The sequence below is a fragment of the Chionomys nivalis genome, chromosome 20 (assembly GCF_950005125.1).
Source record: "Chionomys nivalis chromosome 20, mChiNiv1.1, whole genome shotgun sequence".
Classification (NCBI taxonomy): Eukaryota; Metazoa; Chordata; class Mammalia; order Rodentia; family Cricetidae; genus Chionomys; species Chionomys nivalis.
In genome coordinates, this window is record NC_080105.1 from 9,018,166 (window position 1) to 9,131,682 (window position 113,517).

The 113,517-nt window shown below is 40.8% G+C and overlaps 1 protein-coding gene and 2 pseudogenes across 1 annotated transcript; all 3 read right to left on the reverse strand.

The window, feature by feature from the left end:
* Positions 1-48,417: 48,417 nt before the first annotated feature.
* On the reverse strand, positions 48,418-84,484 carry LOC130863155 (heterogeneous nuclear ribonucleoprotein A3-like; annotated as a pseudogene).
* A 29-nt stretch (positions 84,485-84,513) lies between these two features.
* LOC130863156 (non-receptor tyrosine-protein kinase TNK1-like) lies at positions 84,514-86,240 on the reverse strand. The gene is made up of 2 exons (XM_057753058.1): positions 86,047-86,240; positions 84,514-85,954 (listed from the first exon to the last, which is right to left on the reverse strand). Exons 1-2 carry the CDS (start codon positions 86,238-86,240, stop codon positions 84,514-84,516), a joined length of 1,635 nt encoding a protein of 544 aa, XP_057609041.1.
* A 2,738-nt stretch (positions 86,241-88,978) lies between these two features.
* Positions 88,979-108,847, reverse strand: LOC130863157 (E3 ubiquitin-protein ligase RNF220-like; annotated as a pseudogene).
* Positions 108,848-113,517: the final 4,670 nt, after the last annotated feature.

Consider the following 113,517-nt stretch of genomic DNA (forward strand, 5'->3'; position numbering starts at 1 on the left):
ACATTAAGGAGTATAGGTATTAGGTCTTCTTGGAAGTTCTGGTAAAATTCTGCATTGAAACCATCTGGTCCTGGACTTTTTTTGGAAGGGAGGTTTTTGATAACAGCTTCTAATTCTTTGCGACTAACAGGTCTATTTAGGTTGTTCACCTGGTCCTGGTTTAACTTTGGTATATGGTACTTATCTAAAAAAGTGTCCATTTCTTTTACATTTTCCAGTTTTGTGGCATACAGGCTTTTGTAGTAAGATCTAATGATTCTCAGAATTTCCTCTGTGTCTGTGGTTATGTCCCCCTTTTCATTTCTGATCTCATTAATTTGCAAGTTCTCTCTCTTCTGTTTGATTAGTTTGGATAGGGGTTTATCAATCTTGTTGATTTTCTCCGGGAACCAGCTTTTTGTTTCATTGATTCTTTGGATTGTTTTCTGTGTGGGTATATTCACTCTTGGCAATATACCCAAGAGATGCCCTATCATATGACAAAAGCATTTGTCCAACTATGTTCATAGCAGCATTATTTGTAATAGCCAGAACCTGGAAGCAACCTAGATGTCCTTCAATAAAAGAATGGATGAAGAAAGTGTGGAATATATACACATTAGAGTACTACTCTGCGGTAAAAAACAATGACTTCTTGAATTTTGCATGCAAATGTATGGAAATCACATATCTTAGTTAAGGGAGCCACCTAAGGGTTGGCATGAGACTTGAACCTGGAGTGGCTACCAGGTGCCCAGGGCAATGTCCCCAGTTAGTTTCTTGGGCACCTGAGGATAGGGAACCTGAAATGAACCTATCCTATAGCCATACTGATGAATATCTTGCATATTACCATAGAACCTTCAACTAGCAATGGATGGAGATAGAGACAGAGACCCACACTGGTGCACCGGACTGAGCTCCCAAGGTCCTAATGAGGACCAGAAGGAGGGAGAACATGAACAACGAAGTCAGAACCACGAGGGGTGCACCCACCCACTGAGACAGGACCCAATCTGGGTGCCAGTAAGACTGACCAGAGAATTGAAGATCGCTGCGGATGATGAAGACAACCCAGTGGATGCTGATCATCCTGCTGTGGGTGACTCAAACAGATGCGAAGAAGATGACACTCTGGGCGGTGACGAGGGCATGGCCCGTACCAATACCAGTTCATGCTAATTCATCCCTTTTACCCACATTATTCTCCACCTCCTGTGATATGGATGCACCCTGTTTACCTAGCCCAGAACCAAAATCAGATAAGTTTAATGCAACCAGAGTTGATTTAAATGGAACCATGTGCTTTTCCTTAGATAAGAAACCCCCTTGAATTTGGCTCCGACGTCAAAATCTTACTAATTGGATGGATCCTTTGGTGCATAGCAAGATAGGGACAAATATGTTGAGTGAAGCACTCAGTCACGTAGCATCAGGAACATCACAAGGGTCTGGGTCAGGTAGTGATGCATCAGCCATAAGTGCTACTACCTTGGCCATGCGAGTAGAATCCGTGGTGCCTACTGGAACAGGATCATTCGTAAGGAATACAAATTATTTCAGAGCATAACCACATTGCAATCCGGATTTTTCATTTTCACCCACCTTTACCGCCTGCCAAACAAGAACTTGGGAAAAGGAACAGGTTACATTTGGGTTTTCCTTATCCCCCTCCATGAAAAGTTATTTTTATAATAAAACCAATGAAAAAATCCACAATAGGGTCAGGATGGTCCTGGTACCAATGGCTGCTCTCTAATGAGGCAGGAGCTACGGCAGATGTTTCTGCTTTGGCACAACTTCGGCCAATTACAACATGGCTGCTCAATGTTACAGGCACTATTAGTGAACAGGCAGAACTAGGAAGGCGACTTCCTTATATTCAAGAAGAAGAGTTAAGTAATCATACTCTCCCAGAGGCCGCAGTCTGCTTGCCTTCCCCATTTGTTTTGTTACTTGCAATATTACCAATGGAAGCAAGGTTGAATGTAAGAATGCCTCAGTGGAGTGTTTTTTGTCTGAATGCTGGAATGGAACATGGAAACTGGCGATAGTGCTAAAAGTTCCTACGTTTGTACCCCTCCCTGTGGAGGCTGACCCTGAACAGTTCCCTATTGCTATGCTCCTACATGAGCGGCGTGATCTTGGAATTACCGCTGCCATAGTCACTGCTATTGTGGTGTCATCAGCAGCCGCTATTACAGCAGGAGTGGCGATGGCTAGCCAGACACAAACGGCTGCCGCCATTAACGAGATTGTTACCAAAACTGCAGATGTGTTATATACTCAGACCAAAATCAGCAAGATGGTCTCTGAGCAAGATGCAGCCTCGGCACCTCCAGCCTTAGGGCATTGCACGGAGAGAGGTGCATCTTTGTACCCCTCTTCTCTGTCTCTTTCACCTGGTCTTACAGTCCTTGCACCTCGTTGACCTTGTTGTCCTAGCACTTGAGAGGATGTTGGACTAGGGTACTCTTGCACCCTTGATCGTGAGGAAAATCATGAAATTCCCTGCTAGATCGGGTGTTCTGTTTTAAAACAAAAAAGGGGGAGATGTAGTGTGCCACAGCGCTGTCGTGTTCTCAGGGTCTGGCACTAAGCCCGTTGTCGCCATTTGCTAGTTGTCCCTAGTTAGTAAACAACTTCTGCGCATGCTCGCCTCTGGCCCAAGAGTGGTTTGAATTCCACCTATCAATTGCTCACACGTCTTGCTCACGCGATCACCTCAGTGTGGGCCGAGCCAATCAAGCAATGACACGTCATAGGCGGACCAGGCGCTGTATATATTCCCTGCATGGTCGGTCTTGGGGTTTTTTCGCCTCCATCTTATCTTCAGTCTTCTGCGCTCCAATAAAGTATGTTCCAAGAAGCATCCTGTTGTGGTTTTCTTCTCTTCTGGCGGAGTTGCCAGCCGCAATTAGATGCTGTCTCATGTAGTCCGGGCTGTAGTCGAGGAACCCCATGAACCCGAGTCCCGGCATTACAGGCAGGGGCAGACTTCCCTTTGTGCGGTGCTGCGGACGGAACCCAGTGCTGGTGGGATGGGCAGGCAACTCTGAGGGCTTCAAGTACATGAGCTTCTTATGAGCAACCATCTCACCCTTTTCTTCCTCTAAATGCAGTCCCAAAGCAGTCTGGGAGTCCTCTTCCCCAGCACACCTGGGAACACCTCTAACCTGAACGCTTCCCATCTCTGTCCTCCTCTGGGAAACTCAGCACCTACTCGGAAGGTGGTCTGGCTACAGGGACAAAGGACAGATGGTATGATGTCACAACAGGATGCTTTACTCATTAAGAGTGTGTATGTGCACATTACTGTAGAGCCTGTAGCGTTCAGAAGAGGGCGAGAGATCCTCCTCCTTGACATTACAGGTACTGGCTGTGGAGAGCAGGAACTGAACCCAGGTCCTCTGCAAGAACCACTGAGCCATCTCTGCAGCCCATGACAAGACATTCTATGACATGCCTGCCACAGCTGCATGTTACATGCAAGTTTGGTCTGGGTCCTACAGGAAAGTCTGGCCTGGTTGTGGAGTCCTGGGCTTCTACAGGACTCTGTCGGTGGCTGCCTGTTGAAGGAGCTGTGGGCTGTGTTCATGCCGCCCCAGCTCCCGGTCGCATGGCTAGCTTATGCCCCAAAATAACGACACACAAACTCTATTATTTTAAACACTGCTTGGTCCATTTCTATTCATGTGTGTAGCACCCCAAGGAGCGCTTACCGGGAAGATTCTAGCCTACGTCCATCCTGGGTCGGAGCTTTATCGCATCTGCTGGGGAGAGGGGAGCATGGCGTCTGCCCCAGAGAGCAGAGCTGTCGAGTCTGAGCTCACTTCCTCTTCCTCCCAGCATTCTATTCTGTTTACTCCACCTATCTAAATTCTGCCCTATCAGATGGGCCAAGGCAGTTTCTTTATTAGCCAATGACCTTCCTCCATCATTTCCCCTTTTTCTGTTTAAACAAAAAGGAAAGGCTCTAACATAGCAAAATTACATATAGCAAAACAGTTATCAAGTAAGAATTACACTTACAATATTTACATCTATTTTATCTTTATCATAACTAAAGAAAACTATAACTATCTATCTATTCTTCAACTCTATCAAAGACTCCAGAAGGATATAATATTACCTAAGCAAACAAGAAATAAGCAACTTCTAAACTCTAGAAATGACAGAGACATCTCGCTGCCTTGACAGTCACCCAAAGTTTCTCTGTACCGTTGGGGCATCCATCTTCAGCCTAAAGGCCCATAGTTTCCAGCACACATTTCCATGAAGCAGGAAATTTCAAAGTCAGTTCAGTCACTATCTACTATGTCTCGCAGACTCCTTCATGAATCAGGAACCCCGAAAGATCATCTCACCTTTACGCAAGTTTAGCAGTCCTCTCTCTGCGGGTTCTCTATGTCCAGTTTATACAATAGTCCAGGCAAGAGCAGTTTCTTGCCCAAATGGCTATCAAACTCCATAAGGATCCTCTTTGATGCCCATCTTCTTCTGAAAGTAGATTGGTGCTGCCAGGAGCAGACGTGTCTCATTGTTATGAAAAACCCTAAGTTATTAAAACACTTAAAATGCCCTATTTTATAATCTTTGAAAGATATGAAGAATGCCTATCTAAAATATATCTATGTACATCTAGAAAATCTAACATGATTACAAGCTTGACTATTATTCATAATTATCCATTAACAACCTATATACATTACATTTTTAAGCGAACTACACAATCACAATACCTTAATCAATATCAGAAATACATACACATATAATAAAATTGACCTTAAATTAATATCAGTAAACCAAGATTCATATCAATGCAAATTATTCACATCTATATCATCTCCCCCTTTAAATGTAAAAGAACATTTATAAACAATATTTGGGAATATGGACGTAGTTATTTCTCTCCAAACTGCTTCCTGCTGAATGGGGGCGCTGTTATTCAGGTCTTTTATGGGATAACCTGTCTGCTAGGTTCATCTCAGTAGGCAGTTGAGCAAAGTAATTTTCGAAGGTGTTCACAGCAACCTTTCAGGAGGGCGTGGTCTATCATACCATATTGAAATAGAAGAAATACACAGGGTCTCATCCACTGTGAAAACAAAAGAAGAAACTCTTTTCCAAAGTATCATATCCTTAGATCCAAATTCTGAAGTCAAGGTATTTTGAAAATATCTATCTTGGATTAGTTCAGCAGCATTTATAAACAAATATCTTTTAGCATCTGTTGCTCCTTCCTCAGCATTAAAACAATTCAAAGAGAGCATAATAGCATACAATATCAAGATTCTCTGTGTATTTTCCATCTTTGTGCAGCTTTATTTTAACTCTATTTTGTTTACTTTTATTTTATATTTTCTGTATATCTTCGTCCTGGAATAACTCTTTAGACCAGGCTGTCCTTGAACTCACAGAGATCTGTCTGTATCTGCCTCCCAGGCAGTGGGATTAAAGGCGTGTGCTTCCACACCTTGAAGTCTCAGAGGTCAATCTCCCTCTGCCTCCCAAGTGTTGGGATTAAAGGTGTGCACTACCACACCCAACTACTCTCTTTCTTCCTTATTTTACTTTTAAGAACTTTAATTTTCAGCCTGTATATATTTTTAAACACACTGTAAATCATTTAAAGTTTTCTTTGTCTTTGAATCTCTCTTTACTGTATCTCTCTCTTTTTCTGACCACGCGAGCCTTTAAATTACTGAGCAATATCAGTAGGACAAAAGCCGTGGCTTTGACGGCTGGATCCAGCCTCATGGCGGAGATACCAGCTGTAGCCATGTTTATCACCACAACTCTGTGGCGTTTCAAGGTCCTTGCCAGCAAACAAGCTACAACACTCAAATGCTCTCTCTGTAGCTGACCTCCTGCCTCAAAGAGTCAGAGTTTGCCCTGGCAGGATGGCCCACAAAGCCGGCATTTTAAAACAGCACAACTTTTTTCCTGCTACGGCTGAAAACCGAAAAGCACGTCTGGGCGCCATTTTGTTGAAGGAGCTGTGGGCTGTGTTCATGCCGCCCCAGCTCCCGGTCGCATGGCTAGCTTATGCCCCAAAATAATGACACACAAACTGTATTTTTTTAAACACTGCTTGGCCCATTTCTATTCATGTGTGTAGCACCCCAAGGAGCGCTTACCGGGGAGATTCTAGCCTACGTCCATCCTGGGTCGGAGCTTTATCGCGTCTGCCGGGGAGAGGGGAGCATGGCGTCTGCCCCAGAGAGCAGAGCTGTCGAGTCTGAGCTCACTTTCTCTTCCTCCCAGCATTCTATTCTGTTTACTCCACCTATCTAAATTCTGCCCTATCAGATGGGCCAAGGCAGTTTCTTTATTAGCCAATGACCTTCCTCCATCAGCTGCCAGCATCGTCAGCTCCTCTGCCTGCTGGGCCTGCATCTGAGCAATCTGCTGCTCCAACTTCTGGCGCTGTTCTTCCTGCTTCTGGTGGGCTCCTCTGAAGGCCAAGACCAGGGAGCTGCCGGGGGAGGGGAGATTCCTAGCTATGATTCACAGGCCTGTCTAAACTAAAGGTGAAAGACCCCCCGAAGGATGTCTTTCTTCTGGAGAGAGCCCCTACCCAAGGACCAGTCGAGACCACTCGTGCAGATGCAAACAGCAAGAGGATTTTTATTCTGTCATGACAGGGTCCCTCAAGTTCGGGATATGAAAGACATCCACAGCTGTTACAGCCCATCTTTTAAAGCAAAAAGTCATGGAGGGGGGGGAACCTGTAGGTTGTTTTCCAACTTATTGGATTGGCTTATTCAAAAAGGCTATTACAAATAATTAGCTGGAGAGTGATTGCCAGATCAGACGAGGTAAAGGGAAACTTCTGAAGGTCACTTTGCCCCTTCCCAGGGACTAAGTCAAAACATCAGTAACTGAGTCAACACCTAAGGGTTATCATGCCCCTATTCAGGGAGATGGAAAGTTTCCAACATCTCAGTACGTGCATACATAGCTGTTATGTCCTTGGTTTTAAGGGGAGGTGGGGAAGTACTGAGAGTCATCAGAAATGAGTTTAGATTTTTCTTAAAGTTTTACATTTTCTTAGGGTTGAGGGGGCTTACAAATGCATTTAGAGTCTTTCATTCCCTCCTCTTGTTTTGACAAATCCCAATCTTGGGATTTTCTGAGGTCTCTCTTGAGAGCCTGATATTGGTGTGTCAGTACTAAAACTTGGGTAATAGGATAAGAGTCCCGGAGAGTTTGTTTGGTATTTTTTTAAGAGTCCTTTGTTTAGCTCTCGGTGTGCTGAAGCTTTTATCCAGAGAGTCCTGAGTTGTCCTGTAGAGGTGCTGGCTTTGCATGAGATACATGGTTCCAGGCTGCAATGTTGTCTACTTTGAGAGTGGTGGGTGTCATAAGGAGCATGGTGTAGGGTCCCTTCCAGGAAGGTTTAAGGGTCTGGGACTGATGTCTCCAGACATATATGGAATCACCAACGGATGTCCAGGCTGATAGGCAGCAGCCAGAGGCTTCCACACCTGGGCTTGGATGATTTGGAGGGCCTTTAGGTGGGCAGATAACAGTCTGGGAAGAACAGCATCAGGATTATATACCTCATTTGCCTTAGTGAGCAGTGGCAGCTCTCACATAGGATCTCATAAGAAGTGAGTTTAAATTGCCCCAAGGTGTTTTGAACCCAAAACAGGACAGAGGGAGGGAGGTCTATCCAATCATTTTGCCAGTCTCTAGGGCCAATTTTGTTAATTTGTAAAAATTTTCTTTTAGAATTTTATTTATCCTATCTATCTGACCTGAGCTTTGGGGTTGGTAAGCACAATTTAATCTTTAATTGGCCACGCACTAACTTACCTGGGCAACAAAGGCAGGTCTATTATGAGACACAATTATCTTGGGCATCCCAAATCTCAGGATGATTTCCTTTATGATCTTCTTAGCCATTACATTGGGTGTCTCAGTCCTGGTTAATGTATGATGGCTATCTTTTTTGGCAAATGTGTGGCCTCCTGGAGGCTCAAAATTTCCGCAGATGTCAACAGTCCTCTTTGTCTGTATATTGTTCTGTGTATATGGGTGGTGGCAAAAGCATACCTGCTGTCAGTATAGATGTTCCCTCTCTGCCATCTGTAGAGCTTGTATCAAAGCCACAAGTTCAGCTTCCACCAATGTTGCCCCCACCTTCTGCTTATCTTCAGTCTTGTGTACCTGCTCGGCTTGGACCCTCAGCCTTGTGCCCCAAGGAAGCTTGCCCATCATTTCCAGCTCTTCCTGGCACAGCTCAGCCTGCCATTCTGCCAGCTGCCTGTCCTTTCTGCAGATGCTGGTAGGATCCGTAGTCCATCAACTTGAGCAGGGCACAGGAGCAGCAGCCCAGTGCAGGAGGGCACCTGTGGTAGCATTGTGAGCACTCTATCACAGTCTGACATGTCTGAGGGGAGCGAGACTGCAGGGTGAGCAGCCAGGGCTCATGCAGGCTTTAGAGAAAGCGCTGCACCAAGGCAGTTGCTAGGAGGCAAGGATTTCTCTGGTGGTGATGGCAGGGGGAGGTGGTCATCCTGGTGAGGAGGGCATGGCAGAGGCGTAGGCAGACAAGCAGCCTGTGTCTCCTGCAGAACTGAGAACTGCAGGGAAAGCAAAGTCCCTCATTTGGTCAACAAACGGCTTTGTTCATACATTCAGGGGTGACCAGGGAGGAACGAGTCATTTATTTGTCCTTTTCCCAAATTTATAGTTCGTAAGGTGTCCAGTTTGTTCAATGATTGTTTTAACACAGAGTACTCAGTTCCTGTGTCCCTTAGAAAATCTATAGAGGTATCTAATGTCCTTTTTCTTGCTGTAAGCACATTGGCCTTTATCCAAGGAATGCCTCTGTCCGTCTTCATTTGTCTTTGATCTTCTGTTGCCCTATCTGTCTGAGTCCTTCTTGTTTATGATCCCTCTGGTTTTTTTCTTTTCTCTGCCTCCCTCCTTTCTCTTTCTTTCACTTCCCGCCTCTCTCTTTCTTTCGCTTACCCCCTCTCTCTTTCTTTCGCTTCCCGCCTCTCTCTTTCTTTCGCTTCCTGCCTCTCTCTCTCTCTTTACTTTTTCTGTCTCTCATTTAACACTTTCTCTGTCTCTCATTTAACACTTTCTCTGTCTCTCATTTAACACTTTTTATGTCTCCCCAAATTCTGCAAGGTATAATCTTGCACCCTATCTACCTACTGTAACTTTCTCCTTATATCTGATGCTGACTGTCCTATGACGGCCATGGCTATCGCTACCTGCTGACCTTCAGAGGTTGGGTAAAATGCCTGTAAACCTCCATTAAACATTTAAGAAACACAGATTTTAACTGGCCCCTGGAGAACCACTTTTACCTTGGCCGAATCAGTGGGGTGCCTTGCCCCTGAAATTTGCCATGAGCCCGGCATTTTGACTGTCAGTTTCTCCCTTTCAGAATTAATTAGACATAGAAGAATGAAAATAGATCCATATTTATCTCTATGCACAAAACTGAAATCCAAACAAATCAAAGACCTTAACATAAAACCAACAATATTGAAACTCATAGAAGAAAAAAGTTTAAAATACATTTTTAAACACAGCCTCAGTGGCATAAACATTGAGAGAAACAATCAATAAACAGGATCTCCAGAACCAAGAAGCTTTTTGTATAGCAAAGGATATAATCAACAGAACATAAAAACATATAAGGAACTTAGGAACTTATTCCTCATAAGAACAAATAATCTAGTGAAATTATGTTAACATCCTTAATCATTGAGGAAATGCAAATCAAACAACTCTGAGATTTTATCTTATCCCTGTAAAAATGACTAAGATTAAAAATATTGTTTGACAATTTATGCTTAAGAGAATGTGAAATAAAAATCCTTCGTTTTTGGTAAAAAATACACACTGATGAACATTAGTATGATGAATTTTCAGAATTAGGTAACATTACCCTAAAACTTAGAAATATCCCTTTTGGGCCTACTTTACATAACAGAATTATTTCATCATAGACAGAATTTGAAAACAACCCAAAATGTACCTCTTTTATTTCAATAATAAATGAGAATCTTTGCCATGTTTTTAAATAGCCATAAACATTATAAAGAGTCAAAAGGGCCATTTTAACTCAACCTCATCACTCAGTAACACCCTCTTTGCCATTGTAGTGGAGTGAGAGGATTCAGCAGATCTTTGCCATGTGGGGCAACTCGGGGCCCCCACCTCATCACAAGCATTGCGAGCAGTCAGGTATCAAATTTAGATCTAAACATGGGCTGGCTTAGAAGCTCAGCTGGGCTGTTCACATGGCCCTGGCCCGGGGTCACAGGGCTTTTACAGCAATAGTTCTTGAAGACAGCGTATTCCTGTATCCATCTAAACAGAGTTGGGAATTTAATTTTTTTATGGGCACACTGCATAGTAAGAAATATAGAAACCAACAATCTGTAGGTTTTTATAAGCACATTCTTTCAAAGTGACTCAGCTTAACTTTTCCCCCATTTTTAAACCAGAAGCTTCACCCTGGACACAGCACTTCAGCACAACAGGGCATCCCTAGAAGACAGATGCTATCAGGGCTGCGAGGCCCTTCTGATATTGGCTTGTGGTACTACCTGTTGCTCCTGAATCCACATTCGACTTTTACCAAAAGCCACAGGGATACTTACTTGCAATCTCTCTATCTGCTGTCATACCCAGTCCTGGCTGCCAAAATGAAGAGGTCCAGGTTCTTTACGGGACATGTGCTTTCTAATAGGGTATCTGAGCCCAGAGGAACAGCCTACTGCTGCTTTCCAGGCTTACTGGGTCCTGTGGGGGAGGAATTAGCACCAGCTTGGACCCTGCTGGCATGTGTGCCTCCTGCTTGGGAAAAGAGACGGGGGAAGGGTCAGACTGCTGTTACACTGAAAGCAAAAATTCAGACGGAGATCGTGAGGAGGGTCCGGATTCCTCACCCCCCAGAAAAACCACGTACCCCTCGGACACGGGCGGAGCCCCAAAAAGTCCTACTCTGGTCGTGGGATCAAACAGATGAGACCCGAAAAATCGGGCTCCAGACACCCGTGGAATGTCTTCCAGGGCTGCGGGGGAGAAGTCCGAGCTCGTCAGCTCCTTCTGAGACCCGCCAGATACAGACCAACTCAGCTGAATCGCACAGAATACAGATTCGCAAGAGCAACAATTCAAACAGACAAGAACACAAACACAGACAAACGCCCCTCCCCCAGCTCCTGCTGCAGCTCTGCCTGCTCCCTACTTCCCTTGGTCCCTGGCTCATTGGGGCAACCAAGAGTCCCTACGTAGGTGCTGAGAAGTTCCATCTGGATGGGTGAGTGTGTGCTATCCTGGGGTGGACTGTCCCAGTAGAGAGCACAAACGCCCCTCGCCCAGCTCCTGCTGCAGGGCTTTCTTACCTAGACACACGCCCCCACCCCCACCCCCAAGCCTGCCTTGTCTGCAAGGTCCTAAGCTGTGGAACAGCTTCCTGCCCTTTCACTAAGGCTACCAACCCAGAGCAGTGAGTGCCTGACTAGAGGGCAGGCCTCAAGGTCCCCGGCAGGGAACTCGGGCCCCTGCTGCTGGGGCTGCAGTGTCTGCTGCGCTCTCCTGGACCCGCTCTGCCTGCCACCTACTTCCCTTGGTTCCTGGCTCATTGGGGATAGCAGGAGTGCCTGTGTAGGTCCTGAGAAGTTCCATCTGGACGGGTGAGTGTGTGCTATCCTGGGGTGGACTGTCCCGGTAGAGAGCACAAACCCCCCTACACTTAGGCTACCCAACCAGAGAAGTGAGTGCCTGCCTAGCGGGCAGGCCTCAGCAACCCCCGAAAGGGAGCAAAGGCACCTCCAGCTTGTACTGCAGTGTCGCCTGTGTTCTACTCAACCCCGCCCTAACCCCTGCATTTGCCCTTCTTTCCACGGGTCATTGGAATACCAGGCATCCCTGTTTTGGTGTTGAGGAGTTCATCTGGTAGGGAACGGTTCCTGCCCCTACACTGAGGAGATACACCCAGAGAGTTAGTCACAGCAAAGACTGGTCCAAGACACCAGGCCTCTTCTGGCTCCATTTGAAGGAAAAGATGGGCAGGCGCCAATGCAAGAATTCCCCCAACAACTTGAAAGGCAACGTGACATCACCAGAATCCAGGAATCCCGAAATAAGAAGTGTACACCCTAATCCAGAAGAATGAAAAGAATTCGACTCAAAAGTGAATTATATGAAAATAATAGAGGACCTTAAACAGGAGGTGAAAAACTGCCATAATCAATTAGAGATTAAAAACAAAAAGGTAGAGGAAATGAATAAATCTCTCAAAGATACCCAAGAAAACCAAGAGAAACAAGAAAAAGTAATCAAACAGGTAAGGGAAACGGTTCAAGACTTGAAGAATGAAATGGAAGTAATAAAGAAAGCACAAACCGAGGGAAGGATGGAGATGGAAAATTTGGATAAACGAACAGGAACTACAGAGACAAGTACCACCAACAGATTACAAGAGATAGAAAAAAGAATCTCAGACACTGAAGATACCATAGAGAAAATAAACTCTCTGATCAAAGAAAACAGCATAACCAACAAATTCTCATCACAAAACATTCAGGAAATCTGGGACACAATAAAACGACCAAACCTAAGAATAATAGGGATAGAAGAAGGAGAAGAAGTACAGCTCAATGGTCCAGAAAATATATTTAATAAAATTATAGAAGAAAACTTTCCCAACCTAAAGAAAGATATACCTATGAAGGTTCAAGAAGCATACAGAACACCGAATAGGCTGGATCAAAAAAAAAAAAAACATCCTCTCGCCAAATAATAATCAAAACACAAAGCATACAGAATAAAGAAAGAATACTAAGAGCAGCAAAGGAAAAAGGCCAAGTTACTTATAAAGGTAAACCTATCAGACTTACACCTGACTTCTCTATGGAAACCATGAAAGCCAGAAGGTCCTGGATAGATGTACTGCAGAAACTAAGAGACCATGGATGCAAGCCCAGACTACTATACCCAGCCAAGCTTTCGTTCACTATAAATGGAGAAAACAAAATTTTCCAGGATAAAAACAAATTTAAACAATACGTAGCCACAAATCCAGCCTTACAGAAAGTAATAGAAGGCAAATCACTAATCAAGGAGTCCAACAATGACCACAGTAACTCAGACATCTAGAGACCCTTTACCAGCACATCTCAAAAAAGGGAAACACACAAAATCTACTACTAAAAAAAATGACCGGAGTTAACAACCACTGGTCATTAATATCACTTAATGTCAATGGACTCAACTCACCTATAAAAAGGCACAGACTAAGAGATTGGATACGAAAACAAGATCCAACAACTGCTGTTTACAAGAAACACACCTCAACCACAAAGACAGGCACCTACTCAGAGTAAAGGACTGGGATAAGGCTTATCAAGTAAATGGACCTAGGAAACAAGCAGGTGTGGCCATACTAATTTCTAACAAAGTTGACTTCAAACTTAAATCAATCAGAAGAGATGGAGAGGGACATTTTCTACTCATAAGAGGAACAATTCATCAGGATGAAATCTCAATCCTGAATATCTATGCCCCTAATATAAAAGCACCCACGTACGTAAAAGAAACATTGTTAAAACTCAAGGCAGCCATCAAACCGCACATTAATAGTAGGAGACTTTAATACTCCTCTCTCACCAATGGACAGGTCAATTAGACAGAAACCTAACAGAGAAATAAGAGAATTAATGGAGGTAATGAATCAAATGGACTTAACAGACATCTATAGAATATTCCACCCAAATAGGAAAGAATATACCTTCTTCTCTGCAGCTCATGGAACCTTCTCAAAAATCAACCACATACTCGGTAACAAAGCAAACATCCACAGTTACAAAAAAATATTAATAACCACCTGTATCTTATCAGATCACCATGGATTAAAGCTAGAATTCAGCAACAATGCTACCCCCAGAAAGCCTACAAACTCATGGAAACTGAATAGTGAACTACTGAACCATACCTGGATTAAGGAAGAAATAAAAAAGAAATTAAAGTCTTCCTTGAAGACAATGAATATAAAGAAACAACATACTCAAACCTATGGGACACTATGAAAGCAGTCCTCAGAGGAAAGTTCATAGCACTAACTGCCCACTTAAAAAAAACAGAGAAAGCACACATTGGGGACTTAACAGCCCACCTGAAAGCTCTAGAAAAAAAAGAAGCAGACTCACCTAGAAGGGGTAGAAGACTGGAAATAATCAAACTGAGGGCTGAAATCAACAAAATAGAAACACAGAAAACAATTGAAAGAATCAATAAATCAAAAAGCTGGTTCCTGGAGAAAAACAACAAGATTGATAAACCCCTATCCAATCTAATCAAACGGCAGAGAGAGAATTTGCAAATTAATAAGATCAGAAATGAAAAGGGAGACATAGCCACAGACACAGAGGAAATTCAGAGAATCATTAGATCTTACTACAAAAGCCTGTATGCCACAAAACTGGAAAATGTAAAAGAAATGGACACTTTTTTAGATAAATACCATATACCAAAGTTAAACCAGGACCAGGTGAACAACCTAAATAGACCTGTTAGTCGTGAAGAATTAGAAGCGGTTATCAAAAACCTCCCTTCCAAAAAAAGTCCAGGACCAGATGGTTTCAATGCGGAATTCTACCAGAACTTCCAAGAAGACCTAATACCTATACTCCTTAAGGTATTTCACAATATAGAAACAGAAGAGTCATTACCAAATTCCTTTTATGAAGCTACAGTAACTCTGATACCAAAACCACACAAAGACCCAACCAAGAAAGAAAATTACAGGCCAATCTCACTCATGAACATCGACACAAAAATCCTCAACAAAATTCTGGCAAACCGAATCCAAGAACACATTAGAAAAATTATCCATTATGATCAAGTAGGCTTCATACCAGAGATGCAGGGCTGGTTTAACATACGCAAATCTATCAATGTAATCCATCATATAAATAAACTGAAAGAAAAAAACCATATGATCGTTTCATTAGACGCTGAAAAAGCATTTGACAAAATTCAACATCCCTTTATGATAAAAGTCTTGGAGAGATTAGGGATACAAGGGTCATACCTAAATTTAATTAAAGCTATATACATCAAGCCGACAGCTAATATCAAATTAAATGGAGAGAAACTTAAAGCCATCCCACTAAAATCAGGAACATGCCAAGGCTGTCCACTCTCTCCATATCTCTTCAATGTAGTTCTCGAAGTTTTAGCAATAGCAATAAGACAACATAAGGGGATAAAGGGGATTCAAATTGGAAAGGAAGAAGTTAAACTTGCATTATTTGCAGATGATATGATAGTGTACATGAGCGACCCCAAAAACTCCCCCAAAGAACTCCTACAGCTGACAAACACCTTTAGTAATGTGGCAGGATACAAGATCAACTCCAAAAAATCAGTCGCCCTCTTATTCACAAAGGATATGGAAGCAGAGAGGGAAATAAGAGAATCATCACCTTTCACAATAGCCACAAAAAGCATAAAATATCTTGGGGTAACTCTAACCAAGGAAGTGAAAGATCTATTTGACAAGAACTTTAAGGCATTGACGAAAGAAATTGAAGAGGATACCAGAAAATGGAAGGATCTCCCTTGCTCCTGGATTGGGAGGATCAACATAGTAAAAATGGCAATTCTACCAAAGGCAATTTATAGATTCAATGCAATCCCCATTAAAATCCCATCAAAATTCTTCACAGATCTTGAAAGGACAATAATCAACTTTATATGGAGAAACAAAAAACCCAGGATAGCCAAAACAATCTTATACAATAAAGGAACTTCTGGAGGCATTACCATCCCTGACTTCAAACTCTATTACAGAGCTACAGTAATGAAAACAGCGTGGTACTGGCATAAAAACAGAGCAGTCGACCAATGGAATCGTATAGAAGACCCGGATTTTAACCCACAAACCTATGAACAACTAATTTTCGATAAAGGAGCTAAAAGTATACAATGGAAGAAAGAAAGCATCTTCAACAAATGGTGCTGGCACAATTGGATGTCAACCTGTAGAAGAATGAAAATAGACCCATATCTATCACCATGCACAAAACTCAAGTCCAAATGGATCAAAGACCTCAATATCAATCTGAACACACTGAACCTGATAGAAGAGAAAATGGGAAGTACCCTACAACATATGGGCACAGGAGATCGCTTCCTATGTATAACCCCAGCAGCACAGACATTAAGGGCAACATTGAATAAATGGGACCTCCTGAAACTGAGAAGCTTCTGTAAAGCAAAGGACACCGTCATTAAGACAAAAAGGCAGCCTACTGACTGGGAGAAGATCTTCACCAACCCCGCTACAGACAAAGGTCTGATCTCCAAAATATATAAAGAACTCAAGAAACTAGACTTTCAAAGGATAATTAACCCAATTAAAAAATGGGGCACTGAATTGAACAGAGAATTCTCATCAGAAGAATTTAAAATGGCCAAAAGATACTTAAGTTCATGCTCAACCTCCTTAGCGATCAGAGAAATGCAAATCAAAACAACTTTGAGATATCATCTTACACCTGTCAGAATGGCTAAAATCAAAAACACCAAGGATAGCCTTTGCTGGAGAGGTTGTGGAAAAAGGGGTACCCTCATCCATTGCTGGTGGGACTGCAAACTTGTGCAACCACTTTGGAAATCAGTATGGCGGTTTCTCAGAAAAATTGGGATCAACCTACCCCTGGACCCAGCAATAGCACTCTTGGGAATATACCCAAGAGATGCCCTATCATATGACAAAAGCATTTGTCCAACTATGTTCATAGCAGCATTATTTGTAATAGCCAGAACCTGGAAGCAACCTAGATGCCCTTCAATAGAAGAACGGATGAAGAAAGTGTGGAATATATATACATTAGAGTACTACTCTGCTGTAAAAAACAATGACTTCTCGAATTTTGCATGCAAATGGATGGAAATAGAAAATACGATCCTGAGTGAGGTAACCCAGACCCAAAAAGAAGATCATGGGATGTACTCACTCATAATTGGTTTCTAGCCATGGATAGGGGCCACTGAGTCTACAATTTGTGATCCTAAAGAAGCTAAACAAGAGGTTAAACCCAAGGAAAGACATATAGGTATCCTCCCAGCTATGGGAAATAGACAAGATTGATGGGCAAAAAATTGGAATCTTGGGGGGTGGGGTGGGATGGGGATGAGGGGTAATGGGGAGAGAAAAGTGTGAAGGAGAGGATGAGGGGAACTGGGGGAATCAGGGTGATTGGGGTTAAAGGAAGGTTGGATTGGGGAGCAGGGAAACTCATACCTTAGTTAAGGGAGCCACCTAAGGGTTGGCAAGAGACTTGAACCTGGAATGGCTACCAGATGCCCAGGGCAATATCCCCAGTTAGTTCATTGGGGCACCTGAGGATAGGGAACCTGAAATGAACCTATCCTATAATCATACTGATGAATATCTTGCATATCGCCATAGAACCTTCATCTAGCGATGGATGGAGATAGAGACAGAGACCCACACTGGAGCACCGGACTGAGCTCCCAAGGTTATAATGAGGAGCAGAAGGAGAGAGAACATGAACAAGGAAGTCAGGACCATGAGGGGTGCTCCCAACCACTGAGACAGGGGGGCCGATCTATTGGGAGCTCACCAAGGCCAGCTGGACTACTACTGAAAAAAACATGGGATAAAACCGGACTCTCTGAATGTGGCGGACAATGAGAGCTGACAAGAGGCCAAGGAGAATGGCACGGGAACTTTCATCTGGCGATGGATCGAGAGAGAGACAGAGACCCAATTTGGAGCAACCGTCTGAGCTCTTAGTGTCCAAATGAGGAGCAGAAGGAGGGAGAACATGAGCAAGGAAATCAGGACCACGAGGTGTGCACCCACCCACTGTGACAGTGGAACTGATCTATTGGGAGCTCTCCAAGGCCAGCTGGACTGGGACTGAATAAGCATGGGTTGAAACTGGACTCTCTGAACACGGCGGACAATGAAGGCTGATGAGAAGCCAAGGACAATGGCACTAGGTTTCGATCCTAATACATGAACTGGGAGTGTAGCCTGTTTGGATGCTCACCTTCCTGGACCTAGATAGAAGTGGGAGGACCTTGGTCTTCCTGTAGAGCAGGGAATTTGGACTGCTCTTCAGTATCGAGAGGAAGGGGGAGTGGACTGGGGCGAGGAGAAGTGGAGTGGGGATAGGGGGAGGGGAGCGGGGGGAGGGGACAATATTGGGAGGAGGGGGAGGGAAATGGGAAACGGGGAGCAGTTGGAAATTTTAATTAAAAAAGAATAAAAAAAAAGAATGACATCTTGAAGTTTGCATGCAAATGGATGGAACTGGAGAAAATATCCTGAGCAATGTAACCCAGACACAGAAAGGCAACACAGTATGTACTCACTCATTGTTGGTGGCTATTAGATGTAAGGGAAAGGATAACCAGAGAAGACTGATAACAAGGAGAACACTTAGAGAGGTATATATGGATCCCCCTGGGAAGGGTGGTCGATATGTGGGAGGGAAAGAGATGGAGAACAAGAAGAGAGATATGTTGATCAAGGGTGCTATTATGGGTCTATCAAGAAACCTGGCACTAGGGAAATTCATAGGAATCCACAAGGACGACCTCAGCTAAGCAATAGTGGAGAGGGTTACTGAACTGGCCTTCCCCTGCAATCAGTTTGATGACTACCTTAATTGTCATCACAGAACCTTTATTCAGTAACTGATGGAAGCAGATGCAGGGATCCACAGTGAAGCACTGCGTGAGCTCCCTAAGTCCAGTCAAAGGGAGAAAGGATATGAGCAAAGGGGTCAAGACCGTGATAGGGAATCCCACTGAAACAGCTTACCTGAGCTAATAGGTACTCACTGACTCTGAACTGACAGTGGGGGAATCAGCATAGAACCAAAAGAGGTCCTCTAAATGTGGGTGACAGTGGACTGTACAGTCTGTGGGGCAACAGGCAGTGGGGTCAGAACTTATCCCTACTGCTTGAAGTGGCTTTTTGGAGCCCATTCTTCTTTAGGGATACCTTGCTCCTCAGCCTAGATATAGTGGGAAGGGCCTTGGTTCTGACTCAAAGGATGTGCTAGACTTCCCTATGGGAAGCCTTACCCTCTCTGAGAAGTGGGTGATGTGTAGGGTGGGTGGGAAGGTAGAGGGAACAGGGGGAGGAGAGGGGCAGTGGGAGTTGAGATTAGTATGTACAATTTCAATTTAATTTTAAAAAATAATAATAAAGAATAATAGGGGCAGAAACGCCTGGGATCCAGTTGCATGATAAAATAGAATCATGTGCTGTTTTTAAAGTCACAGGATTACTATCTTTGAATTATGGGAACCACAACCCTTTTGGTGTACTAGATTTAGGCACATGTCTAGCACTGAATTCCCAGGTCATTACATTTTGCTTATGATGCTATTTGCATAGACTGTATATTAGTACCTTTCATTAAACTGAAAATTTTGCAGAGGTCTTTATATTATTTTCTAAATTATTATTAAATAAGAAGTCTCATCTTAAAGTTATATTTGTTATATTTGTTATAGTCTGATCTTTTCACTTAAGTAAGAAGGTGAATTGGAAGGGTCCTGGGACCAGGGAAGAGCAGGGTATGTGAAAGGCTGGGGTCCTGTTGTCTAGATACTCTCTGCAGCCCAGGAGACAAGGACTCACAGATGTATCTGCCCCCACACATGAAATACATTGCTTTTAAAATTCAAAAGAATTAAACATCATTTTGAGTGAGGTAACCCAGACCCAGAAAGACAATTATCACATGTATTCAGTCATTAGTGGTTTTTAAACATAATGCAAAGAAATACAGCTTACGAATCACAATCCCAGAGAATTTAGACAACAATGAGGACCCTAAGAGAAACATACATAGATCTAATCTACATGGGAAGTAGAAAAAGACAAAATCTCCTGAGTAAATTGGGAGCATGGGGACCTTGTGGGAGCGTTGAAGGGGAGTGAAGAGACAGGGAGGGGAGCAGAGAAAAATATAGAGCTCAATAACTATTAATAAAAAAGTGAAAAAAAAGTTAAGGAATTACCCTTAGCTGTTTTCTTCCTTCAAAGATATGAGGTAGTTCTTTCTTCATACATGTATCATATTTATATTTTTCAAGAATTTCACAAAAATTTTCTTTTAAATCTTCTTTGATGAGATCCTTTAGAGGCATGCAGTGGGAATCATTCTGGCCATCCACACTTTTCTGCTCGGTTTCCACCAAGGGCTTTTCTGAATGTGAAGGGGCACTGTCATGGGCTCCTTTATATGTTTTCTTTTTTTCTTGTTCCGGAGCAGTTCTCTGCAGGAGGGAAGGTGAAGGGTTCATTTGCTTGGTTTCCTAGCAGAATTTTTCTTATCTCTAGGTGCTTATTTTTAAAATTATCTTTACAAGTCACAAGTTGTAGACCCTGAGAAAGTAAAAAGTGTTCAATACTTAACAGTTAAACTTCCTCACATATGCCTATTTTGTCTCAAATCACTAGGTTATCACTAGGAACTGAAAATGAATCACTTTCTCCTAGAACTGACTATAAATCATGAACCCATGATTTTTGTCATTGTTGATTGGAATATTTATGTCATGATGTGTTACATATCCACAAACATGAATTAGATAAGATGTAACATGTAAAAAGAAGTCTCACAACTAAAGGTTTGACCTTGCATGCATATTTCCTCTGAGAACTTGTAATACTACCACCCAAGAGTGTTTAATAAACAACATTTCTCTTCCTCAAATTAATAATTAATATATTTCAAGTTAATGACTATCTGTCTTAAACTATACATGTAAATGGAAGAAAATGATTCTTAGAGTATTACATAGTATTTGTACTTCATTTAAATAACTTTAACTGAATTTTTTTAATTTTAGCATGCTTACAAGATTTTTTTTCTTAAAAATAGGCATATGTGAAGAGTTTTAGCTGTTAAGTATTGAATACTTTTTACTTTCTCAGGGTCTATAACTTGTGTCTTAAGGGGTAAAGTCATATATGATTTCTAATTGTACATATTAGATTTGACTCGAGATCACAGACAGTAGGAGCAGATTTATTAAGAATGTCAACAACAAGAGACACACAATTATATGAATTCAGCTGCTTCTAGGGAAAAGGAGAAGAAGATGCTATAAAGCTTGGGGGACAATAATTAGTGAATAAATTTAAACACATCTATTGCACAGAGGCAGAAACCAAGCAACAATAGAAATGGATGTGTAAGAAATATCAAGTGTGATCTTTAAAATAGTCTAGTATCAGTGTAAAACATTTTTAAAAGGCTAGGAAGGAGGGTCAAGCAAATAGAGCCCTCTGTCCAAAGGACAGCAAACAGCAGGAACAATGAACAGAGTTTTTATTTCAAACTACACACTGTGAACGTGTTGCGCACCTATATGGCCTAGCTGTGCTACAACAAGTTCTAATGCAGTCTACTGTCCTCTGTGAGAGGAAAATCAATGATAGAATAAAACCCTAATTGCAAAGATTCCATTCTGGTGAATGGACCTCTTTCTAAACATTGGGGTTGATTCAGGAACCTGTTCTCTCTGTCAGTAGAGAAAGATTAAAATCATAGAGCTTAGTTCCCAGCTGGTACTTCAAGGTATGGCTGGAGACCAGATTCTCTCCTGTGGAGGGCCAGAAATACAGAAATGCAAGCATGTTCCACCTTGTCTGAATGTCAGAGATTTTCAGTTTGATCAAAATTGTTGCTATTTCTCCCTGAGCAAAGGACAGAGAGTTAAAACTTACATCTGTCTGTCAGGGTTATTGTGTGTTTCTACCTCAAAAAAAAAAGTCCCACCTAAATATAGAACAGAGAGTTCTGCTCTCCTTATTGTCAACAGGGGTGGCTGATGTTCAGACCTTCTATTTCAGGAATAGAGAAGTAGATATGTTTCTACTCCAAACAAAAGTCTAAGGGTACTCCAAGTTCCTACTCCATTAAGGAAAAAAACAATGGATTCCACTCAAGGAGTGGTTTGGCTACATAATGTTTTGGTTTAGGATGTGAGTGTTACTTGACTTGTCCTATCAACAGAACGTTTTTATTTTATTTTATTTTATTTTTTATTTTTCGAGACAGGGTTTCTCCGTAGCTTTTGGTTCCTGTCCTGGAACTAGCTCTTGTAGTCCAGGCTGGCCTCGAACTCACAGAGATCTGCCGGCCTCTGCTTCCCGAGTGTTGGGATTAAAGGCGTGCACCACCACCGCCCGGCTCAACAGAATGTTTAACTAAGACCATACCCCACAACCTTCAACTGGTATGTTCATTTCCTTGTGTCATGTTATTATACTTTTCTATCTTATTCCTACCCTTTGAGTTGGGTATTTAAGCAAATGGAAATTAAGTGTGGGTGATTTGAGTATTGACTTGAACTCCCTCCAGTACTATCCTATGTTTTCAGTTTTATTATTTTTACTCATGTCGTCATTCTATTTCTATTTTTCTGATCCCTATAGCCCTACCCTGGTAAGTGGCATTTTTGTCAAAGCTGGACTCTGACACTCCCAACTTTAGGGTTTCTGCACTATCAAATGGATCTGAGAAAACAGCACTTGACAGAGGAAAACAACAGCAGACAAGTTTCAGAGAATGAAAGAGATGACGCTGCCTAAAATTAAGACACCCAGAGGGTTTACTACGCAGCACTCTATCTGTGCATTAGAAGAGGAGGTGGCCTAACATGGAAAAGGCAAATAATTTAAGAAGATAAACATTTGGAATGTATGATAAACCTACAATTATGGATGCAAATACACAGAAGTTTGAAATAAGAGAGAAGAAATAGCTCTAATGCAACTCTATAGTCTGTCTATACCTGTTGACATGCAGGGTGGTTTTACTTGAGTCATGTGTTTTATTTCTTTGACATATATAAAACAATGTCTTTTCTCTTCTTAGACATCAGCATGCATTTATTACATAATTTCTAATTGTACTTTTGTTTATACTCTTACCATGGCATATTATCTAACAGGTCTGTTCTTTTCTTGTCAACAGTAACTACTCTCTGGTTTGATATTTTTCTTTATTTATGAACTATTTCAAGAATTGTGCTCATTTGTATTAATAGAACGTTTACTTCCTGATTGTTAGGCTTTATACTCATTCACACTGAAACCACAGAGGATTACCTGCCACTGGATTCTTGGGACTGAGAACATTAGGGGCCATGACATTATCAAGGGTGGGTTCCAGACAGGGAACTATCTGCAGCACTGCAGACTCAGGCATGCAGATGCATCTTTCCCCTGTCAATCAAGCACAGTCCTTCCCAGTGAGGTGACCTACCTGGAAGTCTGTAGTTCCTTTAGAGGGGCCAGGTAGTGGCTCTTTAGGACAAATGATAATTTTGGAGTTATTAATCTCTTCACAAACCATCTCTTTTAGGTCCCTTCTGAAGAGGTCCTTCAGCCATCAGTACTGCAGATTCTGGTGCTCCTGTTGTATCTCCTTTGCCTGCTCCTTCAGCAGAGCTACCTGCTCCATACACATTCAGCTTAATTCATTCCTGACTTGTCCCATAATTTCCTCTACATCCTCTGAAAAGTTTCCTCATCCTTGCATGCTCTACAGCCAATTCCTCCCTCAGTATTTCTTTTATGTTATTTCTGAGGAGTTCCTTCCATCGTGTGCAATGGCAATCAGCTTGCTCCTTTATGTCCTCCTTCCTCTTGACCGAAGGAAGTCTTGAATGCACTTGTGCATCTTTTCTATCGGTCATTTTCTGCTGATGAGAAAAAGGAGATTAGTTTGCTTGTCTTTGTTCTCAGATTTATTGTTGTTGTTGGTAGTGTTTGGGAATGCTGATTTTTCAAAGTAACTTGGTCCTTGCAGGTATAGGGAACAGATTGGGAAAGTAGGGAGCATATTTTAATACTTTTGTTTCTTCATATGCATATATATGCATATATATATGGGTTGTATATTTCCTTAGGTCTCCCTGGCTAAGTGTTGATTTTATCTCAGTACAGGCACTAGAGACAATTAGAAACTGGGGCCGAACTAAATCTATAAACTTGGCATGATTGTGAATGCCAATGGCACTACAATGGCATCCTGGGGAATGACCTCTTTTTAACTTATCCTAACGTGCTGGTTACTACAGACACGTTGTTCATAATGACATTCATGTAATCAGGAGGCCTAAACTTATCATATATACATCATTAGGGGACATTATACAAGTGAGAGAGAGAGCAAATTTTTCAGGATAACGTTTACCTCAAATGTAAAGACAGTTTAAAGTCAGATTTCATGGAAAATTACTAGATTCTAAGACTGTATGTTTAGTTTAATTTGTTTATGTACATGTGTGCCCAACAGTTAGAATATGTACTGTGTGTGATGATCTCTTAGAGGCCTGTATCAGGCATTAGATCCATTGGAATTGTAAATGCAGGTGGTTGTGTGTTACTGTATGAGTTCTGGGAAGTAAATTCAGGTCCTCTTGATGGAATAGTAGGGGCTTTAAATTCTGAGCTATCTCTTGAGCCCTTTTTTAAAAGATTAGGTTTATAGTTTATGTGTAAAGATTTTATGCCTTACAATTAATTTCTAGATAAATATTAGCAGAATATTAGGGATGAACAAACATACAATGCTTTATGAAGGAAAATTCAGATATGGCTGATATGAATTGCATGTAGAGTGATAAATTGATCAGGTCACGTGCACAATTCATTTAGTTACTTTTAGAGAGGGAGTAGATGACATTTGCTTGAGAATGTGTCTCCTAGGAAGACTGAAGTAGCTACAAGTCTTATCAACATGGCTACCTAAACATGACCTGAGCAAAGATGGCACCAATGGACACACTAAGTCATGGAGCCTCACCTGTATATAAAGAACTAGGGACAGTGGGGACTGCTGAGGGGTGAAGAGATGGTCTTCCCCAGGGACATGCCTCCCACAATGAATTATCTACCTTTCCATTGCAGAAATCATGTCAAAGGCAGAAATGATAAAACACTACCCCGAATGTACCCGTGAGAAAACTTCATCTCCGTTTTTACAGCTTTCGAACAAACAAGAGAGAAGGGCAAAGAGGAGATTTCAAAAACTTTTAAGAAGACATGATGACTCTGTCCTCAGAGAGAGCCACTACAAAATAGCTCTGAAGGATATTCAAAACCACTTTATTCTTTAGTATTCATAGGGTACTGACAAATAGTTGCATCTAATTTTAGCAATGAAATATTTTCAAATACATTTACCTATTCACAAATTACTAAGACATCATTAAGAAGTGAAAATATTTATGCGGGCCTAGAATATGAGAAAAACATAAACTAAGAATCTTGGCCTTGCCGTTGTGGTTTGGGCTAAAGTTAATTCATTATGTTATAAAACATATAAATCCTGTGTAAGATGATTGATTATTAATGTTAATAGTCCCACTTTCATCAATCTTTCTCTTCTTTCGTGGTTAGGAAGTAAAAATGCACATTACCTTCCATTCACATTCTTCTTTTAAAAATAAGCACTGAGTTAATTTCCAGTGTCATCCATATCATAGCACTGTGAAACTACCTTAGAAACCCATTTCTCCACTGTTCACAGTCAAAATCATTAAAACGCAACTTATGACTCACATAAACCCTAGTGCTCCAGGTTACACACACCTCTAGAAGCTCATGGTTATGAAAAAGTTTTAATATGAATATTATGTATTTACATAAAAACCTTCTATTTCAAATCTTAGAATGTAAGTGTATACTATTTTTAAATGAAAAACAAACAAAAAAACTTTAAAATGTAACTGTATGGTATGAACCATCAGTTCCAAGACTGGTAGCTGATGGGAAATCACATTGTTTAGCTAGATGAGGAGTTGTGAACATGTCCTCAGTCGAGACAGACAGGAACGCAATGCAAACTGTGATGAGTAGCTTACATGTGTCTAAATTTCCACAGCTTCTGGTTTGTCTAAATACAGAACAAACTCAGAAAGAGAGGAGATGCTCTCATATATGATCAGAGAATAGGAGCATCCAAGGGAACATAAAACCTACCTGCATTTATGCTAAAGGTAAAGGCAACTGGGAGGTTTCTGGCTCGCTGAAATTACCACCTGAAACCACTCGAGAGTATGTAGGTAGATTGTCGGAGTGGTGCTTTAAAATCACTCTAATGCACCGGTTTCTGCCAACAATCCTTGGTCAAACATCAAGCATCTTCCATTGTGAGAGAACTCACAATATGTTTCGGGGCCATTCTCTTAATCGGTCACCACTACCTGCTTACTTGAAAGTTAGTGAAAGGAAGTTTCAGACCTACAGAATGGTGTCCTCTGGCCAGTATCCCTAGGAAACATGGATAGGGGATGCTACTGCATTTTAACACAATTCATAAGAAAATGAATTTCACAAAGAAGCATATTACCATAATAACACTGTTGTCTCTCATAGACCAAGGAACATCAGGCTTGTCTGAGAACCTTTAGGATAAAAACATGCAACAACAGGCGGATTTGGTCATTTGAACAGCTTGGAGAGAGATCCGTTACTTATATAATTAAGTGACATTTCTGCATTCATGTAATTTAAAGTCAACCTATGTTTTAAAGCTTTCAGTTGTCTATGTGGACTTATCTCAATCTATCAAACATTCAACCAAGACTCACTCATGTTCCAGTTTAAAAGGAAAAAGTCAGTAGCTTAGGAGATGGGTCAGGAAATCAGAGTGCTTGCTGCCCACACACAGTGACCAGACTGTGAATTTGCATCACACATATACAAAACTAGGCATGAACTTGCAGCCCCAATACTGTGGGTGGCAGAGACAGGGGCATCATGGGGGCTCTTTGGCAGCAAGTCTAGGCCCACATTAGTGAGAGACCTTATATTAAGTGGATAAGATAGAGAATGATAGGACAAGAAACCTATAACCTCCTTTTACTTCCAAGCCTGCACACAGACATATGTCAAACACGTGCACGTGCGCATGTGCGCGTGCTCACACACACACACACAGAGTGAGACCCAGAGAGAGAGAGAGAGAGAGAAAGAGAGAGAGAGATTAATTGCTATTTTATTGACTTTTGCCTGTACAAATTGCCTGTCTTAAAGTTGGAACTGATAATTCCCTTAATTTGCTACCTGAACTGAAATAAATCCATAGCCTAAAACAAGACAGAAGATTCTGTATCTTCTGGGTCTTCTGGGTACTTTGATCATATTTAAATCTTCCTCAACCCTTCGCAGTGCCATCCCACTTTCCTGCTCACCTGACTTTATGTCATTAAAAAACAAACTAGCAAATAAAAGCCATGGAGTTCAATTTAGGCTGCCTATATACTCTTGGATGTTTGGTTTACTACTGGAGCATGGTAGACTTCCCCAAGGACACACCCTTAAAGAAACACTGGTCGTTCCTTTTCCTGGAGCTACCAGATGTCAATAGAGCCTCACTGGGTGGGGGGACTTGATGTCCACCCTCTTTCCATGATATTAGGTAGTTTTACACCGTTATACTATGAGCATTTACACTTCATGGTTTTCAAACACAGGTTTTAGTTCAATCTAATATTCCTTATTCGTTAAACTCTTCCCCCATTATACAGTATTCGGATATTTCCTAATTTCTGGCAAGTATAGATAATGTTATTGAAAATATCATCTTTCTTGCCATTTTAAAATTGCTTTTTTAAAATTATGAGTGATGGGTTTATGCAATAGTCCTGTGCATGCACCAGGTTTCTATACCCTCTGCATGGGAGTGATCTCATCTCCACAGTCTTCTTCCTGAGAGACCCAGAAAGAGTACATTATTTACCTGCATTCACCTACTTATTAAAAATGTGGAATTCTTTCTTTTTACCACTCCCTTCACCCCTTCTTAAATGTTGTTCTCTAAGCCACTTAATTTCAGTTTTATACTAAATTCTACTACTACATTCCAGACTCTTCCTTGATGTCACACCACAAGTCTCCCAGCTGGCCTCTAGGACTTGCTTTCTCATCTTTCATGATCACCGCAACAGATCCATCTGAGATTGGTTCACTCCATGTTTCAAAACACTGGTGACTTCTCTGTGCGGCTTTCCATGAAGCATCATCGCCTGTGCTGGCCCTGGGAGTGCTGCATCTCCCAGTGTTTCTAATTTGTGTCTCTGCGGTCCATCTGCCTGAACTCCCATCCTATGTTTCTGCCTTGCTCTTATCCCCTTCACATTCCAAAGTGATTTTCTTGCTTGATCTTCTAAACTTTGCTTGATCCTCTGGGGGCATAGTTCACGCCTATCTATTCTGTGAAACAGAGGAGCTTCTGTGACATTCAAAATTGTGCAACTTGAGTGCAGATCTCTACCATTCTTGCTGGGGAATCAGGGAGTAAAGAAGAAGTTCCACCAAGCTTACTTGTGCATATGCAAATAATAATGCCCTATGCACACTCATAAGAGCCTGCGAATAGCTAAATGGATGTTACAATGTTTTGATATGTTTCTAATGTTATGGAGATGAGACAGATATTGTCTACTACATTCATTAATATCTGTAACTCTGAGCCATTTCAATATCCAGGTCTATGTCACACACTGTAGCCCTTAAGAGTACTGGTGTTCTCGTGATCTTCACACTATGAATTTTGTCTGTCTCAACATATTCTCTGATGTCGTACATGTGTTCATCATTTTTCTTGCTCAGTGTGAGTTTCTAGGTGCAGTACAGCGTGGTACCTTATTTTATGCTTATAAACCCCAGAGCCCCATGCCATATATCACCCTAGTGATCACCAGACTAATCTAGATATGTTCTAGGTGGGGTCACATTGGGATTTAAATATAAATAGAGAAGCTTGTGACCCCAGCTCTCTGGAAAGCTCTAGGAATAGAAAACCCTTGCTCTTTGGGGATTTTTTAAAGATTAGCTTCCTCCACTTTGTGAAAGTTACATATCAAAGTATTTTCTCCACTGAATTCTATCTCTTAGAAATATTTCCTAAATTTTATAGCAATTCTTTCTAGACAACACTTACTGAAGTCAGAGGGAAGAATCAAGTGTGTCCTGTAGGTATTTAGGAATAAAACTATACCTTTGCTTGTCTCCATCAGAAACTACAGGAGAGCCAGTGATATCTTGTTAAAGACTGTGTTGTGAAAACCTGTCTTGAAATTATTTATTTAATCTTAAAGTCAACTTTTAGTTTTATCTAGTTAGTAGAGTCCCAAAGAACATTCCCACCTATTAGGTTAATCCCCAAAATGTCAGTTATAAGGTTAAGGTTAGATTTAGTGAACAACCAAGGGGCTAAGGCTGGAGTTAGACTTCATGCTCCTTTTAGGTTCAAAGTAGGACTATGCTTAGATTTGTCATTAGTGTTGGGTGTCAGAATTCACTTTACGATGAAAGTGAATTTTAGTATTAGGTTTAAAGCTAGGATTCGTGATAGAGTTGCCATTGGTCTTATGGCTAGGTTTATGCTAAGGCTGAGTTAGGCTATCTTTATATTCCCAAACACAAAGGTTATTCTCACTAAAAGATATCCTGAAAATTTTCATTATTCTGTATGGTAAAGACTTATATTTTCCTCCAATTTTTTTAGGGCAACTGGTAGAAGCATTACTGGAGGAGCAGCTTCATTGTGTAGTGTTCCTCAGATTAGCTGCAACTGTAAGCCTTAAAGCTCTCTCACAGTGGTAGACAAACAATGCTTTCATGTAGGCATTCGCAGTCTGAAGGTCAGCTGCTGGATCATGTTAAGTCTGTATTTCTCCCCGCTAACATCTCCAAGCACCCAGCATAGAATCTGACACCATTAGAAGTGCTACGATCTGAAGGGCACCAACCTGGTAAAATACTTCCAAAATACAAAATATGTACATCTTTGAAGCCCTAGTTAGTCATGAAGTTCCATAGAGAAAAAAAGTATTTCCAAGTTGGCAGATGTTTCTCTTTTATGTATTTCTAGTCTGTACTTCTTTTTCAAACTGTGAACTACAGTGTCCAGTGGCTGAATGATGTCCTTGCCCGATCTAGATGGCCCCGAATAATGTACTCACAGTGAAGGTGGCACATAAACATCAACAGTCCCCTACGGACCCTACAGACATCCCCTAATACACTCTTTCTCTTTTCCATTCTACTTGAATACAGCACCATCCCCGAGAATTCTGAGCCATCACCCTGATTCAGTTCCTGTTTCACTGCCTACTATGATGTCTCTTAATGAAAATCCCTCAGGTCTCCCATCCACTTCCTCCCTTTTGCTCTCAAGTTTCCCTTTAGGGCCTCTTGCCTAAACCATTTGCAAGAAACTCTTAGCATAGCTGTCAAGCCATTGTCCTACCGTCCAGCTCTTCCTTGCCTACTCCATGGTCACCAAACCAAGACGTTTTATTATGATAAACGCTAGCTGAATGTCTCTCTCAGTCTCCCTTTTAGAGGCTTCTATGGTACTCACCCTTCCATTTCTCTAGAGTTTTTTTCCAGTTCTCTTGGTTCCCAGTGGACACTGAATGTCAAGATTGTACTTACCACATGTTAGGACCTTCAATCCCTGGCATGCATGGTCATGTGCTCGAAGTTGAGGAGAGTGCATTCATCCATACACTACCACTTCACTGACCAGCACTTGGGTGTGCCCAGGAGTGATCACAAAACTTCTACTGAGAGAAAAGCCCATGAAGAACTCTGAAACTCTCAGAGATCCTCTTTGTGTATTAGTGTGTCCGGTCCCAAAATAAAACTTGTGCTGTGTAAGGTTTCTTTAAAAAGCACACCCTGCATCTCAGCCGGAAGCTACAGATTAATAAACATCACCCTGATTTTATTTAGTTACAGAAGAAACTAAATAATCACCAGGGTGCCATCACTTACTCTTCACCAGACTGGGGAGATGGAGCATGAGGCTAGAAGGCTCATTTCTCATTGACAGATTTGCAAAAGATGTTCCAAAGCTTGGGGGTATCAGGACAACCACTAACTTCCCACATCATGGTGCAACAGAACCACACACACACAAAAAAAAAGAGAAACAACTATAACAAAAGTGAATCTGGGCAGATGCGCAAATACAGAAGGACCACTTCATCCGTTGTGGCCCTCATGTGTGATGCAGCATCTTACATGGGGTACAGACTGTGTTTCTAATTTACTCACAAGAACAAACGATGAAAAGAAAAACCTAACCCCTCCTCGCAAATGAGAACACAAATATAGTTTCTGTCTTAGCTGGGGTTTCTATTGCTGTGAAGAGACACCATGGCCATGACAACTCTTATAAAGAAAACATTTAATTGGGGTGGCTCACTGACAGTTTCAGAGATCCAGTCCATCATGATCATGAAGGGGAGCATGGCAGTGTGCAGACAGATGTGGCACTGGCTTTGTCGCCAGAAGGCAGCAGGAAATCAACTGGCTGTCACAATGAGGGAAGCTTGAGGAAAAGGGACCCCAAAGCCCACCTGCACAGTGACCCACCTCCTCCACACTTCCTAATAGTGCCCTTCCCTTTGGGGATCATTTTCTTTGAAGCCACCCCAGTTTGCAAAGAAGTCCCTGTGGGATGCTGGCCTTCAAATCTTCCTTCTCCTCCACGGAGTTTCCTCACCCTGCCTTCCTGTGAGGCTCAAGGCACGTGATGAATTTTGATTCTTGCCATAACAAGCTCTGAAGGAATAGCTTTTGCTCGCTCTCATGTGTGTTGTCTTGATACGTGCTATCCATGGATGTTTTGAAATGGCTCAGAGTCTGCCTACCCATAAGGGAAGAAGGCTAAGGCCAGGAGTAGTAGAACAATCTGGGAACCAGAATGGAGACTGTTATGGGCAGAGACTTTCAAGTTCAGTGGGAGAAGTGCAAACACAGGTACAGAGCCAGGATTACTCAGTTCATGGACTGGAATCCCTGGAGGAAGATGGAAAGATGCACAGGCTATGCACCGATACAGTGGTGTTGAACCTAGAGAACTGGAGAATGTAGGCCTCACATGCCACCTGTTTGTTTCTGCCTGCTTAGCCTTGCCTCCCTCTGGTGGCTCCACCAGGCTACTGCAGTGAGAGAAGCTGGTTACCTGGTAAGGAGTTCTCATTTTGACAGCAGCAGACCTGCCCAAGCCAGGGTTCCTGAGAGACCTGTAGGAACCCGAGTACAGGGGCACATGGTAGGGACATAGCAGAACTTAAGCATGGGTTGATTCTGGACTCTCTGAGCATGGCGGACAATGAAGGCTGATGAGAAGCCAAGGACAATGGCACTAGGTTTTGATTCTAATACATGAACTGGCTTTGTGGGAGCTTAGCCTGATTAGACGCTCACCTTCCTGGACGTAGATAGAAGACCTTCGTCTTCCCGCAGGGCAGAGAATTTGGACTGCTCTTCAGTATCGAGAGGGAGGGGGAATGGTGTGGGGGGAGGAGAAGAGGAGTGGGGATAGGGGGAGGGGAGTAGGGGGAGGGGGCAATATTTGGGAGAAGGGGAGGGAAATGGGAAACGGGGAGCAGGTGGAAATTTTAATTAAAAAAGAATAAAAAAAAAAAAGAACTTTCATGGTCCTCTTGTGCACACTGACACACTGGTCCTCGTGTTTGTGAAGTGGCTGCCTCATCTCACCAGTCCAGTTCTTTTTACCGTAAACCCGAGGATAGCCTCATGAGCCCCAGATGTCCTGAGCCTGGAAGAAAAACTGACACCCTAGTGGGAGATGTCACCCTGTTGAAACCATAGCACATGTCATGTAGCAGGTAGCATCAAAGTGGAGCTCTGCAGTGAAGAGATACACATCCATGGGGAGCAAAGGGCACAGTGGCAGGGCTGGCAGGGGAGGCCCACTCCAGGCACCTCATGACTGGCGGTGATCAGGACCACATCAGCTTTCGTAACTCCCGCCCATGAAGAAGCTGATGATCCAGGCACCATCTTCAAATGGCCAGAGCGTCCTCACCTGACAATGATGAAACTTTAGGTTGTCAGCATCTTGCCATCTGGGGAGCAGAGAAAGGAAGGCCCTGGGAGATGCTGCTAACTTCCTTTAGCTTTAACTCCTATGTGGCCTCATTGTGTCTTTGCTTCTTCCTGGAACAGAGAGCAGAGAGGGTTTAAAGAAAACAGATTTTCAAAGGAAGAATAAGAATGAAACAGCCCATGAGGAGTGTGCATGATGCCAAAGGCTTTCAGTTCAAACCACACGAGCACCAGGCGGCCAGTTACACAGACAACTTACTGTTATCTTGTTGGTTGGCAAGGCAAGCACACTTGTCTGGTGACTACCCTTATTTTGTCTCTTTGATGACAAACTGTGTAGTAGGGATTTCCAGGAAAAAGACCACAAATGAGCCATAGATTACACTGCATTCTGTGCAGAACATGTTGTTCAGTTTTTCGTTACTGGACTGAGTCTTGGTGCAGCTGAGCCAGAAAGCATCCATTAGCTCCCCTTCCTCTGCTGACTCTGTAAAAATCATGCTGGAACAAAGCAATCCAGTGAGTGACCTATGTGGAAACCTGGGAAGCTTTCGCTCAGATGAAATTGGAATAAGATGTGCCAATAGCTCAGGGCTGTATTGATGTGATGTCATGGAACTACTCCTCCACGTGAGTCTGTTCTCAGTTTATTTTGGAATGCCTTCCTGACAGGTAGGTAGTTTGACTGTCAATTTTTCCCCCAGAGACAGGGTTTCTCTGTAGCTTAGAAGCCTGTCCTGGAACTAGCTCTTGTAGACCAGGCTGGACTTGAACTCACAGAGATCCACCTGCCTCTGCCTCCTGAGTGCTGGGATTAAAGTGGTGCACCACCACGGCCTGTCATGACTGTCATTCTAATGTTTCTGACATGAATTCTGAGGAAGGTGAAAATCCACCACAACAGAGTGACAATGAGACACAATGTACCTGTCCTACAATAGAGTGACAAGGAGACACAATGTACCTGTCCCACAACAGAGTGACAATGAGACACAATGTACCTGTCCTACAATAGAGTGACAATGAGACACAATGTACCTGTACTACAATAGAGTGACAATGAGACACAATGTACCTGTCCCACAACACAGTGACAATGAGACACAATGTACCTCTCCTTTTTAGCACTGTCAACTTGACAGAGCTCAGAGACCCCTGAGAGGAAAGAGTCTTCTGAGGAATGTCCTTTATTGGATCGCGCAGTGAAAATGACTTTGGAGTACCAGCATACTGGGGGCAACACCATACCTGGGCAGGTGCTGTTGGGCTGTTTAAGAAATTATGAGCCTGAGAGAGCTGGAGAACAAGCCAGCAAATGATCAAGGTGTCTGCCTCCACGTTCCTGCCTCATGTTCCCATCCCGACATTCCTGTGAGAGTTTGGGACCTGAAAGTGTAAGGAACCCCTCTCCCCCGCCCAGGTTGCTTCTGGATATAGTGTTTCATCACAGAAATAGAAGAAAACTCAAATAGTACCTCAGTACATTTCTTCTGCCATTGAAAACATCTTAGTGGGAGATGCAGAGATGTGCCAGGAGTGGAGCACTTGCTTGCTCTGGTAGAGAACGTGGCTTTGATTCCTAGCACCCGATGATGGTCCACCACCTGGAACTTCAGTTTGAGGGCATCCGACACTCTTGTCTCCTCGGTCGCTGCTGTGCAGTGCTCATACAGATGGGTAGGTACATACACAAGAACACAAAAGTTAAAAAACACATTTTGGTTGGACATAATGTTTTATATGTGTAATTTCAGCACTTGGAGAGAGAGGCAGGAGGATTGCTACAACTTGAGGCCGGTCCAATCTGTATAGCAAGATCCAGGCCAGATAGAGCTAAATTTAAAGAAATATTTCTTGAGTGATTTATATTTAGAAATATGTATTTATGGATCAGGAAATATATTTAGGGATGTGTATATATATTTAGGGAAGGATAGATAGATAGATAGATAGATAGATAGATAGATAGATAGATAGATAAAAGATAGATAGATACATAGATACATAGATAGATGGATAATATATTGATAGACGATAGATAGATAATAGATAGATAGATAGATACATAGATAGATAGATAGATAGATGATAGATGATATAGATGTGTGTGTGTGTGTGTGTATGATGTACCTCTGATCTCTCTGAGACTTTTATCATCTAAGGGTGTTGGATTTTGTTGAATTTTTTTCCAACATCTAACAAGATAATCATATATGTTATTTTTCAGTTTATTATAGGGTGGATTACATTAATAGATTTTTTGTATGTTGAACCATCCCTTCATCTCTGAGATGAAAATGTCTTGATCACAGTGGATGATTATTTTTTATGTGTTCTTGGATTTAGTTTACCAGTATTTTATTGAGAATTTTTGCATCATTGTTCATGGGTAAGACTGGTCTGTAATTCTTTTTCTTGATTGAGTCTCTGGGTCCTCCATACAGGGCAAAACCCTAGGCCATTTCCCCATATGCCCCCACTTCTCTAGCCGGCAAGCAAGTGAGTTTCCTGTAAGTAAGCTTCTCCAATACTCCCATCCCATCCATTGGACCCTGAAAGCTACAAGTCTTATTCTACCCTCCTGGGTCTGGTCAATGGAACATCTAGGGCAAGAAACTTTACAATGAGGTGATCTCAAGTAATCACACATGCACTGAATCTAACATGTCAGCATTTGCAAATTGCATTTGGTGTCCCAGATTTTGTGGGCTGAATTATGTCTCCAAAATATTATCCTATGTAAGTCCTAACTTCTGTAATATCTGAGTGTCACCTTATTTGGGAATAGCATGTCTGCAGATACTATCAAAGTGATGTTTTACTAAACTAGCCCTCATCCAAGGAGTTAGTGTATTTTTTTAAAGAGACAACTTTGAACAATTAAAGAAAAGATAGATGGGGACAGAGAGTAGAATGATGGGACTTCAAGCCAAAGAATGCCCAGGCATGCCTTGCCAGTAACCTACAGAAACCAGGAGAAACACAAGAAGCAAGGTAAGTTTACTACCTAGAGCTTTCAGAGTCACCGTGCCTGCTGATTCCTTCATCCTGGGACTCTCAGCTCCAGAATCATGAGAGAAGAAAATTCCTTTATTTTAAGCTATTGTAAGACCATATTATGTTTAGAAGCACCAAGAATATAGTATATTGTATCTCACAGGATTGTCAGTGAGTTGAATGTCAATGTGTTTAATAATATCCTCTTCGCTGGCCAGACAGGGTCTCCAACACACACACACACACACACACACACATACAATTTACATATGCTGGCATGTTAAACTCAGTGTGTATGGGCCAGCAGCCAATATCAAATTAAATGGAGAAAAACTCAAAGCAATTCTGCTAAAATCAGATACAAGACAAGGCTTTCCACTCTGTTCATATCTTTTCAACATAGTTCTTGAAGTTCTGGCTAGAGAAATAAGAAAACAAAAGGAAATAAAAGGGATTCAAATTACAAAGGAAGAAGTCAAACTTAGCTGTTTGCAGATGATATGATAGTATATGTAAGTGACCCAAACACCCTACTAGAGAAGTCCTACAGCTAATAAATACCTTCAATAATGTCACAAGATACAAGATCAAGTAAAAAAAAAATCAGTAACCTTCCTATGTACGAATGATAAAGAAAATGAGAAAGAAATCAGAGAAACATCACCATCACAAAACATACAAATAACATAAAATATCTTGGGGTAACACTAACCAAAGAAGTGAAAGACCTGTTTGACAAGAACGTTAAGTCTTTGTATAAACAAATTGAAGAAGATACCAGAACATGGAAAGATCGCCCATGCTCTTGGATAGGTAGGATCAACAAAACAAAAATGGCAATCCTACCAAAAGCAATCTATAGATTCAATGCAATCCCATCAAAATTCCAAAACAATTCTTCACAGACCTTGAAAAAATAATACTGAACTTTATATGAAAACCACGTGATAGCCAAAGCAATCTGTGCAATAAAGGAACTTCCAGAGGCATCACCATCCTTACATCAAGCTCTATTATAGAGCTACAGAAATAAAAACAGCATGGCATTGGCATATATAGACAGGTTGACCAATGGAATTATATAGAAGAACCAGATATTAATTCACACACCTATGAACACCTGACTTTTGACAATCTAAAATTATACAATGGAAAAAAGAAAGCATCTTCAACAAATGGTGCTGGCATTACTAGAAGTAAACATGTAGAAGAATGCAAATAGACCCATATCTATCCCTATGTACAAAACTCAAGTCCGAATGGATAAAAGACCTCAGCGTGAATCTGAACACACTGAACCTGATAGAAGAGAAAGTGGAAATAGCCTTCAATGCATGGGCACAGGAGACCACTACCTATATATAACACCGGTTGACCAGGCACTAAGAGCAGCAATAAATAAATGGGGCCTTCTGAAATTGAGAAGCTTCTGTAAAGCAAAGGACACTGTCAATAAGACAAAAAGGCAGCCAACTGAGTGGGAAAAATATCTTCACCAACCCTACATCAGACAGAGGACTGATGTCCAAAATATATAAGGAACTAAAAAAATTAGACATTAAAATTCCGAATAATCCAATTAAAAATGGGGTACGAAACTAAACAGAGAATTCTAAACAGAAGTATCTCAAATGACCGAAAGACACTTAATAAAATTTTCAATAGCTTTAGTCATCAAGGAAATGCAAATCAAAACAACTCTGAGATATCATCTCACACCAGTCAGAATGGCTAAGATCAAAACCAACAATGATTAGCTTATTCTGGGGAGGGTGTGGAGTAAGGGGGAAAGTCCTCCATTACTGGTGAAAGTGCAAATTTATACTACTACTCTGAAAATCAGTTTGGCAGTTTCTAGAAAACTGGGGATCAACCTACCTCAGGACACAGCAATACTACTCGGGCATATACTGTAAAGATGCTCCAGCATACCACAAGGACATTTGTTCAACTCTCTTCATAGCAGCATTATTTATCATAGCCAGGACCTGAAAATAGCTTAAATGCTCCTCAAAGGTAGAATGTATATAAAAAAAATGTGGCACATTTTCACATTAGAGTACTACTCAGCAGTTAAAAATAATGACATCTTGAAATTTACATGCAAATGGATGAACTAGAAAAAACTGTTCGGAGTGAGGTAATCCACATGCAAAAAGGTGAACATGGTATGTCCTCACTCATGAGTGGATACAAGCTGTAAAGAGCCTATAGTTCATGCTCCTAGAGAAGCTAAGTAACAATTTGAACCCTAAGAAAAACATACATAGATCCACCTGGAAAGGGGAAATAGACAAGATCACCTGACTAAATTAGGAGCATAGGGATGTGGGGGGAAGAGAGGACAGAAGGTGAAGAGGAGGAGAGAAGGAAAGGGGGAGGAGACCTTGAGGGAATGGAATAGTCGAGATGGAGGAAGGACAGAGATGAGAGCAAAGAAAGAGATATTTCAATTGAGGGAGCCATTATGGGACTAACAAGAATCATGACACTAGAGAAATTCCCAGGAATCCACAAGGATGACCCCAGGTAGGACCCTAAGCAATAGAGCGAACTGGCATGGCCCTGTAATCACACTGATGAATATCTTAAATATCACCTCAGAACCTTCATCCAGCAACGGATGGAAACAGAGGCAGAGACCTGCAGTGGAGCACTGGGCTGAGCTCCCAAAGTCCAGTTGAAGAGTGGGAGGCGTGAGAATATGAGCAAAGAGGTCAAAACCATGATGGGAACACCCACTGAAACAGTTTACCTGAGCTAATGAGAGCTCACCAACTCGAGTCAGACAGGGAAAGAACCAGCTTATGTTCAAATTAGTTCCACTGAATGTGGGTGACAGTTGTATGGCTAGGGAAGACTTTGGGGCCACTGGACGTAGCACCAGGATTTATCCATACTGCTTATACTGGCTTTCTGGGTGCCCATTCTCTTTAGATGGATACCTTGCTCAGCCTAGATATAGTAGGGAGGGGCTTGGACCTTCCCCAAAGCATTGTGCTTACCCTCTCTGAAGAGTTGATGGGGGGCAGTGGGAGAGAGTTGGAGGGAATGGGAGGAGGAAAGGGAGTGGGAACAAGGTTTGGTATATAAAATGAAAAAAAGATTGTTTTCTTTTGAAAAGAAAAGAAAAAATAAACCGAATATTCACAAAAAATGTTGAGTTCAGCAGCGTTTAGATGTTAGTCAGAAAATAATGATGTCGCCGGGCGGTGGTGGCGCATGCCTTTAATCCCAGCACTTGGGAGGCAGAGGCAGGTGGATCTCTGGGAGTTTGAGGCCAGCCTGGTCTACAAGAGCTAGTTCCAGGACGGGCACCAAAGCTACAGAGAAACCCTGTCTCGAAAAACGAAAAAAAAAAAAAAAAAGAAAGAAAGAAAGAAAATAATGATGTTTACCCACAACTGTTAATCTGTGTTGGTCAGTTGGGACTGGTTGTAATCATTGGCTTACTTCCTTGAAAGACTCTATGAATGATTCTGTAAAGTATCCCACTCCTTTCCTCTGTGTTGCTTTCTGTGTCGATCAATGAGAGGAGAGAGAGAGAGAGAGGGAGAGCAGTAAGAGGGACAGTCACACACAGGGACAGACACACACACAGGGGCAGACTCATGAGACAGACTTCTCTAGACAGGCACAGATTCAGATTCATGCAACAGAGGGCAGAGGACACAGGGAGCATTGAGCAGAGAATCCAAATCTAGATGTGCTCTTGGTTAAATGATTCTAAGGGAACGGGCTCCTATTTCTTTCCTTATGTAACACTGATGCACTGATAGTGACTCAGAGTTAGTTGTTGATGTGTTTAATCCACTCAATGGACCCTAGGAGAGAACCTCTATTGTTTGGTTTTAATGACATAGTACCAACTTGCCTTCTAAATACTTAACATTTATAACTGTATATTGGAGCATCTATCCTCCCTCTTCAGAGACACATATCTATGCAGTGAGCTATGGTGAATGCAGACTCACAGCTGGTCAAGACACAGAGGATACATATATGTCTAGTGCTCAGACCTCAACACAATAGCTATATCACACCCTCCAAGATTCAGGGACTACTTTTGAACACGGAGGCAGAGGTTGTAGATAAATACTGCGAAATGGTGTACACTACACAATGACTGCATTCATGTGATTATCTTCACAAGACCTCCATAAACCTGGACCATCATTTCATCATGCAGTGAGTTACTATGGCCAATTAATAGGTGATGGGAGAAGGGGTGTCTTAAAATTAAAAGAAAAGAAATTGCAAGTAAGTGACCACACTTTAACTCTATTACTGAAGGACAACATCATTGCTTGGCTGGCGTTTTTATACATGTTAGAGTATGTAATCCTCAACAAGGTTGGTTTTTGACTTGCAAATCCGTGAAGTTTATTGATGCCTGTTATGTTCAAAGGAACCTCCAAGTCTCAAAGCTCTAAAAGTAGTCCACTGATCCAGAATTGAGTTCAGTCTGGACTACTGGAGGATTTCTGCAGGGTATATAAAAAGCCAGCATTCCCCAGGAAGTTGTGAAGCTGTCTCCCCCTCTACCACAAGGAGTCACTTTCACTTATGACCAGCTGGAAGGACAAGTGGCTCCCTGTGCTCCCCATTAGCACACCACAGCTCACACTGGCCTCCAGGCTCCCATAGTATCACAGGTACCTGCTACACAATTCAGAATGTAAAAGCCATTCTCACTTTCTATCCTATTAAACTACTTCCAGTTCACAGACTTCTCATTCCCCTTATAACCCTGCTCTCTCTCTCTCTCTCTCTCTCTCTCTCTCTCTCTCTCTCTCTCTCTCTCTCTCTCTGTCTCTCTCTCTCTCTCCTGCTTCTCTCACAGCCAGTTCCAATCTACTGACCATGTTCAGTCTACTACTTTTTCTGCTCTGAGCTCTTCCTGATGCCTCAAGTTGATCTCTCTTTCTCTCTCTCTATCTCTTTCTCTCTCTCAATAAAAACTTTCCCATTTCCTTACCATGGAGTAGTCACAGTTTCAGTTTATCTAATGCCAAGAAACAGTTTAAAACTTTTGCATAGTATATTTTAATTGAAAACTATTAACAATTGTGTGCAGAGTTTAATAAGTACAGTGTCCTCTTTTAGAAAAATATATTTCCTTTAAAATTTCTATATGTTTTTCATTTCTTTCTAATACAGATATTGAGGGAGAGATCTGGTAATCCATTCTCATCATCTTAGACCATGTAACCCAATATGGTCAGAACTGCCATATCTTGGCTGCCCATGCATGTCAGCATTGCCCATTTCAGTTTCAATCTACAAGGCCGGGCGGTGGTGGCGCACGCCTTTAATCCCAGCACTCGGGAGGCAGAGGCAGGCGGATCTCTGTGAGTTCGAGACCAGCCTGGTCCACAAGAGCTAGTTCCAGGACAGGCTCCAAAACCACAGAGGAACCCTGTCTCAAAAAAACAACAGTTTCAATATACGTATTAACTTGATTGCTTCAAGTTACTGTTGATCAACTGCAGCAGCAACTAGAAAGAAAAGCAAGAATATTAGCAGTGTCACCAGGAACGTTGGTGGCATCATCAGGATGGTGATGGGCAGCATCGTCAGTGTCATCATTGGTAGCATCTTATATAGGATCATCAAATCCTTGTGTCTAAGTAGGTGTGTGAACTGGAAGTTCTTTTTGTTGTTTGTTTCCTCGTGTGCTGCTTGTGTTAGAGTGATTGTCTCCAAGATGATGTTATCCTCACAAGTCAGTGTATGACCACAGAAAGGCCGACACTGACTAGTATTTAACAATTGTGTATCTGTGTAGATGCTTAGCCACTCAGAAACACAAAGTTATCACTGGGAGAGAAAACAATTCTCATTCTAGAATAGGAGGCAACCATGAGCCAACTATCACGACTTAGTCAGTTTTGGTGGACTGAACTGACTTTATGTGATATGTTTTCAATATATATGGGAATAAAAGAATTAGTTGTTTTCTGGTACCAGGTAAAGCCTATATAGCCCTATACGAAGCATGAAGTTTATTAATCATAAGTATTAGCACCAAAGAGAATTAATTTTCGAGGACAAAATCTATTTTAAACCACTGTTTGCGGGCTGACTTACCCTGATCATCATTCTTTCTACTGAAAGCTTCTTGGTAATATTCTGCAGACCACCAATGTAGAATTTAGTGTCTCAACATGTCATCAGTCAACAACAATGGGAAGGGCAGAAACCTCAGTATCAAGTGGGAGAGTCAGTTAAGCCTTGAGAGTCTTGTCCATGCCACTGTTAACTGCATACTCAGCGTAGCGTTCAGTAGCCTTCATTGCAGCAATTCTATGCTCAAATGAACTAAAATGGGGTATATATATATATCCTGACTCCATCACTTCAACCTTTAAAGAAATATTGAGAAATTACTTCTCATTAAATTGCTTACAATTTTATTCATTTTAACACTTTGTTAATGTCGCAGTTTTGATTTCAGTCCCCAAATCTTTATTGTTCAGTCTAATTTTAACATTACAGCCACTGATATCCTGTGACCTCTACTTCCTCTCTTTGAGTAAAAGGCCCCGGATTTTCAGAAACCCCAAAAGGGGACCTGCTCAACTTTTGCCTTTCTTCCTCTGCTCTTTGCTACCCAACATCACCATCCTCTGTATAACAGGAAGACATAAAAAGAAGAGGACAAAAGGTGTCCTCTCCAAATATGTGACCTGGATTTTAGATCCCAGCTGATTAATGGAATATGACAATGAGGAGCATCAGCAACGAAAGGAAACTCTCCCTTCTGCACTGCAATAGTCTTTTTCCAGAGCCTTTCCCAGTTGTTCATTGGGACCCTGGGGAAAATCAGTGTAGGTGACCTGAACATGCATGAACAAAGGTGAATGAACAAAGCATGCCTCTACCACGGCAGAGGGGAGTTGCTGAGCTGCAAGCATGGATTCTGGGGACACCTGCCCTCCTCTCACTCCTTAATCAAGACCTGTTGCATGTGTGAGCAGTGGCCTATTCCAGCACCACTATGGTGATTTGAATGAAACAAAATCCAATACATTTAAACATTTGAATGCTTGGTCCCCATTGAATGGAAGTATTTTGAAAAGATTAGAAGGTGTAAATTTATTGGAAGACGTGTGTCAATGGGGGTGGGCATGCATGCGTGCATGTGCGCACGTGCGTGTTTGTGTGTGCTATTCTGCTGTGTGTGTGAAGAGCAGAGAACAACTTTCAGGCACTGGCTCCCCCTTCCCTGGATGAAGCAGGGTCTCTCACTGTTTTGCTGCTCAGTGTGTTCCAGTGTGACTGGCTTGTGGGTTTCAGAGCTGTTCTATGCTCTCAGCCTCCAACTGGATTTGGGGGTGCTGGAATTACATATGTCAGACACTTTCAACTTATAGTGCTTCCTGGGATGCACCTTGGGTCATTAGGTTTACAAGGCAAGTTTTCTAATTTTCTGAGCTGTGTTGCTGACCCATATATGTATTTGGGTTTATTTATTAACAGTTCAGAATGAAAATTATAAAGAGAAAACCATGATCAACATCCCCTCCTTGGCATGTAAACTTTCTTTTTCTCCAAAGCCAAGCATCATCTGGTAACATGTCTGTCATTGTAAACCTTGTTTGACTGTACCTCTTTACGCAGACTTCTGTTTGGTAATTTGTTAGCATGTGGTGGAGGACTGATATTTTATACCTCAGGTCTGCGACTTTATACTGCAATTATAGGGGAAGTCCTGTGCTAGCTGGTTTTCAGTGCATTTAGCAGAAAAGTGATATCTCTTTCATTTCAGACACATGAATTGTTTCTTTGAAGAATGGAAGCTACAGCCCTTTGGCTTAGAAACTCTGGCATGTCTAATATTCTTTTGCAACTAGTGATATTGGAGTTTATATTCTAATCATTTGCTTATCAAAGATATTGTTTCCTTTCACGTGCTTCTCCATCATCATAGTTAACTACTCCATAGTCATTATACTGAAAACCTTTATCATTTTCTTTCTGTATCACCATGAAAAATCCATATTAGTTTAAAATTCTCCTTCTGGTATAAAGTGTGTTAACTTCCTGGGCTGTTGCTCTTACAGTCCAGTCACTTTCACTTGAATCTCAGAAGATGACTGGCCAGTGGATTTCTGTGATGAAGAATATAAGAAAGATGCAAGAACATTTTCAAGGCTAGGTCTTTTTGTTGGAACAATCCACAGTCTTGAAAAGACAGCCATCTAGAGCATCTCCTATCTCACAGTAAAATACTGTGCTTTCCAACATGGTGGGAATCACCTGCATGGATACTGCTCTCCTCAGGATGATAATAAATTCAGCCTTTCCAAACTGTTCACAAAGCATCTCCTTTAAGTGTTTTCTGATGTACTTTTTAGGGTGCTTACACTGCTGTGCACTCTGCTCACCTATTGTCACCTCATCTGCTTTCACAGAAGGCCCTGATCGCAGAGAAGCACACTCAACATTGGAGTTCTTCTCCACTTCTCGTTTCTGAGTTGTTTTCCACAGCTGAGAAAATGGAGGGTTACTCTGATTCACACTCATGGGCTCTGTGTTTTGCTGCACTTGTTTTCAAAATGCTTTTTTTTCTTTACATTTTACAAGATATGGGCACATAAAAATTAAGAAACTACATAATATTTAACAGAAATTTTTTATATATTTAGCTACTCAAAAAAATCACTGACTATCAGTAGTAAATGTAAATAATTTAAAGCTTAGCATAGACTGAGAGAGAAACTTGATCCAACCAACCTAACCTACTCAGTGTTGACTTGAATGAACATCTTATTTCATTTGTATTTTGTTAACATATTTGTTAATTCTTTCAAAAGTGAATGACATGGTTTTAACCCTGACAAAGTACTCCTCGTGTAAAACATACTACCTCATTCAATCTAAAAATCTTAAGCCTTGACAGTGAATGCAAGCCTTTTGTGTGAAATTCCATAATTGGCAACAGACAAACTTTAGTAAAAATAATAAAGAATAAAACACCAATTAAACTAAAAGCAAAACAAATGGACACACTATAGACTATATATGTTGCAGGGTTATATATAAACCTGTTGGGTTTATCTGCATAGAGTGCAGTCTTTCATGGTCTAGTTCCAGTGAACACATTGCATACAACTTTCATGATAATACTGACCTGACATGTGGAAATGAACAATTCTGGTCTGATGGGAATGGGTCCTACAGGGTCAGATTTTTGAAAGCCTGCTCCACGGTTGTTGGCATACTTTTGGTAAAGTATTCAGAGGGGTGGCCTTGTTGGAGGAGGCGTGTCACTTGACACGAGGGACATGTACAAAGTTGGGTCCTGTTGTCTAAACACTCTGCAGCAGTGCAGACATGGGCTTACGGATGTGTGTTTGCCCTTAAACAAAATATACTGATTTTTTTTAATTAGATTTACCTCACATCTTGTTTTTTTCTTAGAGACATGGGGTAGAGCGTCTTCCTTGGGGCAAACATTAGTTTTATATTTTTCAAGAACTTCCCGAGTTCCCACTTTTAAATCTTTTTTCATGACTTCCGTAAGATGTACATACTGCAGTGCACCATGTTCATGTTCTACTTTTTTCACTGTCTTGGTAGCAGGTTGCTCTGAGTATAGGGACTTGCTGTCATATTTCTTCTTTAGTTTTTGTTCTGTAGATATTTTCTGAATAAGAGGAGGTGGATTGTTTTCAAAATGACTCTGACATTACATATTACAGTGTTTGGATGAAGAAAAAGTTAAATATATTCATGCATGTTTTGCTACTTACGGCATCATTAGCTATCCCCTGTGACCTCAGAGGATCCCTAAGGCACAGAATGTACCAAAAGTTTAGTGAACTGCTTCCCGGCTGGACAGCCCAGTCCCGAGGCCCTAGGATGCTCCCCCATCTGCCACAACTTCACTAGCAGGCCAACAGGAAAGTTTCCTGCAGGTAGGCTGCTCCAAATCCCCCATCAATCAGACAGACCCTGCCATCTAAACATCCCACTGGACACCCAAACCCATCCATCTCCTGTGAACTCAGAGGATCTCTGAGGCACAGAATGCAGCTGCACAGAGCAGACCAAGAGGTGAATGACCAGCTCCCTGCTGGTCAGTCAGTCTCTAGGTCCTAGAACCCAGGGCTAAACCCTGGACCCCTCTTCCACCTACCTCAACTTCCCTAGGAGGCCAGCAGGCAAGCCACCTGCAGGCATGCTGGTCCAACACCCACCATTGATCAGACCCTGTACTCTTCAAGTCCCACTCCACTGCCAAACTCACCCATTCCCAGAGAACTCAGCTGCATCCTGAGATACAGAAAGCAACTGCATGAAGCCAGCCAAAAGCAGCTCCCTAAGACACAGAGAGCAACTTCAATGATCAGTCAAGAAAGGATCCCTGAGACACAGACACCAACTGTAAAGACTGGAGCAAGAGGCAAGCACACTGCCAGCACCAACTGGAAGGAGAAATGGGTAGGCACCAATACAAGAATACATTTAACAACCTAAAACACAACATGGTAACACCAGATCGCAGTGGTCGCATGATAGGAAGACCTGAACATCCTAGCTCAGAAAAGGCAGAAGAAAACGACATTAAATATAACTTTATGAAGATGATAGAAACCCTTAAAGAGGGGAGCATAGAAAAATGTAGAGCTTAATAACAATCAATAAGAAAAGTAAAATAAAATTCAAGGTGATTACCCTTAGCTGTTTTCTTCCTTTAAAGATATGAGGTAGTTCTTTCTTCATACATGTATTGTATTTATATTTTTCAAGAATTTCACGAAAATTTTCTTTTAAATCTTCTTTGATGAGATCCTTTAGAGGCATGCAGTGGGAATCATTCTGGCCATCCACACTTTCCTCATCTGTTTCCACCAAGGGCTTTCCTGAACGTGAAGGGGCACTGTCATGGGCTCCTTTATAGGTTTTCTTTTTTGTGTGTTCTGGAGCAGTTCTCTGCAGGAGGGAAGGTGAAGGGTTCATTTGCTTGGTTTCCTAGCAGAATTTTTCTTATCTCTAGGTGCTTATTTTTAAAATTATCTTTACAAGTCACAAGTTGTAAACCCTGAGAAAGTAAAAAGTGTTCAATACTTAACAGTTAAACTTCCTCACATATGCCCATTTTGTGTCAAATCACTAGGAACTGAAAATGAATTACTTTCTCCTAGAACTGACTATAAATCATGAAGCCATGATTTTTGTCATTGTTGATTGAAATATTTATGTCATGATGTGTCACATATCCACAAACACGAATTAGATAAGATGTAACATGTAAAAACAAGTCTCACAACTAAAGGTTTGACCTTGCATGAATATTTCCTCAGAGAACTTGCAATACTACTACCCAAGAGTGTTTAATAAACAATAATTCTCTTCCTCAAATTAATAATTAATATATTTCAAATTAATGATTTTCTATCTTAAACTATACATGTAAATGGAAGAAAATGATTCTTTTTAAAAAATATTTATTTGTTTATCATGTATACAATATTCTGTCTGTGTGTATGCTTGCAGGCCAGAAGAGAGCACCAGACCCCATTATAGATGGTTGGGAGCCACAATGTGGTTGCTGGGAATTGATCTCCAGACCTTTGGAAGAGCCAGCAATGCTCTTAACCACTAAGCCATCTCTCTAGCCCCAAGACAATGATTCTTAAAGTATTACATAGTATTTTTACTTCATTTTAATAACTGTAATTGAAATTTTTTAATTTTAGCATGCTTACAGGATTTTTTTTCTTAAAAATAGGCATATGTGAAGAGTTTTAGTTGTTAAGTATTGAACAATTTTTACTATCTCAAGGTATTTAGGGGTAAAGTCATATATGATTTCTAATTGTACATATTAGATTTGACTTGAGATCACAGACAGTAGGAGCAGAGATATTAAGAGTGTCAACAACAAGAGACACACAATTATATGAATACAGCTGCTTCTAGGGAAAAGGAGAAGCAGATGCTATAAAGCTTTGGGGACAATAATTAGTGAATAAAGTTAAACACATCTATTGCACAGAGGCAGAAACCAACCAACAACAGAAATGGATGTGTAAGAAATATCAGATGTGTTCTTCAAAAGTAGTCTAGTATCAGTGTGAAACATTTTTAAAAGGCAAGGAAAGAGGGTCAAGCAAATTGAGCCCTCTGTCCAAAGGAGAGCAAACAGAAACAATGGAGATTTTTTATTTCAAACTACACATTGTGAACGTGTTGCGCACGTACATGGCCTAGCTGTGCTACAACAAGTTCTAATGCAGTCTACTGTCCTCTGTGAGAGGGAAATCAATGATAGAATAAAACCCTAATTGCAAAGGTTCCATTCTGGTTAATGGTTCTCTTTCTAAGCTTTGGGGTTGATACAGGAACCTGTTCTCTCTGTCAGTAGAGAAAGATTAAAATCATACAGCTTAGTTCCCAGCTGGTACTTTAAGGGTTGGCTGGAGATTTTTACAGTTCCTCTAATGCATTTAGGATGACTGTCTCAAAGTAACCTGCAGCTTTCCTGACAACTCCTCACTCTCTCTCTCCTGCTAAGAAATGTAGCCCTTTTCTGCTGTTTTTGAAAACCTTCTGCTACCATATCCACCACATCCACCACCTGATCCATAGCCACCACCATAAGGACTGTCTAAGCTTCTTCCACAAAAACTGCCCCCTTTCATGGGTCCATAATTTGATTGCTATTGTCCACCATAATTTCCAAAGTCATTATAGTTCCCACCACCATAGTTACCTCCACCAAAATTTCCTCCTTCATAGTAACTGTCATGTCCTCCTCCTGCACCACCACCATATCCACCACCTTGGTTTCCATAGCCTGGTCCACCACCACCACCACAGCTTCCTCTACTGCTGTAACCAGGACCACCACCATAGGTGCCACCATCACCTCCAAATCCATTATATCCACCATCACCACCTCCATAACTACCTCTGCGCCACCACCTCCACCACCGTAGCCTCCTCTTCCACCAAAGTTTCCACCACGACCAAAATTACCTCCACCACCTCCAAAGTTGCCTCCACGACCCATAAAATTGCCAGATCCACCACTCTGGGATCCAGAAGACTGCATCTCTTGTTTAGAAAGGACCTTTTTCACTTCACAATTTTGCCCCTTAATAGTGTGGTATTTCTGAACAACGATTTTATCAACTGTGTCATGGTCATCAAAAGTCACAAAAGCAAATCCTCTCTTTTTCCCCACTCTGCCTGTCTTCGTAACTTCTATGGTTTCAATCTTGCCATACTTTTCAAAGTAGTCTCTCAGGTTATACTCTTCTGTATCCCCTTTAATACCACCAACAAAGATTTTCTTCACTGTTAAATGGGCACCAGAATTTACAGAATCCTCTCTAGAAATGGCTCTCTTTGGTTCCACCACACGCCCATCAACTTTGTGTGGCCAAGCACACACTGCAGCATCCACCTCTTCAATGCAAGAGTAGGTCACAAAACCAAAAGACACTTAAGGTCATGCTCAACCTCCTTAGCGATCAGGGAAATGCAAATCAAAACAACTTTGAGATACCATCTTACACCATTCAGAATGGCTAAAATCAAAAACACCAATGATAGCCTTTGCTGGAGAGGATGTGGAGTAAGGGGTACACTCATCCATTGCTGGTGGGAATGCAAACTTGTGCAACCACTATGGAAAGCAGTGTGGCAGTTTCTCAGGAAATTTGGGATCAACCTACCCCAGGACCCAGCAATACCACTCTTGGGAATATACCCAAGAGATGCCCTATCATACAACAAAAGTATATGATCAACTATGTTCATAGCAGCATTGTTTGTAATAGCCAGAACCTGGAAACAACCTAGATGCCCTTCAATGGAAGAATGGATGCAGAAAGTATGGGATATATACATATTAGAGTACTACTCAGCAGTAAAAAACAATGACTTATTGAATTTTGCATGCAAATGGATGGAAATAGAAAACATTATCCTGAGTGAGGTAAGCCAGACCCCAAAAGAGGAACATGGCATGTACTCACTCATAATGGCTTTCTAGCTATAAACAGGGGACATTGAGCCTATAATTCGTGATCCTAGAGAAGCTAAATAAGGTGAACCCAAAGAAAAACATATAGGCATCCTTCTGGATATTAACCTTCATCAGGAGATGAAAGGAGACACAGACAGAGACCCACATTGGAGCACCGGACTGAAATCCCAAGGCCCTAATGAGGAGCAGAAGGAGAGAGAGCACGAGCAAAGAACTCAGGACTGCGAGGGGTGCACCCACACACTGAGACAATGGGGATGGTCTATCAGGAACTCACCAAGGCCAACTGGACTGGGTCTAAAAAAAGCATGAGATAAAACCGGACTCGCTGAACATAGCAGACAATGAGAAGTCAAAAACAATGGCACTGGGTTTTGATCCTACTGCACCTACTGGCTTTGTGGGAGCCTAGGCTGTTTGGATGCTCACCTTACTAGACCTAGAAGGAGGTGGGAGATCCTTGGACTTCCCACAAGACAGAGAACCCTGACTGCTCTTTGGGCTGCTGAGGGAGGAGGAGTTGGTTGGGGGAGGGGGAGGGAAATGGGGGGCGGTGGTGGGGAGGAGGCAGAAATCTATAATAACTAACTAACTAACTAACTAAATAAATAAATAAATAAATAAGTTTTTAATCTCTTCACAAACCATCTCTTTTAGGTCCCTTCTGAAGAGGTCCTTCAGCCATAAGTACTGCTCCTGTTGTATCTCCTTTGCCTGCTCCTTCAGCAGAGCTACCTGCTCCATACACATTCGGCTTAATTCATTCCTGACTTGTCCCATAATTTCCTCTACATCCTTTCTGAAAAGTTTCCTCATCCTTGCATTCTCTACAGCCAATTCCTCCCTCAGTATTTCTTTTATGTCATTTCTGAGGAGTTCCTTCCATCGTGTGCAATGGCAATCAGCTTGCTCCTTTATGTCCTCCTTCCTCTTGACCGAAGGAAGTCTTGAATGCACTTGTGCATCTTTTCTATCAGTCATTTTCTGCTGATGAGAAAAAGGAGATTAGTTTGCTTGGCTTTCCTCACAAATTTATTGTTGTTGTTGGTGGTGTTGGTGTTGGTGTTGGTGGTGGTGCTGGTGGTGGTGGTGGTGTTTGGGAATGCTTTTTCAAAGTGGCTTTGTCCTTGCACGTATAGGAAACAGATTGGGAAAGTAGAGAGCTCATTTTTAACACTTTTGTTTCTTCATATGTTTGGCTATTCAAATCACTAGGCTATAGTCAGTCATTGAAAATGATTTACCTTAGCCTGGAGTAGAAGTATAACCATGATCCAACAAACTTACTCAGTATTAACTGAAAAAATATATTTTATTGTATATTAAATTTGCCTAAAATAGTAAATTGCATGATTTTTAACATTACAAATTTATTCTTGAACAATGGACTTTGTATTTTTCACCTTTGATATCTAGTTGGGTCATTGTTGCCCTGTTATAAATAACTCCATTTAACAATTTTTATGTCTGTATATGTATATGTATATGTATATAAGGAGGTGTGTTTCCTTAGATCTCTTTCTGCAGAGATCCCTGGCTAAGTGTTGATTTTATCTCTCATTACAGGCACTAGAGACAATTAGAAACTGGGGCAGAACTAAATCTATAAACTTGGCATGAGTGTGAATGGTAATAGCACTACAATGGCATCCTGGAGAATGACCTCTTTTTAACTTATCCTAACGTGCTGGTTACTACAGACACATTGTTCATAATGCCAATCACATACTCAGGAGGCCTAAACTTATCATACATCCATCATTAGGGGACATTATACAAGTGAGACAAAGTAAATTTTTCAGGATAAAGTTTACCTCAAATGTAAAGACAGTTTAAGATAAGATTTCATGAAAAATTACTAGATTCTGAGAGTGTATGTTTAGTTTAATTTGTTTATGTACATGTGTGCCCAATAATTTGAACATGCATCATGTGTGTGCTGATCTCTTAGAGACCTGTATCAGGCATTAGATCCCTTGGAATTGTAAATGCAGGTGGTTGTATGTTGCTGTATGAGTTCTGGGAACTAAATTCAAGTCCTCTTGATGGAATAGTAAGGGATTTACATTCTGTGCTATCTCTTCCGACATTTTTATTTAAAAAATTAGATAGTTTATTGTAAAGATTTTATGCCTTACAAAATATTTCTAGATAAATATTAGCAAAATATTAGAGATGAACAAACATACAATGCTTTATGAAGGAAAATTCAGATATGGCTGATAGGAATTGCATGTAGAGTGATAAATTGACCAGGTCACGTGCACATTTCATTTAGTTACTTTTACAGAGAGAGTAGATGACATTTGCTTGAGATTGTGTCTCCTAGGAAGACCAAAGTAGCTACAATCATCTAGTCTTATCAACATGGCCACCTAAACATGACCTGAACAGAGATGGCACCAATAGACACACTAAGTCATGGAGCCTCACCTGTATATAAAGAACTGTGGAAAATGGGGACTACTGAGGGATGGAGAGATGGTCTTCCCCAGAGACATGCCTCCCACAATGAATTATCTAATACTGGAGGTCCATCCTGAGATCATATGATACATGTAATATTATACTGGTTGAAGAGGGTGTACTCATACATTTAGGAGTGTGTATCTGTGTGTGTGTGCTTAACATCATAAAGAAAAAAGTCATAAGTTTGAGAGCAAGGGGAGTGTATGGTAGGAGTTGGGGGAAATGAAGTAATAATGTATTTATATTTTTATTTGAAAAAATATTAATTAAGAATAAATCAAAAATTGGATCTTTAGCAATCCAATGAACAGGTGTGACTCAGATAGAAGGGAAACCTTCTGCATGGATCAGTTTACTGACATGGCTCAAAACACACTGGATTCAATTCTATCTTTTTTGTTTTTTTTTTTTTTTTTTTTGGTTTTTCGAGACAGGGTTTCTCTGTGGTTTTGGAGCCTGTCCTGGAACTATGGATTCAGTTCCTTACAAGGAACTATAATCCAGCTTGTTGAAGAAATCTGGAATTTTGATGGCTAATTCAGGGTATATAAGTAACTACATATATCCCCTTGGGGCCACATGTCTCTTTTGGTGACTTGATTTTGAACAGTGTGTAGAAAGCAAATATGTGTATGTGAAATATTTTCATTTTTAATATCCATTTTCTCAAAAAAAAGCTGCAAGATGAGACTCGGGTCATGGCTCAATGGATGTCTCAGTTTTCTTTCTGTTGCTGTGATAAAAACCATGATCAAAAGCAACATGGGAGGAAATGAATTATTTCACTTCTATATCCCAGGCCACAATCCACTGAGAGAAGTCAGGACAGAAACTCCAGTAGGAACTCAAGGAGGAGCCATGGAGCATTAGCTGCTTACTGGTTAGGTCCTAATGACTTTCTCAGTCTGTTTTCAGATACAACCCAGGTCTGTATGTCCAGAGGTATCACTGTCCATCCTGAACTGGGCCCCCACAAACCAATCATTAAGCAAGAAAATGTCCCACACACTTGCCCACAGGGAATTTGATGGCGAAACTTTCCCAAATAAAGTTACTCTTCAATGTCATAGAGCCATTTACTTGGATGAAGACAACAGCTAACAGAACAGAGTGATGGGCAGGTAAGAATCAGGAAGTAGTAAAAGTCAGCATCTTCAGTTTGGTACTTGAAATCTGAGGCACAACTGAGTCAATATACACATAGTGAAAGGAACTTGTTTGTAAAAGTGCATACATATGGATTGAAGAAGGTAAATGTTTGTAAAAATCAATAAACTTATACTTTTAAGATGCAAGCTTCTACAAATTCTGAAATATTTAATGTAAAAGCAAGGGAGAAACAAGCCAAAGTATTCAACTATTCAAGTAGGTAAGTCAATAGTAAAGAAAAAAAAAAACTATGGTGCCATTTTCATGTCAGTCACATGACCATGGAAGCCTGGGTGCTTTTGGTTTACTAGACTTTGTCAAGTGTCTCCTGGCTAATCACTGATTCCTTACCATGTGCTTTTTCTATTATCTCTTGCAGAGACACCATGTTGGTTCTTTTCATGTCAACTGTAATGACTCCTGGGCCTTTGTGTTTACTATTATTTACTTTCAGTATTATTGCATGAATTTTTCATATAGTATTAAAAGCATGTTTGACTTTTAGTTTGTGATTTACAGAGTCTAGTTATTTTCATGATTTGGGTTTTACTATTGTTTGGAAAACCTCTATCCTACTGCAGAGATGGTCAATTCACATGTTTCGTTTCTTACACACTCAAATATGCAAATTTTCAGATCAGAGGGAACAGAATTACCTTTAAGTGTGTTCTCACTTTAGGTTTATCAGGAATTGGCACTTTATTAGAACAGATGGTACTTTCAGGCGTTTCGAACATTTTCTTGATTTTCTTATTAAAATCTATGTCGATGAGTTTGCAACTGATGGCGTATAGAACTGAACTCAAATGGGCCCACTCCTCTTCCTCACTCCTTTTTGCAAAGATATGTTCTGATGGGAAGTATTCTCTCCCATATTCATTCCTTATTTCTGGTTTTGGGAACATGTTCTGCTGATGAGAAGACGGAAGATAAATCTGATTTGCTTTTTCTTAGTTTAGGGTTTTTCTTTATTTAAGGTGCTTGTGTTTTAAAATGACTATAACTTTTCAAGATAAAAGTTATTGACATAGAGAAAGAAGAAAGCAATTGGTAATTAATAGTAAAATGTATCTGTATCTATGCTCAGCTACCCACAAATCATTCGGCTATCATTAAGAGCTGAGATAATTTGGCTTAGGTGAGAGCCTATAAAACATTCAGTGTTTCAGTGATATTTACCAGACACTATTTACTATCATGGAGAAAAATGATAACAGAACAGAATATTAGGCAGACAAGCATTAGGGAGCAGTAAAGGGCAATGTCTTCATGTTCTTCCGTGAACTCTGAGGCACCCAAATAACTTGTAAGACACAACTCAATCACGACATGAGAGAATGATAGCTTTAATTGCAAAATGCATATGGTCTCCAGAAGGTATATTTGCAAGATACACTGAAGACAACTAAAAATGTGTGTGTGTTTGTGTGTGTGTATACATAACTTACACTTACACAGCTACCTGGTTTTTGACAAAGAGAACAACAACACACCTTATAAAGACAGTATCTTCAACAAATGGTACTGGTCAAATAGGGAAGATACATGTAGAAGAATAAAACTCGATTCTATCATTTCACTGTGAACAGAACTCAAACTTATACCTAAGAAGGACCTTAATATAAGTTCTGGTCCAGGAAGTGGTGGTACACTCCTTTAATACCAGCACTTGGGAGGTTGAGGCAGGAGGATCTCATTGAGTCTGAGACAGCCTGGTCTACAAAGGGAGCTACAGAATAGCCAGGAATGTTACACAAAAATAAACATAAAAAATAAACATAAAAAATTAAGTAGAACATCTGGTATCCTGAATTTGGTAGAAAAAAAATAGGGAATACACTTGCATTTATGGGCACTGGAAAGGATTTTTTTTGAACAAGACCCTGATAATACAAGCATTAAGACCAATGACTGAGAAATGGGAACACATGAAAGAGAAAAGTTTCTGTATAGCAAAAGAAACCATAATTGGTAAAAAGAGGCAACCTACAGAACGTTTACCAGAAGGCTGCTGTCTAGAATATAAAAAGAACTAACAGAAGTCTAAGACCTTTAAGGGAGTAAGCCTGAGCCAGGTCCTCTGCAGTTCTGGTCTCACCCGGGCCTGGGAACTCCAAGGCAGTAGACCGGAACCAGAGACCTTACAGAAACAGGTCAAAGTCAGTAACCTAGGCCAAAGTAGGCCTGAGACAAGGATCTCCACCTTGGGCCTGAGCAGGATTGAGGAAACAAATTCCACAGGAGTAGGACTGAACTGGCTACCTAGGATGGAGTGGGCCTGAGGAAGCAAGCTTTGTGGGAGCAGAAGCCAGAAGCCAACCCAGTCCTGGGACACTGGCAGGCTAGGTAGGATTGAGCTAGCAACCTGGTCCAGAGACAGTGAACTCCACTAGAACAGGTACAGGAGCATAACCGCTGAGCGAGTGAGCCAGAGCCAGAGACTGCTGAGGATCCAGACATGAATCTTGGACTTTCAAGGGAGTAGACCTAAGCCAAGACCCCTGTGGGTCTAAAATGAGTCTAGGACCTCCTAGAAACTAGGTCTGAGCCAGGACCTCTGCCAGTCTGGGTGTGAATCTGAGAACTCTGAGAGAGTAGGCAGGAAACTACTCTGTGGGGCCAGGCGTGAGTCTGGGACCTCAGGAGGAGTAGGCCTGAGCCAGGACCTCTGTGGGTCCAGGCATTAGTCTGGGACATCAAAGGGAATAGGCAGGAGCCTAGAATCTTTGTGGGTCCAAGTATGAGTCTGAGACCTCTGAGGGAGTAAGCCAGAGCCAGGCAAACCCAAGCCTGGGAACTCCGAGTCAGTAGACAGGAACCAGAGACCATTGCTGGATCAATTCCAAGCCAGGGATTTCTGCAGGAGGTGATCCAGACCAGGATTTACAGGAACAGGTCAAAGCCGGTAACCTAGGCTAAAGTAGTCCTGAGACAGCAAACTCCAAGGGAGCAGGGCAAAGCACAGTAGTGCTGAGCTATCTCCAGGAACACAGAGTAACCAATGGGGTAATTAGAACTGTGGCACTGACTGTACCACAAGAAAAAAACATCTGAGCTTTGGATTCACTAGCCTCTAGAAAATTAATCAACAGAATCTCAGATAGCCCCAACCACATGCAACACCACAAAGAGCAACACAACACCAGTAAAACCTAAAAACTCTACAACAGTGAAACCTGAACAACCTAATATAGACGAAGCAGAAGAAATTGACCTAAAAAGAACTTCAAGAGAATGTTTGAAACTCTTAGAGAGGAAATAAGAAATTCCCTTAAAGAAATGGAGGGAAAAACACACACACACACACACACACACAAAGACATAAGCAAATCCCTTAAAGAAAATCAAGAAAAAGAAATAAAACATATGAAAGAAATTATTCAAGACTTGAAAACTGAAATTGAGGAATTGAGGCAATAAAGTAAACACAAGCCAAGGGAACTATAAAAACAGAAGTCATGAGAAACGATCAGGAACCACAAATGTAAGCATGAACAGCAGAATACAAGAGATAGAAGAGAGAATCTCAAGTACTGAAAATACAATAGAGGAAATAGATTGATCAGTTAAAGAAAGCATTAAATTTAACAAAAGCTTAACCCAAAAATATCCAGGAAATATGCAAAATATCCAGGAAATATGGGACACCGTGAAAAGGTCAAATCTAAGAATAATAGGTATAGAAGAGGGAGAATAAGTTCAATTCAAAAGCACAGAAAATATATTTAACAAAATTATAGAAGAAAATTTCCCAACCTAAAGAAAGATATGCCTATGAAGATCCAAGAAGCTTATAGAACAACAAATAGACTAGATAAAAAAAAGCCCTCTTGCCACATAATAATCAAAACACAAAATATACAGATTAAAGAAAGAATATTAAGAGATGCAAAGTAAAAGGCCAAGTAACATATAAAGGCAGACTTATCAGAATTACACCTGACTTCTCATTGGAGACAATGAAGGTCAGAAGATTGTAGTCAATCATTATGCAGACATTAAGAGACCATGGATGCCAGCCCAGTACAATACCGAAAAAACTTTCAATCCCAATAGAAAGACTAAACAAGATACTTTATGACAAAACTAAATTTCACCAGTAACTATCCACAAACCTAGCCCTACACAAAATACCAGAAGGAAAACTCCAACCCCCGGAAGTTGACCATACCAACAAAACAAAGACAATTGATGGTCTAAGAACTGCAAATCCCAAGGAAAGGAGGGAAAAACACACAAATTAACATCATCAACAATGAAAACTAAATTAACAGGAGATAGCGATCACTGGTCATTAATATCCCCCAATGTAAATAACTCACCTCACCTATAAAAAGGCACAGGCTAACAGTTTGGATATGAAAACAAAATCCATCCTACTTCTGCATATATAAAAACATCTCAACCACAAAGACAGACATTGTCTCAGAGTAAAGGGTTGGGAAAAATATACCAATCAAATGAACCTAAGAAACAAGTGGGTGTAACTATCCTAATATCTAACAAAATAAACTTCAAGCTAAAATCAATCTAAAGAGACATAGAAGGTCATTTCATATTACTAACAGGAAAAATCGATTAAGAGGAAATCTCAATACTGAACATCTATGCCCCCAAAATAAAGACACCTTCATATGTAAAAGAAAAATTTCTAAAGCTTAAATCATACATTAAACCCCACACACTAATAGTGGGAGACCTCAACACTCTCCTCTCACTACTGGACGTGTCAGTCAAAAAAAAAATGAACAGAGCCGGGCGATGGTGGCGCACGCCTTTAATCCCAGCACTCGGGAGGCAGAGGCAGGCGGATCTCTGTGAGTTCGAGACCAGCCTGGTCCACAGAGCTAGCTCCAGGACAGGCTCCAAAGCCACAGAGAAACCCTGTCTCGAAAAACCAAAAAAAAAAAAATGAACAGAGAAATAAGAGAACTAATTTATTTCTTATGTTAGGACTCAAATGGACTAATAGACATGTATAGAATATTCCATCCAAACACAAAAGAATATACCTTCTTCTCAGTACCTCATGGAACCTTCTCAAAAATTGACTACATACTTGGAAACAAAACAAACCTCAACAAATACAAAACAATGGAATAACCCAATGTACCGTATCAGATCACCATGGTTTAATACTAGAAGTCAACAGCAGTACTAATTCCAGAAAACCCACAAACACATGGAAATTAAACAATGCTCACCAGAATCATCAATGGGTCAAGGGAGAAGTAAAAGGAGAAATTAAAGACTTCCTAAAATTCAATGAAAATGACCACACAACATACCCAAATTTATAGGACAAAATAAAGCAGTGTTAAGAGAAAAGTTCATAGCAATAAATGCCTACGTAAAGAAGCTGAAAAAAATCCTACACTAAGAGAACATTTTAAAACTTTAGGACAAAAAGAAGCAAAACTCACCTAAGAGAACTTGATGGCAGGAAATGATCAAATTGAGAGCTGAAATCAACAAAATAAAAATAAAGAAAGCAATACAAAGAATCAATGAGACAAAGAGTTGGTTCTTCGAGAAAATCAACAAAATAGACAAACCTTTATCCAAACTAACCAAAAGTTAGAGAGAGAATATCCAAATTAACAATATCAGAAATGAAAAGGGATAGTTAGCAAAAGACACTGAGGAAATACAGAGTATCATCAGGTCATATTTCTAAAACCTGCACTCCACAAAATTGGAAAACTTACAGGAAATGGACAACTTTCTGGATAAATATCACTTACCAAAATTAAATAAAGACCAGATAAGCAAATTAAATAGACCTATAACTGCTGAAGAAAAAGAAACAGTCATCAAAAATCTCCCAACCAAAAAAAGCCCAGGATCAGATGGTTTCAGCTCAGAATTCTACAAGACTTTCAAAGAAGAACTAATACCAATACTCCTCAAATTATTCCACAAATAGAAACAGAAAGAACACTGCTGAACTCTTTTTATGAGGCTACAATTACCCTGATACCCAAACCAAAGAAAGGCATTACAAGAAAGAGAATTACAGACCAATCTCACGCATGAACATTGATACAAAAATACTAAACAAAATATTGGCAAATCAAATCCAAGAACACATCAGAACCATCATCCACCATGATCAAGTCAACTTCATCCCAGAGATGCAGGGATGGTTCAACATATGAAAATCTGTCAACATAATCCACCATATAAACAATCTGAATAAATAAAAACCACATGATCATCTCATTTGATGCCACAGAAGCTTTTGACAAAATGCAACATCCCTTCATGATAAAGGTCTTGGAGAGAGCAGGGATACAAGGAACATACCTAAACATAATAAAGGCAATACACAGCAAGCCAACAGCCAACACCAAACTAAATGAAGAGAAACTCCCAGCGATTCCGCTGAAATCAGGAACAAGACAAGGTTGTCCACTCTCTCCATATCTATTCAATATAGTTCTAAAGGTCCTAGCTAGAGCAATAAGACACATAAAGGAAATCAAGGGGATACAAATCGGAAAAGAAGAAGTCAAACTCTCACTGTTTGCTGATGATATGATAGTTTACATAGGTGATCTCAAAAAATCTACCAAGGACTTCTACAACTCAAAAACACTTTCTGTAACATAGCAGGATACAAGATTAATTTAAAAAAAATCAGTAGCCCTCCTGTACACAGATGATAAACGAGCTGGGGAAGAAGTCAGAGAAACAACACCCTTCACAGTAGCCACAAATAGCATAAAATATTCAGAGTAACTCTAACAAAACAAGTGGAGGACTTGTATGACAAGAATTTGAAATCTTTGAAGAAAGAAATTGGAGAAGACACCAGAAAGTGGAAAGACCTCCCATGCTCTTGAGTGGGGAGAATTAACATAGTAAAAATACCAATTTTACTAAAAGTAATCTACAGATTCAATGCAATGCCCATCAAAATCCCAGCAAAATTCTTCACAAACCTCGAAAGAGCAGTACTCAACTTCATATGGAAAAGCAAAAAACCCAGAATAGCCAAAACAATCCTTTACAACAAAAGAACTTCTGGAGGCATCACAATCTCTGACTTCAAACTCTACTACAGAGCTACAGTACTAAAAACAGCCTAGTATTGGTGGACAGGTGGACCAATGGAACTGAATAGAAGACTTGGATATTAATCCACACTCCTTCAAATATCTGTTTTTGACAAAGAATCAAAAAGTATCACATAGAAAAAAGAAAGCATATATAACAAATGGTGCTGCCAAAACTGGATATCAATATGTAGGAGAATGAAAATAGACCCGTATTTATCACCATGCACAAAACTCAAGTCTAAATGGATCAAAGACCTCAACATAAAGCCAGCCACACTCAATCTTATAGAATAGAGAGTGGGAAGTACACTTGAACACATTGTTACAGGAGAGCACTTCCTAAATATAACCCGAGCAGCACAGACACTGAGAGAAACAATTGATAAATGGGACCTCCTGAAACTGAAAATCTTCTGTAAAGCATAGGACAAGGTCAACAAGACAAAACTACAGCCTAAAGAATGGGAAAAATCTTCACTAACCCCATATCTGACAGGAGCCTGATCTCTGAAATACAGAACGAACTTAAGAAATTGGTCATCACAAGAACACATAATCCAATAAAAAAAAATGAAGTACAGACCTGAACAGAGAACTCTCAACAAATGAATCTAAAATGGCTAAAAGATACTTAAGGAAATGTTCAACATCATCAGTTATCAGATAACTGCAAATCAAAACAACTCTGAGATTCTATGTTACACCTGTAAGAATGGCCAAGATCTTCATCAGTATGGCTATAGAATAGGGTCATTTCAGGTTCCCTCTCCTCAGTTGCCCAAGGTACTAGCTGGGGACATCTCCCTGGACACCTGTGAGCCCCTCTAGAGTCAAGTCTCTTGCCAACCCTAAGATGGCTCCCTTAATTAGGATATATACTTCCCTGCTCCCATATCCACCCTTCCTTTATCCCAACCATACCATTCCCCCAAGCTCCCCCCATCTTCTCCTTCTCACTCTTCTCACCCCATTTCCCCTTACCCCCATCCCACCTCACTCCCAAGTTCCCAGTTTTTGCCCGGCAATCTTGTCTACTTCCTATCCAGGCGGATGACTATATGTTTTTCTTTGGGTTCACCTTCTTATTTAGCTTCTCTAGGACCACAAATTATAAGCTCAATGTCCTTTATTTATGGCTAGAAACCAATTATGAATGAGTACATCCAATGTTCATCTTTTTGGGTCTGGGTTACCTCACTCAAGATAGTGTTTTTTATTTCCATCCATTTGCATGCAAAATTCACGATGTCATTGTTTTTTACCGCTGAGTAGTACTCTAATATGTATATATTCCACACTTTCTTCATTCATTCTTCCATTGAAGGGCATCTAGGTTGTTTCCAGGTTCTGGCTATTACAAATAATGCTGCTATGAACACAGCTGAACAAATGCTTTTGTCATATGATAGGGCATATAGCCATACTGATGAATATCTTGAATATCACCTTATAACCTTCATCGGACGATGGATGGAGATAGAGACAGAGACCCACATTGGAACACCGGACTGAGTTCCCAAGGTCCAAATGAGGAGCAGAAGGAAGGAGAACATGAGCAAGGAAGTCAGGAACGCGAGGGGTGCACCGACCCACTGTGACAGTGAGTCTGATCTATTGGGAGCTCACCAAGGCCAGCTGGACTGGGACTGAATAAGCATGAGATAAAACCGGACTCTCTGAACATGGTGGACAATGAAGGCTGAAGAGAAGCCAAGGACAATGGCACTAGGTTTCGATCCTACTGCATGAACTGGCTTTGTGGGAGCCTAGCCTGTTTGGATGCTCACCTTCCTGGACCTGGATGGAGGGGGGAGGACCCTGGACTTCCCACAGGGCAGGGAATCCAGACTGCTCTTCAGAAGCTAGAGGGGGAAGAATGGAATAGGGGGAGGGGAAGAGGAGTGGGGAGAGGGGGAGAGGAGTGGGGGGAGGGGGAGAGAAGTGGGGGGATGGGGAGAGAAGTGGGGGGAGGGGGAGGGAAATGGAAGGCGGGGAGGAGGCAGAAATGTTTTCAACAAAAAAATTTTTAAAAAGCAAAAAATAAAATAAAATTCTACTTTTTAAATAAAAAAATGGCCAAGGTCAACAATACTGATGACAAATTATGCAGGAGAGGTTGTAGGGAAAAGGGAACACGTCTACATTGCTGGTGGGAATGCAAGCTGGGACAACCCCTTTGTATGTTAGTGTGACGATTTCTAAGAAAATTAGGAAACAACCTTCCTCAAGAACTGTATATATATATCCAAAGGATGCTCAATTGTGCCACAAGGATATGTGCTCAACTATGTTTATATCAGCTTTGTTTGTCATAGCCAGAACCTTTAAACAACCTAAATGACCCTCAACCAAAGAATGGATAAGGAAAATGTGGTACATTTACACAGTGGAGTACTACAGAGCAGAAAAAATAATGACATCTTGAATTTTGCAGGAAAATGGATGGAGCTAGAAAACATTACTTTAAGTGAGGTAACCCAGTCACAGAAAGACAATTATCACATGTACTCACTCATAGGTGGTTTTTAAACATAAAGCAAAGAAAATCAGCCTGCAACAAACAATCCCAGAGAACTTAGACAACAATGAGGACACTAAGAAGGACTTACATAGATCTAATCTACATGGGAAGTAGAAAAAGACAAGATCTCCTGAGTAAATTGGGATCATGGGGACCTTAGGGAAGGGTTGAAGGTGAAGAGGAGAGGTAGGGCGGGGACCAGAGGAAAATGTAAAACTCAATAAGAATCAATAAAAAGAGTGAAAAAGAAAAAAAAAACAACAAATAAATACATAAGCACCAAGGAAACAAGCAAACCAATTTGTAAAAAAGTGAAGCATGGAACTAAACAAATAGATTCCAAGAGAGGAAAACCAAAAGTCCAATAATTTTTTTTAAATGTTCAGCATCCTTAGCCAGCAGAAAAATATAAATTAAAACTACTTTGAGATTTCATCTTATCCCAGTCAGAATGGATAAGGTTCCTAAAATGACAAAAATTGCTGGCTTGGATGTTGGGAAAAAGGAATAGGTGTTCACTCCTGGTGAGAGTGCGAAAAGGTGTAGCCAACTATGGAAATTAGTCAGATGTTCCTCGTGAATCTACGAATAAATCAACCACATGATCCTGCCATTCCAGGCCTTAGGCATCTACCCAACGAGTCTGCGAGATCCTTCTACAGTGATACTTGCTCATCCATGTTCATTCCTGTCTTATTCCCAATTGTCAGAAAAATGAAAAGAACCTGGATGTTCACCAACTCATGAATAGAGAAAGAAAATGTGGTGGATTTACACAACGGAATTTTATCCAGTCGATAAGAAAATTGGGTCATAAAATCCACAGGTAAATGGTTGAAGCTTGAGACAGTCATTTCAAGTGAGGTAACCCAGACCCAAAAGACAATATTGTAAGTTTTCTTTCATTTGTAGATATATTTGTATATCTTTCATTTGTAGATAGATGTGCATATTTCATTTGGAATACCCATAGAGGTCAGTGTTAAACTGGCTCCTATCTATTTTATTAAGCCCATAGGTAACTGCCCCTATTAACTCTTATCAGAGAAGCTTCCTTTTGCAGTAGATGGTGATTGACAGAGACCTACAGCTGGTCTCCGCAGAATGCTTGGGCCAAATGAAACACCTATCTCATACCGTCTCCTAAAGCTCAGGCATCATTGCAGAAGAGGTGCCAGAAAGACTTTCAGAGCCATATAATGTAGATGACTACAAGAAAGCAGTGTTTTCTGGGCAAACAGGGCAGTTGAATGAAGAACTCCACAGCAGCCACAGCAGCATGTGCAAGGCCTGTGTGATCACAAGTCAGAGAAAGGCCCAGCACGAAGAGGTGAGGTGGGCCTGAAGTCCCGCCCCTGCTGAGGAGCTACTGGCAATCACTGCTGCAAGGAGAGGGAGAAGTAGTTTTCTGTAAGGGTCTTTGTAGTCCCTGGTGGGTGGACCACGTTCCAGTAGGTGGCAACACAAATCTGACTCGATGGGATTTTGAGAAAAACCGGAAGACACAGAATTAGGTGGGTAGGGCAGGGGATGTAATCTGTGAGGAGCTGGGGGTGAATGTGATCAAATGCATTCTGTGACATTCTCAATGACCTAAAGCAGAAATGAAACCTACACAAATTTCTGAAACATTTAAAGTAAAAACAAGTTAGAGAAATAAATGAGATTTCAACTATTCTATGCATGTATCTTTACAGAGATAAGGTGTCTTTTATTGCAATTAAATAAAAAGTTCCTTGGAAGTGCATAAATGACTGGACTTTGGATTTAGTACTTTAGGTCTATGTCTAATATCAAGTTTCCGATTTCTTATGCTTTGGTTTACTTACATCAAATATTATTGCAACTGTAATGACTCCCAGTTCCCACCCTCCTTGCCTTGTGGATATTACCATTTAATTTTGTATCAGTGAATCAGAATCCTCTTTTGTGTTTAAACCGTGATAATCTGAAGGTTTGCTATTTTCATGGCTTAAATTACTTGCATGGGAAGTTGAGGAGATGTCTAACAAGCACATTCCTGGAACTAAGAGAACAGGAGGTGCAAGGACGCATTCCAAGCTGCGTTCTTTCATCTTGACATCTCTGCAGCACCACAGAGAGACCTTCTACATTCATCTTTCCCCTCATCATGAAATACTGAATGTTTTAAATTAGCGGGAACTCCTTACCGCTGAGCGTGTTCTTCCTCCAGAGGTACTATGTACTGGTTCTTCATCAGATGTATTGGATTCAGAGGATTCAATACCTTCTCTCATCTTCTCTAGTTTTTCCTTTAGATATGAACACTGTGCTGCAACCATCTTGGCCCATTTTTCTACTTCTGGGTTCTCAGACTTAGGCCAGGAATAGGCAGGTGTGTATTTACTGTCACAGTTAGTTTCTTCTTCACCCTGAGTTATTTTCTGCAGATAGGAAAGGTGGAATACACATTTGCTTCATTATATACTCATTTTTTTTTTTAAATTTAGGGTGCTCATCTTCAAACAACTCCTTTTTCTCTTAGGAGTCACCAGATATTGATACAGAAAAATACGCACTAATAATCATTTACTAATTACATGTCCGCATAAAGGTTTAGCTGCTCACAATTACTTGCCTAACTTTAAGAAGTGGAACTAGCCGTGCCCATGCCCACAGTTGCCATCTCAGCATCCAAAGACCAACACTAAAACCTCCGGCTCTGACTTTAACTTGTGAGTCCTCCCTTACTCCCATCTCCCTCATCTGGCATATCCAAACCATAGCCATATCTCCAAACCATGACTCTCATTGGCTTTGCCTGGTGAAGGTCCTGTCAAACAGCTCATGCACCATCTTTCCCTGGCCTAGCTCTGGCCTCACAGCTCTGCCATTGGCCCATTCTAAGGCATGCTAGAATCTGACATGAGACACAACCCAAGAAAGAAGCCCACCAGCCCAGAGCGTAATGAAACATAAACAAATAAAATGATAAGAAGAAGCAATGAATCTAAGAGCTCGTTCTTTTAGAAGATAAATCCACAGACCTATACCCACAAACTAAAAGAAGGAAAGAAGTGACCATTACAATAGACACACACACACACACACAAAAAAAAAAAAACCATAACAGAAGAATGCTTTCAAAGCTTTTGCTCTGGAGAGGGTGAGATGACTCAGAAGGTTAGAGTACTGGATGCTCTTCCAGCAGATCTGGGGTTCAATATCCAGCACCTGCATGCTGGCTCACAGCAGCAGTCTGTGACTACCCTCCTAGGGGATTCAGTGTCCTCTTTTGGCCTCCATGGGTACTGTATGGGCATGATGCACAGACGCACATACAAGCGAAGACCAATACACATAAAAATAACGATGAAATTAGGTGCTCAAAATTATTTTTTGAAGTCTGCCCTCTATTTAGTCAAAAAACCTAAAAGAAATGAACCAATTTCCCGTTTCATACAAACTACCAAAAACTTAATTCAAAATGAGATCAACAACCTAAACAGACACATAACTCCTGAGAAAATTGAAAGCCTAATAAAAATCATTCTGACCATAAAAAGGCCAGGCCCAGAGTCCCACCACACGCTCAAAGATTTACCATCAGTCCTTAAGTTATTAAAACAACAAAAACCAGGTCCAGCAGAAGCCTTTCCAAATTCCTTCTGTGAAGCCAGTAGTACTCAATATTAAAATCACAGAAAAGATGGAGAAAAGATAAACTACAGTAATATAAAAATGATACTTATACAATAAATAATGAAATAGAAAAGGAGTATCATTTTATGTACCAATGACAAGTGTGCTGAGAAAGATTTCATGAGAACATTCCCATTCAAAATAGTTTTAAAAACTTATATAGAAAAATATGTCAAATGTTTATGAAAGTGTAATACAACTAATGAAAAAAATCGAAGAACATACCAGAATTTGCAAACACCTCTCATGGACATGGATTGGGAAAATTCAATATTGTGAGAAATAGTTTTTTGTTTGTTTGTTTGTTTTTGTTGTTGCTCAGAAGCAATCTAGAGATTCAATGTGATTCCCATTGGAATTGCAGTTGCATTCTTCTTAGAAATGGAGGAGAGAATTTTAACATCCCCATAGAAGCACACAAGACTTTGCAAAGCCAAACTAAACCCAAGTACAAAGACCAATCCTGGGGGTGTCACCATATGTGACTTCAAGTTACACTCAGAGCCATAGTAATTAAACCAGCAGCTACTGCCCAAGAAGCAAAATCAGAGAACAATGAAGCTGGTTCTAAGGTCGTGCAACTAAAGCCACATGCTGTTCAACCAAGACACCAAAACCACACATTGGTATGAATGTGGCCCAAAGGTGAAGGGTGCATGTAACCAACCAGTTTTCAACTGGGTCTGAGGCCTGTTTCATAGGTGAGAATTCATGCCTGGTACTGTAAACCAGGCCCAAAACCCATGACTTGGGGAGTCACAGGCCCTAGGGAACAAGTTAATAGTGTTGTCTTCCTAAACGGACATGATCGCAAATGTGTTCTAATTATTTACGTTTATTTACATAGATCAGCACTTTTCAAAGTAGTGGGGATTACCGTGTAGTGTGTTTTTCCTTTGGAGGTACTAGGCAGGGACTCTTCCACAAGGACAACATTAACTTTGTTTTTCTTAGAAAGCCCACTGTCTCTCTTTGTTGTTTCTTTTTTGATGGGGCTGACACGCTGTGTAGATTCTTTCTCCTTCAGCACATGCTCACTCTTTTCCTCAGGAGGAAGTCCTGAAAGTACAGATTCTATATCATGTACTTTTGTTGCGGTGTCTGGAGATACATTCTGCCGAGGAGACGGTGGATGATTAGTTTTTTTTTTTTTTTTTTTATTTCATTGACAAACATTCTGTTGTTGTTTTTAGTTAGGAGTGCTTGTCTTCGAAATGATTTAATCCTTCTAAATTATGAGGTATGATCAAAGTCAAAATAGAAACAAATTGCTGTTGAACAGTTAAATATCTCTGCATATGCTTTGTTATTCACATGTGGTTCTCAGTTAGAAGTCAGAATAATTCATACTGGCCTGGAATAGGAGCAAAACCCAAGCCAACAAACAAAACCTACTGGAATTGCATCAAACACGTCTAAGTAGACATTCAGTGTGAAAAAAATGACTTAAATGATTTTTTTTTATTATGGCCAAGCAATCCTTGCATTAAGAGATTTTACCCTAATCTATCTGAAATGTTGAAAACTGACTTAAAACAATTAAGACAATTAGAAGTACAAATTATAAGTAGCTCTGTGAACTTAGTAGGAGTTCTCACAGCATAAACTAGAGATGTAAGGACCAGGAAGGAACTCCTCTTCCTCAACTCTAACCCACTGGACATCAGATCACATTGCTCATAACTTCAATTATCATGAGTTATCTGTCTCAAAGTTGACACAGCTTCATCTTTTCAGATTGGACACATGACTGCAGAAAGTCTATTCAGGAAAAGATATTGACCTTGAAACTAAAGATGTTTCTGAAAATAAAATTTACCTTGAAGTTACCCGAAATTATATTAGTTTATGCTTATCAAATGTTGCTATGCTATAGAACTTTTTTGCCTAAAATAAAAAAATCTTTAATTTAAATATTTGGAATTTTGAGATAAATGTCAAATTTGGTTGTAAAGGTGAAAATTAAGTAAAATATGTCTTCAATATTCACTTGCATTTTTAAGATTGATTTTAAAATAATGTGTATGGTATGTGCAGATGAGTAAATGTGTCTAGATGGAGGCCTGAGTGGTTGAATTCTCTGCACCTGGATTTCCAGGCAGTTATGAGTCACCTGACATGGGTGACAGAAACAGAACGTGGGTCCTCTCCATGAGCAGTAAGTGCTCTGACCCATTAAGGTATCACTCCAGCTTCACGGTAGAGTCTTCAAACAACCTACATCTGTTCTAAACTTTCCTTCTTCATTCATCAGAAACTGAGGACAGCATGCCTGCCAAAGACAGATCCTCCATTCTGTCTTATCTGAGATATCCTTGGCTCAGATGCTGTTTCTGGTTTCCTTTCTTATCAATAGAACTTGAGATCTATCTCCCCGCTAAGTCCTCCCTTGAACAATATTACTGAATTTGGCTGCAGATTCTCTTGGTTAGGCTTTTAGTGTTGTGATGAGACACCATGGTCATGGTAGCTTTTATAAAGGAAAATATTTAATTGGGGCTGTCTAAGAGGTTCAGAGATTTAGTACATTATTGTCATGGCAGGAAGGATGGGATCACGCAGACAGACATGCTCCTGAAGAAGGGGCTGAGACTTCTACATCTGGATTTGCAGGCAGCAGGAAGAGAAAAAGACACTGGTCCTGACTGGAGCTTCCTAAGCCTCAAAACCCACAGCCAGTGACACACTTCCTCTAACACGATCACAACTATTCCAACACACCTCCTAATAGTGTCCCTCCCTATGAGTCTATCAGGCCCATTTTCATTCAGACAACCACACATAAAATAGCTAATGTCAGTTTGGAAACCAAATTGAATTGGGCTTAAAAGAAAGAGCATTTGGGTGTGATTTCTGACCATATTAGAGTCGCAGTGAATAATGGTTTCATTAGGTGTAATTATGCCATCTAATTTTACCCTTTTCTTTCCTAATATTGATGTTAGACTCTTCAAAGCAATTACCTAGTTGCAGTGGAGATGAGTATTTGGAATAAGTGAGGTCTGAAAAATAGCTGTCTCTTGTCTTGATTTTGATTTTGTGTGGGGTATTAAAAAAGAAAAGGACTGTTACTTATCTAGTTCTCTGGATTTCAATAAGTAAAACTGTCAGGTTGATAATGCCTGGGTCCCATGAAGTTAGCAAACATCTCAAGACTGACTTTATTTCCACTTACGATATCTTGGCTTATACTCTACTCATTTGCATATCAAACATGTTTGTTCTGGATGCTGGAGAGGTGTATCAGCAGTTTAGAATACTTTTTGCTCTTGCAGAAGACTAGCTTCAATTCACAGCATCCACACAGTAGCTAACAACCAATTGTCATTCAGATTTCAGGCATCAAATGCCATCTATGTCCTCCATGGGCAGCACACACATGGTGCACATACAGAATGCAGGAAAACATTCATATACACAAAATGAATAAATCTAAAGCATGCAAACATGTTGATTATTTTCATGTTGATTGTAAATTCATCCTGGATTCTTTATTATTTATTCTCTGTATTTTGATGAGTTCTCCTGACTTATAAGTATGTTCACTTTCTGACTTTTTATTTCCATAGTCTAACTTAGAAGGTGACTGGCAAGGTATTACTGGGAGTGAGTGGGTGAAGGTGGTTCAGGATCTGTTTGAGGCTGGACCCCTCTCTTCTAAAACCATCTTCAGACATAAGCACATAGATGCATTTTTCCCCTGACAAGCAAGTATTTTAGTTTTGGAATTCATGGGAATTACCTTCATGGGTATTTGTCCTTTAGAGCTAATTTGTAGTGGCTCGCTCCAAGGACAAGCAGATTCATCATATCTTCTTAAAAAGTTTTTAAAGCTCCTCTTTGTCCTTCTTCTCTCTTGCTTGTTCCAAAGTTGTGAAATCGGAGGTGAAATTTTTTCATGGATATATTTGGGGCTGTGTTTTAACATTTCTGCCCTTTGAAGCATTTTCTGCAATGGAAAGGTAGAGAATTAACTTTCTTGGTTTGGTTCTGAAATTAACTATTTTTGTTGTAAGGGGAATATCTTCAAAACCACTTCATTCTTTAGTATTCACAGGGTACTGACACATAAATAGTTGCATCTAATTATAGCAATGAAATATTTTCAAATACATTTACCTATTCACAAATTACTAGGACATCATTAAGAAGTAAAAATATTTATGCTGGCCTAAATATGAGACAATCATGAACTAAGAATCTTGGACATGCCATTGTGGTTTGGGTTAAAGTTAATTATGTTTTAAAGCATCTAAATCCTGTGTAAGATGATTGATTATTAATGTTAATAGTCCCACTTTCATCAATCTTTCTCTTCTTCCATGGTTGGGAAGTAAAAATGCACATTAATTTCCATTCACATTCTTCTTTTAAAAATAAGCACTTCTTTAATTACCAGTGTCGTCCATATCATAGTACTGTGAAACTGCCTTAGAAACACATTTGTTCACAGTCAAAATCATTAAAACGCAGCTTATGACTCACAAAAACCCTAGTGCTCCAGGTTACACACACCTCTAGGAGCTCATGGTTATGAAAAAGTTTTAATATGAATGTTAGGTATTTCAATATAAACCTTCTATTTCAAATCTTAGAATGTAAGTGTATACTATTTTTAAATGAAAAACAAAAAATAAAAATTTAAAATGTTACTGTATGGTACGAATCATCTGTTCCAAGATTGGTAGCTGATGGGGAAATCACATTCTTTAGCTAGATGAGGAGTTGTGAACACGTCCTCAGTCGAGTCAGACAGGAACAGAATGCAAACTGAGATGAATAGTTTGCATGTGTCTAAATTTCCACACCTCTGGTTTGTCTAAATACAGAACAAACTCAGAAGTAGAGGAGATGCTCTCATATATGATCAGAGAATAGGAGCATCCAAGGGAACATAAAACCTACCTGCATTTATGCTAAAAGTAAAGGCAACAGGGAGGTTCCTGGCTCGCTGAAATTACTACCTGGAACCACTCGAGAGTATGTAGGTGGATTGTCGGAGTGATGCTTTAAAATCACTCTAATGTGCACCGGTTTCTGCCAACAATCCTTGATCAAACATCAAGCATCTTCCATTGTGAGAGAACTCACAATATGTTTCGGGGCCATTCTCTTAATCGGTCACCACTACCTGCTTACTTGAAAGTTAGTGAAAGGAAGTTTCAGACCTACAGAATGGTGTCCTCTGGCCAGTATCCCTAGGAAACATGGATAGGGGGATGCTACTGCATTTTAACACAATTCATAAGAGAATGAATTTCACAAAGAAGCATATTACCATAATAACACTGTCGTCTCTCATAGACCAAGGAACATCAGGCTTGTCTGAGAACCTTTAGGATAAAAACATGCAACAACGGGTGGATTTGGTCATTTGAACAGCTTGGAGAGAGATCCGTTACTTATATAATTAAGTGACATTTCTGCATTCATGTAATTTAAAGTCAACCTATGTTTTAAAGCTTTCAGTTGTCTATGTGGACTTAACTTATCTCAATCTATCAAACATTCAACCAAGACTCACTCATGTTCCAGTTTAAAAGGAAAAAGTCAGTAGCTTAGGAGATGGGTCAGGAAATCAGAGTGCTTGCTGCCCACCCACAGTGACCAGACTGTGAATCTACATCACACACACACAAAACTGGGCATGAACTTGCAGCCCAAGTACTGTGGGTGGCAGAGACAGGGGCATCATGGGGGCTTGTTGGCTGCAAACCTAGGCCCACATTAGTGAGAGACCTTATATTAAGCGGATAAGATAGAGAATGATAGCACAAGAAACCTATAACCTCCTTTTACTTCCAAGCCTGCACACAGACATATGTCACACACACACACACACACACACACACACACACACACACACACACAGCAAGACCCAGAGAGATTAACTGCCATTGTATTGACTTTTGCCTGTACAAACTGCCTGTCTTAAAGTTGGAACTGATAAGTGCCTTAATTTGCTACCTGAACTGAAAGAAATCCTTTGCCTAAAACAAGACAGAAGATTATTTATCTTCTGGGTCTTCTGCAATGTCTAACTCCACTGAAGACTGGGCACTTCATGCCCTATACATTGTAAATACCTTGGTAAATATTAATTACTTTATTTATGTAAATTAATGAATAATAACAGGTACCAAAAACATACCTGCTATAGAGATCCCTTTAAGGGATTCAAATTACCTTCACATCTCTGTGTGTGTCTGTGTGTGTGTGTGTTTGTGTCTGAGTGTGTGTGCGCGCGCGTTTGCCCATGTGTGTGCATGGAGGACAGTGGACATCAGTGTGTTTCCTCCTTTGGTGCCATCCACCATAAAAAGGTGTCTCATTGTATCAGGGAACAATTCAATTCTTCTAGGTCTGTTTTTCAGCAAGTGCTAGGGATAACCACAAGTCTGCCTCCCAGTAACGGATAAACAAGCATGTGCATTCTTGCCTGGGCTTTTATTTGTCTCCTGGTATCAAACTTAATGTCTCGTGTTTACAGAAACTGCACTTCATTAATAGAATGATCTCCCCAGCCCCAAAGTGGTACCTTCAACAGACACGTTGACATTTTTAGGTCCTCCAATTAGGCAGTCTAAACTGCAACAGCATTTTCACAACTCTCTTCAATTCCTGGTTTTAATGTGCTTTTGTGATAATTTTAATATCTCTAAACTTGAATGTTCCTATTATCATTGTCAAATTTGTCAAAGTCCATTATTTTCATCACTATTCTCAAACCCTCACTGTCATCCAAACTAATGTTCTTCGTGCTCCACTTTTTAGTGTGAACACATTCCTATCCTTCTTTACAGGATTGACCAGGTATATCCACAATTGCCCTCTTCTATGGGTCTTCTTTCCTGTGCTCTCTCAGTTATTGCTAAACACCCACCTGCCTGTGGATAAATAAGAAGACTCCCAGCTTTACAACTAAGGGACTACAGTACTATTCTCATGGGTGACACGCGTAGTATCAACATAAACTGTCTTCATGGGTTTGGACTTCAGGGCTCTCCAACAGAACAATCATAGTGGAAAGATATTAAATACAAGAAATATTAACACATATTTTGCTACATATCTAAGAGTCTTTATAATCCTGAAATTCTGGGTGTTTTTAATCATCCACTGAAAAATGAATATTTAATTCTCAAAAATGAAAAAAATAGAAGAAAGGGGGAATGTTTTTTAAAAAACCAAGAAACTGTGTATGGGAAATCTTTTTAAAAAAACAAGAAACTTACCAGTTATTTCATGTATTTTTAATTTATATATTCTTACCTGGATAAAAACTTCTGTTGAATATTGTTGTCCACTTCTAAACATAAATGAAAAATATATTTTATAATGATCAGGTAAGCCACCTGCAGATCTTTTCTGCTCCCTCTGTTCTCTCAGACCAAATCGTTCAGTCTTATTCTCGGTGCTACAAGAGAACTAGCTCCAGTCTCTCTCCCACTGCACTGTCAACATCTTCGGTGGATCCCATAGACCATCCACTCCCAACATCCCTCCCCCATTCATTGTTCACCAGCCTCCAACTTTAGCAGTGACCTCCTGTGCAGACATAGCCATACCTGCCAGAAAACCAGGTAGGCTGCCCACAGTTCTTCTCAGCACTCTCTGTGTGTTCTTCTAGACCCAGTCCCTCAGTCTCTTCCCTAGAGCATCAACACATCACCAGCTACAACCTCACTTCCTCCCTGCGCATGTCTCTTATGGCACCCACCGAATGTCTCTTCCTAACCTTCCTCCCAACAAGTCATAATTGCATCCCAGCCTCCAACACCTGTAGCCATTTCCTGTGAACACAGTAGGTGAGTAGGCCAGTCAAACAGGCAATGTGCAATGTGCAACTATCACACCTTAGCAAAATCCAGAGAAGTAACAAAACAAAAACCAAAACCCTCCATAATACCCACTTAACTAAGGCAAACCCAGAAGTCAGTACCTAGACTTATAATTATCCCAAACCCAGATACCTAGACACTAGCTAGCATAAGAACATAATCAATAACAGCCAGAACAATACATCCCCACTAGAACACAGTTATCCTACCATATCAGGTACTTATTATTCCAGCATAAATGAAGCACAAGATAAAGACCTTACAAGAAATAGAGGTTCTTAAAGAGGAAATAAATGACCTGAGTTAGTGGGAGTTCACTGACTCTGGACTGAAAGCAGGGAATCTGCATAGGACCAAACTAGGCCCTCTGAACGTGGGTGACAGTTGTGTGGCTTGGGCAATCTGTGCAGCCACTGGCAGTGGGACAAGGATTTATTACTAGTGCTTGAATTGGCTACTTGGAGCCCATTCTTTTAAGAGTGATACCTTGCTCAGTCTAGATATAGTGGGGAGGGGCCTTAGTCCTGCTTCAAACTGATGTGTCAGATTTTGTTGATTACCCATGGAAAGCTTTATCATCTCTCAGGAGTGGATGGGGGTAGGGTGGAGGATGGTGGGGGAGAGTGGAAGAAGGAGAGGGAATGGAGACTGGGACAGGTGTGTAAAATTAGAAAAGACTGCTCAAATAAAAAGTTATTTCCTACAAAATAAAGAAAAAGAAATCCATGAAAATACAAGCAAACAATTGGAAGACAAGAATAAATCCCCTAAATAAAGTGAGGAAGAAATACAAAAAGCCAAATAGTTGAAGGGAAAAATAAAACTGTTCAAGACCTAAAATGGAAATAGAAGCCACACAAACGTAATGATACAATACATCATGAAAATTTTAGGAACTCGAACAGAAACTTTCAACAGAATACTAGAGATAAAAGAGAGAAGCTCAGGCATTAAAGACACAATGTAAGAAATGGATAGATTAGTCACGGACAATATTAAACCTAATATATTTAAACTATGCATCTGAGAAATATGGGACACTAAGCCTTAGAACAACAGCAATTAAGGAAGGAGAAGAATCCCAGAAAATATGTTCAAAAATCATAAAAGAAAATTTCCTAATAATAAGGATAGGCTTATAAAAGTACAAAAAGCATACAGAACACCATATAAATTGCCATATAATAATCAAAACACTAAACATACAGAACAAAGAAAGAACATTACAAACTGCAGGGGAAGAAACCAAGTAAGACATAAGGGTAGAAACCTGAATTCTTAAAGGAGTCTCTAAAATCCAGAAGGCCTAGACAGATGCCCTGCACCTTAAGAGACAACAGATACTAGTCCAGACTAATATCATCGGCAAAAAATTTCATTAGATGGAAAAAATAAGATTTTTATAAAAAAGACAATATCTATTTATAAATCCAGTCCTACATAAAGTGCTAAGAGGAAAACCCCAAACTAAAGAGGTTAACTACACCCACGAAAACACAGAGAATAAATAATCTCATACAGGAAAACCAAAAGAAGGAAAGCATACCCACACATACACATTCACACTCAAAGACACACATCACCACCACCACCAACAAATGACAGCAATCACCATCTCCCAATATCAATGTTCTCAATTGCATGATAAAAAAACAGATTAACAGAATGAGTTTAAAGACACGATCCATTGTTCTGTTGCATCTAGGAAACGCACTCCAACATTAAGGATAGACGTTGCCTCAGCGTAAAAGGTTGGAAAAAGGTATTTAAATCAAATGAACCTAAGAAGGTAGCTAGTGTAACCATTTTAATATCTAACAAAATAGCTTTCAAACCAAAATAAATTAAAGAATATGGATATGGACACTACACACTCATAAAAGGGAAAATCCACCAAGAAGACATTTCAATTCTTAATATCTATGCCCAAAACGTGAGGCCTTCAACTTTGTAAAAGAAGCATTGCTACAGCTTAAATTGCATATTAACCCACAAACACTGATAGTGAGTAAATACTTCAATATCACCAATGGACAGGTCATCCAAACAAAAAAGTAAACAGAGAAACATTGAAGATAACAGACCCAACAAACCAATGGATCTAAGAGATATTTATGGAACACTACACCAAACACAAAAGAATATACTTTTTAATAAGCATTCATGTATCTTTCTCCAAAGTGGATCACAATCATGGACACAAAGCAAATCTCAGCAGATTGAAGCAAATTGAAATCACCCTATCACACCACCATGGATTAAACCTGGATATCAAAAATAAGGGAAAGAACAAAAAGCTTTAAAAATCATGGAAACTTAGCAACTCTGTAATGAATGAAAAATGGGTCAAAGCAGAAATAATTGAAATATATTAAAACTTTGTAGAACACAATGAAATGAATGTGCAGCATACACAAACTTATAGGACACAGTAAAGTGGTGCTGAGAGGAAAGTACACAGTACTGTGTGCGTGCCTACACTTGGGAAAATCTCATAACTGAACAGCACACCAGAAAGCTCTGGAACAAAAAGAAGACTACAAGAAATTGTAAACTGGGGCCTGGAATCAATGAAACATATACAAAGTGAACAATACAAAAAGAATCAATGAAACAAAGAATTTATTCTTTGAGAAAATCAACAAGATAGCTAGACACAAACTTACCCAAACTGACTAAATGATGGAGAGAAAATATTTGCATGAACAAAATGAGAAGCAAAAAGGAGGACATAACACTAGATATCAAAGAAATCCAGAGAATCATCAGGAGACATGCTTTAGGAACATGTGTGCCAAGAAATCAGAAAAATCAGAAGGAAAGATAGTTTGTTGATAAGTACCACTTATCAAAGTTAAATAAAGATCAGATAAACAATTTAAACAGACCTCTAACCCCTAGTAAAATCGTAGCAGACATCAGAAGTCTCCCAACCAGAGAAAATCAGGGCAGACAGTTTCAGTGCAGAATTACATCAGACTTTAAAGAATTAACGCCAATGGTCCTTAAATTATTCCACAAAATAGAAACAAAAGGAACATTGTCAAATTTATTTCATGAGGCCATAATTACCCTGATACACAGATCCCACAACGATTATGGATGTCGGCATTTAGAGAGAAAGAAAAACATATTTTACACCAGGCATAGAAAACTATAGCAGTAAAATTACAAGACTGGTGATTTCTTGATATGAATTGCGGGAAGCCCTCCCTATAGCGTATTCCTCAAAGAATATTCACGAATAGACAATTAGTAAAGAAACAAGCTTCTCCAAATACTGAGTTAAACTTATTCAGTTAACACAATCCCAGAGAACCTAGACAACAATAGGTTGTCTAGGATCCTAAGAGCAGGATACATGGATCTAATCTACATGGGAAGTAGAAAAAGACAAGATCTCCTGAGTAAAATGGGAGCATGGGGACCATGGGAAAGGGTTGAATGGGAGGGGAAATAAAGGAAGGGGAGCAGAGAAAAATGTATAGCTCAATAAAATCAATCAATAAAAAAAAAATAAGAAAAATTGTTCAGTTAAATCAAAACCTGTCTAGGATAAGGCAGATAGGCTGTTCACATCTGGGGAAGATACTAATAAACTCTTTGGATCTAACTCTGGTCCCTGTCTGACATGTAGTATAAAGGATGATCGTGATTAGCTTTCACTGCTCATCATGAACAGAACAATGGGAAAGATCCCTCCCACAACAGTTATGCACCCTGAAGTGCATCTCTTAGTGGGAGAGAAGCAGAGCAGGAGCAGGACAACAGTTTTGTGAGAGTATTATCTGACTTGGATAAATTTATGTGGTTACATGTATAAATTACGGTCTCACTAACTCTTTCCTCATACTGATGCTCTGCACAAAAAAGACACCAACAATTCCTGTATATTTCATTCAAATGATTTAATCATTTTATTAGGCATAAAAAATAAAAATGATTAAATATTGCACCTTGGGGTTGTAACATAATAGTATTTTAGAGATGGTATCTGATTAATGTTATGCATACACAATACAGTGTGTTTATTGTTAAAAGCTAAAAGAAATATCTGTTTTTTATAAAAAGTCAACTTGTTACTGTGTGACTATAAGGAACCAATATTGTGTAATAGGGTTTTTTCCTTATTTTTACCAAGATAACAGTTACTAAAATGAAAAACACCAATATGTTTTAGATAGTATCTTTTCAGATCTGAAATTTTTCTTAAGTGATTCTGCCTTCAAAAATGCAGGCTTACTGCATTCAAAAAGACAAAGAATCAATTTAACTGCAATTTTCACGTGGTTTCCTTAACTCCCTATTTGAACTGTTTACATTTTTATTTTTATTTAGTGCTGAGACCACTTAGCATTTGTCATTTTCAAACTTTTATCTGGGACTGGAGAGATGGCTCAGCAGTTAAGAGCACAGCTTGTCTTAAAGAGAATCCAGGCCCAGTTTGCAGCCACCACACAGTGGCTCACAATCACCAGTTGCAAGCGTCCAACCCCATCTTCTGACCTCCACAGGCACCAAGCCCACATGTGGCGATGCATACACATGTGCAGAAAATACACAATCTTTAAAAGGTTTAGTCTTACCATTTCTGATCTGTACAGACGCAGATGGTTGAAATACAGATTTCTCCTGCTCCAGAGGTACAACTTCACTGTGGAATATTTTTAGAGTAATAATTAAAATTCACATGAAAACCATTTACCAAATGTTCTTAATTCTTTTTATTTGATTTCCTAATATATCTTACATTAGGCATTTACAAAAAAATTAATTTGTGCTTCAATGGTTAACTATGATTAGTGAATGGTTTCCTTACAACTTTTTCTCATGTCGAAGACAGGGAAATAATTTACACCCTGATTAAAACAACACATATACTAGTGTGTTTTTCAGTCTCCATAAGTTTGTGTATATTCCAGGCATTGCTAAGAAGAATGTATATTCTGAAGTATTTGGAGAGGATGTTCTATAGATGTCAATTAGGTCCATTTGATGGTATGTCATTTAACTCAGATTTCTCTGTCTTTGAGAAATAAATTATCTATCACAAGATTTAAAAAAAATATATAAAATTCTCTAAAATTGATGAATGCAAAAATGCTTGATCTTGGTATACAGTTAGCATCATATTCAAAAAGCAATCAATAGCTATTAGTACCTATATTAAAAACAATAAGAAACATCTCAAATAACTTAATGATGCACATTAGAGCCACAGAGAAACAGGAACAGAGCAGAGCCAAATTAGTAGGTAGAACTGAACATGAAGGCAGGAATTAATGAACACACACAAACACACACATACACACACAAGAAGGATTATGGAGGTTCTTCCACACACTTTGTTCTGAGGACTGAAGTAACTGAAAGCTTTGGGTTTATGTGTTCAATGCACTCAATGCTCCTAACTCATTCTTCTTCCCATAGCCCTAGAGCATTATGGTCCCTTCAGTATTAAGAAACATTTTAGGGGCCATGGAACTCTGAAACTCAGCTTGCTTCCGTACTGAGGGGACCTAAGAGGTGAAAGAATAGACACAGGCCGGATGCCCTACTCTTTTCGACCTTCCCCGTGGGACAAAACCCAGGGGCCCTTCCCCAACTCTCTCGGCTTTTCTAGCCAGCCAGCAGTGAGTTTCCAGTGGCTAGGTTCCCCCCAAACCCAAATGCATCCACTGGACCTCCCAAGCTACTAACCACACCCCGCCTAAGAGCTGAGAGCTTGCTATAATACTGAGCAGATCAAGAGCATGCTACAATACCTGGAGGATTAAGAGAGAACATCAAGAGAGCAAACCAGCAGAGAAGTCCAAGAGAGCAGAGGCATCAGAGGCTTTCTGAGAGACATTGACAGTACAGAGCAGACCAAGAAAAACCCCCAAATACCCAGGCAGCCACAGTAAGTGTTGGACCAAGAAGCAAAGACATTGCTGGCCTCCTTTGAAGGAAGAGATGGGTAGGTGCCAATGCAACAATTCCTCAACAATGTAAAATTCAACAAGGTAACACCAGAACCCAGCGGACACACAATAGGAAGACTTAACAGCCTAACCCAGAAGAAGTAGAAGAAAACGACTTTAATAAATAAATAAGTAAAAAAAAAAAAAAAGAATTACTATAGCTAAATAGCAAAACCAACTTAAGCTCTCACACAAGAGCACCCATATTAACAAATAAATAAAAAGTAGGATATATTCAAAAAAAACTTAACTTTATGAAAATGATGGTGGCCTTTAAAGAGGAAGTAAAAAAGACCCTTAAAGAAATGGAGGACAAGACAAACAAAAAATTGAAAGAAATTAACAAATCCCTTAAAGAAACCCAAGAAACATTTTAGGCATTTCATTGAGTGTCATGTTCTCTCCCGATGGGTAGTTTGGTAGAACATGAAACCGATCTCTACCTCTAAGCACTGAAGAGGCAACACTCTCAGAGTCCCCATCTTTTAGTGCTTTAAAGCTGCTTTTGATTCACAGGTTTGTGATGAAACTGTCGCATGACTATTCTAATGCTCAGCAAACACTTCTGCATGGTGCCGAGTCTTTACAGAACACCGACTGGGGAGCAACACTGCCCCCTCAACTCCACTCCATCTGAACTACAGCTCACAGCTCCAGAGGGCAGGGCTTGAAGTTGGTAAGCTCTGGAAGAACCAATTCATTTTCCAACGTTCCACCTACCTTGATTTTCACCACTGTTGTGGATCTCTTTGCGAGAGCTGTTTACCTATGTGCAGAATCATGTCCATAAGCCCATTCTCAAGGAAACTTCAGCAAAGCCTGGGAGGGTCTTAAAACCGGCCTTGTAATTCACACCCTCACCAGCAGATAACTTGACCCAGACATATTACTGACCTGAATTAATGACCTGAAAGCTAATATTTTAAATAAATGTGTATGATGTATGCAGTGCACTTGCATGCATGTGTGATTTCAAGTACATACATGCATTCCAGGGTGCAAGTGTGGCTGGGTCTCTTGTTTTGAAAACAAATGCTCAACTAACTATTCAGTAAACTTCTGGGGATTCTCTGTGTCTTTCCCATCTCACTGGAAGCTCCCAAGATGACAGATGCACACAAGACCATCAGGCCTCATGTGAATTCTGGGCATCCAAACTCCCATTATCACTCATGCATGGCGAGCACTTTACCTACTGAACCATCTCTGTAGCCATGGATTCATTACAGTCTTTCATACTATAACTGGGTGTAATCAGTAATTTCAAAATTGTGTGCTCTACAAGTAATTACTCGGCTTGTGATTAAAGAAGAAATAAGGATGACGATATTGACTTACACAGAGGAAAGCACAGTGCCAGTTTCCAAAGTTTATATTCTCCAGACACACAGTGTATTTTCAAACCCATACACTCTTACCTGATTGAAATTTTCCGTTTAGTTCTTCCCTTCAGTACTAAAGAGAAAGACAAAATGTGCTATAAACAACTGTAGAAAATATGACTATTAAATGCCAAGGCTAAAGTGTTTTTTACCCCATATACTTTGACACCAATTCTAGATAGTCTTCATGTGAATATTGATTTATATACAACAAATATATGAAGCACTCTCCATGTCCATTCCCTTTATATTTCAAAGGCCAAGAGAAGTTACTAGTTTTAATAAATTGTTGTACAAATACCTATAACCTGAATACTATCAGACAGAGAAGGTGGCATCTTAACCTGAATCAGTATTCCAAACCGACAAGTTACAGAGATACATTTTGTGGCTGATTTGAATTTTGTCTTTGTTCTAAGCGATGCTTACTGGATCTTCTTAGCATCCCCCACGACTCAGGAAGGGGATTTGGACCACTACCAAGTGGGATTGTGGCTCAGTGGTAAAGCTTAAGTAACTCATGTGGGAGCTCTCAGCCAGTCCTCATCACTATCAGTGCAAAGAATAATAAAATTCACAATAACATGATACAAGAACCTTACATATATCACCATAATACCAACTCTTAAGGGAAGAGGGTCATTTGGATTCACTACCTAGTGTGGTTGCCCATGGCAAGTTAGGTACAAAAACCTCTGTGGTGACAGTTGCTCAAAGAACAAACTCTGCAGTGTTCCTTCCACTGTCACAGAGTCTCTCTAGACTCTGTAGAGATGCAGCTAATACTTTGGAATACAGAATGATGCCATTTGTCCAACTCTCCTCTTCATGCACAAAATTTTCTAAAGATTGTGCTTTGTAGTGTGTCAGCCATGTTTTATCAGACCCCGATGTCCTTAACAAATGCTAAAGGGAAAACCTTCTAAGGGCAGAGTTCATAGGAAGGATGCATGCCAGAATGTGCACAAACCCCTAGGTTCAATGCCCAGAACTTCAAAAGTCCAAAACCAAAAGGAAACAAAGAAAATAAGAACATATAGGGGCTGAATAGTCTTCCTCATAAAGTCTATCACACTTACTAAGACATGGCATTGTCATTCAACAATTGGAGATAATTAAAAATAACCTTTCCTTTCTTTCTATCTTTTTATAAAAAACTACCTTTTCTCAATTTACATACAAGTCCCACTTCCCACTCCCTCCCCTCCTCCTGCTCCCTCCATCTCCCCCTTATTCTTATTCCTGCATGAACTCCTGCATCATAAGTAAGCCTTCCCACCTGGAGTCAGCAAAGTCTAGTACATTGCTGTGAGGTAGGATCAAGGCCCACCCTACTATATCTAGGCTGAAGAAGCTATCCCCCCAAAAAATGTCTTTTGATTTTTTGTTTGCTTGCTTGTTTTTTTGCTGAGAGTAAATTTCATTGTAGATCAAATTCAGTGGCATGAGATAAAGAGAGCCTGTGTTCCTGTGTTCACTTCTCAGGGTTAGTTATACACCCATATTGTTCTTTATCATCATGATCTGATTTTTTTTTAAAAGAAAAAGATTATCCTACATCCATGTTAACTTGCAATTTTAGCAGAGAGGCAAATTCTCATTGATGGGTCACTTAGAGAGCAGTCGGCAGGATGGCATCAAGGCACGCATTTCTCACACATGACAATTTACAGTTGCTGGATATCAGGAGGAAGTGTAAAATAAAAATAAATAAATAAAATTTTAAAAATGGGTTATAAAACTCCAGTACAAGCTGTAGGGTAAATTCTGGTTAATTCCAGTGGCCCAACAGTCTGACCCAACCATACAACTGTCACCCACATTCACAGGGCTTAGTTTGGACCTATGCTGTTTCCCTCCCTGTCATGCCAGAGTTGATGAGCTCCCATTGGCTCAGGTAGCTGTTTCAGTTGGTGTCCTCAACATGGTCCTGACCGCTTTTCTCACTGTAAACAGTGCCTCCTTTTTGGTTTACTGCTCACCAAAACTGGAATAATCACACAGAAACTATATTAATTCCAACCGTGTTTGGCCTTTTTTATTCTGACTTTTTTTTTATCTATAGCATTTGTATTAAAGAAAAAAAAATACTTGAGTCCAAAAACTGAGTTTTCATCACCCATGGTGATTCCAGAGAAAAACCAAACCAAGTCAGTGTCTAAGACGGGTGTCCCACGGAGTCTAGTGAGGTAGCTAACAGGTCTAACAGTTGGTCCATGGTCCAGTACAGCTACTCGATCGTCGTCTGTCGTGAGCAGATGATTCCTTGGCAGCTCTGTTCTTTCAAGTCCTCTTCAAGTGGGAGTGTAGGCAGAGTGAACTAGATCCTTCTTGTCCAGTCAGAGCCCCCAGAGGCCAAGGAGCAGGGCACGGAGGAAACTCTCATCCGTGCCTGACCCGGCGCCCTGCACACGTCCTGTACCTCCTCCACGGCAAGGAAGCTCTCCCTGGGTATGAAAGTCGGCCTCTGTCAAGACCTCGTGGTTTCTGTTCGGTCCCATAAGGTCAGGCTCTAAGTGGGCCAGGTTCTCCATGCTGGTAGCCATCCCCAAGGATGTAGAGTTCAGGACCGGGCCAGGATGTAGCGGCTGGCTGCTGACAGGTCCCACTGATGATGCTCCAGGATGCGCCGACAGTCTGCTCTGGATCTGTTACTGAGGTGGAAGAGCTGGTCTACCTTGAGGTTCGGGATAGCAGACGCCACATCTCCCCCAGAGGTTCTCAGTGCCACTTGACACTGCTGGTGGGTGACTCCATGTACACTTAGCTCCACCTCTATAATCTTTCTCTGCCACTCGGGGTCTGACGACGGGCCTCCAGAAGGGACAGTGGCTTTGCTGGCTCCAGGTACTCCGGTGCGATGATTGTGTGATTTGGGCCGGGGAGGTCGTGATTTGTGGGGCTGGATGGGCTGAGAAGAGCTGGAGATAAAAGGTGGGCGTGGAGGCAGGTCCGGTGGGCGCGGAGGCAGGTCTGGGAGCCCCTGGGGCATAGCTCTAGTATGTCGAAGTTCCAGAGGGCTTGAACCACCTCCTGTGGGTCGGGGACCCAGGGACAGCACTGACTCCAGACTCTTGGATATTCCTTTCATCCTCTGCAGGGGCACCTTCCTTCTCTGGCCCCGTGCTGATGCTACATCCTGGAACTTTGTCTTCTCTCTGTCCCCGTCCATGCTTCCTCGGCATTTCTCTCCCCGGGCAAGGAAGGCCCTGAGGGCTGGATGGGTAACTGGCGAACCCCCCACGTCTGGCAGTATCACCGCTGACACGGGGAAGTTGCCCACTTTGAACGTGCGGCCCTTCTGACCCTTCCAGGTTGTGGTGTCCGGGCTGCCCTCGATGATAGTGATGGGGTCACCCGGCTCCATCCGCAAAGCACCTGGTTCTGTAACTTCCCTAACGCAACGTCCTTCAGAAAACCAAGCCTCTTGAAGCAGCCCTTCCAGGTTGGAAAAGCTAGGCCGGTCTGCAGGGTGAGGGGCCCAGCAACGCAAGGCGAGTGAGTAGAGGGCCCTGGAGCAGAGAGGAGGCCTTGGCAGCCTGGCTCGGTCCTTCTCCAGCCGGTGTAAGATGAGATATGGTGGAACACCCGCCCAGGGCTCCTCGCCTCCAGAAAACATTTCCCACAGTGTCACGCCAAACATCCACACATCGGGGGCAGAGCAGAAGGCTCCCTGAGGGAGGCTCTCTGGGGCACACCAGGCATAGGGGATGGGACGGGGTCCGCCCATCACGTAGCGACCTCGGGCGCCGCCCAGCGGTCTCACAAATCCAAAATCTGCCACCTTGATGGTACGCGGTGAGGCCAGGAGCAGGTTGCAGGTAGCGAGATCCAGGTGCACTAACCCACGGGACCCCAAGTACGTCATGGCTCCTGCCAACTGACGCAAGAAAAGGCACAGTAGGGCCACAGGCAGTGGGGGTGGAGCTCCCCTCTGCACACGGCACCCTCTGGAATCAGACTCTTGAGTCTCCCCTCTGGCTTGTGGAGACACAGAAGACTGTCTGAGCGTGGAACCATCTCCTTCTGTTCAGGTGCAACCCCCCCCCCAAGGATCTTGTAGACCCAGTTCTTAGACTTGACACCGGAGCGGTACCTCTTCAGGGCTTCAGCAAGCCTGCGCTGGGCAGGCCTGCCCATGCCAATGTTGTCCAGGTCCTCAGGCCTCACAAAGTCAAAATGTTCTGGCCCAGTGACGTTAAGCTCCTCAAGGATTGGCCGGTAAAACTGGGCCAGTTGGATGTCCCGGAGCAGCCGAAGTAGCCACAGGGAACTGGCTTTGGGGAGCATGTCTGGAGTCGACTTCTAAGGCGAATGGCAGTCTGCTTTAAACGTGTGACCTGGCAGAGCCGGAAGATTGTTCTGACTTCTTAACTAACTCTTATATCTTAGGTTTACCCATTTTTAATTGTTTTTTATTGAGCTATATATTTTTCTTCACTCCTCTCCCTTTCTCCTCCCTCTGCTTTTACCCTATCCTGTGATCCCCATGCTCTCAATTTACTCAGGAGATCTTGACCTTTTCTACTTTCCATGTAGATTAGACCCATGTGTCTCTCTTAGGGTCCTCTTTGTTGTCTAGATTCTGGGATTGGGTTTTTATTTGCTTGATGTCTAAAAGACACTTATGAGGGAACACATATTATGTTTGTCTTTCTGAGTCTGGGTTACCTCACTCAGGATGGATTTTTCTACTTCCAAACATTTGCATGCAAATTTCAAGATCTCTTAGTTTTTTTTACTGCTGAGTAGTATTCCATTGTATACATGTACCACATCTTATTTATCTACTCTTTGATCGAGGGGCATTTAAGTTGTTTCCAGGTTCTGGCTATGATGAATAATGTTGCTATGAACATACTTGAGCACATGTCCCTGTGAGGTGACTGAGCATTCTTTGGGTATATACCCAAAAGTGGTATTGTGGGGTCTTGAGGAAGGTTGTTTCCTAATTTTTTTGAGAAATCACCATACTGATATCAAAAGGGGCTGTACAAGTTTGCACTCCCACCAACAATGCAGGAGTTTTCCCTTTCCCCCACATCCTCTCCAGCATAAGCTGTCACCAGTGTTTTTGATCTTGTTCACTCTTACAGGTGTAAGATGAAATCTCAGAGTTGTTTTGATTTGCATTTCTCTGATGACTAATGATGTTAAACATTTCCTCAAGTGTCTTTCAGCCATTGTAGATTCATCTGTTGAGAGTTCTGTGTTTATGTCCCCATTTTTTTCATTGGATTATTTGGTTTTTGATGACCAATTTCTTGAGTTCTTTGTATATTTTGGAAATCAGACCTCTGTCTGATGTGGGGTTGGTGAAGATCTTTTCCCATTCTGTAGGCTGTCGTTTGGTCTTGCTGACCATGTCCTTTGCTTTACAGAAGCTTTTCAGTTTCAGGAGGTCCAATTAATAATTGTTTCTCTCAGTGTCTGTGCTACTGGAGTTATATTTAGGAAGTGGTTCCTTGTGCCAATGTGCTCAAGGGTACTTCCCACTTTCTCTTCTATAAGGTTCCGTGTGGCTGACTTTAAGTTGAGGTCTTTGATCCATTTGGAGTTAAGTTTTGTGCATGGTGATAGATGTGAGTCTATTTTCATTTTTCTACATGGTATGTAGATTGCTTTTGGTAAGGTTGCCATTTTTACTATGTTAATTCTACCTACCCAAAAGTATGGAAGATCTTTCCACTTTCTGGTGTCCTCTTCAATTTCTTCAAAGATTTAAGGTTTGTTCCTTGTATCCCTGCTCTCTCCAAGAATGAATGCTGTATTTTGTCAAAGGTCTTTTCAGCATCTAATGAGATGATCATGTTTTATTTTTCAGTTTGTTTATGTGGTGAATTAATCTTTGGGATGAATCCTACTTGGTCATAAGGAATGATTTTTCTTATGTGTTCTTGGATTCAGTTTGCCGGTATTTTATTGAGCATTTTTGTATCAGTGTTCATAAGTGAGATTGATCTGTATCTCTCTTTATTAGTAATGTTTTTGCGTGGTTTGGGTACCAGGGTAATTGTAGTCTTCTAAAAACAATTTGGCAATGTTACTTCTGTTTCTGTTGCGTGGAACAATTCGAAGACTATTAGTATTAGTTTTTTGAAAATTCTAGAATTGTGTAGAATTTGTGCAGAAACCATCTAGTCATGGGCTTATTTTGGTTAGAAGACTTTTGATGACTGTTTCTATTTCTTTAGTGGTTATAGGTCTATTTAATTTGCTTACCTGGTCTTGATTTAGTTTTGATAAGTGATATTTATACAGAAAATGGTCTATATCCTTTAAGTTTTCCAATTTTGTGGAGTACACGTTTTCAAAGTATGACCTGACAATTCCCTGGCTTTCCTCCATGTCTGTTGTTATGTTCCTTTTTTCATTTATGATTTTGTTAATTTGTATATTCTCTGTTTGCCTTTTGCTTAGTTTGTCTATTTTGTTGATTCTTCTCAAAGAACCAACTCTTTGTCTCATCTATTCTTTGTAGTGTTTTCTTTCATTTTATTTTATTGATTTCAGCTCTCAATTTGATTATTTCCTGCTGTCTAGTCCTCATGAGTGAGTTGTTTCTTTTTTGTTCCAGAGTTTTCAGGTGTTGTTAACTGGTTAGTGTGGAATTTTTCAGGTTCTTTTTTTCTTTCTTTTGCCGTGGAGGGCAAAGTGTCCCATATATATATACAACATTGTAAGCATACGCAGTCTATATTACATTTGCTTCTGTCTGCTGTTTGCATGTCTGTCAGTCAGTCTAGGGGACGGACAGATCTCAGGAGCCTTGTCCAGCTACTCCCTATCCCTACCTTTCTGCCCCACACTGGAAACAGAGACAAAAGAGGCATTGTCCCCAAGTTCAGAAGGAACAAGCAGGAAGGGCTGCTCCACTTTGGCTCCAGAGTCCTATATGTGTGTTTGGGTGTGTATATGCATGTATTTACACCGGGAACCTGTGTGCAATTATGTACAAAGGGAAAGGGGTTCATTGTCACAGAGGCTGGGGCAGGTGGGATTGCTCCAGGCAAGGCCTGCTGGGATGGCTAGCTTACAAGTAGATTCTGCTGCAGGTTCCCAGGCGCTGTGATGGTATTGCTCTGAGGGCAGAGCTTCTTGGTACCCAGAGTCCACAGCCAGCGTTCACAGTGCACATGCCAAAACTGGATCGACATTAGGGGCATGAAGTACAAATCCATGCAGGTGAGACATTTGTATTCCCCCCCCCCCGTGATAGCGGCTTTTCAAGCTCCCTGACATGAGCCTTTAGGGCCTCAGAAATAGCTACAGCTGAATCACCGATGATTTTCTCAGTGCCACTGTCCTTGCAGGTCTTCTGCACGGCCTCCTGCTTTCTGCTTTCACCATTGCTGGTGGATGCATCTCGTCACTGTCCCATTTAGTGAACTCAAGCTTGATGGGGGTGCCGGGGGGATCACCATTTAGGACTGCACACCGGAGTGCCTCTCTCTCCTTGGCTTCACCATGCTCTTTTCCTGTGCAAGGGATGACATCAGCCTCTGTGAATTGTGGTTTCCCTTACTCCAGAGTGTCATCTCCATCCACATCCAGGTCAGCATCACTGTCTGGGTTCTCTTTGCCACTGCACATGACAAAGCGGGAGCCTCGGAAGCCATCTTCCAGGAGTGTGGTGGCCTGTATCCACTTCTGCCCACACCAGCCATACTCCTCAAAGCAGTTGCTGCTCTCATGCTCTATGTCCACAGCATCATCCTCGGCCATGCAGGAGCCTTCCCTCTGCCCTTCGTCTTGCTTCCTCCGTTCATTTTCCCAATCTGAGTGTTCAGTTGGGTTGCCTGTTGGCTTGCACTCACAGGAAGGTCTGTCTACTTCTTCCCTCTCGCTGGGCTCCTTGCTCCCCTGGCGGCTCAGGACCCTTGGCATAGCTGCCAGGGCTGCTCTAAAGGGACCCCTGGCTGAGGCTAGGTGCAGCTCCAGCCCCAGCCTCTGATGCTCTGCCACCCACTCAGTTCCAGAAGCCGCAGCGGCCATGTTGGTTCTCTCAGGTCTCAGGTTCTTTTTTTTTTTTTTATTTTTATTGAGCTTTACAATTTTCTCTGGTCCCCTCTGTGCCTCTCCTCTCCCCCCCTTCAGACCTCCCCCCCAAGGTCCCCATGCTCCCAATTTACTCAGGAGATCTTGTCTTTTTCTACTTCCCATATAGATTAGATCTATGTAAGTCTCTCTTAGTGTCCGCATTGTTTTCTAAGTTCTCTGGGATTTTGGTTTCTATGGTTCGTTTTCTTTGTTTTATGTTTAAAAACTACATATGAGGGAATACATACGGTAATTGTCTTTCTGTATCTGGGTTACCTCACTCAAAATAATGTTTTTATGTAGGCATTTAGTGTTATGAACTTTCCTTTTAACAATGCTTTCATTGTGTCCCATAAATTTGTGTATGTTGTATGGTCATTTTAGTTGAATTTTAGGAAGTCTTTAATTTCTTCCTTCATTTCTTCCTTGAGCCATTGGTGATTCAGGTGAGTATTGTTTAATTTCCATGTGTTTCTGGGCTTTCTGAAATTAGTGTTGCCATTGAATTATAATTTTAAATCATGGTGATCTTTTAAGATTCATGGGGTTATTTCAAATTTTTTTGTATCTGCGGAGGTTTGCTTTGTTACCTAGCATGTGTTCAATTTTTGAGACAGTTCCATGAGGTTCTGAGAAGAAGGTATATTCTTTTATGTTTGAATGGAATGTTCTATAGATGTCTGTTAAGCCCATTTGAATTATAGCATCTGCTAGTTACCTTATTTCTTTGCTAAGTTTGTGTCTTGCAGACCTGTCCAGTGGTGACAGTGGGTTGTTCAAGTATTCCACTATTATTGTGTGGGGTTTGGTGTGTCATTTAAGCAATAATAGGGGGCCCCTGTATATAGGACATAGATGTTCAGTATTGAGGTTTCCTCTTGATGGATTTTTTCTGTGACTAATATGAAATGTTCTTCTTTGTCTCTTTTGATTGATTTTAGTTTGAAGTCCATTTTGTTAGATATTAGAATAGTTTGTTTCTTGGGTTCATTTAATTGGAGAAATTTTTCCCAACACTTTACTCTGAGGCAATGTTTGTCTTTGAGGTTGACCTGTGTTTCTTGAATGTTGCAGAAGGGGATGGATTCTGTTTTTATATCTAATCTGTTAGCCGGTGTCTTTTTATAGGTGAGTGGAGTCCATTTATATTAAGGGTTATTAATGACCAGTGATTGCTAGTTCCTGTTATTTAGTTTAGGTTGTTGGTGATATTATTGTGTCTGTTCTTTCCTTCTTTGGACTTTGATGTTGTGAGATCTCCTATTGCCTGTGTTTTTATGGATGTAGCTACTTGCTTGGGTTGGTGTTTTCCTTCTCATACTTTGTGTAGAGGTAGGTTTGTGGCTAGGTATTGGTTAAATCTGGTTCTGTCATGGAATATCTTGTTTGGTTCATATATAATGATGTAAAGTTTTCCTGAGTATAGTGCTCTGGGCTAGCATCCATGGTCTGTTAATGTCTGCATAGCGCTTGACCAGGACCTTCAGACTTTCCTTGTTTCCATTGACATCAGGCACAATTCTGATCAGTCTGCCTTTATATGTTACTTGACCTTTTTTCTTGGCAGCCCTTAATATTCTTTCTTTATTCTGTATATGTAGTGTTTTGATTATTACGTGGAAAGTGGACTTTTTATTGTTCAGTCTTCTTGGTATTCTGTAAGCTTTTTGCATCTTCTTAAGCATGTCTTTCTTTAGGTTGGGAAAGTTTTCTTCTATGATTTTGTTGAATTACTTTCTGTGCTTTTTAGTTGGACTTTACATTCTTCTATCCCTATTATTTTTAGATTTGGTCTTTTCATGGTATTCCATATTTCCTTGACATTTTGTATTAAACTTTTGTTAGATTTAACATTTTATTTGACCGACGAATATTTTCTCTCTCATATTTTCAGCGCTTGAGATTCTCCATTCTATCTCTTGTGTTCTGCTGTTAATGCTTGCATTTGTGGTTCCTGATCGTTTTCTCATAATTTCCATTTTTATAATTCCCCCAGTTTGTGCTTTCTTTATTGTATTTATTTCAGTTTTTAAGTCTTTAATTGTTTCTTTCACCTGTCGGATTGCTTTTTCTTGGTTTTCTTTAAGGGATTTGTTGATTTCTTCCAAATTTTGTTTGTCTTTTGTTCCACCTTTCATATCCTTTTAAAAAGCCTCAAACATTCTCCTAAAATTATTTTTTGGTCACTTTCTTCTGCTTCATCTGTATTGGGTGTTCAAAACTTGCTGTTTTAAAGTCACTAGTTTTTGTTGGTGTTGTATTATTCTTTATGGTGTTGTGTGTGTTCTTATCTTGTCTACCCATTTTTTCCCTCTAATTGGTGTAGTTGAGGCTGTGTCCCTGGTGATCACTCTTCCGGGTGCCAGTGTATCCAAGACTCCAATAGTTGTTCCTCATGGTGGAGTCAGGTTCACAGTTCCAGTCACCACAGAGGTCACTTGACCTTCCCAGAGGCTGCTTGGCACTCCCAGAAGTTGCTCTGCAATCCCAGAGGTCATTTGGGCCTGCACCCAGGGAGTTTGCCCACTTAGGCCATGGCCATGGAGGTTGCTGGCTCAGGCATGGTTGCTTGGAGGTGGTTGTCTCAAGCCAGCTCCCATGGAAATCCCTGGCTTGGGCCTGCTCTGGCAGAAATCATTGACTCAAGCCTGTGCCCATGGAGGTCACTCACTCAGACCTGCTCCAGAGGAGGTCAAGGGCTCAGGCCTGTTCTAGCAGAGGTTACTGGCTTGGGCCTGGTCTTACACAGTTCGCTGGCATGGACCTGGTCCCACGAGGTTGCCTGATAGGATCTTCTCTTGGAGTTCGCTGACTCTGGACTGTTCAGGCAGAGGATGCGCACTCCAAATTAACCCTTTTTCTATTAATCTATATGTCACCACCTACTGGTAAGATTCCAGCATCTCTCTTCTTTGGCACCAACATGGTGTCTCTCTTCTTTGGTAGCTAAGTTGCATCTTCTTGACTCTGCCAATTCTCTCTCTACATCTCTATTCAGATTTCCTTCCTGGCTTTATTCTGCCTTCCATAGACCAATGAAGTTTCTTTATTAGCCAATGGTAATAGAATATACAGACAGAACACAGAGGGAAATCCCACATCAGCTCATATCCTCACTCCTCCCACTCTTCAACTAGACTTTGGGAGCTCAGACCAGTATTCCAATATGGATCTCTGACTCTCCTTGCATCAGTTGCTGAATAAAGTTTGTATGATGTCTTTTGAAATAGTCATCAATCTGACTACAGGGCAGGGTCATTTCAGGCACCCTCTCAACTATTGCTTAGGGTCTTAGCTGGGGTCATCCTTGTGAATTCCTGGGAATTTCTCTGGTTCTCGGTTTCTTTTTAGCCCCATAATGGCTCCCTCGATCAAGATATCTCTTTTCTTGCTCTCTGTCTCTGTCCTTCCCCCATATATATCATCCTTTTCCCACAAGTTCTCCTCCCCTTTCCTTCTCCCCTCCTCCTCCCATTCTACTCTTTCATCTCCCTCCAGCCCCATGCTCCCAATTTTCTCAGGAGATCTTGTCTATTTCCCTTCCCAGGGGTAACTATATATGTTTTTCTTAAGGTTCACCTTGTTATTTATGTTCTCTGGGGTAGTGGGCTATAGGCTCATTATCCTTTGCTTTAGAGCTTTTGCTCACTTATGAGTGAGTACATACCATGCTCATCTTTCTGGGTCTGGGTTACCTCACTCTGGATGTTTTTTTCTAGTTCCAACCATTTGCATGCAAATTTCAAGATTTCTTTTTTTTTTTTTACTGCTAAGTAGTATTCCATTGAGTAGATGTACCACATTTTTTTATCCATTATTCATTCGAGGGGCAATCTGAATTATTTCTAAATTCTGACTATTACAAATAATGCCACCATGCACATAGCTGAACAAATGTCCTTATAGTATGATTCATCATCCTTTGAGTATATATATGCCCAAGAGTGGTATTGCTGGGTCTTGAGGTAGATTGATTCCTAGTTTTCTGAGAAACTGCCAAACTGATTTCCAAAGTAGTGACACAAGTTTGCATTCCCAATACCAATGGAGGAGTGTTCCCCTTACTCTGCATCCTCTCCAACATAAGCTTTTATTGGTGTTTTTGAGCTTAGTCATTCTTACTGGTGTAAGAAGTTATCTCAGAGTCCTTTTCATTTGCATTTTCCTGATGGCTGAGGATACTGAACATTTCTTTAAATATCTTTTGGCCATTTGAGATTCTTCTGTTGTGAATTCTCTGTTTAGATCTGTACTCCATTTTTAGTTGGATTATTTGGAATTTTGATATCTAGTTTCTTGAGTTCCTCATATATTTTGTATATCATTCCTCTTTCTGATGTGGGATTGGTGAAGATGTTTTCCCATTCAGTAGGCTGCCTTAAACTTTTGCTACTTGCAGATGATATGATAGTATATATAAGTGACGCCAAAAACTCTACCAGGGACCTCCTACAGCTGATCAATACCTTCAGTAATGTGGCAAAATACAAGATCAACTCAAAAAATCAATAGCCCTCCTATATACAAATGATAAAGAAGCTGAGAAAGAAATCAGAGACACATCACTATTCATAATAGACACAAATGACATAAAATATCCTGGGGTAAACATTAGCCAAAGAAATGAAAGACCTGTTTGACAAGAAGTTTAAGTCTTTGAAGAAAGAAGATGAGGAGGCTATCAGAAAATGGAAAGACCTCCCATGATCTTGGATAGGAAGTATCAGCATAGTAAAAATGGCAATTCTACCAAAAACAATCTACAGATTCCATGCAATCCCCATCAAAATCCCAACACAATTCTTCGCAGACCTTGATAGAACAATATTGAATTTCATAGGGAAAAAAAGACAGATAGTCAAAACAATTCTGTACAATAAAGAAACTTCTGGAGGCATCATCATCCCTGACATCAAGCTCTACTATAGAGCTACAGTAAGGAAAACAGCTTGGTATTGGCATAAATACAGACAAGTAGACCAATGGAATAAAATCAAAGATCTGGATATTAATTCACACATCTATGAACACATGATTTTCGACAAAGAAGCTAAAATCATGCAGTAGGGAAGAGAAGACAGCTTCAATAAATGGTGCTGGCATAACTGGATGCCATCATGCAGAAGAATGCAAATAGATTCATATCTATCCCCAAGCATAAAACTCAAGTCCAAATGTTTTTAAAGACACCAGTATAAATCTGACCACACTGAACCTGAGAGAAGAGAAAGAGGGAAGTAGCCTTCAAAGCACAGGCCCAAGAGACCACTTCCTAAATATAATACCATTAGCATAGACACTAAGAGAAACAATAGATAAGTGGGACCTCCTGAAATGGGAAGTTTCTGTAAAGTTAAGGACATATCAATAAAGATAACCTTTATGGAGCTAATGGAAACTGTCTCAAGTGAGAAAGTGCCAAGTAATTAAAAAACCCAGATGTTTTGCATTACCTCATTAGGTAAGAAATTAATGAAAGGAATTGGTTATTAAGTTTTGTTTGTGACATAATTACGTTCTAGAAACACCCAAATTTGTAATCATAGGCATTAGAAAGGACAAAGCATTTGTTATAAAAATTGAAAGAAATATCAATTTTTCTAGCATTTCAATTTGCTACAGTATGGTTATGTAGGTCTCCATAGTCTCACTTACATAAACACAACACATATATCAGTGTCAAAATCAAATATGCCACATATTTGACAGTGTATTTTCATAGTTGAAAGTGCTTAAAATAATTTTATTAATTCTGGCTTTCCTGAATATTAAGAAACAAATTTTAAAACAATGGAGCCAGATTTATACTTGATTTCCTTGACTCCTTAGAAGTGCTAAAATTTTTATCCTTATTTATTTTATTTAGGGTAGAAAGGAACAGATAGAGTAGTTTACTATAAAAAATCTTACCTTTATTAAATGTGATAGGCTTCTTCCTTATCTGTTCTGGTTCTTGGAAAGATGTTCTTCTGCTGTGACAAAAGTTATCACTGATTTACTATTCATATGGAAAACATTTGTTAAGTGTTCTAAATCCTCTGTTTTTGAATCCCTATCTGATACAGGATCTCACTGTGTAGCTCAACCGTCCTGAAACCTAGTATGTTGACCATGTAAGTCTTTTCCTCCTGAGTTCTGGGACTAAAGTCATGTGCAGACACCTGGCACAAACAACTTTGAATTCATTCTTCAGCAGATGATTATGATTGATAACTGCTGTCCATACCATATTTCTTCATGTAGAAGAAATGACAAAAATTTGAATCTTTACCTCTTCACTATAACATACATACGCACACAGAAACAGCAAAAAAAAAAAAAAAAAAAAAAAAAAAAAACACACACATTTTTTATTTAGGTCTTTGTGCTTATTTTACACAACTGCCAACTGACTTAGGATAGCAACATAAATGAATGAACAAAACAGCAAATGGAACTGTTTTTAATGCTGAACTCACTTAGAATACCAAGTAAGCCCAACATGTGATTTTGTAAGATGTAGCCTTGAAATATTACAAATATCAAAAAATTATGAATCCCCACCTTGGGTATTAGTTGTTTTATGTTTTGGGATCATTTAATTTGCAGTATATTGGGAATTTCATAAATTGTAACAAATTTATATTGATACATAGCCCCATTTAATTAGGTAACATGATTGTCCTTGACTTTGGAAGTAATAAATGGGGACTGAAAACTAATTTGAACATCATGAAGAGGAATGGCCCTTCACTTCTACAAGTTTTTCTAGTTGACATAAAAGATAAAACCTTCTTTAAACACAGATGATGAAGAGTCATCACATGGTTTGACTCTTAAATCCAAAGAATATACCAGGTTTCAAAGAATTCACTACTGTGCAAAACAGACCACTTGTAGGTGCAAAAGGAAGTAGGCCCTTATCTGCAAAGGAATGAGGTCTACCACCACAACAGCAAAGATGCTGAATAAAATCTAAAGAGCCTGCTCATAAATTTCTGGTATGAGAGAAAGAAATTCTGGTGTCTTTCTATGTTTTGATGTGGTAATTAAGAATGGTACCATCTCAAGTCGTCTGCCAGATAAGAGAAGCAAATGACTGAGGTTGTCAACTCCCTGTGAATATCAAGATCATGTGGACTTCACAGAAGGGTTTGAATATGATGCTAGAGCCACGGCTCAGTAGGGAAGACAGCTTGCTGCTCTTGTAGAGGACTTCGGTTCATTTTAAGATCAAAGCACAGCGCCCAAGTGGGACAACTCATTAACTTCTGTAACTCGACAAGATATGATGCCCTCTACTGTACACCTCAGTTACCACATTCTTGGGTACAGAATAATACACACAAAGTTTTTAAATAAATTAAGGTTTTGAATAAGTAGGGAGAGTTAGTTAGACAGCAATGAGAATAACAAACAATAGACTTTCATCTTCATACAGAGAGCTATTACTTTGGAAATAATGGCTAAACACATTACATGTAGATGGATACTGAAAAGAACTTTTCAGCCTTAAGAATGTATTCCATTGTCTGTGACATATGACTCTGTAAGTACAACCTGCTTCATAGCTAAACATTAACAGAATTCAGCACAAGTTTTGAAATGCAAAAAGAACAAAACTGCTTGTATATCCACTTTGAAAGCTCCAGCTAAAATGTGGAAGAAAATTATCTGTCATGGACTGCACAAACACCAAAGATTCTGGATAATTCTAGGATGACGGTGTCAAAGACACATCTCAGTTGGACATTTCAAGAGTCAAACAGATAGTTAGGAAGACCTATTTGTTGCCTATATATATGGACCATATATTTCAAAAGAAATGGCTAATGCTGTGGTCCTTAGAGACAGAGGTTATAAAATTTCTTACATAGTGGCTGTGACTGTACCCCCATGATTCAACACACATGTCGAGGACATCCGATGCCCTGAATTTAGTGACACACCCTGTCAAAAACAAAGAATACTGCAGTACAGCATACAGCTACATTGACCTTGCTTATCCTTCTGCTTGGTTGAAGATTCATAGCATCCACTATGTGCCATAGCAAAACTGTCTAAACCACACTCAACTCATGTAAGTGGGTCTAAATGACACGTGTGCTCACCCACTGAGTTACTCACTGGTCCCACATGGTTTTCTACACAATGTTGTTCATTAAACTCAGCGCTTACTCATTGGAAAGACTGCTGCCTGAAGAGCTCAAGAGTGTCTCCTGTGTCCTCCTTCCACGGTACAGGGATTATAGATACAGTTAGCAACAGCCATCTTTGGGGCATTCTATGGATTTGAACTTGTTTGGTAGAACTCTACCTACAAAACTCTAGCTCTAACCTAGATTTCTGAGATAATTTTTCTTTTCTTTTTTCTTTATTTTTTTTGTTTGTTTTTGTTTTTCAAGACAGGATTTCTCTGTAACTTTGGAGCCTGTCCTGGAACTAGCTCTTGTAGACCAGGCTGGCTTCGAACTCACAGAGATCTGTCTATCTCTGCCTTTCGAATGCTGGGATTAAATGCATGTACCACCACCACCTGACTGCTAATTTTAATATCTTTACATGCACATTTTAATATTTTCTTTGTCAAAATTATCATACACTGTAGTCATATTATCATCATTTTTCTAAAATGCTCACTTCTTCATAAACCACTCTTGCTCCTCTTCAAGCTCCACCTTGAACTGGTTACTCATGCCCATCTTCCTCTATGTGAACAAAATGCTAATTCTACACTTATGCCATTCCATAGCTCCACTATACACACTATAATCTCCTAATTAGACTCTTGCATTCTAGTGAATAAGTAAGGTGACCTGCAGCTTTATAATTAAGAGTTTAAGTGAAAAAACCTCATTTCTGCCTTTTCCTGTATCCATATAAGTTACTGTTGTTTGTTTGAGCTTCACATCTAAGACTCTAAGGGTCTTAAAATCCTGAAATTCAAGATTCTTTTACCTGTCTTCAGAAGAAAATGAACACTTTGCTCTCAGAAATGGAAAAAAATCACAGGAAAAATATAAGCAAGAAAAAGGTAAAATTCTAAATAGAATAGAATTGTTAAATGAGAGAGCAAGTGAGAAAGGACAAAAACCCTGGAGAATCATAGGAAGTAGAGAAGTCAATGAAAAATGTCATCTAAGTAGATGCTAGCAACTATTCTTCACTTACCATAGAAACTCCTGGACAGAATTTGACTGATGTTTCTCAAATAAAATCGATCTCAGAAGTATAAGCTAACTTATCTCTGTATTCCCCAAACATTTCATTTTATTTTATTTTATTTTAAAATATGAAATCTTACCTAAATGGTGATATGTAATCAGTACTGCCATCCACTTCTAAAGAAAAGGGGAAATGTATTTAATAACAACTGTAGAAAAATATACCTTCATAATGGCAAAAATTACATTCGTTATACATTTTACTTGGGCAAAATTTGTGGTAAGGAGAATATTCGATAGTAGACATTGTTTTATTGGTAACCAATACATTGAGAACTCTTGTTAATATTTTGTTGAATCAATAAAATGCAAGAGAAGAAAACTCTATCAAAATTTATAGCTAAAAATAAACATCTGTGATATCTGATCCCAACTGAGTTGTGATTGGCAGAAAGTGGTATTTACTGGTATAAACTGACAGTGTCAGCAATAGGTGTTTTGTCATAGTTATTGTGGTGGTGGAGGTGGTGGAGGTGGTGGTGGATGTGGTGGTGGTGGTGATGGATGTGGAGATGGTGGAGGTAGAGATGGTAGTGATGGTGGTGGTGGTGATGGTGGAGGTGGTATCGACCAGTGGTGCTAGGAAGAGTTTTAAAAGATATTTATTTTTTAATATTCCAATAATTTTCCTTCTTGGTTAACTGAAATTATTCTTTTAGGACAGAGAGTCTGTCTACAAGATAGATGGATTTATGGTGACTCTTCTTCACAGCATGGCATGATACATGGTACAGAAAGAGACCAGAGACAAAGACCTTTGCAAAAGATTCCCATTTGTGAGCACAGCAAAGCTCAGGGTTCTCACACACCCCTAGCTACACACACATCTGGGAAAGATACTAAGAGGCTCCTGAGCTCTAGTTCTGCTCTCTCTGTTCTGAGTAGTGTAAGGAAGTTTAGGATCAGCTTCCATCACCTTCCATGACCAGAAATATTGGAAAGACATCTTAGTTCACAGCTGTGTTCCCTGTGCTACATGTACAGTGAAAGACAAGAAAAGCAAGAACTCTGGGGACAGAGCAGCAAGCTCCTGGATGACTACTGTGTGGTACAAAAGTATCTTTATGTGCTTAAAACTATTCATTTACTCAAGTTATCACTAAATACCTCCATTGACTCTCCATAGAGGATACAAAAGAATTCTTTATTTCACCTCATTTAAGGTGTGTGAAAACCAAGTGAGAACTTCTCAGCATATCCCATGACCAAGATAAAGTACTTGAACCCTTCAAACGAATGTACTGGGACTGTGGTTTAGGGACAAAGCACATGCTGGGCACGCACGTGGGACTTCTTGATTCAATCCTCATGCATACAAATAAAATCCAACAGTTTTCATACAGAAATCATGCAAAAGAAACTCCCCGTGGTGTCGCAATTCTGACGCTGCTCATCTCATCACTGTGGGAAGAGGGCCATTTGGATTCATTTACAGATTTTGCTCCCTGGTGTGGTTTCCAAGATCAGACTGTGATGACAGCTGCTTGAAGCACAATTCATAGTTGCATTTTTAACAGAAGCAACAGAGACTCAGTAGGTGAGGACAGGGCCTTTGGAGCTGGGTGTCACAGAGCAGGGTCAGTAGAGGAGGACAGGGCCTTTGGAGCTGGGTGTCACAGAGGAGGGATCAGTGGAGGAGGACAGGGCAGTCAGTGCTGTGTGTACAAAGCAGGGCCATTTGTTCATTTTCCTCCTGCTGTAAGGAATTTCTGTGGAAATCATGTTTTGGAACATGGAAATGATGGGTAAGCATGTTCTATGATATTCATAAACAACATGAAATGAGGGGCTAGAAGTATGGTTAGAATGAGGACTGCTTGATTAGAATGCTCACAGAGCCCCATGTTCGACTCTTAGTACTGCCAAACGCAAAAAGAGAGAAAAAGAAAATGCAAAGATTGTCTTTAACCATCTTTAGAGAATCTATTGTGATATATTATGACAACACAATCGCCTTTAAATGAGGGATGCATAAAGATAGCCATGAGAAGGTATGGAAAGCTATCTAAATAGACATTGTAGAAAGATGATCTAGTTAGATATTAGGCAACAGATTAATGAAAATGATTGAATATTATATATTATCTTGGGATGTATGCAAATTTTAGTAAACTATGCAATAATCTATAGACACAAAATATGAAGTATTTGTTATATAGACTGTAAGAGAATGGGCTGGAAAGATTTCATTACAAGCCAAATTTGCTGTAATGTATAGAGGATACGTACAATGGGCTAGCTTAGAACCCTTCTTGTGCATTGATAGCTTATATGTTAGTGCCCCAACATAAGTAAACCTAAAGTTTTCAGACAATATGTCTGGTATCTGAAATTTCTTAGAAATGATCTCTTCATTTATACTGTATTTACATACTTCATTCTGGGGGAGTTAAACTTTTACTCTTCTTTACAATGTATTTACTTAGGGTAAACCACTTACAGCGACAGTTCTCGACCTTCCCAGTGCTGCCACCTTTTAATATAGTTCTTCATGCTGCACTGACCCCAGCACTAACATTCTTTTGTTGCTACTTTAGAACTGTAATTTTACTACCGGTCTGAATTGTAATGTAAATTTCAATATGCAGGATGGTCTTTGGTGACCAAGAAAGGGGCATTTGACCTCCAAAAAGGTCACAACCCACAGTTTGAGAACCAGTGACTTAGAGGAATGTAGTATCAAAAGTCTTACCTGCGTTACTCTGTGCAGATGTTCGAAGCACTGATTTTGACTCTTTCCCAAGTGAAACTTCTCTGTGATGTAGTTAGAAAGTGATAATTATTTTAATATTCATATAAAAACATTTATAAAATTCTCTGAGTTCCCTATTCTTGCATTCCTATTATAACTTATATTAGACATTTATTTAAGAATAACTTTAAACTGTGTTTCGACACTTAACTATGAGTTCGATGCTCCCTCCCAAGAGATGCACTTGGTGGGACAGGAACCAACCGTGGCCTTTAAGCATCCATCACAGTGCCAGCACTCCCACAGGCCACCATATTTTTGACACCATACATGCGTTACTGATTTTGTAACTTACCTGTTTTCTAGCAGATGCCAAACCATCAGAAATGTTGCTCTGTGACATTGAGTCACAGCCCATTCCAAAACTCACAGGAGGGGAATGCAGTTGCTCCATCCTCACTCTTTTGCAGCTGTGGCTAAGATCAAGATTCCTGAAGTGTAATCTCCAGGTTTTCCCTGCTTCCATGTTGGACTTCACCCCTGTTGTGTGGACCTGGTCTACAGAACCATGTCCAATGGCCACCGCTGACGGATCCCAGCAAAGCTGTGGAACTTGAGTATTGGTTCTTTGTTCTCACCCTGGATAATTGTTCCTAACCATATCAGCTGTTCCAGGAGTTTGGGTACATGGTACACTAACACAACATCAAAACAATTCAGATAGGATTGGAACAAAAGTATCCCACATGATTATAGCATTTAATTGTTATGATAGATAATCTAATGTATTTGACTATTCAAAAGCCACTTTGCAACAATGTGTGATCAAAGAGATAAGATGACTGCTTAAATGCACTTATGTTAAATAAAGCATTTTAAAAGAAAATAGATAAAAAGAGAGTGGAAGTACTACAAGTGATTATAAATTTCATTGATAATAAAAATTAAACCAAGTCAAAAGTTTTCAAAATAGTAAATATTAATGTGAAGTTGCCTATATTAACATAAAACCACTAGTAAAATCAGATTATTAACAAACTCAGTCCTGGTACAGTATACTGTTCTTTCTTTGTGGTCTGAACGGATCTTTATCCAGCCAATGCTTCACATGTGCTGGGCCATCTAACCATGTGGCTTCAAGCTTAAGCCAACCTTCCTATCATTTCGTATTCCTGACTTCGGCAGTTGTTGCCCTCAGAACAGCACTGAAATTGTAGGTAGAAAGAACCGTACCTGTTGGGCTCAGCCACTGGGTCCACAGTTGCTCTCCTCTGTTTTAAAAACTTTGCCATCTGCAATGAAGTCCTATAAATTGAAAGAATATTTTAGGAAATCACAGAATACTATGCCAGAGTACATTATATTGTAAAAACTAGATAGTATGTAATTCATTTCCTTCCCAAGTAAGAGCAGCACCTGGGATTTCCTTCTTTCTTTCTCTACTCAAGTGTTCATTTGCAGGACTAGGGACATAGTGCATGGCTACTCCATTCAAGCAAGTGCTTTATCAGGAGCTGCATGCTTGAGCAGAGTGGCCTGTCTGAGCAAGAAGACAACAGTCAGTAGGTTCAACTCAGCTTGGATTCACATCCTACTCTAATTGCTAATTCTTTGGCTTTCTATGAGCTCCATTACTCAATTTTCTCATCCCTGTGAGGAGGATGGAACAGTAGCTGTCTTACACAGTGCTACTGTGAGTCTTCAGTCTGCACAAAGCATGTGCAAGTGTTCCTAGCCCTGGCAGCTCAGTGGTTCATGGATAATGATGATGATTACTCTTCCTGCTGCTATCAAAGATAGAATTTCAATGAAGAGAAAGAGCAGAGTTCTACCTACTGCACACGTGCAAATTTTCATTCAAATCAGCTTACATTTTAAGAATTATATTGCCCACGCTAGCCTTGAATTTTGTAATTCCCCAATTCATCCTCACTGTAAGTAGGGCTGTAGGCCAGTGTTACATTATTCACATTTCAGCATCTCTGACCTGGGGATGTCACTTACAACTCATGATATCATAGGCTGGAAAGTTACTTCAGTGGGAGTTCAGGTTCCAAAGAGGAAATGTGGAGTCAGTGTTAGGTAGGACGTGGAGGGAGACAGATAAGCTCTGAGCGGGAGTTTGAATAGCTGCCAGTGTGCTGACAGAAAAAGAATACATCTTTTAAACTCTATAGTTGCACACAGAATTAAATGGGAGAAAGGAGGCATGTGAGTGAAGAGTCCAAGAATAAGAATATAGAAATGTAGATTCCAGAAATAAGAACGTAGAAAGAAAGAAACACAAAGTTGTAAGCTTAGGAGAATGAGAGCAAACTGTCAGCAGCTTTCTGAGCAGCTTACAGATTAACAGTGGGGTTACTTTGCTTTACAACCAATATCTCTGCCTGCAAGGCTGAAGGTCAGCTTTTTGATAACTGCCCCGCCCAGCCACTCATGACCAGCAACTGATGTGAACTGAGTTAACCTTTAAATGATGGGGTATACCTGACTCTTTGGTTGTGAATTTTCCCATACCCTTCCCTGCTATATGAAACTGGCACTTTGATAACCACCATCAGGGAGCACCGGGGAAACAATGGACTAAATACAAACACTAGTGTAACTCAAAAACTCTGTTAATAGAAATTGTAAAAAACAAACAAGCAAGCAAACAAACAAACAAAACCCAAAAGCTAATTTGTATCTGAGTTTTACCTTGAGATTATAAAAATTCCTTTCTTATTCCTAATGATTGTTGCTTCTTGCTATAAAAAGGGGTATTTCCTACATTGCTGGTGGGAATGCAGGCTGGTAAAGCCCCTTTGGATGTCAGTGTAGCGATTTCTCAGAAAATTAGGAAACGACCTTCCTCAAGATTCAGTAATACCACTTTTGGGTATATATCAAAGGATGCTCAATCCTGTCACAAGGACATGTGCTCAGCTATGTTCACAGCAACATTGTTTGTCATAGCCGTAATCTGGAAACAACCTAAATGCCCCTCGACTGAAGAATGGATAAGGAAAATGTGGTACATTTACACAATGGAGTACTACAGAGCAGAAAAAATAACGACATCTTGAATTTTGCAGGAAAATGGATGGAGCTATAAAACATCATTTTCAGTGAGATAACACAAACCCAGACCCAGAAAGACAATTATCACATGTACTATCTCATAAGTGGATTTAAACATTAAAAAAAAGAAAAGCAGCTCACAATCACAATCTCAGAGAACCTAGACAACAATGATGACTGTAGGAGAGACATACATAGATATAATCTACCTGGGAAGTTGAAAAAGACAAGATCTTCTGAGTAAATTGGGAGCATGGGGGCCTTGAGAGAGGGTTGAAGGGGGTGGAGGGGAGCAGAGGAAAATGTAGAGCTCAATAAAATTCAATAAAAATGGGTGGAGTTCAGAAACCGTCCTTGATCACAGCCTTACAAGTTCAACTTTGGCTATAGTCTCTGTTAGATGATAAGCTTTTTAAAAAAATTATTTATTCATTTATTTATTTTTTATTTTTCCATTCAAAAATTTCCACTTCCCCCCTTCTCCCATTCCCCCACTCATCCTCTTCCCTCACCCTCCAGTCTTAAGAGAGGGCAGGGAACCTTGCCCTGTGGGAAGTCCAAGGCCCTCCTCTCTACATTGAGGCCTAGGAAACTGTACATCCAGACTAGGGTCCCAAAAAGCCAGTACATGCAGTAGAAACAAGTCCCAGTGCCTTTATCAATGGCTTCTCAGTCAGCCCCCATTGTCAGCCACATTCAGAGAGTCCAGTTTGATCACATGCTCGTTCAGTCCCAGTCCAGCTGAATTTGGTGAGCTCCCATTAGATCAGGCACACTGTCTCAGTGGGTGGACCAACCCCACATGGTCCTGACTTCTTTGGTCATTTTCTTCTTCCTTCTTCTGCTCTTCAACTGGACCTTGGGAGCTCACACCAGTGCTCTATCTCGATCTCCATCCATCACTGGATGAAGATTCTATGGTGATATTTGAAATTTGTGATAGTGGGGCAAGGCCAGTTCAGACACCCTCTCCTCTGCTGCTCAAAGTCCTAGCTGGGGACATCCCTGTGGACATCTGGGATCCCCTCTAGAGCCAAATCTATGGCAACCTTAAAATGGCTCCCTTAATGTAGATATTTTCTTCCCTGCTCCTGTATCTGCCCTTCCTCCATCTCAGCCCTCTCACTCCCACAAGCTCTCCCCAATCCTTCTTTTCTGCCTTCTCTCTCCCCCTCTCCCCTTCCCCCAACCTCACTCCCACATCTATTACTACCCCCATGCTCCCAACTTTTGCCTAGCATTCTTGTCTCCTTCCAATTTCCAGGAGTATTTATATAATTATTTTCCTTTGGGTTCACCTTGTTATTTGGCTTCTCTACACTTGTGAACTATAGCCTCAATGTCCTTTGTTTATGGCTAGAGTCCACTAATGAGTGAGTACATACCATATTCATATTTTGGGTCTGGGTTATCTCACTCAGGATAGTGTTTTCTATTTCCATCCATTTTCATGCAAAGTTCAAGATGACATTGTTTTTTACCACTGAGTAGTACTCTAATGTGTATATATTCCACACTTTCTTTATCCATTTTTCCATTGAGGGGTATCTAGGTTGTTTAAAGGTTCTGGCTATTACAAATAATGCTGCTATGAACATAGTTGAACAAATGCTTTTGTAATATGATAGGGCATTTCTTGGGTATATTCCCAAGAGTGGTATCGCTGGATCCTGAGGTAGGTTGATTCCCAGTTTCCTGAGAAACTGCCACAGTGATTTCCAAAGTGGTTGCACAAGTTTACATTCCCACCAAAAATGGATGAGTGTTCCCCTTACTCCACAATCTCTCCAGCATAGGATAATATTGGTGTTTTTGATTTTAGCTATTCTGACAGATGTAAGATGCTATCTCAAAGTTGTTTTGATTTGCATTTCCCTTATCACTAAAGAAGTTGAACATGACTTTAAGTATCTTTTGGCAATTTGAACTTCTATTGAGAATTCTCTGTACCCCATTCTTTAATTGGGTTACTTAGAATTTTAATGTCTAGTTTCTTGAGTTCTTTATATATTTGGAGATCATGCCTTTGTCTGATGCAGGGTTGGTGAAGATCTTCTCCCATTCATTAGAATGCCTTTTTGTCTTAATGACTGTGTCCTTTGCTTTAAGAAGCTTCTCAATTTCAGAAGGTCCCATTTATTTATTGTTGCTCTCATTGTCTGTGCTACCGGGGTTATACGTAGGAAGTGGTCTCCTGTGCCCATGTGTTGCAGACTACTTCCCCCTTTCTCTTCTATCAGGTTCAGTGTGGTTAGATTTATATTGAGGTCTTTAATCAATTTGGACTTGAGTTTTGTGCATGGTGATAGATATGGATTTATTTTCATTCTTCTCCAGGTTGAGATCAGGTTATGCCAGCACCATTTGTTAAAAATGCTTTCTTTTAATGAAGATGATAAGCTTTTTACCCCATGAAGATTTATTTTTTTTCAATCCCCCCCCCCCAGAATTCTATTCTGGTAAAATTTAAAATTCTTTCTGAGAATAAAGTTTGCTTCTGTTTTAATAGACTTTGGTGGCATGTCCCCCAACTTTACATGGCCCCCATGGACACAACATGAGCTGGGGTTGAGAAAACACTGACCTTGACAATAAGCACCAGTCATATGTTAAAGAGAGGGCCCCAAGTTCTCCTGATAGATATAGTCCCCCTTTTTAGCAAACAGGAACTTTCTTCAAGTCCCTGGGGAAAAGATATTTTACCCAAATTGACGTATGAAGCAAGTTGGTGTAGCTATCCTGATATCTAACAAAACAAACTTCAAAGTAAAATTAGTCAAAAAAAAATGGAGAAGGACATTTCACATTCATCACAGGAAGAAAATCTATCAAGATGAAGTCTCAATTCTGAACATTTATACCCAAATACAAGTGCACCCACATTTGTAAAAGAATATTACTGACGTTTACATCACACATCAAACCATAAACATTGATAGGGCAGACTTCAGCACCCCACTCTCACCAGTGGACAGATCTGCCAGACACCAACTTAATGGAAGATTAAGGGAAGTAACAGATGTTATCACTCAAATGGGCTTAACAGTTATCTACAGAATCTTTTTTTAGCCTTAATGTTGATGTCGTATGGTAAAATCTATCTCATGATACAATTTTTTGCAATATATAATTTAGTACTAAATACATGTATAGTAAGGGTTAGAGATGGCTTGATGGTAGGAACACTAACTTTTCTTACAGAGGATTTGGGTTTGATTCTTACCACCCACTTGGCAGTCCACATCCGTTCATAACTCCAGCGGATCCAATGCCCCTCTCTGACACACGTGGTGCAAAAAAAAATTGCACACAAGCACAACACTCATATACAGAACTCTAAAAAGTCTTTATATACTTAATAAATTAAATTAAATGTATATGGTCTTACTAGCTAAATCACTTTTAAAATGCTCTAAAAGAGGCAATGTAAAAGGTTTCAAGATCCCACTGTTTGGCTTCCCATAGAGAAAGGCCAAAAGCAAGACCCTTCCAAGGTGTGTGGACTCCAGATGCTTAAGGAGCTAAGGCAGGTAGAAAATGACTCAGTGAAAGCAGAAGCAAAGCCTTTCTTCTTCCCTCCCTTAGGAAGGCACCCTGGAAGGTGGAGCTTCTCCCTGACTGGCCTGCCTGGCCCCACCCCTCCTGCCCATCTCCCAGCACAGGCTCTCTCACCTTCTCCTCCTGCCTTGATTATCCACGGGGTATATACTGGGCATGATAAAGCGCTCCACTGTAGACAAGTCACCCGTGGCGGCCGCCCTTTGGAGCTGTTCCTCAGGTATATACGGGATGAAGGATTTAGGACATGGCTGGATTTTGTCCTCAAGGCACCCAGAGCCCAGGCAGAAGGCCCTCATGCGGGCATACCAGTGCCTGCCCTGAAGGTTTTTGTGTCTGCGCATCATGATCAGTGTCTTCCTGAATGGTTCAGACCCAGGGCCGCCAAGGCCCTCCCTACCCTCCCTATCCCCCTGCCTTTGCCACCCACTTCCCTCCAAACCCCACACTGAAACTTAGAAACGCAAACAAGTTATCGCAACCGTGCCACAGGAGCGTCCTGCCAGGGCAGATCCGTGGTTCAGTTTGAATGGAATCCCTGTCTCCTAGCGACGAGGATGCATGCATGCTAACGAGTGCAGACACTCACAAGGGAATGGAATGCACGTGTCTGGCTCAGACTCCAGAAACAGGAACCTGGCCTGCCTTGCACAGCTCACCTGCAAACCCCTGCCAATTGCAGCTCTGACACTGACCTACCTGTCTGACCTGCAAAGACCAAACACTGACTGGAACTGTGTGTTGGTTCAGATCCTTCTCGGCCCTGCTGTGCTCATTCATGCGAGATTCCCTCTCCTCAGGCCCTGTGCCTGGAACCTGTGAGAGGTCCTGATGGATGGACCCATTATTCAGACCACTTGTTTTCTATTCTTGGAATCTTTTTAGCATTTTGTAGGCATTGCTCCCCAGTCTTTCATTTCATTCCGCTCATACCCAAAAGCTAAAATGCGTCTGGGCCACTTTTTTGCTGTATTTGCTTGGATTCATAGAAAGACAAAGAAAACAAGAACGTGTTTTTGCTCTTTCTAATCTTTTCTAGTGCTTAGTTAAAAATTCCTTTTCCTCATCTCTTGGCTGTATCCACAATTTTTAAAATTCTGCAAGCACAGACCATTAGGAAGGCTGTGACACTTCTGCCCTAAGATTCGCCCTCAATGTTTTCCTTCTTTGGGGATGATATTTAGAATGATGTTTCAAAATTAAATAATGTCTAAAAGTGACTTATGAGAGAGTACATATGGTATTTGTCTTTCTGGGTCTAGGTTACCTCACTCAATATAAAGAAAACCACCCTACAATTCACAATCCCAGAGAACCGAGACAAAAATGAGGACCCTAAGAGAGACATGCGTGAATCTAATCTACATGGGAAGTAGAAAAAGACAAGATCTCCTGAGTAAATTGGGAACATGGGGATCATGTGTGAGGTTTGAAGGGGTGGGGAGAGGCAGGAAGGAGAGTAGAGAAAAACGTATAACACAAAAAAATCAATAAGAACTAGACAGTGTACAGAAACACAATTGATATATCTGCCTTGATTTCGTATCCTACAGCACTGCTGAATAAGGTTCTTAAGAGCAGGTTCAAAGTCCAATCTCCCAGATCCTCTGCAGGGGTGGCCCAAAGTGGAAGAGAGGGAAATGATCCTGTTGTCTTGGAGTTTACTAAGCACAACTCCTGGAAACTGCAGCTCTTAGCTTTAACTCTGTCCCACAAGAGTGGGGCTTGGGGACATTGATGTTCTGCATCTAACTTTGAAAAGGAACTTTCCATTAAACAAGGGGGTTGTTCTTATTTTTAGGGATTTCTCAGGGGATAGGTGCTCTAAGGTAATAGATGGATGTTCTGTGAGAGATCGGTGATTTGGAGTCCCTGATGTTGGGACAGAGTAGATAAGGGTGAGGCCACAACTCAAGTCCCCTAGACCTGGCCACTTGGTCTGTGTGTACTGTGGAGAGAGATGGAGGCAGCCTCATCAGCACTCTGCTCTTCACAGCTGAAGAGATCTGGGCTGCAGGGAAGCAAGGCAGGGTTAAATAGATGCCACATCTGCTATCTTTAAACAGCTGTGTCTCTAAGCATCAGCACCATGATCAGCAGCCTGACTAATAAGATTTTTACCTTGTTGAGGGGCAAAGCCTGTGAGAGCTTCCCTGACCCCAATATTATTAATGTCTGCCCAAAGTCTGCTTGTTATCAAGTCAGTATAGGTAAGGTTTTTCTAATGATGCTCAGTGATTGGCTGAGTCATGGGAGCCTCTGTGCTGGGTCCTTAGCGCGCTGGGGGAGGGGTGGCACCGGAGCCCTGGACTATTCAGCTTGCGAAGATTAGAGTTAAAGAGCAAAGATGAACTTTTAGTGACTTGTTAACTCACTGTGGAGCTCGAGAGTTACAAATGATTTTTGCTGACAGGGGTGTCTTCTTTTTTGCTGCATTTCATGGGTCAGTGATATGATCTCTCTGTATATAAACTAAACTTAACATGCATGATAATTGTGTCCTCCTGTGGCATATTACTTGGATATTCATTTCACTTTCTTGAAAGATGGGTTCATTTATCCCATGGTAGTACCAATTCCCTGTGATGCTGTCAGGAAAGCTTCAGCTCCTGCCTCTTTCTCCAGAATTTTGGGTTATAAGTATGTAATCACACACAAAGCTAGCTTGGCATGTGTTGTTTTTATTTATTTATTATATGTACAACATTTCTTCCATGTATGCTTGCATGCCAGAAGAGGGCACCAGATCTCATTACAGATGGTTGTGAGCCACCATGTGATTGCTGGGAATTGAACTCAGGACCTCTGGAAGAACAGTCAGTGTCCTTAACCTCTGAGCCATCTCTCCAGCCTGGCATGTGTTGTTTTTATTTTAGATTTTTTTTTTTTTTTTTTTTAGATTTCTAATTACTTTTTTGTTTTGTGGGGTTTCTGTTTTTGTTTGGTTTGGAGGTGAGAAATTGGTTTTGGTTGTTTTTGAGACAGGGTGGTACTGGCTATCCTGAATCTTGCTTTGTAAACCAGGTTGACCTCAAACTCACAGAGATTACTCTGTATCTGTCTGCCGAGTGCTGGAATTAAAGGTGTGCACCACCACACTCATTTAGTTTTTAATTACATTCCTATTCAGTGTGTGTGCACAAGGACAGGTATGTGTGTCTGTCTGTATGGACATGTCTGTGCCATAGAGAGGAGAGAGGACAATTTGCAGGAGTCAGTTCTTGGCGTCCAAGGTGTAAATTCTGGCAATAGATTCAGGAGGTCAGGGCTGGCCACAGGTGTCTCTACACTGCGCCTCACACCAACCCCTGTTATGTTTTTATTTATGGTTCAAACTGTGCAACCTTAGAGATAGAGACAGAGGGAGAGCTGTCTTTGGTGTGCCATAGAGGAAATTCTAGATTCCTGGAGAATGTTGGGCTATAGGCCTCAACTAATGTGACCAGCTGTGGGCTAAAGATGTTCTAGGTTCTTGCATCTCTAGCAATTGATAATTATTATCTTATCAACTATAATCCTCCAAAGTACCGTCAGGAAGCATCCTGTGATCTATTAAGTCCTTAGCACTTCTGTAGAAATAACAGCTCCATTGCCCATCCAGATCCTATAATGTCCTTTGTAAGACAATGAAGTGCACCATTGGACTTGTGGTGGGCTGGGTGTTCCTTGAGTTCTGAGGCACGGCCATCTCTCCATTGGGCATGAGTGCACAGTGCACTGTGCACACTAAAGGCTCCGGGCAAGGAAGAAGCACAGGAAGTGCCTATTGGATTACAAAAAGACAGCATTGCCAACCCTGCCAGGCAGGCAGAGGCAAATTCTGCTTAAAAGCAAAATTCTCCTGCATAGGCCTGCACCTGGCTGAGTTAGGCATGGGACTGGTTGTAGGTCTCATTCAGGACTTTCCAACCAATCAGGGCCTCAATCAGAAGTTCTGAAGGGAGTAAGAGTCAGGCTCTTCCCAGCTGCCCTGCTGAGGGCCTCCTGGATGCTGAAGGCCAAATAGGGTCACCGCTGCCCCTTGCTGTGCGGCCAGCTTGGCAGCTTCTCCTTGGTGAGCATGGGACCGTTGTCCCCAGACAGCGGGGAGCAATTAGCTGAGCCATGGGATCCTGTGTGCTGGGTCCTTCCCGTGCTGGGGGAGGGATGGCACCAGAGTCCTGGACTATTCAGCTTCGTGCGAAGATTAGAGTTAAAGAGCAAAGTCCCAAGCACCAGGCAGGTGATGGAGGGCAGGCAGCTGGTAGGAGAGCTGCATTGACCCAGAGACTGTAGGGCTGCATGCTGGGGAATCAAGAATGCCAGTCCGGGCGGGTTCGCTGACGCCTTGAGGACGTCTGCGGACCCCACTCCCTAGCACTCTTCTGTGCATGGACTGTGACAGCTTTCATCTTTTGTCCCCAATTGCTGCACTGCATGCATCCAGCGGCTGTTCTAGGAGAGAGACTGCCCTGGATGGAGCCAAGGTCGAAAAAGAAGAGAAACGTGCAGCCACCGTCAAGGGTCGGTAGAGTGGAGGATCCCTGCTGTGAGACAGGTGTGAGGTCATGGGACAACTTTATGAAATGATTGCTCTCCTTCCGTGATTCACGGACAGACCTCAGGTTGTCTGGCTTGTGTTGCAAGGGCTCCTATGTACCAGCTGAGCCATGTCGCAGTTAGTAAGCTTTCTTTTTCTTCACAAGCTTCTCCTCCTCCCCGTTCCTTTTCTTCGTTTTTAAATTGTTGTGATCCAGCTGCCCTCACTCCCCCTGACAGCGGAACTTCCTTGTGGTCTGTAATTGACAAGGATGTTTGTGTTCTTTCTGGCTGGTGGGTCTCCACGGAAGGAATAGAGGTAAAAAAGGTTGCTGGGCAAAATAAAGGTTGCTGTTCTTCCACCTGAAAAGAAGCCTCAGTGTCTCAGTCCCGGCACCCCCGCCAGTCTTGGCTATCCAGGCTGCACTGGCCACAGCATTAAATAATCACCCCCTCCCCCCGCCCGAAGCTAGACATTGAATGCAGGAGCTTGAGC

Bases quoted from the DNA above. Each gene is read 5' to 3' on its own strand.
- LOC130863156 (XM_057753058.1), bottom strand. From the start codon at position 86,240: ATGCTCCCCAAAGCCAGTTCCCTGTGGCTACTTCGGCTGCTCCGGGAC. The intron at 85,955-86,046 runs GTACCGCTCCGG...TTCCACGCTCAG, and splicing joins CTTGCTGAAGCCCTGAAGAG to ACAGTCTTCTGTGTCTCCAC.